This window comes from Staurois parvus, unplaced genomic scaffold, assembly GCF_062004578.1.
Source record: "Staurois parvus isolate SC_StPar_1 unplaced genomic scaffold, SC_StPar_1.0 ptg000544l, whole genome shotgun sequence".
Classification (NCBI taxonomy): domain Eukaryota; kingdom Metazoa; phylum Chordata; class Amphibia; order Anura; family Ranidae; genus Staurois; species Staurois parvus.
Window position 1 is genome coordinate 3,808,043 of NW_028318340.1, and position 144,179 is coordinate 3,952,221.

At 42.1% G+C, this 144,179-nt stretch overlaps 1 protein-coding gene across 1 annotated transcript; it reads right to left on the minus strand.

Moving 5' to 3' along the window:
• Positions 1 to 4,179: 4,179 nt before the first annotated feature.
• Positions 4,180 to 56,771, minus strand: SERTM1 (serine rich and transmembrane domain containing 1). Its single transcript, XM_089690850.1, has 2 exons — positions 56,518 to 56,771; positions 4,180 to 9,322 (listed from the first exon to the last, which is right to left on the minus strand). Exon 2 carries the CDS (start codon positions 9,211 to 9,213, stop codon positions 8,881 to 8,883), a length of 333 nt encoding a protein of 110 aa, XP_089546976.1. The 5' UTR covers positions 9,214 to 9,322; positions 56,518 to 56,771; the 3' UTR covers positions 4,180 to 8,880.
• Between the last annotated feature and the right edge of the window lie 87,408 nt (positions 56,772 to 144,179).

Below are 144,179 nucleotides of genomic sequence, written 5' to 3' on the forward strand. Positions count from 1 at the left end.
CTATGGGCACAAAGCTGGAGGAAGACTATGAATGATCCTGACATTGCACGCTCGATCTGCTGATGTGCTGAGTGCAATGTTCTACAGTTTCTATAAAAAAAAATAAAATAAACGCACATTTTTTACCTGCACAATCCTGTGCACTTTATACTTTTTTAATGGTGAACTTAGCCTTTAAGCCCTTATGAAGACTCAGAAACACATTGGCTGCATTTTGTTGTCCCACTGTTACTCATGATATTATTAGAGGACTTTGATCTCTTGAGAGAATTGTTTGGCACTCTTTTGGCTCTTTTAAAACTGGATTTCTCAAGTTTCTCATTTTTAGGAAGGTCCTTCACTTTGTGGAGATCTGCCAAACCCAAGTAATTAGGTTCACCCAGTGACACCATCTTATGGGTTAAAGATCTGTGTCCACCTCTGCCTCCCACTGCATTTCTACATTAGAAGGGGGGGTAAAATTCCATTGCAATATAAAGTAATAGGAAGAAAACTAAGATCTCTATACTAGAATCGGATGTACATTTCTCCACATTACCTTTAGCTACACAGCTGAGTGAGGACTTGTTTTAAAGTGCTTTTACTGCTTGTTTAGAATATTATTATTATACAGTATTTATATAGCGCCAATAGTTTGCTCAGCGCTGTACATTATAATGGGAGACAGTACACGAGACAGTACAGAAACAATACGATACAATACACGAGGGGTTCGAGGGCCCTGCTCCTTGAAGCTTACAATCTAGGAGAATACTTTAATACTAATACTTACAATCTAAAGAATACTTTAATTTGTTGTATGCATGGTCTGGGCACAGGTTTACTTAAAATAAACTACTGAATACTGAATTGTCCATTGCTGATATTGTTCCTTGGTGTACTAGTAATGCAATTTGTTGAATGGATATTTTCCTTACACTTTAGTCAGTTAATACTGTGCCTCACAAGAAGTCACTCAGGGCTTAGTACATTTTTTGTCCACCTTTAGTAGTAATAAATGCAGCACCATTAATCTAATATGTATTTACAACATTTTTCACTGAAGCTTGCAGTGCAATGAACCTGTGATCAGCACTTTGTGGGTGCAATGCACAGGCTCTTGCAATGCTTTCACCCAGAATCAGGACTGTATGCAGATGTTGACCTGGTGGAGGAAGTGTGACTTGAACTTCATAGTTGCTCTGCCACGGTGGCAGATGGGACAAGTAGAAAACATTCTAGACTTGAATGATGTGGCTTTGTGGGAGCCATGCACAGCCTCAATAAATTCAAAAGATCGCAAAATTCTGCACGAAGATATGTTTTAGGTAGGTTTGGGTTTTGGGTACGGTGCGACTATGTGACTATGCTTCATACTCCATCCTGAATATGGGTGTAACATAAAACATGATCTAAAACGTGGATGTAGGCTTTAATACCCATTTATATATTGATACTATTTGTGTGGACTAGACAGTGGTATTAGTAGGTAAACCATCTGCTCTACTCAATACACAAACTATACACTAAACAGATATATTTATGTAGGGAGCTGCTATCACCTGACTAAAACCTGAATCTGCTAATGAACAATGAAAAAAATGGTGTTGCGCTCCCTAAATGGTATCTAAATACACTAAATACAACCCATAAATATATACATTAAACCAATAATCATATGCAGATAGACATAAATAATAACATGTGATACTTAGATCAATAAACATACGTGTGTAGACAAAAAACATCACATGGTGACATAAATAAGTGAAAACTAAACATGCATCCCCAAAAACAGGGAAAAATCGTGACTTGGGTCACGAGTGAAGTGATAGATGAATGGCATACATTGTGCCTCAATAAAAAGTGCCCTGTAAAAATAACTCACAACAAATGTGAATGCACTAAAGTGATAAGGTCAGGATAAAACCTGATAACAAAAAACATTTTAAAACCACATGACCTCCTAACACATCAATATGTAAATCAAAGTGATGAATGACAACCAATTATTGTCTAACTGGTGTGATGCAATCCCTAATTGGGATAAATAAGTGTGTACACAAACACATAGAAAACAGTGTTACAACACCATGACTTCACTGGTGACCCAAGTCAAGTTTTTTCCCTGTTTTTGGGGATGCATGTTTCGTTTTCACTTATTTATGTCACCATGTGATGTTTTTTGTCTACACACGTATGTTTATTGATCTAAGTATCACGTTATTATTTATGTCTATATACATAAGATTATTGGTGTAATGTATATATTTATGGGTTGTATTTAGTGTATTTAGATACCATTTAGGGAGCCCAACACCATTTTTTTCTTTAGACAGTGGTATTAGCAATGCTGGTATATAACTGGGATCATATTTACAGACAATGACCTATTAATGTGATGACAATCCAAGATCGCCATACTCTCCATTCTTTAATTATTTTATTATGGTAGATTTTCAGATTTACCTGCCAGAAAGTGTCAGATGTGAAGCCCCAACAGAGTCCTTTCAGCCTTGACACTCAGAGGTACATAAATTATTTTTACCATACAGATTTAGTCTCCTTCTGAAGCCTAGAAAGTGTCTATTTTCAGGACTGAGCTGAAGCAGGCAATAGGTTTATTTATTTTATTTATTTCAGGTACTTATATAGTGCTGTCAATTTATGCAGTGCTTTACACATATATATTGTACATTCACATCAGTCCCTGACCCTCAAGGGGTGTACAATCTAAGGTCCCTAACTTACATACACATACTAGGGCCAATTTAGACAGGATCCAATTAACTTACCAGCATGTCTTTGGAGTGTGGGAGGAAACCAAAGCACCCAGAGGAAACCCATGCAAGCACAGGGAGAACATGCAAACTCCATGCAGGAGGCACCATGGTCAGGAATCAAACCCATGACCCATTTACTGCAAGGCAGACGTGCTAACCACTAAGCCACTGTGCCGTCCCAACTATGCATTTCAGTCTGACACAGAATAACAGCTGACAACTAAATAACAGCATACACACTCATTCCTGAGAGGTAAGTCTATATTATCATAACAACTTATGGCCCTTTCACTCTGATGCGCTTTTGATGCGTTCCTATTGACTTACAATGGAAGGTGACTTTTTGGTGTGCTTTTGAAAAAATGCATCAAAGATGCAGCATGCAGGTGTGAACAGTTAGAGATGATTTAATGGGGAATAGTTTTCATGCACTTCTATCGCCCTGGAAAAATGTGGCAAAAGCGCACCAGTGTGAAAAGGGCCTTAAGAATGGAGTCTGAAATGTTTATAAATGCCCATTCCTGATTGGTTCTTTTTAACCTCCCTAGCGGTATTCCCGAGTGTAGCTCGGGGTAAAATGTCAGTACCAAAAGCGGTAACCCCGAGCTACACTCGGGCTTACCATGCGGCGCTGCATAGGGAGTCCCTGCAGAGCTTACCTTGTCCTGCGCTCCCGCGATGTGTCCCCTGCAGCATCCCCGGCCATCTCCTCCGGCCGATGCCGGCAATCGGCTTCTGTGTTCTGGTCCCTGTGACGTTGGGACGTACGGGCGCCGCCGGCGGTGGGAAATTTGAACATTTTACATAGTAAAACATTGCTGTTTCAACCCATTTCACATACATTTTGTCCCTAGTGCTTTGTCCTGTGCCCTGCCTGCATTTTGTCTGTTCTTTCTGCCTGGAAACTGAGAAACGTCCATGGCGTCCAAAAAGCGTCCCTTTAGGTCAAAAGTGGTTTTAGACCAGCTAGAGAACAGCAAATTAGAACCACTTGCAGAATTGAGTGATAATGATTCGTGGGGAAATTCGTCATCAGACACTGAAAACGATTTTGCGACTTTGCTCAGCGAACTTGGTGCTCTATTTCAAATTTCAGTGTTTTTGGTTTGATTATATTATTGAATTAAATGTATTATTATTATATTATTATTTTTTATGATTATTTATTAAATTATAATTTATGATTTCGTGTTTCAAATTTTATCATACCCGGGATGTTTACTAGACTCTTGTTCGGACAGATTTCAGTGAGTTATTCCTAAATATTACAGCCTACAATAAAAAAACAACATATTTCCATGCAAAATAATGGTACCGCTTTCAGCACCAAAAATCTGAAATAATCATACCGCTAGGGAGGTTAAGTATGTATGAGAATAAGAGGTATTAAAAAAATGATACACTTTGAAAAATGACAAACTGTATATATTTACATTTATTTTTACAGTATGTAGCACAAACAGTTAAAACATTTAACATGATATTTATACATTGTGGAGATTGTCAAAGGCACAGGATTAAGATCCATTGCAAGGCGTAAAGTACTGAGGAACACTGTTAGGAAAGTGATTCATTTATCACACCAGTAGCCTTAAGGGGTGACACTGTCAGATATTACTATGGTTCATGTGCTTTTCTGTACACTGATGGTACTTTGTAACTGGCAGCTAGATTTAAAGGTCAGAATTTGAAACAGAAATGATCATCATAATTCACTGTCGGGTAAGGGATCTATTACCCAGAATACATTTTTTATTGAAACGCTCATGTAGGCTGATATTCATTCTGGCTGTAATATTCATAATTTCGATTGACATTATCAAGCACTTCTTAAAGTGGACCTGAACTCAAGGAGTGAAGAGTTACTATATATGAAGAAACATCTAGACATAATATTTGTGCTTAAAGTGGAAGTAAAGTCCACTCTCTAACTTGTACCTGCAGGTAGGCCGATAATAAGGCTTTCCTGGAGGTCCAGTGAATATCTCTTCAACGTGCACTATTTAGGAGATATTCACACAGCATGCACCCGGTGACATCACTGACGCATGCTCTCTGAAGGGATGGCATACTCGTACCCTACCTTCAGAGCTCTGTGCCAGGGTCATTCATACAGCTGGAGTGCGCAAACCGGGAAGGAAGACCGGCTGGAGATGGATGTGCCCAGGAGCCATGACAGTGCTGTGCTGGAGAGTTCCATGTTCAGGTAAGTCTGTCATAATGTGCTAGTATGTGGTGCATACTAATACTTTATTACTTAAACCTGCAGGGGCATGATTACGTTTTTTTGTGGTGGTTTACAACCTCTTTAACTGCTTCCTTGCCGCCCTATAGCAGAAATACTGCTACAGGGCAGCATGGGTACACACAATCACATATATATATATATATATATATGTGTGATTTTGCAGTTCCGGGTAGGGGGCATGTGCGCGCGCCCTACCCGTGCTGCCATTTGCAGCCTCGGCTGTCAATCACTGGGTCCCGGGAGGTGATTCCCAGACGGCACCCGGCAATCTCCAACGATTTCCAATAGGGGAGAGACCTGTATGTAAACAATACAATACAGATCTCTCCCCTGTCAGCTCCTGCACACTGCTTTGTATGGCTCTGCATAGCAAAGCCATACAAAGCAGTGTGCTTACAGTGTAAAGCACACACACAGCACACAGTTAACCCTTTGATTACCCTACATGTTAACCCTTTCCTGCCCAGTGCCATTAGTACAGTGTCAGTGCTTTTTATTAGCACTGATCACAGTATTGGTGTCACTGGGGATGTCAGTGACACCAAGTCAGTGTCAGAATGCCCGCCACAGTCCCGATATAAGTTGCTGATTGCCGCCATTACTAGTAAAAACTAAATACATTTCCAGTATATATACCGCGATTTGTAAACACTATAACTTTCACGAAAACTAATTTACACGAATTGGAATTTTTTTTATCAAAGACATGTAGCAGAGTACATTTTGGCCTACATTTATGACGAAATTTGATTTTTAAAATATTTTTACTGGACATGTTTAATAACAAAAAGTCAAAAATATAGGGTTTTTTTTTAAATTGTCATTTTTTTTGTTTATAGCGCAAAAAACTAAAAACTCACAGACGATCAAATACCACTGAAAGAAAGCTCTATTTGTGGGGAAAAAATTACATAAATTTAATTTGGGTGCAGTGTTGCATGACCGCACAATTGTCAGTTAAAGTAACGCAGCGCCGTATCGCAAAAAATGGCCTGGTCAGGAAGGGGGGTAAATCCTCTGGAGGGCAAGTGGTTAAGCAGTACACTGAGGCTGGGCTCACACTATTGCATTGCAGTAACATGCACATCACCACATCATGCAGAAACATATATCATGCGCGTTGCTGCACTGTGGTGCCATACATTGGTAATGGCAGCGCAACACCTTACCATCGCACATGTGTTCCAGCACATCGCAATGCACAGTATAACACCATAATGCATTTTTATGAAGTCTGTTAGAAAGAATAGTGCATGCACCTTTTTTGATGCATTAGGCACCCTATTCAAGTGAATGAGCTGAAATATTGCAACACATGTTAATATGCTGCACAACACATGGTAATGCACTGCAGCAGTGTAAGTCCAGCCTTAGAGTTCTACCTTTTGTCTTGAATTACTCCTGAAAAATAGCAGTGCACTCCCTGACATATGACCGTGCCTAGGCACTCCTGTCCTGTATCCTCATAGCTGTATTTGCACTGCACATCCTTGTAAAACTCAGAGATGAAAAGGATTTTTCACAGACTTCCAAAGCAGGGGGTGGGGAGCTGAAATTACACACTGATAGCTGATTGGCAGGAAGGGACACACCCCACTTCACACAGCTCACAGGAACCGAACTAAGGCTGTCAAACAAATTCTATGTGCTGGAGGTCCTTCCCCTGTCACCTTTTTAGCTCTTGGTGTCAGTAAAACTTGTCATGAGTGACTCATGCTGATAACAGAGAGACAAGTAAAAACTATATAAATATGTGCTTTGTTCAGATGTCATGTGAGGTTTACAACCACTTTAATTTTTTGGCTCTTCTGGATTTCTATCTCTGCTTCACTAATATTTCCTCATCAGTCATCTGATCACCAGTAATTGGTGGGATGGGGGGCATCCCTTCTCCTTGTCAGAATGGTCATTTTCACACAGAAACACAGTATGGAGCAAAGCATGTATGTTAGTATTGAAGATAGGATCAGATGCTGGGAGCCTACAGGCAACACTGATTATTTCTATTGTTCTTTTCCCTATATTTGGACTTTTGGGTAAAACTTCCATTTTACAGGTCCTCCTATCCAAACAAAAAACCTTTTTATAGTTCACATATGTGTTAATTGTTAAATATAGCGTTTTATTATTTTTTTGTTTGATGGAACTGGAAAGACTGTCAATACAAAAATACATACTTTAGTATTATTGGTAGCCAAGATGTGTCTGCCCTCATCACTGACAGCTATACTATTAACATTTACTGAACCTGTCTTTAATTTTTATAAAGATTTGGGTCTCTAATGCAGCAGAAAGAGCAAACCTATCCACAAGGGAATTCATTGGACTTTCCAGAGTTTCACCTCGGTGTGGTAAAATAAAATGATTTACATCTGGCCTTATTATAAAGCAATGAGCACATTTGCACAATGTTCTTTGCCTTTTTTCATAAAGGTCATGATGTTTGAAGTTAAGCATTTCACATATTTATGGAGAATTCCCGATAAGCCGTTTTGTTGCTGTATATGGTAAAGTGCCATGCTTCTGGAATGAATGTTTGGAGCCAGTGCTTTGTTAAAGAATTGTGCTGTTTTTGGCCCACTCACACGATGGCTCCCTTTGGTCAACAAATTTGCAAGACAATTATTATAGGAAAAATGTGCTATTGATGAGACAGCTTGTTTGGGCCTTGGAACATCTTATGACGTCTCTGTTGTTCGAGCTTTGGAGCATCTTCTTTGACACCTTGCATGCCCTAATGATTTACTGATCTATCCACAAGGGTCAAGAGTTGACCAGAAAAGAGCAGGTTAAAAAAAAGTAATTAGAAACTGTAATTATTGTGCTTTTGTGCTGCCAACTCCTGCCAATAAGTGCCTTATGGAGAACACAGTTCTGACTAGAGACGTTAATTTATTCAAACCCTAACTGAATGGTCCAGTTCACCCAGAAATATATTTTGGTGTGTAGACTGATTCACAAACTGCCTTCAAATGATGATCAGGTACTCTGTACAAGGACTTTCTAGAAGTACTTAGTGCAGCCCTCCCTTCAAGTAACAAATGATAAATCTGGTTGATTAAAGTAATACCCACAATAAAGGCTGAGGGACAGGCTCAAAGGTCTAAGCCCAATAGCATCTACACAGGATTAATATCAATTTTGGCAGGACTGACCCTTTAAGTGGATAATTCATACTGTGATACACTAATTGGTTGCTTATGTTGATTTGCTTTTTATACAGCCCATAGGTAAGAAGCCAAATTTCTTCTTTCTAAGTGAAGTAAATAAACATCATGCTCAATTACATATACTACTCTTAAACCATTGCAACATATTGATTTCATAGGTATCCCCCAGGTAAGACGTAATATTTCAGAACACATGTTATCCCACCTTTTACTTAAAAGTATGTTAAACTTGTGCTAGTTTGGCCCTTAGATATTGTGCATGCCAAAAAGAAAAATATAATTAGAAATATTTATCTCAAAATAATCTCTTTAAAAGTAACAAATTTACAGATGACCAGTAAATGCAAGTACAATTGCCAAGTATGATAGAGGTACAGTGTGTGGCAAGTTATACGCAGGAGAAAAAAGCACAGGTTGGTGTTTAGATCAAGAGCTCTATAATAGGAAGGACTTTGATCTCCCAGAGGGTCCTGATTAGAGAGAGTACATTTGCTTCATAAGTTTATTTAACATGAGAAACATTCAAGTTGACTGAAACTGGGCACGAAGCAGATGAAACGAATAAATGACAAAAGCAAAATTGAGCTAAAAAGCAGCATCATTTCAAACAGAATAAGGGATGTATGTTCAGATTCAAAGGTGTTATCCACATGCAAGAATTTCAGGTTTCCTGTCTTTAGGAATTCTGTTTTATCTCTTTTTATGAAGAAAGGTTAGAAAAAGAAGACCTCTGGGAAGAAATACTACAAACTTCTAAGTTAGTGAAGGAGCTCCCTGCATCACTTGTGTATTCAGGATAAGATGATGTTGAGGATATTATATTTTTTAGTCTCTGAAGAGCAATAATCAGCAGCAAAAGAAGAAAGGCCAACAGGCTAAGAAAGATGGACACGTAGACGTAAACGTTTGATAAACGGTTGGGTGTTGATGATGTGGAATCCACTGAGGTTGAGAGGGAGGTAGGGAACAATTCCAAAAATGTTCCATTCCCGATGTCTTCTGGTAAAACTGCTGAAGGACCAAATCCAGACATAGTGGCATGGGCAAAGTGTTGACCTTTCAAAAAGATTCAACTCATGACATCTTTGAGAGCCACCAGTGATGTTATGATTCGGTCATCCACTTTAGTAGGGAAGGTCAGCCTGAAATATATAAGGCATTTTAATTGTATAATATATGCAGTGTTAAAGAAAACATTTTGACATTTCACTATGTTGCTTTGATCAATGCTAAATGATAGATACATTTTACCCAGAAGCTTGGTAGCGGAATTGTTAATGAAAGAGACACTGCAGGACAAAGTGACAGTGTCTCTGCAAAGAGCCTCCCTGATCTCTATATATTCACCTTAATAAAATTATATATAGTGCAGCGCTCAAGACTAAATCAAATACTACAATAACTGTGCTCACATGCAATAGGAAGTCATGCCCAGAGGAAGTCACGAGTGATAGTGACGTAACGCGTAGGCACGTTAGCACGCAAACTTCCGGTACGCGCCGATGCATTTCCGGCGCCAGCCGCCATCTTGGTATATCCAGGAAGTCCTTCTGATTACATGCAGCACACCCACATACTGGCTAAGGAAGAGTATGGACATATGTGAGTGGCTATGTTTATTTGAGCATGACCATTAAAGTGTTTTGGCCTTAATACTGCACTTAGAAGATTCTTCTTTTCTGTTCACTGGGTTGGTGAGCAATTGTTATCTAGAGGCTTCCGATTGGGGGTAATGGATGTACCCTAAAGTGATCTACAACGTCAAGAGAAGTGCTTGTCGCCAGGGGATAAGGATCCAGAGTGATCCTGAAAGCTGTTTGGCCCTTAGGGGTCGGTGTAAGGAGGTGAGGAGGCAATCTAGCCTTAGGAGGTGAAGAGTGACACGGTTGCGGAATAAGAACACATTTGTCTTGCACATTTTTTGCACATTGCATGAATTTATTAATATCAGTTTTCATGAACATTTCTAATATTTTTTTGGACTTTTTTGATTAGTATATAAAGTGTGGTCACGTTATTACACTTGGAGCACTGTGAAAATTATTTTCTCAAATGGTAGTTTATTTACTTTATATATATTTGTTTGATTATGTGGGCACTAAGTGATAGGGAATAAACCTGAGTGGCACTTTATAATGAAGATATCTCACCTAATGATTTGTTTTTGATTAATCTTGTGACACTATTGCATGTGAGCACAGTTATTGTAGTATTTGATTTAGTCTTGAGCGCTGCACTATATATAATTTTATTAATATTTACACTGTTTGGGTAGCAGGTTAAGTGCTGGCAGCTTCCAGTAGGTGTATTTCCCTTTTGCGCAGGAGGATCTCTGTCTGTATATATTCACCTTGCCTTCAGCAACCAGGGGGAATGGTGACATAATTTCCTCCATCATGTGTCACCGACAGAGAAAGAACCAGCAAGGTGGCAATGGTAGATGTGTATAAGGGGGTCATTAAGGGCATTTGGAGAGACCCTGTCACTTTGCCCTGCATGGACATTTTAATAGTTTCTCCTTACCTGCTTGAGCTTCCAACCAGTATACCTCTTATGGTCCACAGTCATTTTTACATTTCTGACATGATATACTTTGGCATTAACTTATGATAGCAAAGTAATACATATATCTTTTTTTTGGGGGGGGGGGGGGGCAAAAATAGTGTTACTGAATATTAAAAAGTTTACATTTTATTCTAAAATTTGTCTCCTGAAATGACACTTAAATTATGTTTCTGGTCCAAAGCATAGTGTTTTTTTTTACAAATGAAATAGTCTTTTTTAGAAAATGTTGTGTATTTATAGAAATTTGTTGCTGCAAAAAGAAATAAAAAAAAAAACAAAAACATTAACAAAATAAACAAAACAGAAAAATATTAATGGTAATACATGAATACAAATTAGCAGAAAAACAATGGCTAAAGGAAGATGGGTGGATGGAGTTAATTAGGCATGTAGCAGGTACACCAAAGATAGGTGGTGGTCCATAATTAGCTAATGCATAGTTGTTTTCTTAATGTGAACCTGTCAAGTCCGAGAAAGAATCTAAGCTAGCAATATGGCAGGCAGCATGTAGGGTTTTGAAGCATCTACAGTGATCTTCAAATCAATATTTTGTGGGCTTTTACTTGGACAGTATTCAAGGCCCAGTGTATTGAAGAAAGTGCATATTACTAATTAACAGCTCTTGCTAAACAGGTGAAATATAATACCTCTATCTCAATTTTTTTTTTTTTCAGGTGGGTGTTTGGGCTTACAGATATTATGTGTTTTGAGTTTGAGATTTATTTTATTTGAGTTTTATTTGTTGGGGTCTTTTATTTATATTTTTATGGGGTCAGCAGCATTAGCAGCATGGATCTGTTGCCACAAGAGTTGCCCTTTGTTTCCAGCGTAACACTGCAGATCATTCAGGTGCTGTTTACTGCACCAAGCACCATGATTTGCAGACAACCCAAACTCCACAATTTACATTGCACCCAAGAACCACTTCCCCACCATACAGTTCTTCCAATAGCTGCAAATAAAAGTAGGGAATAAACCCCCACATGATCAGCAACATGTCTGGCAGGCCTATAGGAAGAGGCAGATGTTCCCATTCAGCTATGAGAAGAGCAAACAGCCTTTGTGTCTACAGGCCAAAACAGCAGTCGTGGATGTTGTGTATCTGTATCCTTAAACAAATTACCTAGTAATGCACTAATACTTTACATACATAGTCCTCAGCAGCTGGTAAATAAAATCCCGTAGTGTTTAAACTCACAATCAACCAATAAACCAGTGCTCAGCAAGTGAAAACTTGAAGGACTATACTGCCAGCCTAAAAATAAATCAGCCTAATCCAATCAAGTTCAGTGATGTAAAGATCCACATGTTACTGTGATGAAAAAGTCTTGTATTACTACAGTATATATTCTTAGAATCTTCAAAATCAATTAAGTCCTTCAATGCCCTCATAACCCAAGTGAAAGAGGAGGCTTACCAGAATGTATTGACCCCTTATAAAAGTGAGTCATGCAGCGTTTTTCATACAGCACAGGATTGGAGTAAGCTCTGTGGGAATTTCCACGTTTTCACTTGTTGATCATCTGTATCATCTCTCCTTCCAAAAATTGCAACCTGTTCAATAAAGGCTTATAAGTTGTCCTTCAAAACTGTCCAATTTTTCTGTCTTCAAACTTAGAAAATACGTCTAAATTTTTTCTCTTTTTCTTTTACATTCAATCTGCCTGCTCTCTCCCTTTGGAATTGAGGAATATAAAAAAAAACTTGAAGAAGTCCGCATCCATTTTTTGCAATTGTTTAAGCCTATGGTCTGAGAAAAAAGACTGCTTATCCCAGACCAGATCTTCCAGATCTCCCACTTATATAAAACATTTTTAAATAAGGAGTACATATTGTCCAATTGCTAATCAGTTCAGTTATTATGGCTTCTTTCTCTGATTTATATTTTAGGAGGAGCAAAGCTGCCTAGTCTTGCATTGTGGCCTAGTAAAAACACTTACATGCTGTGCTGCATGCCTCTGCAATATTTCTGGTTCTTGACTGTGACATAATAAGCCGAAATATTTTTTTTAACCAAATAAAATACACCTCATCTCTTCCTTTGACATAGTGGCCAAGCTCAGCTCACTTAATGGGCAGTAAGCGTCTACAATATTTTGGGTTGCTGTGTTTAGCATATCATACTCAACATTTTACTCATCTCTCTCTCTCTCTCTCTCTCTCACATTGCTGCCTTAGGCCCCAATCAAGCTGCTTGCATGCTGTCCAGCTACAGTGTGAATTTTTGTGCTTTTGCCTCTAAAACCTGGCATTGTGATTTTTTTTTTGTTTGGCATAATAACTGCCTCAGCTCTATGTTGGTGGCTTGGGGCTGTTGTGATTCACTCTGTGTTGACATTTTTTTGAACTTTGTACCCAATACAGTGAGTTGCTAAATAGAAGATCACAACAAGCTCTGCCCTGTGATTTGTTTTGCCCCGTGTGGCAATTTATATGACGTTTACAAGGTTAATGCATAGTTGTTTATATGATGTTGGCATGGTGAATATAATTAGTTAATGCACAATTGTTTTTTGAAGTGAACCTATCAAGTTCCAGAAATAAGTTATGCTGTGATGTGGTTTGCCCGTTTGGCAATTTATATGACATTGACAAGGTGGACATAATTAGGTAATAGTTGTTTCTATGACGTTGGCAAGGTGAACATAATTTGTTAATGCACAGTTGTTTTCTTATATGCTAGATATATGCAAACATACCTGCCTATAGGCCATTCTTTCTGAATCCTTTTCCTATGCAGGTAATGATCTTCTATCTATTTGCCCTTAGTTTCCCAGCACAGAGATAATAGATTTTATCTTATGGTATCAATCTTTACACCTTTAAAGCCACATTGAGCTAATTTAACCCCATTTGATGATGGAATCTATGCTGGTGCTGTGAGCCTAGATCACTGATTAGCTTAGCTGATTCTTGAGGATATAGTGTATGTGATTTATTTTATACACTCATTATTTATGTTGTTGCACATGTTTAGATTTTATGGAAGTATCTTGTCTTCTGCCATGTGCAAAGTGTGCCAGCCATTAGGCCAGAGATGGGCCTGTTTCTGAGGGGGACGTTTGGGTCCTTCTTCTTGCCCCTGCGGAGGTCGCGGGTTTGAGCTCAACATTCCATTTCTCTTAGAAGGACAGAAAGTATTTTGAAGCATTATCTAACTAGTTCTAAATTAATTAATTTAATATGCAAAATTTGAATGTTCATTTGTTATGCTTTTTATATTTTCAATAGTATTTGACCCATGGCACTCTTGTTAAAGCGGATTTAACAATCCAGGAAATGTGTTGAGTCGAAGGCTGAATATCAAAATCTGCCAAAAAGAAACTGGATAATCGATAAATTGGGCATTGCCCCGATGTACTAACTTGAGTTGCCTTATACGGACAATATAGCAATAACTTTGGGTCATTATGTAATAACATTGTTTTTTTGTAATAAAAAAAAAAATATGTAATGATTTTAATAATCTATGTGTATAAATACAATTAATGGAATTTTAAACAAATATTTGTCAATATGTAGTGCTTTAAAAGTCCACATAAAGATTAGCGATAGAGAGGGGGTTATTTCAAAGGGCACCACATCTTAATAACGCTAATGTTGGTTCAAAGAGGGAAAGATGGAGTTTTAGATGCCAAAAACACGCATATATAAAACAGTAAATAATTTTATTACAATACTCCAACATTTTGAAATAACATAAAATTACTGTGCACAAAACACTTTAGTAAATACGAGGGAAGTTCAAGTCCTGTTTGGAGCTGTTTGGACCCCTAAAAGAGTACCTTGGAGGTCAGCATGTCAGCATTGATGGCGAATTGAAGCAGGCTGTCCTAGGATGGCAAAGGCATACTGACAAATCTTTCTATGCCATAGCTTTCCAGGCATTAGTTAAACGCTGGGATAAGTGTATAAATGTAGCAGGGGAGTGTGTTGAAAAATAAATGCAGTTTCCACTCCTTGAAATTTGTTCTTTTATTATATAAACTCAGAATAGTCCCGATCAGGTGGCGGACTGACCATTCGAGCACTCGGGCACTGCCCGAGGGCCCGGGGTCAGTAGGGGGCCCTATGAGATGCCCCTGGTACCTTTCATTGGCTTTTTTATAGGCTTTTTTGGGCGTGGGTGAGGACACAGGGGCCCCTTGATCCCCTATTGCCCAGGGGCCCCATGAGTTGTCAGTCCGCCCCTGGTCCCGATTTGACTTGAATGCGCTCATAGCAGCTCCCTTATATGTTATCCCATGGAAATGCACAACCCATTATTGATGACAATAAAGCACTTATGAATCGTGATGACTTCCAATGTATGCCTGAGATGTTTTCACCGTGGGCAAAACATTCCAACACGTTTCTCAGGGTGCCCCGCTTCTTGAGGAGTATGGGGGAGCGCAATAAAAACAAACCATCAGAGGTTCCACATGGTAGGAGGATGTCACGGCCAACCAAATGCCATCCCCTTCTGGGGCAGGTGTGAGAGCAAAAAAGGGGGCAGTACCACTGTACTAAATCCGAGAAAGGAGGAAGACTGGGAAACAAAGCAACAATAGTCCACCAGTTTCCATAACAGGCCAGTCCAACAAGTTATTTTGAACCAAGGATACCAACAGGTCTAGAAATCGGGCCCCACCAGCAACGTCCTAAAGAAGCGGGGCACCCTGCGAAATGTGTCTGAGATGTTTTACCCATGGGCCTCTCCCCTGCACAGCCATTCACTGGGAAGATCTGTGTGCTGCTATTTTTCCAACCCTACCTCTTATGCAGCTTAGAACAGAGGGTATGTGGTCACTTATAAAAAAAGGAAAAAAGGTATTTATAATGTGATATATATATATTATTTATTTATTTCAGGTACTTATATAGCGCCGTCAATTTATGCAGTGCTTTACATATATATTGTACATTCACATCAGTCCCTAACCCTCAAGGGGCATACAATCTAAGGTCCCTAACTTACATTCATACATACACATATTAGGGCCAATTTAGACAGGAGCCAATTCACCTACCAGCATGTCTTTGGAGTGTGTGAGGAAACCGGAGTACCCGGAGGAAACCCACACAGGCACAGGGAGAACATGCAAACTCCAGGCAGGTGGTGCCGTGGTTGGGATTCAAACCAACGACCCTAGTACTGCCAGGCGGGAGTGCTAACCATTTAGCCACTGTGCTGCCCATATATATATATATATACACACACACATGTTTTGCCTTTCATGTAAACTGAATGGTTATTTTGCAAGGTGAGGGTTTACATACAGTATATAGCTTAAATCCAGCAGCCTGGACGTCTGATGATATTACAAGTTCTTCATCTGCTGCTTCAGCAGAATGAATGCACATGGATGTCCAGTGCTGCAATATGGGAACCTAGATCAGTGTGATGATGCACCCTCAGGGTGTGCCAATAGCATTCTGGGCTCACAGGAAGCAGGGTGAATGAGGCTGTCTATCACTCAGTCTAGAAAAGGAAGGACATCTAGTGGCAGAAAGGAGTTTCTACAGGGGCAGAGGGATAGAAGAAGGGCTCCTTTATTCCCAACTGTTCAGCCACTAAATATTTTTGCTGTGCATCAAATCCGAAATCTTTAACTGAAGGCAAAGGCTGCTATAGCTCACCTTCTGTAAACTTATTTGAAATGTATACATTTGTAATTGGTTTTTCAAGCTCTGATATTCTCAGATGCAATTCCACAGCTATTTGTCTTTCACTCTGCAGGTCTCTGCGAGTTCACGGACTGCAGAATTTCCTCATTACGGTAGTCCTATCACATTGCTCACTTCATGTTCTGGCAGCCAAAAGGCCAAACTCATCTTTTGTAGCAGTTGTCACTGGAACAAATTAAGTATTCATTGTGACGAGTCTGCATTCTATGGATGTGCTTGGAATTGCAACTTCAATCTTTAGAACTACTAATGAAAATTTAGTAGATGAACTTATATTAAATGCAATAAAACATTATTTGTATATGAAATAAAGGTGTTTTTATATGTGATTGAGCAGACTCCGTATTCACTCATTCATTGATACACATTGGGGGTGATTCACTAAAACTGGAGAGTGCAAAATCTGGTGCAGCTCTGCATAGAAACCAATCAGCATCCAGTTTTTTTGTCAAAGTCTAATTAAACAAGCTGAAGTTGGAAGCTGATTGCTCTCTCCAGTTTTGGTAAATCAACCCCATAGTTTTCATAATAATAATAAATTTAAAAAAAAATCAGAACTCTAATTTACACTATTCAAATATTACCCAAACAGTATTTTAAAGCAGTATTACACCCAAAAGCAAACATTTATTATAGCGCAGCTTACCAGATGTGATAGCAGTATTAGTTATCTTTTTTAAGTTTTCTTTCTTCCTTTTTCATCTGGTGATCTGTACAGTATGTTGTTTTTCAAAAGAACAAGCTCTCCAGCAGAATGTATCAGTTGCAGAGATGAGCCAAACCATTTAACACTAGCAGGGGTGCTTTCAATGATCAGCTTTTTTTTATTTATGTAAAACATTTATCCCAAAAGAAAACAAAACTGTTAATGTAACTGCTTATAAAGTGTTAGCTGGAGTTTGGGTTCTTTTTGTTAGTATATCTAAATCTGCTAGAGTGGGGGCACTCTAATACAGGAGACCAGATGCTACTGGTCAAATAACCAGGTGAAAACAGAGGGGAAAAGCCTAAAAATGAAAACTAATGCAGCTACCACTAATGATTGATAAGCTGCAATATAATACATTTTCAGTAAACGTTTAACTCAAGATTTTTCCAAAAAACATTGTAATTTTTAATTAAAACACAATCCTTGAGCTCCAATCAATGACTTTTAAACTGAGATGATGGCATCAGTCTACTGCGGACAAGAGGAAGCAATTCCTCAGTCTCCTTTTTCCCAGTAGTCAGATTACAAGATTGTAACTTTGTAACAAGACCTAAAATGCAAGCTGCAGCAGATGCAATCTGTGACATTTGTGGACTGCAAAGACAGCAGGATTTTCAAGTAATACAGGAGAATTTATTGTAGACCTAATTCACATTAGTGTGATTTCAGATGCAACTTGTGTCGCACGACAATAGAAATCACATTGATTTCAAAGAGGCCCATTCACATCAATGCAACGCAAATGTGATGCAACTTTGGGAAAGGTACAGGTGCTACTTTGGTGTTATGCAGTCTGATTTTGTGCCCCATAGACTTCAAAGCAAACACACCAAAAATGCATGTACATGCGTTTTTAATGCATTTTTGGCAGAATTTTGTGTATTCTCATTCTCCTACAAAAAATGTATCTGCATGAAAAACGCATAAAAAATGGATCTACAAAATTGCACTGAAAATTGGATCAAGTCGCAGCTGCAATAGAGGTGATGGGTACAGCAGAAAAAACCTTCAGCCTATTTAAGATAAGACATTAACAATGCTACTGTGATGCAACTTTGGGGAAGGTACAGGTGCTACTTTGGTGTTATGCAGTCTGATTTTGTGCCCCATAGACTTCAAAGCAAACACACCAAAAATGCACGTAAAATGCATGTACATGCGTTTAATGCATTTTTGGCAGAATTTTGTATGTTCTCCTACGAAAAAATGCATCTGCATAAAAAATGAATCTACCAAATCGTACTGAAAATTGGATCAAGTCGCAGCCAGGGGCAGACTGACAACTCATGGGGCCCCCGGGCAATAGAGGATCATGGGGCCCCCTGTGTCCTTGCCCAAACTCAAAGCACACTCAAAAAAGCCTATAAAAGGTACCAGGGGCATTTCATGGGGCCCCCTACTGACCCCGGGCCCTCGGGCAGTGCCCGAGTGCTCGAATGGTCAATCCACCCCTGGTCGCAGCTGCACTAGAGGTGATGGGTACAGCAGAAAAAAACCTTCAGGCTATTTAAAATAAGACATTAGCAACGCTACTGTGATGCAACTTTGGGGAAGGTACAGGTGCTACTTTGGTGTTATGCAGTCTGACTTTGTGCCTCATAGACTTCAAAGCAAACACACCAAAAATGCATGTAAAAAATGAATCTACAAAATCGTACTGAAAATTGGATCAAGTCACAGCCAGGGGCGGACTGACAACTCATGGGGACCCCAGGCAATAGGGGATCATGGGGCCCCCTGTGTCCTTGCCCAAACTCAAAGCACACTCAAAAAAGCCTATAAAAGGTACCAGGGGCATTTCATGGGGCCCCCTACTGACCCCGGGCCCTCGGGCAGTGCCCGAGTGCTCGAATGGTCAATCCGCCCCTGGTCGCAGCTGCACTAGAGGTGATGGGTACAGCAGAAAAAACCTTCAGGCTATTTAAGATATGACATTAACAATAGGGATTGTTCATGTTATATTCTAGATATCTCTATTCATAGACAGTTTTTTGTATGGGTATGTATTGGATTCCTTTGTATTTATTTATTTTAATGATATTATCTCTCTATAGAATTGTTTGGATTCTCTTATCTCCGGAAGAAGTGAACATTGCTTCACAAAACGCATCAATATTAACATCAACACTTGCCTACTTGTTTGTTGGGAAAACTTTGTGGAACATAAACCTATGTTTACATTTTCTTTCTTTTCAATGCATGGTTATAAGTATTTTGTACCTTGATTTTAACCTTAATATGGAATAAAAGATGTATTATTTTATGTAATGTGGTATTAATTATTTGGCGCAGCTCTCAGTCCCATGGGCATCCTCTGTATTTATAGAAAACCCATATAAGGTATGTCTTTGGTCATTAACTTGGTAAATTGGCACACAAAGGGGTATTGTTATGCTGTGGCACCAGGGCTAGCCAGGACACTGGTAGATGAACTTGGATTGTTACTTATCTGGAGTTATCAATTTAAAACTGTATATTGTCAAGGTGATAATGATTTGGAAAACAAAAACTTGAAAAAAACCCACATTTTCGGCTCTTATTAATAGTGAACCCAAACTAGTTCAAACTAGCAGGGGAGCACGTGTGGAAGCACACATTTTTCTATTAGTTCTCACAGCACATTGGAGCACAAGAATGTGTTTAATGGACTATTATATTATTCTGATATAATCATTTTTGGATTTCTAATATTTGTGCATGGACACTTTATTTATTTGTAACTTTTTTTGTACGTACATTGTTTATTGTTCATTTATATTGGAGTGTTAATTAGGAGGAGCGGCAGAGGGGGAAGGTGGTTTGTAGATTTTCATTTGCCATGTCAATGTATAGAGTTTACTGCACTGTTTATTACATTTAATTCTATATGCATGGTGTCACACGGGGGAGGTGTATTATAGTACCATTCCTTTGGTACTACTCATGTATTTACTGTTTATTACATTTCTCACGTATTTGCATTTTTTTGCATCCTTTGCAATAGAGGGAGGTGGATTGTGGATCCATCTCTATTTCACACAGATTGGATTAGGGGGGGTTTATCATTCCAGAGTGACACACTTGGCCAATTTAAGTAGTAAATTAGTAAATTCATAGGAATTTATACATTTACATTCATTGATAATCATGGAAATAGGAAGGGGGGGAGGTGTTGTATAGCACGGAGTGATCACTTCACGGTAGATGCTACTTATCACATAGAACACTGATTGTACTTACATTATTTATGAGGAACAGCGCTTATGTTTTTAAATGTCAATTTGTAGTTAACCTTAGAGCAGCTGTAAAGTCTCAAGGTTTTTCTACCTCCATGTATTCTATGCATGAAGGTAAAAAACCTTCTGTGTACAGCAGTGTCCCCAGCCAGGGGTGGACTGACCATTTGAAAACTCGGGCACTGCCTGAGGGCCCGGGGTCAGTAAGGGGCCCCATGAGATGCCCCTGGTACCTTTTTCATAGGCTTTTTTGAGTTTGGGCAAGGACACAGGGGCCCCATGATCCCCTATTGCCCGGGGTCCCATGACTTGTCAGTCCGCCCCTGTCCCCAGCCCCTTCAATACTTACCTGAGCCCCACCAAGAGCCAGCGATGTTCACAACAGCCTCAGCTGTCCAGAGTCTCTGCCTCCTCATTGGCTGAGACAGAAGTGGGAGCCATTGGCTTCTGCTGCTGTCAATCACAACCAGTCAGCCAAAGAAGAGAGAGAGGGGGTGGGGCCTCGGCTCCGTGTGTGAATGGACACACGGAGCAGCGGGTGCCTCCATAACAAGCTGCTTGCTATGGGGGTTCCCAACAAAAGGAGGAGCCAGGAGAGTCTGCGGGGGTCCTGAGAAAAGGAGAATCAAGGCTGCTCTGTGCAAAACCACTGCACACAGTAGGTAAGTATAGACATATTTGTTATTTTAAAAATAAAAATAAAAAGAGCCTTTAGTATCGCTTTAATTCGTTTTTTTTAACCCTAAAATTAAAGGCATCTTTTCCTTAGGTACCAGAGAAACGTGTCCCAGGAAAGACCTTATGTTTGTCTTAAATGGGGAGTCACGTGCTAACAAAAATACTTTTTTTTTTTAAATTTCCCTCTTAATAGAATGGATGTTAAAGTGAATTTTCAGTTTGCTAATTAACCACTTTATAAACAGCCACCTGCTCCTGCACTGCTCCCATCCTGCCGTTTATTTACATGGGCCGGACGGGAGCAGTGCAGGAATGGGTGGCCGTTTATAAACGCCCTTCCTGCTACCTAGGAGTGCGCGGCACCACGATCTGGTGCCCACTGTGTCCAGAGCCGATCGCTGTACGGGACCTCTGTGTGAGCTCCTGATCATGTGATCACTGATTGGCCAATCAGTGATCACATGAATAGTAGTAAGCAAGATGTCACTTCTGACATCATTTCTTACTACTAGTGAAATCTGGGAATGATCACAGAGGTCACATGGTACAAGGCTATTCACAACAGCCTTGTACCATGTGACAAGCTGTGACCAATCACAGCTCTCACAGTATTTCTCAATGACTGCAAGAATGCAGCCAGAGAGAAGGAGAAATGATTGCTTTTACAGCCTTTATGGGTGAAAAAGCAATCAATGTAAAAAAAAAATAAAATAAAAATCTTCATCACCCCTCACTGTACTGCTAGGGTGACAGTATGTTAAAAAAACAAAACCATAAATAATATAAAAAAAAATAAAAATGTCAAAACTTTTTTAAAAAATTATAATTTTTGGTTATAAACTAATTTGGTTTTTTTTTTTTTTTTTTTTTTACTGAAACGATAGATGATTACATTTTGGCCAAGATTTATGAGAAAAGATTATTTATTTGCAAAATTTTTATAAGAAACACACTTTTTTTTCAAAATGTTTGGACTTTTTCATTTATATAGCAAAAAAAATAAAAATCCCAGTGGTGAATAAATACCACCAAAATAAAGTTTTATCTGTCTCAAAAAAATTCTAAAAGATTCATATGGGTACAGTGTTGCATGACCGCGCAATTGTCATTCAAAGTGTGATAGCGCTGAAAGCTAAAAATTGGCCTGGACACGAAGGCGGGTAAAAGTGTCCTTGAAGTGGTTAAACAGCCTCAGCCCCTTCTGGTAAAGCAAAGCCTATCACTTTCAGCTTCATTTCAGAAAGTCCTACATAGAAATCAATTCTGTTATTAATAATCTCTTTAATCTTCAGACAATACACAAGGTGTGTTATACAACTTATCACACCTTGGGATATACTGTACCGCATTGGTGGTATGTCTTCCATGTCATGCAAATCTGATAGGCAGCATTAGGGAAATTGGTTGCACTATAACATTTTGTGATCTTGTTAGAACACACTGGGGGGCAGGGGCGGACTGACAACTCAAGGGGCCCCGGGCAATAGGGGATCATGGGGCCCCTGTGTCCTTACCCAAATTCAAAAAAGTCTATGAAAAAGGAACCAGGGGCATCTCATGGGGCCCCCTACTGACCCCGGGCCCTCGGGCAGTGCCTAAGTTTCCAAATGGTCAGTCCACCCCTTCTGGGGGGGGTTTACTAAAACTGGAGAGTGTAAAATCTGGTGCAAATGTGCATGATAGCCAATCAGATTCTAACTTCAACTTGTTCAATTAAGCTTTGACAAAAAAAAGCTGGAAGCTAATTGGTTTCTGTGCAGACAAGGCCAGAAAAAGAGGTGGGCAGGAGGGGAGGCTGCCCTGGGTTCAATGGTTTATTGCAGGGATCGGGGCACCCTGTGTTGAGTTCCTTCTTTTACAAGACTTACATGATGAGTGACAGCAGCAATACTGCTCTTATCAGCCCAGCACTGGGAGGAGTGAAGAGAGAGTCGGGAGGAGGGGTGTACTGTGCACCTCCTAAGCGGATCCCCCAGGCTCGCACATCATGAACAGGAAGGGGGGGAGGCACAGTTTTGCATCTTTGCCCCAGGCACTGAATGACCTTGTCCCAGCCCTGTATGCAGAGCTGTTCAAGATTTTTCACTTTTCAGTTTTAGTAAATCAACCCCATTCTGTATTTCTGGAAACTAATATTAACACTACTAATAAACGTTCACCCTCAGTGTCATTTACTAAAATGTGTTATTCTATAATCTCAGTTTTAGTATCTATGCATAATCATTCTACTGCATTATTTCTATAAAAAAAATGTATGGCATTTCCATCAAACATAACCTTGCTACTGTGGTAAATAATCAGAGATAACAATTTGCAATCCGCTCTGTTTTATAACAAGTTAATGTTTAATGCATACACTTTTGGGGTTATGAAATGCCAAGCCATTCTGAATTACAACTGTAGCTATCTGTAAATTCTGCATATATGATCTCGTGCCATTTGCTGGCACACTGTAAATTTTAATTCTGTACTAATTTTATCTTCAGTGATATATTGTTATAGGAAAATTATTCTGGTGGAGAATAGGAGATATTGATCTTTCTATACATACACTCAATAATGTTGCTGACCAATCTGACAGGTCAGGGCAAAGATCACATCTGTCAACTCCTATCCATGAAACATGAGCAATACCTTACTATTTGATCTTAAAGTATATGTGAAAACAACATATTGTATAACAACCCATTCCATTTAAAACAGAAATGTTTAGAAAAAAAGTGTGTTTATATATACAGAATATATAAAAAAATCGAAATACCTTTTTTTTCTCTTCTCTGTTCTCAACTGCATAAGGGGCTCAGAGAAGTGGGACAGAGACTTCAGGGTGGCATGTCAGCTAGAGGCAGAGAAACAGCAGTACACTGATCTTTCCAGTGATTAGCTGATCAGGGAGGTGTGTCAGCACAAGTCTGACCAATGGAGAACAGGCAGGCTGTGCTCCCAAGTAGAATGCAAAAAAGCAAACTGACCACACTGGGTTGAATGTGTTTTCATGTTTTCCATGGTCAGTTTGAAATAGGAAAGAAAGGGGACTGGCAGTATCTCTAGCTATTTCACAAAAAGGAAGCAATACAAAGAGAACAGGATACTTTTTCATACAAGTATATAGTACACCAGACATACACATCCCAAGTATTGGGACTCCTTTCTTTACACACACATGAACTTTAATAGCATCCCAGTCTTAGTCCGTAGGGTTCAATATTGAGTTGGCCCAATCACTGCAGCTATAACAGCTTCAACTCTTCTGGGAAGGCTGTCCACAAGGTTTAGGAGTGTGTCTATGGGAATGTTAGACCATTCTTCCAGAAGTGCATTTGTGAGGTCAGGCACTGATGTCGGACAAGAAGGCCTGGCTCACAGTCTCTGCTCTAATTCATCCCAAAGGTGTTCTATCAAGTTGAGGTCAGGACTCTGTGCATGCCAGTCAAATTTCTCCACCCTAAACTCACTCAACAATGTCTTGATGGACCTTGCTTTGTGCACTGGTGCGCAGTCATGTTGGAACAGGCAGGGGCCATCCCCAAACTGTTCCACAAGGTTGGAAGCATGAAATTGTGCAAAATGTCTTGGTATACTGACTCCTTAAGAGTTCCTTTCACTGGAACTAAGGGGCCAAGCCTTACCCCTGAAAAACAACCCCATACCATAATCCCCCCTCCACCAAACTTTACACTTTGCACAATGCAGTCAGACAAGTACTGTTCTCCTGGCAAATGCCAAACCCAGACATGTCCAACAGATTGCCAGACAGAGAAGCATGATTCATCACTCCAGAGAACACGTCTCCACTGCTCTAGAGTCCAGTAGCGGTATGCTTTACACCACTGCATCCAACGCTTTGCATTGCACTTGGTGACGTAAGGCTTGGATGCACTGCTGTTGTGCTAATCTGAAGACCACACAACGTTTGGAGGTCTTTAGCTATTTACTCTGCAGACAGACTCCTGAGCACTTCAGCATACTCTGACCCCGCTCTGTCACTTTGTAGCTGAGTTGCTGTTGTTCCCATTGCTTCCACTTTGTTATAATACCACTAACAGTTGATGGTGGAATATTTAATAGCAAGGAAATTTCACGGATGGACTTGTTGCACAGGTGGCAACCTATCACAGTACCAGGCTTGAATTCACTGAGCTCCTGAGAGCGACCCATTCTATCACAAATGTTTGTAGAAGCAGTCTGCATGCCTAGGTGCTTGATTGTATATACCTGTGGCCATGGAGGTGATTAAAACACCTGAATCCAATGATTTGGAGGGGTGTCCCAATACTTCTGGCAATATAGTGTATATCAGGCATATGAAATGTTAGGAGAAAATTTCAGCCTTTATTATAACAGACCTTTATGTACTACTTCCAGTAATATTTCTAAATACAAATACATTTTCAAAGTCTAATTAAAGTCTTATACCTTATTATGTCTTTTCAGTCCAGTACCCCTGCACGCTATGATTTGTGACTGATATTCACTAGGAAATAGCCAGAATTCAGTGATAATTGTGTTGTTCTTCTAGTGATAATGTTGCTGCTTGCCCTCACACATCAGTTTTCTGTGCTAGCAGACCTGCATAACAGCCACACTCCTCATCACATGTCCTCACACAGATATCTACTGCAGAGAAGAGAACAAAGTGGGGTTGATTTACTAAAACTGGAGTGTGCAAAATCTAGAGCAGCTCTCCATAGTAACTAATCAGCTTCCAGGTTTTTTTTTTGTCAAGCTAAAGTTTGAAGCTGATTGGCTACCATGCAGAGCAGCACCAGATTTTGCACTCTCCACTTTTAGTTAATCAAACTCGGTGTGCCTAACCAGTTACTGAGAGCACTAGATCTAACTCCAGTGCATGCTGGTCTACACCGTCATATTTATACACTCTGCAAAGCTGCTGCAAGTGGAAACCAGAGGTAAAGGAGTATGAAAATGTTGACTGTTTGTACAGTGTAATCTAAATGGAAGGGGTTCTGCTGTGCTAGGGGAGAGGTTTATGGGAAGGCTGGAGGAGTATTTAAACTAGGATTGAGGGGGTAGGGAGAATTAGATTATAACAGGGTAGACAGATCAGACAGGGGTCAGTCCTTATTGGTGGGTGGAATGGGGAAAGATGGGGGGAAGGCTATGGCAGATGATAAGAAGGTTCCCATGTTACAAACAACCAGTGGAATTGGTACCATTTGTATGAAAATAAAAAATATGCAAAATACGTGTGAACAAGGTGTCAACCAATCAAGTCTGCCAAGCAAAATAGGTGAGTTGGAAGCTTTGTTGCATGAAGAGAGCTATGATTTAATTGGTATTGCTGAATCTTGGCTTCATTCTTCGCATGACTGGCCCATTAATATTCCTATGTTCTCTTTCGGAGAGACAGAGTAAATAGGAAAGGTGGTGGTGTCTGTCTCTATGTGAGAAGTGATCTCAGAGCAAGTGTGAAAGAGGACCTAGTTGATGGAGAGTGTGTGGAGGCTGAAGTATTATGGGTGGAACTGCACATGGGGGTGCGTACTACAAATGTAATCATTGGAGTTTGTTATAAGCTTCGCAGTGTTAAGGAGGAGGTGGAGACTCAGCTCCTTGCACAGTTCCAAAGGGCTGCAAGGGATGGCACAGTGATAATAATGGGGGATTTTAACTACCTGGAAATTGACTGGAGTAATGGTACTGCAGGAACAGTTAAAGGGCAAACATTTTTAAACCTGCTACAGGACAATTTTATGGTACAGTTCATAGAGGCCCCTACTAGGAATGATGCTCTGCTGGACCTGGTAATTTCAAACCATTCAGAGCTTATTATGAATGTCCATATAAAAGAATATCTGGGTAGCAGTGACCATAACATGATTTCATTTATTGTTAGCTGTAAACAGCAAGCACATACGGGAAAAATAAAAATGCTCAATTTCAAGAAAGGTAATTTTCCAAGGCTGAGAGCTGCTCTCCAAGACTTAGACTGGGAGGGAATATTGGCATTGATGAACACAACACAGAAATGTGAGTTCTTCAAAAAGACTGTATGTGAACACACTGAAAAATATATTCCCATGGTCAACAAGTTTAAAAGGCTAAAAATCAAACCTATGTGGCTTACGGCCAAAGTAAAAAAGGCTATAGATAATAAGAAAAGAGCTTTTATTCAATATAAAAATGAAGGAACACTATCATCGTTTAAACATTACAAAGAATGTAACAGAATATGCAAAAAGGAAATAAAGGCTGCAAAAATTGAAAATGAATGACAGATTGCAAAAGATAGCAGGACCAACCCCAAAAAAATCTTCAAATATATTAATAGTAAAAAGGTCCGGTCCGAGCATGTAGGCCCTTTACAAAATAATAAAGTGGGTGACTGGGAACAAAGAGAAGGCAAATGAATACCTTCTTGAGCTCTGTATATATAAAGGAGCATGAGGGAGCTCTTGTCCATAATGGGCAAGGTATTGACACAGCTCCAGATGATCCTCACAATTGATGTAATCCAAAAATATTTAGACAGAATAAAAGGTGAATAAAGCACCTGGAACGGATGGCATACACCCACGGGTCCTTAAAGAATTGAGCTCTGTCATTTCAAAGCCATTTTTTCTAATTTTTAGGGTCTCTTTAATGACTGGCATAGTACCACTGGATTGGTGTAAGGCCAATGTGGTGCCAATATTTAAAAAGGGGTCAAAATCTTCACCTAATAATTACAGACCTGTTAGTTTAATATCTATAGTTGGGAAGATACTGGAGAGTTTAATAAAAGGCCACATAGATGAGTTCCTGCTGGAAAAAAATATTTTAAGCAACAGACAGCATGGATTCATGAAAGACAGAAGTTGTCAAACACATCATTTTTCTTGATTTCACATGATTTCTTTTTATGAGGGGGTGAGCAAAACCTTGGACAGAGGGGTGGTGGTGGATGTGGTATACTTGGATTTTGCAAAAGCGTTTGACACAGTTCCCCACACACGGCTAATTTGTAAGGTAAAGTCTATAGACTTGGAAAAATCCATTTGTAAATTGTTAGAAAACTGGCTAAAAGATCGTATTCAGAGAGTAGTGGTTAATGATTCATACTCTGAATGGTCTGGGGTCATCAGTGGTGTACCCCAAGGTTCAGTGTTGGGACCCTTACTTTTTAACATATTTATAAACGATATAGGGTCTGAGATTAAAAATCCCATTTCAGTGTTTGCAGATGACAACAAGCTGTGCAGTGGAATAATGTCTTTACAGGATGTCTCCAACTTACAAGCCGATCTCAATGCACTGTTTAATTGGGCAACTATGTGGCAAATGAGATTTACTGTTGATAAATGTAAGGTTATGCACTTGGGGATTAAGAATATGCATGCATCATACATACTAGGGGGGGTACAACTGGGGGAATCAATGGTGGAGAAGGATGTGGGGGTTCTGGTAGATCACAAGCTTAATAATGGCATGCATTTTCAAGCTGCGGTTGCTAAAGCGAGCAAAATCCTCTCTTGTATTAAAAGAGGTATAGACTCCAGAGAGAGAGATATCATATCACCCCTGTACAAATCATTAGTAACACCTCATCTGGAATATGCAGTTCAGTTTTGGGCACCAATTCACAAAAAGAACATTGGGGAACTGGAGAAAGTACAGAGAAGGGCAGCCAAGCTGATACGAGGCATGGAGGAGCTCAGCTATGAGGAAAGATTAGAGGAACTGAATTTATTCTCTCTTGAGAAGAGGAGATTAAGGGGGGATATGATCAACATGTATAATACATCAGTAGTTGATATAGTGAACTCGGTGTAGAGTTATTCACCCTGAGGTCATCACAGAGGACAAGGAGGCACTTTTTACGTCTGGAGGAAAAGAAATTTAAGCTCCAAAACACAGAAAGGTTTCTTCACAGTGAGAGCTGTGAAAATGTGGAATAGACTTCCTCAAGAGTTTGTTCTGGCCAGCTCAGTGGATTGCTTCAAAAAAGGCCTGGATTGTTTCTTAGATACACAGAATATAACTGGATACTAACATTTATAGGTAAAGTTCATCCAGGGAATATCCAATTGCCTCTCCAGGCCTTTCCCAGCAGGTGCAAATTGGATCATGCTTTGCTGGATTTTCTTTGCCTTCATCTGGGTCAACTGTGGGTATAGGGTTATAACTTTTTTTTTTTTTCTATGGTTGAACTAGATGGAGTTTTGTCTTTTTTCAGCCAGACTAACTATGTAACTGCATATCTGTTTTTGTGACTTCAATTGACCTAGCTCTTCCATCCTTTAACCAACTAGAGATGCCATGGTACCTAACAAATGGAATTTAGGGGTCACTGCTGGCAGGGCAGACAGCAGGGGTCACTGTTAGCAGGGCAGACGGCAGGGGTCACTGCTGGCAGGGCAGATGGCAGGGGTCATTGCTAGCAGGGCATTCAGCAGAGCTCCTTCTCCCATCCCTGCATGGTACACAGCCTGGGCACTGGCAGCAGAGCTCCTCCTTCAGGGGAAGACAAGAGAGTGGTACAGGCAACCCTCCCCACTCGCTGGACACCCTGCTGACCAGATTATCAGTTTAGCCGGGCAATACATTTACAAAGCTGCAAGAAGAGAGCAGCTGTCCGCAGTATGGTTCTGCGGGCAAGCAGAGTGTTCGGTGTGGAGGGTGGGCGGTTGACTTTGAGGGGCACAATGAAAATCTGGGGGGCATAGCCCACCCCAGCACCCCCCTAGATCTGGCCATGCCACACACCAAGATGCAAAATAATATTCTTCCTTTATTAAACTATCAGGAACACATTCTTTTCTGAAATGTTTCACACTAGGCACAACACTTTCTAAGGCAAGAAAGCACTATGTCTAGCATGAAACAATAAAACTTATTCCTGATGGCTATTTTAATAAAGGAAGAATATTATTCCTGTTTCTTGTACAGTTTAGTAAAAATTAGACATTTGTGATTTTTTTTCACTTTGATTTGTTTTTGAAACAAAAATTTAATTTTCGGAGATTCGGATGTATCCGGAACTCCAAATGGACACAGAAATGAATGGCAACAAATCTGCAAAAAAGTTATAACGAAATTAACAAAAATGCATTCATTTTATTCGGATGATGTCACATGATGCGATAGTAGTTTGGGCCCATAGGGAAATTAATTAAATTTTTTAATTTGTTCGTTTATTCAGATTTGAAAAAACAATAGAATTTCATTCCATTCGTTTGGATGCACATGATGTCATTTGATATTGTCCTATCATCTCATGCCATTTCTTTTGGTGGGTTGGACTAGCATCTAAAAAGATCAAATCTGTTTGATTCAATAATATGTTGAATATACAGAATCTCCAGAAAAACTAAACTTTTCCGAATCCACCTGAACCAATGACTATACAAAACAAATGCCGAAGATACAAAAATAATTCTAAAAAGGAATTGATTCAATATAACAAATATGACAAAATGGATTTCTTCAATGAACAAATGCATCCAAAAGGAAATGAAATGAAACTATATTTGTAGTGTGCACATGTCTAGTAAAAACACACTAAATTCTTCATCTGAAAATCACATATTTTAAATTCCATTAATTATTAGTGCACTTTTTGTATGAACATTTAAGAACAGTTCCATATAAAATATCCAAAACTGTGAATTTACAATACCCCATTGTTCTCCTGGAAGTAGAGTAGACATAGTATTTCTGCATTTTATTAGACTGCTTAGCATGCAGTGACTATTATATCAATATAAGATCATCTTAGAGTGAAATGAGCCGCTATATATGCAGAGAAACAAATGACGCAAGTCTTTGTTCTTTCTTTGGAACACTAAATTAAAAATTAATTAAACATGGAAATGAAGGTGTGAACGTCTTCCAAATGTGCTTTGAATTCCCGCACACTCAGATGCACCCATGTACAGAGTATAGGGGAGTGATGATGTATGATGGGGCTTATTGTTTAGACAAGTCAGGTCTTTTTGGTACTAACCGTAAATGATTAATTAAAAGACTTCCACCAAGACAAGGTAGATTCAGACTGAAGCAGAGAACAGCATAGCTAGCAAAAGTTTGACAATATTTCTGCAGGCTGAAAACTCTGCTGACTATGTAGATATTTCAGGAGTTAAAGGAGGAAGGTTAGTAAAAGAAGAAAAAAAAATGGAGTAGACAGATCAGAGATCTATACGGAGGGGTAACATAAAAACAACGTAAAGAAATATCCATGGTGTTCCCTGAACTAATAGGGCCCTAAATGCCAGTACTACTCAGTACAACGTTCAGACCCATCCAGGTGCAGCATGCCTTTGACAGGCTGTCTGCAGCAAGGCTGGGTGCTGTACCTGTCCTTCTTGAGGCTCATTAAAATGCTAGAAGGGATGCACTGCAGCTGAACGGCCCAATGTTCAAGGGGCCTCACAAGTTTTTACAAGTGTAAACTTGCCTTAGAGTTTTTATTGTAATTGGATGTACAAGAAGCAAAGAGACAGCAGGTTGCACAACATGTTTCAGGATGTACACACACAATGACCCTCTGAGGTTTTCTCTGGATTATAGTTGTAGTAAAATTGAGTGATCTCTCTTATTTAGCATAGTCACTGGTCTTGCTATATAGCATTAGTAGCTCACTAACTGGTTTTGCATGCTATCTATTGCAATTGGGTTTTAGGAAGTATACTGCCAATGACCCATTGAGGTTTTCTCTGAAATATTTCTGTCGTAAATCTGAGTTGCCTTTCTGATTTAGCATGGTCAAAGGTTTTTCTGAATAGCATTGTTAGCTCACTAACAAGTTTGAGTTGTTTTCTAGTGCTGCTCATCAACCCTTCCCATCTTCCAAATGTCATATTCAGCTTGTCTTACTATGCTGAGAAAAGCAATATATATATTTATTTCATGGGTATAATTTCCTATCATATGTCTGCTTGAGGTGATTGTAGCCGCGTTAGTGCATTTGCGACAGAAACAATTGAGTACTGTCTGTGATACTTTTTTTATTTGCACTAACATACAATTTTGAGGACAAGCTTTCGGGGTATGTCCCCTTCTTCAAAGTCCAAACAGTAATATTACAAATTTTTTTCAATCCCTTCTAACATTCTGCTTAAACTTTGTGATTTGTAACAGTACTGTTTGGACTTTGAAGAAGGGGACATTCCCCGAAAGCTTGTCCTCAAAATTGTATGTTAGTGCAAATAAAAAAAGTATCACGGACAGTACTCAATTGTTTCTATCATATGCCTAAACCCTGTTGCTTACAGAAACTAGGATATAAAACTACCTAATCTTGGATAGCATCAAACAGAATGTACTCTCTGCTTCAAGCAGCTTTTACACATTGCCGAGCTAAGATCCTTTCCACATATTTACTTGCCTTTTTGCTTATAATGATATGATATGATACTGTATAACAATTTTGAATTCTGAAAACAAGAGAAAACAGAGTTCCTAATCCAATTAAAGGAATTGGTCTTTTGATTATTTCATGGATAAACATGTATGGCACAGTACATAAAATCAGTATGATGTCTAAAAATCTCATTAGTATAATACGTACATATTTTAATTACGCATTAATGATCTTTCTTTCTGTGCACTGAACTAAAGTCCTCAATCTTATCAGCCTCCACAGCTATTATCAGGGAGAGTGTGAAACTTATCAGTTTCGCATTCTGCCTATTTCTCACCTCCCATGTCTCCAACCTGCACACGGTTACCCTCAGCAAACTTTGCCACCTCAACCCTTCCCTTCATCCTGCTACTGACTGCTTTTATGATAAAATTGCACCCCTGTCCTGCCCTGACCTGGCCACTTCTCCCTACAACAACACACTGTCATCCACCCCAGACACACTCACTCTTCTCTCTACACACAGCACCAGGCCTTGCCTGCTACAACCTCGGAAAACAGATGACAACAGAAGTCTCAAGAGACGCAGTCGTGCTCATGAGAGCGTTGCGTAAAACTAAATACCTGCAAAACTTCACACTCTACAAATCTGCCCTTCTCAAATACAACTCCTGCCTCCACACTGCTAAACAAAATTACTACACCACTTTCAACAAAACCTTCTCATCTGAACCTCTTCAAATCTTTTCTACCCTCAATTCCCTACTTCGCCCCCCACTGCCTCCAGTCACCAACCTACTTACCTCCCAGGAGATTGGCAATCATTTAAAAAACAAAATCGACACAATTTGTGATGAGATAGCCAGCATCCAGCTTTCCCCACCAACCAACACACCAAGTCCAACACCACACTCAACTATTTCCTCCTTCAACCCTGTCACCACTGAGGAAGTTGCCAAACACTTTCTACTGCCCACCTTACCACTTGTCCCCTGGACCCTGTCCCCTCACAATTACTGCAACCACCTTCCTGCTCCATCCTAAACGCTCTAACCCACATCTTCAACCTCTCCTGGTACCTTTCCCTCCCTGTTCAAACATGCACTGGTCCCCCCATACTTAAAAAACCCTTACTGGACTCTACCTGTTTGAATAAATTAAGGCCCATCTCCCTATTCCCGTTTGCCTCCAAGCTTCTTGAATGCCTTGTTCACAACTGTATGAGTTGCTACCTCATTGACAACAACCTTCTTGATCCCCTACAGTCCGGCTTCCACCCACAACATTCCACTTAAATTGCCCTATTAAAATGCACTAATGACCTACTTACTGCTAAAACCAATGGCCAGTACTCCATACTCATACTCTTAGACCTTACTGCTGCCTTTGACACAGCTGATCACCCACTCCTCCTCAACAAACCCAACTCCCTTGGCCTCCGTGACTCTGCTCTTTCCTGGTTTCATCTTTCCTATCTTTCTCAAAGCACTTTTAGTGTTACATACAATACCATCTCCTTCGCTCCTCTTCCACTTTCTGTTGGGGTACCCCAAGGTGCTGTCATTGGGTACCTCCTTTTCTCTCTCTATACCTCTTCCCTGGGCCAGTTGATAACTTCCCATGGCTTCCAATACCACCTCTATACTGATGACACCCAGATCTATCTCTCAACTCCTCACCTCACCCCCTCAATCTCCTTACATATCACAAATTTACTGAGCGACATATCCATATGGATGTCACACCACTTCCTCAAATTTAATCTTTCTAAAACTGAGCTTGTAATATTTCCTCCTCCCCAATCCCCTCCCCAAAACTTTATCTTTGAGATCATCAGCACAACCATTGGTCCCTCCACACATGCCAGGGTGCTAGGTGTAATCCTAGACTCTGACCTCTCCTTCGCATCCAATCACTGGCTAAATCCTGCCGCATCAACCTCTGCAACATCCAAAATCCGCCCCTTTCTGACCAATGACACCATAAAACAACTTACCCACGCCTTAAATATATCCCGCATTGATTACTGCAACTCCCTCCTCACTGGTCTACCATTACACAGGTTTTTTTTCCCCCCTTCAGTCTATTATGAATGCTGCTGTTAGACTCATACACCTTACCAACCGATCAGTGACTGCTGCCCCTCTCTGCCAATCCCTTCACTTGCTTCCACTAACCCAACGTATAAAATGTAAAATACTAACCACAACCTACAAAGCCATCCACAACACTGCCCCTAGCTACATCACCAACCTCATCTGCAGATATCGTCCAAACTCTCCTTCAGTCCCCACATCCAATCACTGGCTAAATCTTGCCACCTCAACCTCCACAACATTTCCAGAATTCTCCCTTCCTGACTAATGACACCACAAAACAGCTTATTCACTCCGTGGTTATTTCCTGTCTGGACTACTGCAACTCCCTCCTCTTTGACCTACCCCTACACAGGCTATCCCCCTTCAGTTTATTATGAATGCTGCTGCTATACTAACACACCTTACTAACTAATCCATGACTGCTGTACCTCTCTGCCAATCTCTTCACTGGCTTCCACTAGACCGATGTATAAAATTCAAAATACTAACCACGACCATCCACAACATCACCCCCAGCTACATCACCAACCTCATCTGCAGATTTTGCTAAAATTTTTCTCTCCTCTCCTCCCAAGACCTCCTGCTCTCCAGTTCCCTTGTTACCTCCTCTCATGCTCGCCTCAAGGACTTCTCCATAGCCTCTCCAACCCTCTTGAACTCCCTGCCCCAGTAAGCCCAGTTAGCTCCTACCCTGTACGACTTTAGACGATCCTTGAAAACTCATTTATTCAGGGAACCCTACCCCACCTCCACATAAGGACTGTAAATGAGTCACCTCCATGAGATCATCCCCTGCAGCTATTACGTTTTGTACCACCTCCCCCTCCCTTTAGAATGTAAGCTCCATGAACAGGACCCTCCAATTCCTTCTGTATCAAACTGTATTGTAATTGTACTGTCCCCCTTATATTGTAAAGTGCTGTATAAACTGTTGGCAAAGAGGAGAAGAGAAGAGGGGAGAGGATTGGGTGTTTGTATCCAAATGAAGAGAGCAGCCCAAGGTGACAATGCTATCTTTCCATAGATACAGTACAGTGAGTGAGTATTGTCACCCTAGCACAGGCAGTGTGTTGCTGGCAGGTGACAATAAAAGAAAAACCCTGAAAAAAAAAGAAAATAAATGCAACCATCACATGCAAAAATGCAATATATTACATTTTTGGATTTCAAAACACATTATGTCCCTTTTGCTCTAGTTTTCATACATATGCCTCTCTGGATTGGACTCTGAGTGGATTTACAAAAATAATGGAATCTAAGCATCCAGGCTTTAGCAGAAATCAGACAGCCAGTATTCAAATGCTTGGGAATCAGGGACAGAGCAGAATTTTAACAAGTTCACACATAGCTACTCATAATAAATTACTGCTATAATGTCAGTGCTGATAATTCAACAATTTTAAAATTGCTGGAAAAAATGATTTGGCTTCCATTTTTGAGCATTCTGTCTGGAATATCTGTGTTGAAATGTGTATAAGGGATTTAATACTAGAATGAAAGCATTATTTCTATTTATGCAGTCATCACAGAGAATCCTCTCAGCAGTATCTGTAGCATTTTATATAACAAAATGCCGTTCATAGCATCTTTCTTTGTAAAACCATCTACTGTAAAATATTTTGCAAAAGAAATATAATTGCTCTTCAAAACTTGCTAGCGAAGTAGGAAACCATTAGACCCTTTGTCGTGTTGTTATTGCTGTGTGTGTCCTCGGAGAATTTCGTCCTCTCTGTTTGACCTCTGACAGAAAGTGAGGGCAAGTTTCAAAATTTAAGTTGTCATAAGAGCAAGAGTTAAGGGAAAATCCTCCAGTGGAGATATATGTTTATATGACAACTCTCTAGGATGAATATAGTAAAGAAAAATTGCTGCGCCTCCCACTTTAGTACTTCTAGTGCAAATATCATACAAAATAAACTTATATATCACCTCTAAAATAAAATATACACAGCAAGAGATTGGAGAAAATCACACATATAAAATTCACTATAAGACTGATAATATATGAAGATATTTACCAATTGCAAAGGATACTTTTGAAGTTGATGGTTTATGTGTATGTGATATTGCATGTTTATTATTTGACTTATATTTTATTTTAGAGGTAATATATACGTTTATTTTGTATGATATTTTCACTATAAGCACTGAATTGGGAGGCATAGCAATTTTTCTTTACTATATTCATGTTTATGTTGTGGGAAAAACAATTTTTTTGTTTGCAGCCATCCTTTAGAGTCACGTGTGATACTATTTTATCCATAACCAGTTGCACATTTATAAATATTTGCATGCATATTTCTTCATAATTTTTTATATAGAGGTGTGGGATAATACACTTTTCATTTTTGTACACATATTTAACTCTCTAGGATGGGAATTCCGTTCACTGTGGACAGATTTCATCTAAATTATTGTTGCATCTCCAGGACAAGAAATGAAGACAAATCTGTCCAGTGGGAAACAGGCAGCAAAAAAAAAACTTGATAGGGGATTTAACCCTTCCCTACTCTATCAAAAACTAAAAAAAATGATTTGGCTTTACATATACTATAAATCAGTAATATGTTGCTGGGTCACTATGTAACATGTAAAGATAACCCCTATCTTAATAAAAGCACAATACTGCAGGCAAAGACCCCATTCAAACCTGAGTAAAATCCCAATTAAATTGTGCCTGTACACACCTGAGCATAGTGTCTTTCATGCCATCAGGGAGGCATGTGATTGGCCCCAATTTTATTCTGCAGCAGAACAATGACCCCAAACTTACAGTACAGCCAATGTCATTAAGAACTACAGTGGGGCAAAAAAGTATTTAGTCAGCCACCAATTGTGCAAGTTCTCCCACTTAAAAAGATGAGAGAGGCCTGTAATTGGCATCATAGGTAGACCTCAACTATGAGAGACAAAATGAGAAAAAAAATCCAGACAATCACATTGGCTGATTTGGAAAGAATTTATTTGCAAATTATGGTGGAAAGTAAGAATTTGGTCAATATCAAAAGTTCATCTCAATACTTTGTTATATATCCTTTGTTGGCAATGACAGAGGTCAAACGTTTCCTGTAAGTCCTCACAAGGTTGGCACACACTGTTGCTGGTATGTTGGCCCATTCCTCCATGCAGATCTCCTCTAGAGCAGTGATGTTTTGGGGCTGTCGCTGGGCAACATGGACTTTCAACTCCCTCCAAAGGTTTTCCATGGGGTTGAGACCTGGAGACTGGCTAGGCCACTCCAGGACCTTGAAATGCTTCTTACGAAGCCACTCCTTCGTTGCTTGGGCGGTATGTTTGGGATCATTGTCATGTTGGAAGACCCAGCCACGTTTCATCTTCAATGCCCTTGCTGATGGAAGGAGGTTTGCACTCAAAATCTCACAATTCATGGCCCCATTCATTCTGTCCTGTACATGGATCAGTTGTCCTGGTCCCTTTGCGGAGAAACAGCCCCAAAGCATGATGTTGCCACCTCCATGCTTCACAGTAGGTATGGTGTTCTTTGGATGCAACTCAGCATTCTCTCTCCTCCAAACACGACGAGTTGTGTATCTACCAAACAGTTCTATTTTGGTTTCATCTGACCATATGACATTCTCCCAATCCTCTTCTGGATCATCCAAATGCTCTCTAGAAAACTTCAGACGGGCCCGGACATGTACTGGCTTAAGCAGGGGGACACGTCTGGCACTGCAGGATCTGAGTCCCTGGCGGCGTAGTGTGTTACTGATGGTAGCTTTTGTTACGTTGGTCCCAGCTCTCTGCAGGTCATTCACTAGGTCCCCCCGTGTGGTCCTGGGATTTTTTCTCACCGTTCTTGTGATCATTTTGACCCCACGGAGTGAGATCTTACGTGGAGCCCCAGATTGAGGGAGATTATCAGTGGTCTTGTATGTCTTCCATTTTCTAATTATTGCTCCCACAGTTGATTTGTTCACACCAAGCTGCTTGCCTGTTGCAGATTCAGTCTTCCCAGCCTGGTGCAGGTCTACAATTTTGTTTCTGGTGTCCTTCGACAGCTCTTTGGTCTTCACCATAGTGGAGTTTGGAGTGTGACTGTTTGAGGTTGTGGACAGGTGTCTTTTATACTGATAACAAGTTCAAACAGGTGCCATTGCTACAGTGTCAAGGTCCTACCTTTCCTCAGAGCTTGCTGCTTCATGTGCTGGCATCCATCTTAGGTTTCTGCAAAGCAAGGTGGGAGCCTTTATGCTTTCAGGCCTCTGCGGCTCCTCCTCCAGGAGGGTGTGGCTGATCACATTTAAGCCTGCTGTCTGCAGCTGCTCTTTGCATTCGTATCCTGTATGTTTCATTGCCGCAAGCTCTTGTTCAGCTCTCGTTGCTCTACTGGAAACCGACCCGGCTTTGACAAGACTTTTCTCTGCCTTATCCCATTACCTGACCTCCCGTTGCTGAACCCGGCCCGTGACCTGAGTATTCTTGCCTACCGTCTTGTACTGTCTGTTTCACTGTTATCGACCCGGCCTGTCCGACCACGCTATACGTCTTCCCATCTGGCTCCCACTAGCTATACGCCTTTGGCGGCAGCCGTTACCGCAGCTGGGGTTACTCGGGGGTCGCTACCTGGTCTCAGGCTGCGTCAAGTCCATCCCCACCATCAGGGGCCCTGGTGAAAGGCAGCCTGGGGCTTAGACTCCGCGCCCTGAGGGACTCCGGTCTGTGGGTGGTGGATGTCGTCAGTCGGTGCGTGACCTTACCATAAGGCCTGCCTGTCCATTCCCCCGCTCCAGCCCTGACATACAGGTAATGAGTGCAGGACAGAGGAGCCTCTTAAAGAAGAAGGTACAGGTCTGTGAGAGCCAGAAATCTTGCTTGTTTGTAGGTGACCAAATACTTATTTTCCACCATAATTTGCAAATAAATTCTTTCCAAATCAGCCAATGTGATTGTCTGGATTTTTTTTCTCACTTTGTCTCTCATAGTTGAGGTCTACCTATGATGCCAATTACAGGCCTCTCTCATCTTTTTAAGTGGGAGAACTTGCACAATTGGTGGCTGACTAAATACGTTTTTGCCCCACTGTATATATATATATATATATATATATATTAGTCCTAGGGTCAAGTCAGAAACGCTTTCTAAATGCATGTTTTGAATTATTTCAATTTTAGTTGTTACTTTGGAGTAGTCAGTACCAGTACAATTATTTAACCATACAAATCATTAAAACTGTTCAAACTGAGGTTTATAAACTTTTTTTCAAGGCACATTTATAAGGCTACCAGCACATTCAGGAACATTTGCTGGCCTGCTTTCAGTGGCATTTGCTGCACATCTGTCAACAGTGAACAAATTACTGTCCCCAAAAGTTCAACCTGTCAAATGCCAATGAATTTTTTAAGTACAGTAACTTCCAGCACTCTCCACTGTGCTGAACCTGTGTTTTACTTGGATTGTTAAGTTGTCCCCTGACTACAGCAATGAATAGATGTGCTGTGGGACTAACTGAAAAGTTATAGTTTGCTACATTTAAAACATTGAATTGTGTGCTGAATGCATGTGCTTTTGTTTTTCATACACAAATGCTCTTGAGTGGCAGCCTACTTACCTCACATGAGATACGGGCTGGTTGAATATATCCCCCAACCTGATAACACCATTCCCGGACAGCAGGAGATACCAAATAGACCACTACTCATCAGTACCAACTACTAGTGCTTTGGAAGGGACATTTTTTGCACCCATTTCAAGGTATCCCAAATGCCACCAGGCATTCCTTTGCAAAAGGGGACAATGAGAATGCAGTCCTCACCCACAGGGACACAAGCCCACATACCTGGAGTGTTGGATTGTAAGTGATATCAGCAATATCGCTCAAATGTACAACTATGTCCTGAAACACATACACATCTACTTTATAGCATCATTCTTATTCTTTTGGCATGGGTCTGAATCTGGGCATTGTGCTCTTGTTAGCTCATTAGGTGTATTCACCTTACTTCTACCAGGTTATTATGCTTAAATAAAGTGAAACAATAGCCTTTTATATAGTATAATATCATAGGGGCAATCAAGGACATGCAAAAAGTATATATTCTGTGCATGCACTGTCTATCTGTTTATCTATGACTTGTCTATCTATCTTTCTTGATGAAACCGTGCTGTCTGGACATTGTGATGGCTTAGTGGCCTTACCTTACTTACTTAGTGGCCTTACTCTTGCCCTCCCAAGTTGTTGCTTGGCTTCCCATCAGGGCACTCCTTGTAGCTTTTATATTTGTTCTATGCTAACATGGGTTCTTACTGGCTGTTCTAGCTTCTCTTCACTTTTTTTTGGCACTAACATTCACATTTTCATGACCAGCTTTTCGGAGTGTACCCCCTTCTTCAAGGTCCAAGTTGTATGAAAGAAATACTTGAAGAAGGGGGTACACCTCGAAAGCTGGTCCTGAAAATTTGGATTAGTGTTGGGCTGAACACCTCCTGTTCAGTTCACGGTTGAACATAGCAAACGTTCGACCGCGAACTTCGAACAGAGGGAACAATTCACAAAGCGGTACCTTACCGCATCTGAGTATGTGGCAAGATACCGCACAGCTACTAAAAACATTCTTTATTGTTTCAGCTGTCCGTGGGGTTCCCCACTGACAGCTGAATGTAAAAACAATTGCCAGCATTGCCTGGCAATAAAAAAAATGTACAAAAAATAACGCATGGGGTCTCCCTCATTCATTCCAAGCCCTTCTGGTCTGGTATGGATTTTGAGGGGAATGCTAATTTTTAAAAAAAAATGGGGTTGGATTTCCCCCTCCAAATGTATACAAGACCCTTATTCGAGCATGCAACCAAGCAGGTCAGGAAAGGGGGAGGACGAGCATCCTGACCTGTGGATAGGTGCAATGGTTTGGCCAATTACATTGCGCTGTCAGGGTACAGTACATTATGGGGCTCAGCGGGCGCCCTGACAGCCCACCGAACACCCTTACCATTTGTGTGTTCACTGAACACTCAAATGGCCCATGTTCGGGTCGAACATACAGCCCATCACTAATCTGGATGATAGTGCAAAAAAAAAAGTATCATGGACAGTACTCTATTGTTTTTGTAATCATTTATTTATTATTTTATTTATTACAGATACTTATAATAAGTGCTACAATCACAAGGCTTCTCTTCACAATGGCTTTCACCTAAATTTACTCTAGTATTCTAGTGTAGGAACATAAGACTGCAGCAGGAGCGGATTGACAACTCATGGGGCCCCTGGGCAATAGGGGATCATGGGGCCCCTGTGTCCTTGCCCACACCCAAAAAAGCCTATGAAAAAGCCAATGAAAGGTACCAGGGGCATCTCATGGGGCCCCCTACTGACCCCGGGACCTCGGGCAGTGCCCAAGTGCTCCAATGGTCAGTCCGCCCCTGGACTGCAGACTTCTCAGAGGCAGAGAATAATGTGAAAGGGTCCAGTTATGAAATTTTACAAAATTGTTTTAATTCACCTTTATTTATAGAGCACTGTTTTTTCTCGCCTATTGTGCATTCATATCTGCACAAATGTTCAAAATCAGATTTTGTAACATAAAAAAGGCCCATACTCTTATTTGCCCCAAATAGACATCACATACATTCATTTCCAATCTACCCCTGTTATTTAGAAACTCTGAAATCAGTTTCACATCTGAGAAATTTAGAATCATTGACCACCATGGACTTTGGGCTCCAAGTCCACTAGATAAGGTCAAAAAGGATTTGGTGTATCAATTCATATACTGCATGGATCAGAATCCTTCAGAAGAATTTTAGAAAGGTGTAACCAGTGTAAAGGATATGGACAGGCAAACCTCTGCACAGGACCCAAAAGTTATTATGCATATATTCTAACTCATAAGAAAGACTGTGTCAATATTCAGACAAAACTAAATACTCTGTTTACTGCCTATTTCCGACTGCTGGAAGTTACAAGATAATGATAAGTAATGATAAATGAACAGTGTATTTTACTTTTACAACAAATATGTACTTTCCAAAATAATTCTGCAGAAAAAAGAGAATTTCTTTGAAAAATATATTATTGCAGAATTGGCCTAGCTTCCAGTCCACACTAATTTGTATAACTGTTCAATAATGTATATTTAATGTAAAAAAATGTTTAAGTCCCTGTGGATCTGTCAAGATTTTTGAACAGCTGCACCATGAACATTTAGCAATCTATATTTTCTATTTTGCTCCCAAAATACTATAGGAGTAAGCTTTACTATTGAGTTAAATACATTGCCCGAAGGAAATGACACTGGGATTGTCCATAGTATGTTACTTGTATATTTCTATTTCACTGTTTCTGATATTAAAAAGTGCCGTGTAGTGTGCTGGAAAATTTCTCAGACTTTCAGAGAAACCTTGATAGAAAATGCTGTAATGAATTGCTGATTGCAAGGCCTTGATGTTGGTCAACAGCTGCCTATAACGCTTCCTATTTTCATGGGCTGTAATCACTGTGATTGGAATGTTTGACTCCTCACTATACTGTGTCAGATTTCAAATTCTTGAGAACATTTAATTGGGAACCAAGACTTGATGCAGCTAGCAATCCCAAGGGAATCTGTCTCGGCTGATACCAGTTAGAATGTCTTGCCTGAAGTGGTTTTCTTCTTTTTTGTGTTAATTACCTGATATTGATGGTGCTTTGTCATTGTCATTTGTTCCTGCAGCCCAGACCTAACGATATTTGACAATTCTTCACATATGTCTTGGCTGGGCCTCCTCTTACAAAATAAAGGAAGGTCATTTTTAGAAAGTGATGTGAGATGGAGGTAATGTAGAAACTCCACAACCTAACCATATACAGTACAAGCAATCCTATCCAAGCTACATAAAAAAGTAATGTTTACTAAGAAAAGTGAAAGATAAAGTTGTTTTATTTTCTTTCCACAGGAGAACCAGTCATTCTGTATAATTTAATTCCCCACTAAGACTGCCCATATAGATACTTACCAACTGTCCTGGATTTGCATGGACAATCCAGCTTTTTATTTAGCTGTCCCTCAAATGCTGTGTCCAGGGCTGTGTCTCAGGATCATGGTGTGAAGTTTGCTGAGTCTGACCGTCACTACCTCTGTCCACAGCTTATTCAAAAGCAAATCCTAAGGCCTCATGTACACTGGATATTTTTCTGCTCCTAGGGGCATCTGGTGGGTTTTTTTATGCCTCTAAATGGCCCTGCACATTAACCTATGTGTTCATGCACACATGGGCTTTCAGTCCATAATAAAATTAGGCCGGTACGTGGTACGATCCATAAAACTGAGAATCTTTATTGGCTACATGTAAAATCACATTAATAGTATGCTAACATGTTTCAGCTATACCAGCCTTCCTCACTGTGAGGAAGGCTGTTATAGCTGAAACATACTAAGGTGGCTGCTTAGCATGGGTATTGTTTACTCACACAAGGGCTTTTAGAGGAGTTTAGCGGCAGATGCGTTTAGGAGCAGGAAAAAAAAATACTGCCAGTGAGTCCAGGAGCAGCAGAGTTTTGGCAGGAAAAATGCTTGAATATTATTATTAATATACAGGATTTATACAGCGCCAACAGTTTGCTCAGCACTTTACAATAGAACGTGAGACAATACAGCAACAATACAGTTCAATACAAGAGGGAAAGGAGGGCTTGCACCTAAACGTGTTAAACACTTTTACAAGCATCAGGTGGTTTTGTTTTGCCAATGCTGCTGCCAGGAGGAAAGTTTTCTAGGATAATTTGCCAAACTTCCTATGTGCATGAGGCTTAAGACTGCTCATTCATGTGCAAATTCCAGTGTTATTAATTCATATGCAAATCCATGGCTTAGTCCCATGCTAATCTTTCCCCAATACAAGCCAATGTAGCATATTGCTTAGTCTGGTGCTTAGTTGCTGTGCTTGTGTGTTGCAGGCACAGGACAGTGCCTCTTTAGGCTCCATTCATATGTGCCCAATCTCGTGAACAGAAGTTTTCTCAAAACACACATAGCATTACGCGTGAAAAATGAGCCAAAGACGTTACTGCAACTTTTCAGGAATTGAGCATCACCTGTTTCTTCCCTGTGTGTTTTGGCGCACTTTTGCTGTATACGAAAATGAAAGCCTGCTGGCCATGTTTAGGGTAACATTAAAAATGAATGGCAGCACAAGTGCAATGTGTGCTTTTCACACATTCTGGAAATGCACACATAAGCACACTCTCCCAGGATGTGCAACCCTAGAGTTTCGAAGCCAAGTCCTAGTCTGATGCTGCAGTAGTGCTCAGAAGAGGAAGCAGTGAAAAAGCTGGTTAGAGGGTGAAAGCTGAGAAGCTACTCATTCATACCGTGCACCTACACTATCCACATTGTGCCCCAACACAGACACCCGGCCAATGGACATCTTCTTTAAGGAGAGGTAAAGAAGGGCTAGCCTTCTTAAAACGGAGATGGAAGGTCTATTACTCCACTTTCTTACACCAACTTAGGGGCATATTATCTTCCACAGACTAGCAAGAAGGGGACCAATATTACTGATTGTAGCAATCGTGCACACAGAGATGGATGCGAACCTCCATTTTGGCAAAGGCCTCCATCTTGTATCATTTTCTACTCCCAAATCAGCTTTCCTCATCCCCCCTCCCTCTCTGTTGAGTGACATGTGGTCTGTTTGATGGAGAGATCAAAGGCAGCAAACTCATTGGGAGGGCGTCATGGTTATAAACCCCAACTAGCCTGGCCCCCAGATGTCTGCTTGGAAAAGGGTTCGTAAAGCCATAAACCAAACCCTCACTGAGTTTCAAAGACATTCCAGGTAGTCGTAAAACAGACTTACATTTAAAACTCCATTTTCCCCTATGATTACATATCTTGGACTATGAAAGACGTACATAAAAACTGGGCAAATAGTCAGGTCGGTCTCGTTAATACAAGTCGTCTGATATATTACATCCCCTAGCTGGCATCAACAAGAGAGCAGAAAATTATATCTCCTTAACTGTCATAACAGGTATGTCATATTTCATACCTAGACGTTCAGCATCTGCATATTAATCTACTAGTGGCAAGGCTGCTAAACGCACCGAGAAAAAGTTATTGGCCATAGTATAATTTGTGAAGGCTTTGGTCATAGCCTGAGCTCTCCACCTACACCTCCCTCCCCAAATGAAGCGATTGGTTCTCTGCTTCAATGAGACTCCCTGCTAAGTTGCTAGAAAAAGCTGTTATGCTTGGAGCAGAAAGCTAAGCTGAGTTGAGCTAAGTTGAAGATTCTCCCTTTTAACATTGGAACTAACTTTGGGAGATAAGGCACCCTTTTGGTTTAAGAAACTTGAAAGCTGCTTAAACCAAGGCTTTTGAGCAAGTACTTTATCTACCTAAATCTCTTTCTGTTATCTCTTTGCTGTGTTATTGCTCTCTGTATATTTATATATATATATATATATATATATATATATATATATATATATATATATTGGCTACATCTTTTTTTCTGTAAATATTTTTATTGCACCCTTTTGACCTTTTAGTAATAAATCTTACTTTCTTACAGTGTTGAACTGTTTCTAAAGCTCTTTAAAGCAAACTAAGAACCCCTGTCTCTGAAGAGCGCTACTGTGTGTGTTTTAAACTTCTGTATAGTTCTGCCTGTGGTGACAGTGGTATACCGACAATTATTCAAACATCATAGTGTTATTGCTGATATTGCCAAGTTTCCTCTTTCTCTGTACAAAAAGGAGGTGGTGGCAGTGTGAAGGGTTAATTGCGTAATTAACCTGACCCAGTAACAATCACTCTCAGGCTGCAGGTACACAGGTTGTGGTCCATTAGCTGGAAAATCTTTGTGCAGGGTGCAGCTGGGCGTGACATTGTTACGCACGTGACAGCACGGTTTTAGATTGGCTAGTCCTTCAGTCACGAGTTTGGTGAGAAGAGCTGGGGTCACGCTGATCACTGCATTCTATACGTAGGGGTGGAGAAATTTGGTTACCATATTGATTTACTGGAAGACTGCTTTTCTGAATACTTTTCTGGTAGAGAATAGCTCTAGAAATACTTTGCAACTCAACACTTCTGTCATGACATACTTTTAGATGTTTTTTCCAATTATCTTGATATCTAATGATAGAGTAATGCACCACATCCAATTTACAAAATCAAACCTTTTTATGATAGTAGTCTTGATAACAGTCTCTGTTCCAAATGTTTCCTTTGCTATTATTGTGCTGTATCCTTTCCAGCATCATTTCCATTGTCCAGCACATGTTCCTTAATCCAGCGTCCCTGCCAAATCATTTTATCATTTCCTTGTACAGTTTCCAGGCATGTGGCACAGTCTTACTAGTCTTTTCCATGTAAAAATATTGAGTCCAGATTATGTAGTTAGTGAGCAAAAGAAGGATATAAACAAATCAAAAAGAAAACAAAATGACTGATTAACTTAAAACATAAAAATGGTCAGTTTTATGAATAAAAAGAATTACATCTTGTTATACAACTTTGCCCATCAGCAGCTGTAATGTCATAAATAGGATCCCCCTCCATTACACAACATCTGTAGAAAGGATAATCCAAGTCACAGCTGTCCTTATACCAAGCCCAGTTACCAAACTGCACCTCCAACTCTGAAATGTGCTATTCCCTGCAGTAGCTCATTGGAAGGCATTGGTATGAGACTAGCTGGGTGGAATCATTGGCTAAAAAAAACTGCACAACTTTGCTAATTATTTACCCAGCAAAATGTTCAAGTGAATGTCTTATCAAAAGCCTTCACTTCAGAAAAATATACACTAAAGGCAGAATTTGCCCAGCAGCACAGAATTTACTTCCAACCAGCGCTAGTTTAATAAATGTCCCCTAATATATATTTTATGCACACAGATCCTGTGGGAAAATGAGCATGGAACTGTCAAGATTTGACAACTGCTGCTATGTGAAAGTTTAGTTTTCCACTAATTCATGCTCTTCCTTTTTTATTCACATAATACAAGGGCAAGCTGCATGTTTCTTTACATATATGAATTAGATGATATTGGGTTTGTCCATAAGGCATAAGAGTTGTATATTTCAGTATTTGTATTTCGATGTCTTTGATATTAAAGGGCTTGTGTCAGGCAAATGCACACAAGCCGGTGCACACAAATCTTTTTATCTATCTATCTATCTATCTATCTATCTATCTATCTATCTATCTATTGTCTATCATATGTCTATTTATCTGGATTTTGTCTCTCATAGACCCTAGAGCAGCCTTTTTCAAACAGGGTGCCTAGGCACCATGGGGTGCCTTGAGGTTTCTTCGGGGGTGCCTTGGCAAAATGCCTAAAAATTGTCCAAATATTGTGTACAAGTCAGCAGATGGATCAAGCCTTTTAGTTACACAAGGCCACAGGTTTTCATCATGCACCATTACGATCAATGATTCCAACAACCCAATGACATCATAAGTTGATAAGGAGGATGTTGGTCATCTGCACAGTATCCTTGTTTGCCCCTCCCCTGCTCCTCTCCATCAGCGCTGGTGTCACATTTGCTGAGTGTTGGGGAAAAGGGAGAAGAGAAACACTAGTCAGTACCAGTGTACAAAAGTGTATTTGATTTGAAAGTATATATCACCTCTAGCATTGGGTGTCCTACGTGTGTGGATGTTGATGCATCATGTAAAACTATTAGAATAGTATTTAAATTTGAGAATGGGGTGCTTCAAGGTTGTCCATAAGTTTAAAGGTTGCCTTGAGATTGTCCATCATTACAAAGGGTGCCTTGACTGAATAAAGGTTGAGAAACACTACCCTAGAGCATAGGCATTTAGGAAGTGAGCATGACATTTTGTTTTCGCTATCTCTCTTTGTGTGTATTTTCTTGTGTTTGTTCCTTGTCTGTTTTCCTTTTTACGATGTCCTTGACATTGGTTGGTCATTGCCATTCTAAGTGCAATTTCCACCAAGTAATTGGAAGATTGTCTATTAGGTAGTAAAGTGGCTGCACCTAATGCAGACAGTGTCTTGGGCTGTGGAACTTGGCAGCTCCCTTTGGTATACCTTATGTCTCACAAATTTTCCAGTAAACTGCTAGCACTGTTTTTTGTGGATAATACATACAAAAATTTCCATTATTGCAAACTTTGTAAGGAATTTTTTAGTTGTCAACATTTTGATAGGACATAGCAGCCCTAGAGTAAGTAGAGGGGAGACAAGAGTGGTTCTAGAATTGGGTGAACAATTGGGAAAGAGTTAGAAAAGACATTTGTGCATTTGTTTCTGTAGGTCCTACAAGTGCCAAATAGAAAATCAATATCTTTCTAATATCTGTGGGTGGGCATACCAATTGTCAACACTGTGCAGCTGCACAAGGACTCTTTGGGACTCATTGGCCCATTTATGCTGAGACCCCCCTGGACACTGCTGAATTTTAGGACATGTAAAAAGTGGGGCATTAATTTAATAATGATCTAACCATGCTTCTGCTCTGTAATATCTATCAGGCTTTATACTAGTCAGGTCACCAATTTGATTGTGGGATCGGGGAGGGGATGTGTGCATCTGAGGACTGTGTATACAAAAATACAAGTCCTTTGGCCGGTAAAACGGATTGCATATATTTATTTTAATTGTGCATTTAGGTTCTGCAAGATTTTCATTTGCCTTTTTATCACTTTACTGACTTTGCTTGAGTAAGACACTTGCTGAGAGTCAGTTACTTGCAATTTTACAGGTGCTGCCTGGCCAACTATCTGATCTCACACTCACAACTTGGGAACATTCACAACAGTGCCAGTTCAGAGTAACGTAAGCAAATACAGGACTCTGTTTTTTAATACTATGTAGTGGACCCCCAAAGAAGCCACTTGTTTGATAAGCCCTCTGAAACTGGTTTTTTTCCCTAAAAAATCAGACTACTGCCTTTATTGCTCTTACACACCCCTACTCAATGGAATGAAGAACACCAGATTAGAATAACACTGAGTATATTAGAAATAGATTGTTCCAATAAAGCAAGGTAATACAGAACTGTGACCAAATGCTACAACACCTGTTTTTATACAGAGTACTTCTATACCAAAGTTGCATACCCAGAGCAACACCAATTGTAACTTGGCCCAGTTTTCTCCATACACCCTGACCAGCTTAAATGATAACAGGGTCACCAAAAGTGCAGTAAAGGCAGCTTTACTAAGGATGGTATAAATGCTTGGAGGCTACACAGCCATTTGACCTTGACCCGCCGGCTTTGTTAGAATCCTTATGGTGGTGCACAAGTGGTGATGCTTGGTGGATTTTCTCTGCTCTAAGTTCAAGAAGACCAACTATTGAGGAGGTGTTTGGTGAAAGTAATTTGCAGAAGAACATAAACAGTAGCAAAGAATGTAAAACGTTCAGGAGAAAGTAATGCCTAGGGAGCAGAAGAAAAAGGCTGTGTTGGGCTAAAATCTCAATCCCTACTTTTGAATGGGTTGACAACCCTCTCACCAATCCTGAGGTCCAGTTGTGGATGCCAGTGGTGGAAGGGCCTCTTATGGATCGATAGCTTGAGGTTCGGCAGACCCGCTTTCTACTGCTGAAGATGCAGAAGACTTGCAAACCCGCACTGTATAGTTGGAGATGCAGAAGAACCCATGCTGGAACACTGGGGTGCTGCCTTTTATGCTGTGCTGGAGGCGAGTGCCTTGAGAGTTCAGCACTCTAGCCTGAGTGTCTGCTTCTTTTCTTGGTCTGGCGAGCAGGTGAGCAGTTCACTGAGCTCCATTCCAGTGCTCTTCTTCGGCCACATTGTTTTCTGGAAATTGTAGTTTCCTCTCCACTGTAATGTAGTGCCATGTAGTGCCACCTGTACATAGTGAAACTACACCTCATATAGTCCTTTCCTTAACAGTATCTTCTCCTTTCAGTTCGATGTCAAACAATCATAAAGAGTCCATAAAGAGTCAATAGGGACATAGTGAGCAGGCATGACGGGACTTGTCGTCTCACATTAATGGTTCTGGGAAATCAATCTTTGTCTTCTGTTCTTTAAAGGGACCATTGTGCCAGCACCTGGCTACAACTACATTGTATTATGCACACTTAGAAGCAGGGAAACAGCTTGTGATAATATGTTATCAGAATAGCATCTGTCAGACTTGTATTCTTTTACTATAAGAATTAAGAGACCACAGACAACAAGGCAATATAAAATTTGCCAGCTGCAGAACAATTAGAATAGATCCAAATTTATTATAGACAAAAAAATCATGGGCTGGGGCTTTACTACAAGAATAAAGATACTGCAGAAAATTGGCCAGCAACATGACAGTTGCAATCATGGCTACTAGGCCTAACTCGTTTATGCCTAACTTATGTCTAACTTTTATTTTGTCCATTAGTATAGGGGTGGCTGTGAATGTTTTTCTTACTTACTTCTTACTGTTTTTACTGCATCGGGATGCTGCGAACAAAAAGGCAGCGCCAAGAACTGATGGTCGGTAACAAGTGAATGATCAACATTAGGCAACCCAAGCTTAAATAAAAGCCTTATCAAAACAAAAGAAATGAAAACCCCAAAGCAAAAGCACACTTTTTTTTAAAGCAGTTTAACCTAAAAAAGGCAAGGCCCTTTCAACAAGAAAACCAATCTACCCCAAAAATAAACAAAAAACCCAAACAATGCCTCTTGAAACAAAAGCCACCTCATTTAAAGGGATATCTTGGCAGAAAAAAGCAGTTTAAATGAAAATAAAGGGCCTATCAATATACAATAATTAAAACATACCTCAAAGCAAATATAAATCCCTGAAAAAAAGTGCATTTTTTAAAGGTAAGCCTTGCAGTAAAAAAAAAAAAATACTATGAACAGGAAAACAGTTAAAAGTAAACACTGATCTGAAATCAATTAAAAACCTGATCCCACTTTCTCCCTATGCAGTTTGCCAGCTTTCCCTATCCTTTCCTTACAGCAGCTTCCACTTCACTGACACTATGGCTGCTCTATGCCCACCTTTTAAATGAGGGGACTGGCTTATCCAAAAAACTTCTATATTGGCCCTTCCATGAATATCATGAATACTATGCAGTGGATTATGGTTTAAAAAATTCTTCCAGATAAATCTTCACAAATCTTGAAACTGCAGAATTCACCTTCAACTCATGGTAGCAACAAACCTGATCTTTGTCCCTATTCACTATCTGCCTTACTTCCAATAAAACATGTAGAACACTTCTCCTATTGCCTCTTGACACCAGTAGACTAGAAGTGAAGGGGATGTACTCAGCCTGATTCCAGTTACATTTTGTTAACTATGAGTGATTTAAGGGTATCACAAATGCTACTCTTCATCTGCATCAATCTACCTGTCAATCTGTCTACCAAAGTGAGTTCAGGATGTCATCTGCATCAATCTATTTATCTACAGTATCTCTCTACCAGAGAGTGTGACCTCTATCTATCTATCTATCTATCTATCTATCTATCTATCTATCTATCTATCTATCTATCTATCTATCTATCTATCTGTCTACCAGAGCAAGTTAAGAGTGTCATCTCCATCTAACTACTTATCTATCTCTCTATCTATCTTTCTCTATGCAGTGAACAAACATTTGTACGTCAGCAATACTGAAGGTCCAAAAATAGTTTGCCATTTGGTGACTCTGTATGCCACCCCCACCCTGCTTTCTAAATTAAGGAAAATGTCACGTATGGATAAGAAAAGGAGACTCTTACCTTATCCAGACACTTAGTAAATAATCTGATATTCTGATCAGTTCTAAATGCAGAAAGGTACACTCCATGTTGTAACATAGGGAGGAACATGCTAACCTCACCCCAACTTTGACTGGACACAGATGTGTCATTTTTTTTTTTTTGCAGACCCTTATTTAAGAGAGTTTAAAGTAAAGAATAAATTCTTGTTTTTCTGTAAAAAAGCCAACCCTTTGAATGTGGCCACTGAAAAATGCTGACATGTATGCAGATACCCACAATGATATTTACACAAAAGTGCAGTACAAAAACAAGCAGTGATCAGGGCATGAAGTGTCACACAGGAACAGGTCAGAGCAGAAAAACTGAAGAATCCAGACAGGGTCAAAGCCAAACAAGCAGTAAGAACTAAAGGACAGAATTTCATGGTTAGACATTGAACCATCAGGAACTTTAACTCTATATTAACACACTGCAATATGTCATCCATTGACTTCACACGTACACTTAATTGTACCTATGCTGCATTCTGCATTTCAGTCTGCAGATGGCACCAACGCATGCTTGGGAACAGCACCGCTGAGACAGATGCCAGGGCCATGGCTGACCGCAAGAAGGAAATAGGAATGGTTTAGACAACAGTTTACAATATTTATGTCAAAGGGTCATAAACAGTAAATAGTAAAATCCATTAATTTAAGGTACACTTAATTTTCCATTCTTGGATAAAAAATAAAAAAAGATCCTACGATTTAATTAATGTCCTTGCAACATTTTCATCTATGCACAAAAATAAAATCCCTAGTGATCACAGGTGGCTATTGAAGTTCCAGGTATCTGATTAAAAATTCAAAGGTCGAAAGAGGTAAGCTAGCCCCTGAGACCCATGGTGAGCTCATCCAGAGTTGACATATTGTTGACCTTCTATACCCTGACAAAATAAGGCAGACTCCAAAGCAGATGTCTCTGCTCCAAGTCTCATTCTCTCTGGCGCTGTGGGAAGCCCAAACAATGCTATAAAAGAAATCTATTCCAACTCAAACTGCTGAGGATGCTAATTAGACTTAACACAGTCTGACAATTAGATCAAATCTTATCTCCAAACAAAGCACATGTATTCTGTGCCAAAGAACAATTTCCGGGGTCTAATCGAGCTGAATTGGCTAAAATAACAATTGCTTCAAAATATATATATGGACGCATATAAGCACTGACACTTCCGCTAGCCCAGTACACTCTATTTATATGTATAGATATTTAATATCCCACCAGGTTTTCTTCTATAATTGTAGTAATTCTCTTCTAAAGAGATTGCCATCGATACAAAAGATATACCTTGAGTGATTTCACCAAAGGTACACAAAAACAGGGAACATGGGGTGGCTATTATACTGAACAGTGAGAGCATTCAAAAACCTCTTCTCTTCTTCTTAGCAGAAAGAACACGTCTATTCAGAAAGGTGTAATGAGTCTGGAAGCATTGAGATTAGCGGGAAGGAACTCAGTTCCCCAGACACTGAAACAAGATGTGATAAATTGAGGCTCTCCGCTTCTTTCTTGTCGTTTACTCTTAAAGGGTCAGTCCTAAAGGCTGAGTTGACCATCAGCTGATTTTTCAGTTTTAGGATGCCAGCTTGCTGAATTACACACCTGACACACTTCCCATCTTCAGACACAGTCGTGGCCATTGAAGAGAATCAGTCAACAACAGGCTTATGTAAGAATCTGAATATTCTGTCCTAAACTAAAACTTAACTCCAGATACATATTTTAAAAAGTCAGATTGAGGTAATTATGTATTCTATTTAAAATAAAATGCACCTAGTGTAAGTACTGCAGGCTCCTGTAATCTTCTGTACAGCAGCCTGGTAGAGGGACCAGCATCTCTAGGAGCCAATCAGGTGTGCTGACAAGAAACATGCTGATAGGAAGAGAATACAGGGAAGACAGAAGGCTGACCTGATACTGCTTCTCCACTGTGTTCACAAGCTGGGACAGGGGGGTGACTTTGTCAAGGTCACCAACATGGAGACTTAGCCAAGGTCACCAATGTACAAATCCTTTGGCAAGAAAATCAGCTTGCACATACTGTATGCATTTCAACTGTATATTTAGCTTTTTGGCTGGAGGTCAGCCTTAATAACTGTTCAAGATTACCTATAAAAGATGTATGCTTGTCCTTTAAATTACTTTACTTACCTTGCATGATCCTGAGACTTGCTGAGAGTCAGGGGTCAAAGTTTACTTGAGATTTGACATGTGCTGCCCAGTCAACTTGCCTGCTTTCCAACTCACAACGTCCAAGCATGGATAATAGCCTCCAACAACAGAGCCATGTCAGAGTAATGTTAGCAGTTACAGGACTGTTATTTGATACTATTATGCACACTTAGAATCTGGGAGACAGTGCGTGATGTCATCAGAACAGCATCTGTCAGATTGCCATGCCTTGGCCTAAACAGGAACTCTAGTCCCCTTTGGCTTCCGGCCCCACCCCATATTTTTTAGTCTGGCATGTAAGCAGGTGTGTTGAAGGGCTCTGACTAGCTTTTGGGTCCCAGAAGAGCCCTGCGGCACATCTGTGCATGTGTGGGGGTAGTTTTTGGGCATGCTCAGACACATAGTTTGTTGGGATTTCCATATTGCCTTTCTTTTCACACGTGCACAGGAAACCCATGCATGAACAGATGTGCTGCAGAACTTTGCTGGGACCCAAAGTCCTGAAGCAGGAACAAATTTGGAGGCAAATGTCATTTTTGCCTAGGCAAGAAAGATGAAAGTGTTGCTTTGCAGGACAAAAGCACTATAAAATAAAAAAATATCCAAATGTGGATCATGGAAAGAGGAAAACGCAGGAAAAGATACCTTTTTATCTAGGATGAAGGTCTGCTTTAAGCTGGTAAAATCAGACATAGGCAACAAAAACAAATATAAATAAGAGAGCAAATATAAATCTACTGTAAGCACACTTGTACAATTTTATTAACATACTATTAAGGTTCTTGCAGAAACCCTATCATGACCAGTTGTCTTCAAAAAGTGGCTCAGTCTTCAAACCAGATTTTTTTTCAGTTGGACGATATTGCAGGCATTGACATTCATGAAGCACATGAAACTTGAGGGCAGGGGTTGGCAGAGCTGGGATTTCAACTCTAGAGTCTTAGAATAAAATAAAGAGCCACATGATTCACCCTGATCTGATCTTTATCCAAAACGTTTCTTGTAGGACATCTGTTCTCCTCTACGTATCTCAGATGGCAGTGCTAAAGTAAAAACCTACAGTATACACTGTAAATGGCGCCATGTTTTTTTCTTACAAGGCACCTTGCCAGTTAGGTTTCCTGGACCATTAACGAGTCATCTTCTACAGAATGGAAAGAAGTTTTTTGCTCAGGCAAACTTGAAGTGCTGCCTGTATTCGGATTGTCACCAAGGAATACGCTCTCCTTTTAAAAGCTTGTAATTGATTCACAGAGTCTAACATTAAACCCATTAGGAGGATGGAGAAGATCAGACAGCAAAATCACATCAACGAGCTTCCTGGAGGCATCCATTTCAACTGACAAGTGTTTGTAAATAATTTACAAATCTATCTGGAAAGTAGAACCAAGGCCAATAATACCCTTCCTCCATCAAAATAACCCTGAAAATCTGACTAAAATCAAACTGAACTGTAGAAGATTTAATCTCCCCTCAAGAATGCTTCTGCAAATCTATCAACTCAAGAGGCATTCCACACCGTCAATCTGAGTTCTGCATTATACAGGTGCAGAGGGTTTATTTATCTCTCCGAGGAAGTCTTGGAGGCAATATAAATAAAGACATTTCCATCCCGTACAAAACATGAAAAAATAACTGTGATGGAATGATCATCATCATCAAAAATAAATAATAATTAAAAAAAAGAATAAAACAAGAAATAAAGATAATATTATTGATAATAGTCACGATATAAATAATACTAACAGAGGCTGGGAAAATCCCAAGAGCAAGGTAACAATTTAACAGTGACAGCTGTCACCTAACTTTTTAGTACCTTTCCTTTTGTTTTTAGTGGTGCACAGGGGGCCAAAAAAATTGCACAATGAGCAGAACGGTCCCAGAATTTTATACTCATTTTGACACCCAAAATAATATGAAAATAAAATAAATCTTACTTCTAAAGATATGATATACAAGATAATATTTGTAATTTTGTTTGCATATTTTATGCAATGTAAAAGATAATATATAATATCTAAATATTCAAATTCAATGCAATTTGTAAAAAAAAAAAACAATATTTATACTGCACATTGTGGATATGATCAAATAATAATATGGCGAGAAAGAAGGAAATAAAGTACTAACTCAATAATTATTATTATACTTAATAATACTGAAAAATGCTGTAATATAGAAATGAGTGACTAGCCTAGAAAAAGCAAAGAGGATAAGTAGATGTTTACGGAGAATGACTGTACCTGTCCTTTTCTTGTTTTCCTGCAGTTCCTCAATATGATGATTGGGTTGGAGCATGAGACAAAAGGCAGCATTGATCTGCACTAGCTCTCTCCCTGCAACTAACAGCCCAGTATGAGCAGATCCAGAGTGGAAGGGGAGAGGGTGGGTTATACCTAGCAGAACACGTGGAGCGGAGCAGAAGGAGGAGGCAGATGCTGATGCAGGGGTTCAGTGAGGGACTGCTGCAGTATTTTTATCCTCTTATCTGTGTGTGAAGAGGATACGCTGATATATAATGAACTGGTCCTACATGCATGTGTGCTGCTGCTGCTTCTGCCATTGTTGGATGGACTAGCAGTGCTCCTGCTGTGTATTCCTACAATGACAGAGAAAAGCACAGACTGGAAGAAGTTCTTGTAAATAGGCTCTGAATTCTTGTGTCAAAGGAAGTGTGATCGGTGGGAATCAGTCTTTGTGTGTTTTTTTTTTTTTTTGTTGTTTTGTACAATAAGAGGGAAAACAAATTTCTGGATACAGGTATACTCCAATGTAATCTAGGAATACATAGAATATGTGCTGAGCAGGTACTATATAAATGTTTTCAAACTCCATGAACCTTTAGCATATTCCAAACCACACATCTCATATATACAAAAAGATAGAAAGGGTAGAAAGCAAATAAAAAGTTTTCATTCATTGGTATCTTGTACCTTCTAAAATAGCTAACTAAGTACTGGGATATTCACCAATATGCTTTCATGGTTGTGGGCCAACTGGTGCATTCTTGCACACCTGGTAGTCATGATTTTGATCAGGGGTTATTGACATGCTCATATAACTTTTGGGCAACAATGATTCTACAGCAGGGATGTCAAACTGGTGGCCCTCCAGCTGTTGTGGAACTACAAGTCCCATCATGCCTCTGCCTTTGGGAGCCTTTTTTGTAACTGTCAGCCTTGCAATGCATCTTGGGACTTGAAGTTTAGCAACAGCTGGAGGGCCACCAGTTTGACACCCCTGATATAAAGGATACATATGCTCTCCTAGGGATACTAGACAATATCCTTATTCACAAACAACAAAAAAGATCAATGCACATCCCATACTTAATAGCCTTGTAATCTATTTTCATGAAATAATTTCTTACTGTCTCCTTGTAACATCCTCCATGAGCTCTCAATTCCCCTAACTTCCATTTGTTTTAACTGAGCAGTGTACCCTAGTTACAGTCAAGTGCACTTCTCTATGCACACTACAAATCCCATAGTCCATAGTCTCTACTCCATCTTGGGAGTGAGCAAGAAAAGGTGGGTATATTCATACATACAGTGGGACAATGGAGATCGAACGTAGCCACCCCCTAATGAAAAGTTGAAGGACAGCAACAACAAAAAAAAAGGAATTTGAAGAGTTGGAGGAGGCTGAGAGCAACAGGTGGTTCTTTTTTATTTGTTTACATCAAGAAAGTGTTACTGAAGTTTAGTAAAAACTTCCACATCGTGGCACCATCCCAAATAGAGTTGCACAAGCAAAAAAAAAAAGAAAAGTGGGTAACTCCGTCTGTAAACAGGCGTAAGTGTCCCACTTGTATAAAGGAACTCTAGTTGTGCCTAACACTGGGAAGCATATACACGGATCAGTAAAAATCAGAAATCTTTATTTAGATTATCCAAGTATAAAAAAAGAGAAACATATCTCATAAAAACGCATAGCTTTAGCCTGCACTGCTCATCACTGTATTCAGAGGAAGCGGAAGTATCCCTGCTGTCAGAATACAATAGCCCAGTTGGGAGGATTCCCCCATCCATCTCAAATGTGTGTATAGGAGGTAGTGATTTAGTTTTTTTCATTCAACCTACTGGTTGAATACAAAAAAAAACAGACTCATCTGTGGGCTGCTTAAAGGATAACTTCACCTTTTGCAAAAAAATAATAAATGCACATTTTTTTGCAGGTAAAAAATGTGTATGTATTATTTTTTGTTGCAGGAGCCTGTCAACCATCATATCAGCGATCAGCAGATCACTGGTGCCATGCAGGTCGACTGCAGACCTGTCAGTATATCTGCTTGCCCATACATCCCGTATACAAACAGGAAGAATCAATGAACTAACATGGCGCTCCACAGCACCAAGGTAGTTGATTGAGAACTACAAAGCAACAGCTTCTAAGGCTGTCAGGACTTGTAGTTTCTCATTCACAGAGGACTGTGAATGAGAGACACGGCCGGGAGGGCGGAGCCTTGCACACCCACATCTTTTTTAATTTTGACAGCTAGAAGGAGGAGCTAGCTGTCAAAGCCGGGGAGTGGGGAAGAGCAGGGGCTGGTCCGTTCATAACATATTACATGTTACACCCTGAATATGGTTGTAACACGTAACATGTTCTGAAAGGTGAACTTATCCTTTAAGAGAGTAGCAGGGTGCTGTACTGTGTTAGTAATCAACAGAAGTGTTACTGGGTGATATATGATGGCATTACCCTAGATCCAAATTTCTACTATCTAAAATAAAAAAATGTTTTGGCTATACAACTACTTTAAGTAGCACAGGATTCAGGAAGTACACTCATAGTAAACTTGTGAGGTGACCTCTGGATTCTGGTTGCAGCACATTACAAAAAAACTCAAATTTAAAAAAAAAAAGTGTATCTGAAAAAGACATTGTCATCTTATCCATTCATGGATAGGTGACGGTATCCATGCAAAGTCCAACCAAACCATTTTTTACTTATCTCTTCAGCCTTCCACCTTGCTGCTCCTTTGTGGCTGGCACTGCAAAAACCCTGTGTTTTTAGGTATATTGGAGCATGTGACCCTTTCCCATGATGCACTGTCATGCCTATCTGCCAATCATTAGGTCCCAGCAATGTCACATGATGGAGGGGTGACATCACCACTCCCTCTAAACTCTGACACTAGCCAACACTGTATATTTTAGAAATGGCTGGGGCACAGAAAGGGTGCAGCTGAGTGTTGCAGAGATGAGCATAAATTGGTCAAGGGATGGGCTGTACACAGACACTGTCACTTTGCCCTGGTGACAGTGTATTTTTTATTTTTACTCTGCTTCAGTGTTTGCTGAATAGCATTAGTAGATCACTGGTTAGTTTCAATTATTGCCTTTACCCTTCATCCAGGAGTTTTGCTAGACACGGACACCCGGGCACTTTCATGGAGCATCCCAGGTGTCCTGTGCAGTAATTAATGCCATGATTCAAGTATGACGAACAATCTTTGTTTTTCACTCAGTCTTTGCGTGTGAGATTTTTTTTACATCCATTCTCACACCCCCCACCATTCACTGCATTTTTTCTCACAGTTATGTAGAATGATGTTGAGTAGTTAACTCAAAATTAACTCTGCCTATTTATAATTTAGCCTAATTGCTGTACATTGTGCTGTTTAGTATGCATTTCTGAGACACAACACAAGATAGTTGTTTAACTTACTGATGTTTGTGAAAAAAGTCAGTGGCCATGAGTGCAACAAATATAATTCTTGCATCTCATCTACCCCACATACAAAAGGCAATGGCAGAATGAAGGTGAGAAGTGGTGGTAAGCAAATCAGCAGAAGCAACCCTTAAGCTGTTTTTACAATGTATCTATGATGCAAAGATTGTTGTCTTTGCATCATACTAGTCATCTTCTTAGAAGTTGTTGCAAACAAACAACCAGCATGAACATTAGCCCCAAGTGGCCACCTGAATTTGTGGATTGCTTGCCTTTGTAGTCTCAGCACATAGGTGACACTACTGAACTATATTTTTCATCGCATTAAGGTGTGAGCAGGGAGCACTAGATGTACAACAAATTCTGCATTTGATGCATCAGTCGATTGTAAGGGAGAGGACAAATCTGATGATGAAATTGTAGTTGTTAGGAGGAGTAGCCATATCCAGGGGTATGAGGAGAAGGATAATTCAACAGAGGAAGAGGGCAATAGAGAATTCCACATCACTCTTTTTCCCTTTTAATACATTACCAATGACGTCGACCACTATCATTTTGCCTTTCTTGGTCTGGACTATCCGGTACACACCACTGTTGTCAGACTCATGGCAATCAAAACCACCACATGCACAACACACCTCTGTATGCAGGTGCTTCCAAGTGTTTCCTAAAGAGCTTCCTAAAGTGTTAACAGTTTTCTTTTGCTGTGTTTATGCTCTGTGGTTAACCAGGTCAACTATTGTGCAAGCTGTTACAAAGTAGATTTGTTGCACTTAGGTTAACCTGCTGAGTTGGTGGTGTCTGAGAAGGAAGGTGCCCTAGAAGGGTTGGCCAGGAAAAATACTGCCAAGATGTTGAACTGGATGGTTGGTTTGGTTGAACTGGACAGACTTTTGTCTTTTTTCAGCCAGACTAACTATGTATGATGTAGCTGCTACACTGTCAATCTGAACCACCCCTTGAGAGAAGTCCAGTTTTGGTTCCCAATGGGGTATGGAACCTATGGATTTGTGCTACCTTAACTGAACTTTATGGATTATTGTTACCTTTTGTGGATCTACTGCCTATTATCCTGCCTTCAGAAGGACTTACTATGGACTTAGCCACCTGCCTAAGATATAACCACTCTTGAGGCACTAATTTGAAGCACTAGAGAGCTTTGTACAGCAAAGTGTATGGAAGATGTCTTTAAGAAACTGTTTACTTGTTATCTGCAACTACCTCAGTAAAAGATCTTTATTGTTTATCTAGATTGCTTGATCTGAAGTCGCTAAAGGAGTCCATGCAAGGTGTATCAAAAGAACAGGGTTAGAGAAAATATAGAACAAAGCTCTAACAAGCAGAATTCTGTCCGGAGGAAGATATATTGCCAATGCTAAGGATTACTGTATTTGTGTCACCTGCTAAAGCATCAAACCAGCCAGGAAACAGGTGACATGGTGGGAGGTAATGGATACTCTGGTAGTGAAAAGGTGTTATGCTTGGCCCCAATGCTAGCAACCGATTCCCCACATATTGGGACTGACCTTGTGGCACAAAGTACCTAGAAACTTAGCCTGGAGTCATAAAGAAAGATGTAGAGGGGGCCCCTGTAGGAGAACAAGCATGGAGTTACAGAGAAGTGTATTTTCTGTATCCATTAGGAATATATGAAACATTGTCACTGGGAGAGAGGTGAAGGGGCTGCTGAGTTTGGTGGAGATACATGCTCCGTAGTAGTAGCTCAGAAATGCTGCACACCTTGAGAGGAGAGGTGTTCTCTAATAGAAATTGTGTCCAACGTGCCTGAGTGTCAATAGTGTAAGAAATATGGCCACAGATCACAAACTGTTAACTGTGCAAGTGTACTGCTCACTTCCAAGTCTGCAGTTAAAGCCCTAAATCTAATTTCACATGAATGTGGCTCCTGCCTATGGTTTAGGCATTAGTGAGTGTATTTCCATGGTGTCAACACCTCTACTACATATATCATATATCTAATTTATGTAAGCTACCTTTGTTTCTGTTGGCATGTTAGTGAAATAATTAATTTTTTTTTTAAAGGTTTACTTGCATTTGGTATTTAGCCCTGACTTAATTCTCTTTCTCCAAAGCATAAAAAAGCACTAACACCTTTCCAGGGAGGTTCACAGAGTACGTCATACCAGGCTAAAGAAGGACATCAAGTCAAGACTCCAGGGGGTTTATTTACTAAAGCTGGAGAGTGCAAAATCAGACTCACTTCTGCATAGAAACCAATCAGCTTCCAGGTTTCATTGCCAAAGCTTCATTGAACAAGCTCAGGTTAGAAGCTGATTGGTTTCTATGCAGAAGGGAGTCTGATTTTGGACTCTCCAGCTTTAGTAAATAAACCCCCAGGTGTCAGTTCTTTTCTTCTAGAGCTAGAGGTATGACTTGACTTGCTTCTTTAGCCTGGTATGATCTACTTTGTGAAATTCTCTGGAAGGGTATTAGTGCTTTTTGTGCTTTGGAGCCCTGCCTTGCTGCTTTTGAAATGCCCACTTTGCAAACATCTCTGGAAAGCACTCATCGATAATCTCAATGAAAAAAGACCAGCTAGAGAATGGCAAGGAGAAAAACTTCAAGGGGCCAGTCGCCACAATCAAAGCCATTGAGAATAAAAACTACTGGACCATGAAAAAAAGTAAGTAATATTCTGTTTTAGATTATCCCATAAAAAAATTGCATATTATTCTTTATCAACTGCCTTACTGGCAGTTAGACTTTAAAGAAAAACACAAATCTTATTGTGGTGTTTTGCTGATTTGTAAAACAGCTATTCACTGGTGACCAAAGTTTTGAGTCAAGTTACTTTATTGGAGGCAGGAGCTACATTCACATGGACTTCTACATTTCAGAGTTTAGAAGACTTTTCTAAAAGCAGCTGGACTTACATAATGTAAGTAATCATTGTATTCATACATAATGATTAGCAATGTTTAGTTGCAGACAGTTTAGTTTGTTTAGGAAAAGAAGGAAATGCTGAATCCAGGGTCGACTATCTGCAGATAAATGTGCATTGCCTTTGGCTGCATATAGGTGCAGTGTTTTTAGCAACAGAAAATGACACACTACCCCACTTCTTCCTGAAATGTTGGAATTCCTTCTTTTGTTGGTTCTCATACATCCTCATGTTGCAATTCATTCTTTGCAGATGTGTTCTAACCAGGGGCAGACTGACCATTTGGAAACTTGGGCACTGCCCAAGGGCCCGGGGTCAGTAGGGGGCCTCATGAGATGCCCCTGGTACCTTTTTCATAGGCTTTTTTGAGTTTGGGCAAGGACACAGGGGCCCCATGATCCCCTATTTCCTGGGGGCCCATGAATTGTCAGCCGCCCCTGGGTCTAACAGTAGTTAGTAAGCTGTCAAAGGTGGACACTGACATTCTGATAAAGTTGTACAATTTATCAGGATAGGTTCTGATTTCCTCATACATCAGGACAAACTATCCCCTCGTTAGATGCTGGGATTTTAGAGGATGTACCCTTCTTCCTTTAATTTGCCTCTCTATCTGCCTCAGGGCTGGTTCACACTAGAAAGCGGCATGGGCAAGAAGTGCTCCATGTGTATTTTCTCTATGGCATGTGACCGCACTGCTCTTATGATCTGCATGTGGGTGCCAATTAACTGGTAATGGCACTCCAAACACAGATTGCAAAGCAGTGCGTTTCTGGCACCAAATCGCATGGTAACATAACCGTAGCACCATGCAGTCTGATGCAGTGCATTTTTAAAAGTGATACCGTGTGTGAACCACCCCTAAATCATCTCCTCTTAAGCAGACAAAGGTAAGCACCATCTTTGCTCTGCACTCCTTTTCTATTACACAGATCTACTTCCATGCTCAGAAAACTACCAACAAAGTGCAAGAGGAGTTATCTGGGGTATAATATCCCCCCAGAATTGAATATTGAGAAAGAAAGGCCTGGAAATGCAGATGCAGCTTAGGGTTGCCACCTTATCCCTTTAAACCTGAACACATATTCATTACACAGGTTCTGAGGTTGCTGTAATGCAGATAAGGCACTAAGTGAGTTTAAAGCGGAGTTCCACTCACCCTGCCAAAAAATAAAAGTCAGCAGCTACAAAAACTGGAGCTGACAACTTTTAAAAAAATAGCCACTTACCTGTCCCTCGGTCCCGCGGTGTGTCCTCCTCAGCCTGTTTCACCTGCATCTTAAGTTCCTTAAAGCGGAACTTCGCCTTTTGGGTGGAGCTCCGCTTTAATGACCACCTTAATCATCCACAGAACCTGTGTAATGAATATGTGTTCCAGTTTAAAGGGAAGAGGTGGCAACCCTAACACAGCTAAATGCAGCTATCTGCAGCTAAACAAAGCTAAACTCTACAAACCGCAACTATCTGCGGGAAATATTTCAATGTTTTCAAGGTCAGATTACTGGCATTTAGTTTCCGTCAGATAAAAACTACCTTTTAAATGTAGCCTTAGCCTTTTGTATGAGATTTCTAGCTGCAAGCAACATGTTTGCATTTACTTTAAAGTAAAAAAAAATGGGCATTGAAAAAAAAGACACATTTGAACCTTTTAAAGCTCCCATGGGCAATGAAGAGTTATAGGAAAAGTGAGCATAAGGTAATACTGACATCCTGCTTCTCAGAACTGAGCTTGCATACTAGCAGGTGTCAGATGATTGCTGGTACTGAAGGGGCTGACTACAAACTACTAATAGATTTCCTGCTAATCAGATCTGAATTTGTAAATATCTTTTCTTTTAATCATATTGTAATAAAAAAATGGAATTTCAAAAACATAGATGGGGCATGCTTCAGTGCTTGAAAACATTTTTATATAACATTATCAGGAAAGTTTTTAGTGTTGATCTGAGAAAGATAGGTCTATTTGATGGAAGACTAGAAGTAGGAAATGAAAATGAAATAATAATAGCTTTGCTAGTAATGTGACAGTAGCAGAAGATAAGAAGCGTACAGGCTGTAGGGCTTCATACTGGAAAGGTAATGTTGCAGAGCGCTCAGTTGTTTCTTATACAGTGTCTGGTCTCAAAACAATTTGGGATGCAGCCAAAATCTATTTCCCCAGGGATAGAGCAGCAGCACCTTTTCTAGAAAATGGCTTATATCTCTTTCTGCAGTGCTCAGCTCATTCTTATTACTGCATTATCTCAGTGATAAAAGAGGTGAGGTGAGTGTATGAAAGAGCACCTGTCATGCAGCTTTGAAATTCTAACAGCTCACAGCAAATATTACAACTTCCAATTTACTCTTTCTTTGTATTAAATCTAAATTCCCATTAGAACATCTCTATCTGTTTACAATTCCAAGTAAAACGACACTAAATTATATCTTTTTTTTTTTCTTTATTTAATTCATAGACATCCACTGTAGTGGAGGTCAGAAATATAGAATTTTTCTTTTTCTTTTGTTTTATGAAATTGACTATCTCTAATCCAGATACTGTGTGTAACAAAGTCGACTTATCTGTGTAATTTAGTGCATTTGTGAGTTCCTGTGTCCCCACGGGGGGTAGGACATGAGGCCTCACTCTGTAAAAAGTGCATAAATTATTGTATCCTGCGTCAGAATAGCGGCACACTGTGTCCTGGCCATAGTGTGTCCTGTGGCCAGGACACACTGCCCTCTGAGGGCCTGAAAATGGCCTGCGAAGGACCTCTGCCTCCATCTTTTGGACCTCCTTCCCTTGACACCCTACCTAGATCCCTTTGGCTGAGGTTGCAATCTGGTGAGTCATCTAAACTCTTTCTGTGCCAATATCCCTGCCCTGTGTGCTGGACCTAAACTCTTGCTGTGCCAGGATCCCTGCCCTGTGTACTGGACCTAAACTCTTGCTGTGCCAAGACCCCTGCCCTGTGTGCTGGACCTAAATTGTTGCTGTGCTCGGATCCCTGCCCTGTGTACTGGACCTAAACTCTTGCTGTGCCAGGATCCCTGCCCAGTGTACTGGACCTAAACTCTTGCTGTGCCAGGATCCCTGCCCTGTGTGCTGGACTGTACCCATGCTGTATTATACTCAGCTGTGCTGGATTACTACCTTGTATGCTGGACTTAAATGCTTGCTGTGCCAGGATCCCTGCCCTGTGTGCTGGACCTAAACTCTTGCTGTGCCAGGATCCCTGCCCCATGTGCTGGACCTAAACTCTTGCTGTGCCAGGATCCCTGCCCTGTGTGCTGGACCTAAACTCTTGCTGTGCCAGGATCCCTGCACCGTGTGCTGGACCTAAACTCTTGCTGTGCCAGGAACCGTGCCCCGTGTGCTGGACCTAAACTCTTTCTGTGCCAGGATCCCTGCCCCGTGTGCTGGACCTAAACTCTTGCTGTGCCAGGATCCCTGCCCCGTGTACTGGACCTAAACTCTTGCTGTGCCAGGATCCCTGCCCCGTGTGCTGGACCTAAACTCTTGCTTTTCCAGGATCCCTGCCCCGTGTGCTGGACCTAAACTCTTGCTGTTCCAGGATCCCTGCCCCGTGTGCTGGACCTAAACTCTTGCTGTTCCGAGATCCCTGCCCCGTGTGCTGGACCTAAACTCTTGCTGTTCCAGGATCCCTGCCTCGTGTGCTGGACCTAAACTCTTTCTGTGCCAGGATCCCTGCCCTATGTGCTGGACCTAAACTCTTTCTGTGCCAGAATCACTGCCCCGTGTGCTGGACCTAAACTCTTGCTGTTCCAGGATCCCTGCCTCGTGTGCTGGACCTAAACTCTTTCTGTGCCAGGATCCCTGCCCTATGTGCTGGACCTAAACTCTTTCTGTGCCAGAATCACTGCCCCGTGTGCTGGACCTAAACTCTTCCTGTGCCAGGATCCCTTCCCTATGTGCTGGACCTAAACTCTTTCTGTGCCAGAATCACTGCCCTGTGTGCTGGACCTAAACTCTTGCTATGCCAAGATACCTACCCTGTGTACTGGACCTAAACTCTTGCTGTTCCAGGATCCCTGCCCTGTGTGCTGGACCTAAACTCTTGCTGTTCCAGGATCCCTGCCCTATGTGCTGGACCTAAACTCTTGCTGTGCCAGGATCCCTGCCCTGTGTGCTGGACTGTACCCATGCTGTATTATACTCTGCTGTGCTGGATTACTACCTTGTATGCTGGACTTAAATGTTTGCTGTGCCAGGATCCCTGCCCCATGTGCTGGACCTAAACTCTTGCTGTGCCAGGATCCCTGCCCTGTGTGCTGGACCTAATCTCTTGCTGTGCCAGGATCCCTGCCTCGTGTGCTGGACCTAAACACTTTCTGTGCCAGGATCCCTGCCCTATGTGCTGGACCTAAATTCTTTCTGTGCCAGAATCACTGCCCCGTGTGCTGGACCTAAACTCTTGCTGTTCCAGGATCCCTGCCTCGTGTGCTGGACCTAAACTCTTTCTGTGCCAGGATCCCTGCCCTATGTTCTGGACCTAAACTCTTTCTGTGCCAGAATCACTGCCCCGTGTGCTGGACCTAAACTCTTGCTGTGCCAGGATCCCTTCCCTGTGTGCTGGACCTAAACTCTTGCTGTGCCAGGATCCCTGCCCCGTGTGCTGGACCTAAACTCTTGCTGTTCCAGGATCTCTGCCCCGTGTGCTGGACCTAAACTCTTGCTGTTCCAGGATCCCTGCCCCGTGTGCTGGACCTAAACTCTTTCTGTGCCAGAATCACTGCCCCGTGTGCTGGACCTAAACTCTTCCTGTGCCAGGATCCCTTCCCTGTGTGCTGGACCTAAACTCTTTCTGTGCCAGAATCACTGCCCCGTGTGCTGGACCTAAACTCTTGCTGTTCCAGGATCCCTGCCCTATGTGCTGGACCTAAACTCTTGCTGTGCCAGGAACCCTGCCCTATGTGCTGGACCTAAACTCTTTCTGTGCCAGGATCCCTGCCCTATGTGCTGGACCTAAACTCTTGCTGTGCCAGGATCCCTGCCCTGTGTGCTGGACTGTTCCCATGCTGTATTATACTCTGCTGTGCTGGATTACTACCGTGTATGCTGGACTTAAATGCTTGCTGTGCCAGGATCCCTGCCCTGTGTGCTGGACCTAAACTCTTTCTGTGCCAAGATCCCTGCCCTATGTGCTGGACCTAAACTCTTGCTGTGCCAGGATCCCTGACCTATGTGCTGGACCTAAACTCTTGCTGTGCCAGGAACCCTGCCCTATGTGCTGGACCTAAACTCTTTCTGTGCCAGGATCCCTGCCCTATGTGCTGGACCTAAACTCTTGCTGTGCCAGGATCCCTGCCCTGTGTACTGGACCTAAACTCTTGCTGTGCCAAGACCCCTGCCCTGTGTGCTGGACCTAAATTGTTGCTGTGCTCGGATCCCTGCCCTGTGTGCTGGACCTAAACTCTTGCTGTGCCAAGATCCCTGCCCTGTGTGCTGGACCTAAACTCTTTCTGTGCCAGGATCCCTGCCCTGTGTACTGGACCTAAACTCTTGCTGTGCCAGGATCCCTGCCCTGTGTACTGGACCTAAATTCTTGCTGTGCCAGGATCACTGCCCTGTGTACTTGACCTAAACTCTTGCTGTGCCAGGATCCCTGCCCTGTGTACTGGACCTAAACTCTTGCTGTGCCAGGATCCCTGCCCTGTGTGCTGGACTGTACCCATGCTGTATTATACTCAGCTGTGCTGGATTACTACCTTGTATGCTGGACTTAAATGCTTGCTGTGCCAGGATCCCTGCCCCATGTGCTGGACCTAAACTCTTGCTGTGCCAGGATCCCTGCCCCGTGTGCTGGACCTAAACTCTTGCTGTGCCAGGATCCCTGCCCCGTGTGCTGGACCTAAACTCTTGCTGTGCCAGGATCCCTTCCCTGTGTGCTGGACCTAAACTCTTGCTGTGCCAGGATCCCTGCCCCGTGTGCTGGACCTAAACTCTTGCTGTGCCAGGATCCCTTCCCTGTGTGCTGGACCTAAACTCTTGCTTTGCCAGGATCCCTGCCCCGTGTGCTGGACCTAAACTCTTGCTGTGCCAGGATCCCTGCCCTGTGTGCTGGACCTAAACTCTTGCTGTGCCAGGATCCCTGCCCCGTGTGCTGGACCTAAACTCTTGCTGTGCCAGGAACCGTGCCCCGTGTGCTGGACCTAAACTCTTTCTGTGCCAGGATCCCTGCCCCGTGTGCTGGACCTAAACTCTTGCTGTGCCAGGATCCCTGCCCCATGTGCTGGACCTAAACTCTTGCTGTGCCAGGATCCCTGCCCCGTGTGCTGGACCTAAACTCTTGCTTTTCCAGGATCCCTGCCCCGTGTGCTGGACCTAAACTCTTGCTGTTCCAGGATCCCTGCCCCGTGTGCTGGACCTAAACTCTTGCTGTTCCAGGATCCCTGCCCCGTGTGCTGGACCTAAACTCTTGCTGTTCCGAGATCCCTGCCCCGTGTGCTGGACCTAAACTCTTGCTGTTCCAGGATCCCTGCCTTGTGTGCTGGACCTAAACTCTTTCTGTGCCAGGATCCCTGCCCTATGTGCTGGACCTAAACTCTTTCTGTGCCAGAATCACTGCCCCGTGTGCTGGACCTAAACTCTTCCTGTGCCAGGATCCCTTCCCTATGTGCTGGACCTAAACTCTTTTTGTGCCAGAATCACTGCCCTGTGTGCTGGACCTAAACTCTTGCTATGCCAAGATACCTACCCTGTGTACTGGACCTAAACTCTTGCTGTTCCAGGATCCCTGCCCCGTGTGCTGGACCTAAACTCTTTCTGTGCCAGGATCCCTGCCCTATGTGCTGGACTGTACCCATGCTGTATTATACTCTGCTGTGCTGGATTACTACCTTGTATGCTGGACTTAAATGCTTGCTGTGCCAGGATCCCTGCCCCATGTGCTGGACCTAAACTCTTGCTGTGCCAGGATCCCTGCCCTGTGTACTGGACCTAAACTCTTGCTGTGCCAGGATCCCTGCCCTGTGTGCTGGACTGTACCCATGCTGTATTATACTCTGCTGTGCTGGATTACTACCTTGTATGCTGGACTTAAATGCTTGCTGTGCCAGGATCCCTGCCCCATGTGCTGGACCTAAACTCTTGCTGTGCCAGGATTCCTGCCCTGTGTGCTGGACCTAATCTCTTGCTGTGCCAGGATCCCTGCCCCGTGTGCTGGACCTAAACTCTTGCTGTGCCAGGATCCCTTCCCCGTGTGCTGGACCTAAACTCTTGCTGTGCCAGGATCCCTGCCCCGTGTGCTGGACCTAAACTCTTGCTGTTCCATGATCCCTGCCCCGTGTGCTGGACCTAAACTCTTTCTGTGCCAGGATCCCTGCCCCATGTGCTGGACCTAAACTCTTTCTGTGCCAGAATCACTGCCCCGTGTGCTGGACCTAAACTCTTCCTGTGCCAGGATCCCTTCCCTGTGTGCTGGACCTAAACTCTTTCTGTGCCAGAATCACTGCCCCGTGTGCTGGACCTAAACTCTTGCTGTGCCACGATCCCTGCCCTGTGTGCTGGACCTAAACTCTTGCTGTGCCACGATCCCTGCCCTGTGTGCTGGACCTAAACTCTTGCTGTTCCAGGATCCCTGCCCTGTGTGCTGGACCTAAACTCTTTCTTTGCCAGGATCCCTGCCCTATGTGCTAGACCTAAACTCTTTCTGTGCCAGAATCACTGCCCTGTGTGCTGGACCTAAACTCTTGCTATGCCAAGATACCTACCCTGTGTACTGGACCTAAACTCTTGCTGTTCCAGGATCCCTGCCCCGTGTGCTGGACCTAAACTCTTTCTGTGCCAGGATCCCTGCCCTATGTGCTGGACCTAAACTCTTTCTGTGCCAGAATCACTGCCCTATGTGCTGGACCTAAACTCTTTCTGTGCCAGGATCCCTTCCCTATGTGCTGGACCTAAACTCTTTCTGTGCCAGAATCACTGCCCTGTGTGCTGGACCTAAACTCTTTCTGTGCCAGGATCCCTTCCCTATGTGCTGGACCTAAACTCTTTCTGTGCCAGGATCCCTGCCCTATGTGCTGGACCTAAACTCTTTCTGTGCCAGAATCACTGCCCTGTGTGCTGGACCTAAACTCTTGCTATGCCAAGATACCTACCCTGTGTACTGGACCTAAACTCTTGCTGTGCCAGGATCCCTGCCCTGTGTGCTGGACTGTTCCCATGCTGTATTATACTCTGCTGTGCTGGATTACTACCGTGTATGCTGGACTTAAATGCTTGCTGTGCCAGGATCCCTGCCCTGTGTGCTGGACCTAAACTCTTGCTGTGCCAGGATCCCTGACCTATGTGCTGGACCTAAACTCTTGCTGTGCCAGGAACCCTGCCCTATGTGCTGGACCTAAACTCTTGCTGTGCCAGGATCCCTGACCTATGTGCTGGACCTAAACTCTTTCTGTGCCAGGATCCCTGCCCTATGTGCTGGACCTAAACTCTTTCTGTGCCAGGATCCCTGCCCTATGTGCTGGACCTAAACTCTTTCTGTGCCAGAATCACTGCCCTGTGTGCTGGACCTAAACTCTTGCTATGCCAAGATACCTACCCTGTGTACTGGACCTAAACTCTTGCTGTGCCAGGATCCCTGCCCTGTGTGCTGGACTGTTCCCATGCTGTATTATACTCTGCTGTGCTGGATTACTACCGTGTATGCTGGACTTAAATGCTTGCTGTGCCAGGATCCCTGCCCTGTGTGCTGGACCTAAACTCTTGCTGTGCCAGGATCCCTGACCTATGTGCTGGACCTAAACTCTTGCTGTGCCAGGAACCCTGCCCTATGTGCTGGACCTAAACTCTTGCTGTGCCAGGATCCCTGACCTATGTGCTGGACCTAAACTCTTTCTGTGCCAGGATCCCTGCCCTATGTGCTGGACCTAAACTCTTGCTGTGCCAGGATCCCTGCCCTGTGTGCTGGACCTAAACTCTTGCTTTTCCAGGATCCCTGCCCTGTGTGCTGGACCTAAGCTCTTGCTGTGCCACGATCCCTGCCCTGTGTGCTGGACCTTAACTCTTGCTGTGCCACGATCCCTGCCCTATGTGCTGGACCTAAACTCTTGCTGTTCCAGGATCCCTGCCCTGTGTGCTGGACCTAAACTCTTGCTGTTTCAGGATCCCTGCCCTGTGTGCTGGACCTAAAATTTGCTGTGCAAAGATCCCTGCCCTGTGTGCTGGACCTAAACTCTTGCTGTGCCACGATCCCTGCCCTATGTGCTGGACCTAAATTCTAGCTGTGCAAGGAACCCTGCCCTATGTGCTGGACCTAAATTCTTGCTGTTCCAGGATCCCTGCCCTGTGTGCTGGACTGTACCCATGCTGTATCATACTCTGCTGGATTACTGCCTTGTGTGCTGGACTTAAATGCTTGCTGGGCCAGGATCCCTGCCCCGTGTGATGGACTTAAACTCTTGCTGTGCCAAGAACCGTGCCCTGTGTTCTGGACTTTACCCTAGCTTTGTCATACCCTGCTGTACTAAATTTCTGCCCTGTGCCCCTGGACTTTGCTGTACTAGGTTGTGGCCTGCTACTCACTGTTGCCCTGTGACTCTGGACAAAGTCCTTGCTGTACCAGATTATCGCCTGTCCCTTGTACCTGAACTGTTGCCCTGTGACCCTGGACTGTGAATGTGGCCTGCTGCTCACTGTGCCCTTCGATTCTGGACTAATTCCCTGCTGTACTAGGTTGCTGCCTTGTGCTCTGGATGTATCCCTCGATGTGCCCTATTGCAACCCTGTTTTATTTCTGCATGTCCCTCACAGTGTTGGAATTATTGCCTTGTATACTTTCCCTTATCTGACTCCCTGTTTTTCATCTCTCCAAAATAAAGAACCCCTTGGTCAGGGGCCCGAAAATCCCTCTTGATCTCCGCTTGTGTTCTGTTCCAGCCTCACCTCTGTCACATTCACTATTTAATGGTCCTGTATTTTTTTCATGAAATAGTTTCTATGGCTTGTTTCACACAGGCTTCAGCTTGTATAAGAGTCATGTGAACAGCAAGTTTTGACAAAGCATTTGCAGAACTTTCAGGAAGCTTTGTTGAAGCTTTTAAAGTACCATTCAATACCATATTGTAAATGTTGAACACAGATCCTAAAGGGAGTGTTGGTTGCCACTTTAGGCAAGCTGCTAGCAGACTTCAGCAGGCTTTCAACAAGCTTCATAGGTTCTTGAGGCTGCTAGTGGAAATCAGCACTCCCATTAGGATATGTGGCTTTGTCAGAGCTTGCTGTTCACACTGTTCTTATATAAGCTGAAGCCAATGTGAAACGGACCTTACTCTGTCTGCCTCCTTGTGAAGTCTTGTGTGAGCTCCCAAACCTCTTCCGTTTGGAATAATCCCATAGTTAATAGTCCCTAGTCCATCTCGGGAGCCAGAGGGCAGTTACATGCCTACATACGATGGCACCATGGAGAATAAGTGTAGCCACCCTTTACGAATTTGGGGATTAGAAAGAGGCTGAAAGCAATAGAAGGGACTTTTTTGAGTTAAGAATAAATACTTGAAAATAATGTAGACAGGTGCTGGCTATAACAATATGCCATTCGGGGACATTTACAGATGAGACTATGATTAATACTTTTTCCCCTTAGTGCCCAGTACTGGGACTGCTACATCCCTTCCTGTTAGCAGAGTGGATTCAGTTTTTCTGACAGCAAATGATCTTGGGACTTGTAGTCCTATAGCCAATACATATTGTATTCCTGAGTGCTGATTGAACTACTACTACCAGAGAGCTGGGGAATGAGAAGGATGCTGGGAAAGCAGATATATTCTACAGCAAGGGACTGTCTCGCTCTCTTGGCATGGGATTCAGAGCTGAACACCGAGGGACTGCTAGTCCTTAGTTTAGCACAACGGTGATGCCAATAACCACACTGGCTTCTCTGCATCAGGACTGTCACTGTCTGGTCTTCACACAGACATCTCTGCTCACCACGCTAACAGGCCCTCAGGCAGTAATTCTGCACTATCCTTCAAAGAGCCCAGAGCTTAGGCAAAAACTCTTGTTCCTAGGAGATTGTGCTATCCATAGGATGAGTGAGCGGGCGGATACCCAACCTCTTTCTCTCATCACTCTAGAGACACTGCATGCAGACATTTTTACACCTCAGTTACCAGGAGACTTTTGGATAGACTTTTGTCTTTTTTCAGCCAGACTAATTATGTAACTATGTAACATTTGCTATTGAGCAGTTCCATGGATTATCTGTCTCACTTCATTGAATTACCAGTATTTACTGATACTTGTGGGCCCTACCATTGCTAGCAGAAGACAGCAAAAACCATCATATCAGGAACTTTAAACATCACAGGACTCAAGTTGCAGTCTCTAATCAAAGGGGCCTTTTCTCTTTTAAGGTTCCATGTACACGGGACATTTGGAAAACTCTTCTGAATGATGGAAACTGACTGCTGGAAAACGTAGGTTAAAAAATGTCTGTTTAGCCGTGTTTGCATACCGCGTTTATGAGCTTTTGCATTTAGAAGCGTTTTTTTAACGATAACATCAAGAGACCTTCCAAAATGCCCAGAATGCACTGAAAAACGGTAAAAATTAACTATTTCAGACATTTTGAGAGAAATTGAGAGAGCAGAAGCAGAGAGAGCAGTATTTGTTGTCTTTTCTGCTTTCTGCCTTTTCTGCCTTATGAATGGTTTGCACCTTGTGGTGAACTTTCTGTATTTGCTCTTGTGAAGTCTTCTCTTGATTGTAGACTTTGACAATGATGCGCCCACCTCCCGGAGAGTGTCTTTCACTTGTCTGAATGTTTTGAACGGGTTTTTCTTTACCATAGAGAGGATCCTGTGATCATCCAACCACTGTTGTCTTCCATGGACGTCCATGCCTTTTTACATTGCTGAGCTCACCAGTGCGTTCTTCTTTCCTCAGAATGTACCAAACTGTTGATTTGGCCACTACTAATGTTGCTGCTATCTCTCTGATGGATTTGTTTCATTTTGGAAGCCTTACAATGGCCTGTTTCACTTGAATGTACAGCTCCTTTGAACGCATGATGTAGGTTCACAGCAATAGATTCCAAATGCAAATACAACACTTGGAATCAACTCCAGACCTTTTACCTGCTTAACTGATGAAGAAATAACGAAGGAGTAGCCCAAACCTGGCCATAAAACAGCTTTTGATTCAAACGTCCATTTGCTTTTGGTCCCTTGAAAAAGGGGGGTGGCTACCCTTAAGAGCTGTAATTCCTCAACCTTTCCTCCTATTTGGATGTACATACCCTCAAATTAAACCTGAGAGTGTGCACTTTCAGCCCATATCCAGTATATAACTGTAGCTTGAATATGTTTTGGTAAATACCTGACAAAATCTAAAATTGTGCCTGTGTCCAAATTTTATGAATATAACTGTATACGCACTAGCATACATATATACTATAGTGCCAAAAGTATTGGGACACCCCTCCAAATCATTGGATTTGGGTGTTTCAATCACTTCCATAGCCCCAGGTGTTTAAAATATTAAACACCAAGGCATGTAGACTGCTTCTACAAGCATTTGTGAAAGAATGGGTCACTCTCAGGAGCTCAGTGACTTCAAGCGTGGTACCGTGATAGGTTGCCACCTGTCCATCTGTGAAATTTCCTTGCTACTAAATATTCCATGGTCAACTCTTGGTGGTATTATAATAAAGTGGAAGCAACTGAGAACAACAGCAACTCAGCCACAAAGTGGTAGACCACGTAAAATGACAGAGCAGGGTCAACGCAGCTGTCTACAGAGTCAATCGCTAAAGACCTCCAAACTTCGTGTGGCCTTCAGAATAACACAACAGTGCATAGAGAGCTTCATGGAATGGGTTTCCATGGCAGAGCAGCTGCATCCAAGCCTTACATCACCAAGTGCAATGCAAAACATTGGATGCAGTGCTGTAAAGCACGCCTCCACTGGACTCTAGAGCATTGGAGGCATGTTCTCTGGAGTGAAGAATCACTCTTCTCTGTCTGGCAATCCAATGAATGTGTCTGGGTTTGGCGGTTGCCAGGAGAACGGTACTTGCCTGACTGCATTGTGCCAAGTGTAAAGATTGGTGGAGGGAGGATTATGGTGTGGGGTTGTTTTCTAGGGGTTGGGCCTGGTGCCTTAGTTCCAATAAAGGGAACTCTTAAGGCATCAGCATACCAAGACATTTTGGACAATTTCATGCTCCCAACTTTGTGGGAATACTTTGGGGATGGCCCCTTCCTGTTCCAACATGACTGCGCACTAAGTACACAAAGAAGGTCCATAAAGACATGAATGAGCGAGTTTGGGGTGGAGAAACTTGACTGGCCTGCACAGAGTCCTGACCTCGACCCAATAGAACACCTTTGGGATGGATTAGAGCGGAGACTGCAAGCCAGGCCTTCTCGTCCAACATCAGTGCCTGACCTCACAAATGTGCTTCTGGAAGAATGGTCAAATATTTCCATAGACACTCTGCTAAACCTTGTGGACAGCCTTCCCAGAAGAGTTGACGTGTTATAGCTGCAAAGGGTGGACCAACTCAATACTGAGCCCTACGGACTAAGACTGGGATGCCATAAATGTGCATGTAAAGGCAGACGTCCCAATGCTTTTGGCAATATAGTGTGTTTGAGTACCCTTGAGAAATATGGAGGGTTTCTTTTTTCTCAGATAATAGGTGCAGGTGCTCCCCCTTTCTGAGAAGAACAAAATATAATTTTTTGGTGCTAATATGGAACTTGCTAATCAAAGACAGTAAAATAGGTCCCCTGCAGCCAACAACAACAGACCCCCCTGGCAACAGTAGACCCCCGTAACAAGAGATCACTCCCAACAACAATGGACCCCTTCAGCAACAATTGATCTCCCCAGCAACAATAGGTTCCTCTAAGCAAAAAGAGACCCCCCAGCAACAATAGACCCCTCTCAGCAAATATAGACCCCCAGCAATAATAGACCCCCACAACAAAATACACCCAGAAACAATAGATCCACACCAGCCACAATAGACCCCCCTGTGACGATCGTGGCGTCAGACCCCAGCCCTTCTCACCAAACTCGTGACCGAAGGACTAGCCAATCTAAAATGTGAATATCAATGCCACACCCAGCTGCACTGTGCACACAGATTTTCCAGCTAATGGTCCACAATTGGTGTACTTGCAGCCTGAAAGCGATTTTTACTGGGTCAGGTTAATTATGCAATTAACCCTTCACACTGCCACCACCTCCTTTTTGTACAGAGAAAGAGGAAACTCGGCAATATCAACAATAACACTATGATGGTTGGATAATCATCTGTATACGACTGTCACCGCAGGCAGGTTATACAGAGGGTTAAACACACACACAGTAGCGCTCTTTAGAGGCAGGAATTCGTAGTTTGCATTAAAGAGCGTTAGAAACAATTCAACACTTTCAGAAAGTAAGATTTATTACTAAAAGGTGAAAGGATGCAATAAAAATATTTATTATTATTATATTATTATACAGGATTTATATAGCGCCAACGGTTTGCTCAGCACTTTACATTATAATGGGAGACAGTAAAGTAACAATACAGTTCAATACAAGAGGGAATTGAGGGCCCTGCTCCTTGGAGCTTACAATAGAGGAGGGAGGGGTGAGTGGTACAATAGGTAAAACTGTGGGGGATGGAGTGGTTGGAAGTGTAGAGGATTCCGGTATTAGCAGAGGGCGGGATAGGCTTCTCTGAAGAGATAGGTTTTCAATGATCGCCTAAAGGTAAGTAGAGTAGGTGATAGTCTGATAGATTGGGGTAGAGAGTTCTAGAGGATGGGTGACACCCTGGGAAGTCTTGGAGACGAGCATGGGAGGAGGACATTAAGGGAGCTAGAGAGTAGGAGGTCTTGCGAGGAGCGGGATGTACGGTTTGGGTGATATTTAGAGATAAAATCGTATATGTAAATTGGGGCAGTGTTGTGGATGGCTTTGTATGTCATAGTTAGTGTTTTGAATTTTATCCGTTGGGCAACTGGGAGCCAGAGGAGGGATTTTGCAGAAAGGGGTGGCAGATACAGAGCGGTTAGTGAGGTGGATGAGTTTGGCAGCAGCATTCATGATAGACTGAAGGGGGGATAGCCTGCAATGAGGTAGGCCAATGAGGAGGGAGTTACAATAGTCGAGGCGTGATATGACAAAGGAGTGAATAAGTTGCTTAGTGGTTTCCGGGGTTAGGAATGGTCGTATCTTAGAGATTTTGTGGAGGTGAAGTCTGCATGATTTTGTCAGCGACTGGATCTGGGGCTGGAAGGACAGATGGGAGTCTAGGATTACACCTAGTACCCTGGCATGAGGGGATGAACTAATGATTGTGTTATCAATATTTATGGTGAAGTCAGTGGAGGAGGCACGGGCAGGGGGGAATACTAGGAGCTCAGTTTTGGAAAGGTTGAGTTTGAGGAAGTGGAGTGACATCCAAGCCGATATGTCACTTAGTAGGCTAGCGATGCGGGTGGAGACTGAAGGGGTGAGGTGAGGGGTAGACAGATAGATTTGCGTGTCATCAGCATAGAGATGGTAATTGAAGCCGTGGTAGTTTATCAAGTGACCAAGGGAGGAGGTGTAGATGGAGAAGAGAAGGGGTCCAAGGACAGAACCTTAAGGGACCCCTACAGAGAGAAGGAGTGAAGAGGAGGTGGCAGCGTTATAGGTAACACTGAAGAAGCGCTGCGATAGATAGGAGGAGAACCAGGAGAGAGCGGAGTCTCTGAGGCCAAGAGAGTGTAGTTTTTTTTTTGAGGAGGGGATGGTCAACCGTGTCAAAAGCCACGGAGAGGTCGAGTAGTAGGAGTATTGAATAGTGGCCGTTGGCTTTTGCAGTTAGTAGGTCGTTAGAGAGTTTTAGTAGAAAATGTTTTACAGAAAAAGATGTAGCCAATATATATATTTAAATATACAGAGAACAATAGCACAGCAAAGAGATAACAGAAAGAAGTTAGAGGGTTAAAGTACTTGCTTAGGTGGAGACCTAAGTTATGACCAAGAAACTCTCATAGCTTCTATTATGATTCATAACTTATTCTCGGGGCGTTTAGCAGCGTGCCCCTAGTAGATTAATATGCAGATGCATCTGCGGAACGGTTAGATATGAAATATGAAATATTCGTGTGAATGGTTCAGGAGATATAATTTTCTGCTCTCCGGTATGTGTCAGATAAGGGTGCACAATACCAGGAGAATGGTCTCAAATTGAGCCGTCCGAATATGGGCTACATGTTTAGGTAATTATGTCCTACGTGAAGATATCAACTTATATGAAAAAATGAGTTTTTAAAAGTAAGTCTGTTTTTACAACCCCTTGGAAGGTCTTTTGAAGTTCAATGAGGGACTAGGTTTACACTTTTACGATATCTTTCCAAACAAGAGTTTCTTAGACAGGGGGGCACCTAGCTAGTGAGGTTTTATAGCCAGGACGCCCTCCCACTGAGTGTGTTGCCTGTGATCTCGGCAAACACACACAGACCACATGTCACTCAACAGAGAGGGAGGGGGGATGAGGACAGAGAGAGAGAGAGATAATTATACAAGATGGATGATCCGTTGCCAAAATGGAGGTTCACATCCATCTCTGTGTGCATGATTGCTACACCCCCACCAGCAACAACAGATCTCACAGTGGCTAGCATCAATAGACCCTGCCTTCAACAGTTGATTTCTCCCACCAATAATTGACCCTCCCAGCAACATAAAATCCCCCCAGCAACTACTGATTCCCTCACCAGCAGCAAAAGACCTCCCCAACAACAGTATATTCCCCCCAGCAAAAACAGACCCCACACACAACAATAGAGACCCCCCAGTACCAATAGACCCCAAAAACATAAAATCCCCCCAACAACAATATATCCCCCCACCAGCAGAAAAATACCTCCCCGACAACAATAGATCCCCAGAGATAATAGATCCCCAGCATCCAGCATCAATAGACCTCCAGCACACTGTAGCACCCCTTGGCATTACATACTTTCAGCATTGGAGGTGCAGAAACTGCATTCACCGGCGTTCCGGTACAAAAAATATATTTTACACATTTCTACCAGTCCATCTATTTCTCTATTGTGATCATGTTCAGAAAATTCTAATATAAATTTTGTATTTGCACCTTTGTATTCAGTGATTCCCACTTGCTCTGATTATTTATACACAATAGCCATGAAACAATCATAGAAAGCTTATGGGTATAGTAATCCTGTTCTTAGTAATAAAGAAGCACTTCTTTGAATACTGAAGATATGTAAATATTTTGTACAAGGGATCTGAATCAAGGATGTTGGTTTTGTAATATAATTGTAAATGTACCTTGTATTTATTTTTAAGCTTCCATGTCTGTTATATGTACAAAATGCCATAAAGCCTAATTTTTATTTCAAGCAACGCATCCGAGAAAATAACAAACCCTAGTCAATCATCAATAACATTATTTATTACTGATTTTTTTTTATATCTCTAGTGTTTAGCTTAGAGTGAACTAGATGAATTTGCCAATGGAAAAAATAAATCAGAAAATGTTAGCTTTCCAGTTTTTTTTCAAAGATGATCTACCATTCACACTATTGTGAAAATGTTCAATTAAAATAAGCTTTGTCTCTGGGCTTGCTGTGCTTTTCCATTTGAATCAGCTGTGCTATTATTCTTGCATTAAGATGGAACTGGCCATGAACACAGCAGGCAATAAGAGAGACACACATTTTCAGGCCCCTCTGTGTATTTCCCTTTAAATATTCTTAATACAGATTTTTAATATTAGATAAAATAATTAAATAATACATTATGTGTATTTGCTTAAATAATGGTGATAATAACATATCATAGAGCTACTATGGTCAATTTTGGAGAACAAGGTTCGGGCTTTTTCCACCTCTGGCATCTCTGAGAGAACTGGAAAGGTTTTGCATGAAGAGTGGTATCAAATTCCATTACACACCATCCAAGACTTATATTTGTCAAGGAGAATTCAGGCCGACCTGGGTACCAAAGGTGGTCCAGTACCATATTAGGTAACAATTTTGTTCTTTTACCTGGTGTTTCCATAATTTTGTCCAACCCTGTATTTACTACCTTGCATGGACAACAGCAGTTTATCCAACAAATTGTATCATGGGTGTAAGGGACTTTCAATCCTCACCGAATTCTTCCCATTGTAATACCCATGTAGACACCTTATTGCACTTTTTTTTGGGATGGTCTTTTTCTGGCAACAGGTCTCCCAAATGATAACACAATTTACGGACATTGCTCTAACAACCCTGCAGCAGACCCTTTGATCTGACTCCGCTGTCAAGGAAATCCCAGTGTCTGGGAACAAACCCAGCCATGTTGAGTCAATTTTTTGCTAGGGTGAATGATATAGAGATTATGGAGAACCTCACCTCTGCCCTTAGAAGTAAGTCAGAAGAACACATCTAGCTGTTTCTATTGGGAACAATTCTGAGACTTTGCTGAGTGTTTGCAATACAGAAAAGAGATAACTTCTGTCCCAGAAGCCTGCCAAGGCCACACTCTCCACTCCTGGTCCCTTGTTCCCTAACCAAATCTGGACCAGAGCATCACTGAGCTCCTGGACAGTCTGAGGTGCAACCTGGCAGGGTCAGATGGACCGAAACACGATATCCCAGAGGTGTTCTATTGGATTTAGGTCAGGTGAGCGTGGGGGCCATTCAATGGTATAAATTCCTTCATCCACTAGGAACTGCCTGCATATGCTGGCCACATGAGGCTGGGCATTGTTGTGTACCCGGGACCCACTGCACCAGTGTGGGGTCTGACAATGGGTCCAAGGATTTCATCCCAATACCTTATGGCAGTCAGAGTGCCATTGTCTAGCCTGTAGAGGTCTGTGCGTCCCTCCAAGGATATGCCTCACCAGGCCACCACTGACCCACCACAAAAACGGTCATGTTGAATGATGTTACAGGCAGCATAATGTTCTCCACGGCTTCTCCAGAACCTTTCATGTCTGTCACATGTGCTTAGGGAGAACCTGCTCTCATCTGTGAGAAGCACAGGGCGCCTGTGGTGGACCTGCCAATTCTGGTGTTCATTGGCAAATGCCAGTCGAACTCTATGGTGCCAGGCAGTGAGCACAGGGCCCACTAAAGGACATCGGGTCCTCCGGTCATCCTCATGAAGTCTGTTTCTGATTGTTTGGTCAGAGTCATTCACACCGGTGGCCTGCTGGAGGTCATTTTGTAGGGTTCTGGCAGTGCTCATCCTGTTCCTCCTTGCACAAAGGAGCAGATACCGGTCCTGCTTATGGGTTAAGAATCTTCTATGGCCCTGTCCAGCTCCCCTAGAGTAACTGCCTGTCTCCTGGAATCTCCTCCATGCTCTTGAGACTGTGCTGGGAGACACAGCAAACCTTCTGGCAATGGCATGTATTAATGTGCTATCCTGGAGGAGTTGGACTGCCTGTGCAACCTCTGTAGGGTCCAGGTTTCGCCTCATGCTTCCAGTAGTGACACTGACCCTAGCCCAATGTAAAACTAGTGAAAAACAGTCAGAAAAGATGAGTAGGGAAAAAAATGTCAGTGGCCTCCACCTGTAAAACCATTCCTGTTTTGAGAGTTGTCTCATTGTTGCCCATCTAGTGAACCTGTTGTTAATTTCATTAACACCAAATCAGCTAAACTGATTAACAACCCCCTCTGCTACTTAACTGACCAGATCAATATCCCAGGAGTTTAATTGACTTGATGCTATACTCTGATTAAAAAGTGTTACTTTAATTTTTTTGAGCAGTGTATATATACAGTATATATATATATTCCTGTTGAAGGGGAAAAAAACAATGTATGATTTAAATAAAAGATACAAGATGCACAGACACACATATAAAAACACATACACAGTTCCTGCCATAAATTCTATATCAACAGCTTGTAAGGAAAATGTCTGCCAATGAAGTTTTTTCAGTTGCAAATTAAATGTCAATTAATTACATTTCCTGAAAACTATAATTATCAGCGATGTCTTTTAAAATCCAGGCTGTCTCTAGGGAGCTGTGAAGGTTAATTGACCATGCAAACTGAATTACAATTAAAATGCTGTGGTAAGAGTTTTTTAAATATATTTAAGAAAAAGTCTTCATCAAGAAATGATCACATGTATTTCACTTGAAATATAAATGTCAAGAACAAAAATCAATTGCATAAATATTGATGGAGTTCTTTATAAAGAAACTGAGGATTAAGTGGAATTTTAAACCTTTCAGTTCTGTGGAAGCTATAGCAGAATTGTGCATTGTGGAACAGTAGATTTAATCACAAGGTCCACCTTCAAATTCTAGGAAAAGGTTCTATAGTTTATGGACTTGATTAGAAAACAGGATTTAGCAATATGACTTTGCTTTATTTCAGATGTCAAGAGAAACCTTAAACCATTGGACACACATTTGCCACAGTGTAAGCTATGTAAACATGGTGGCACAACCAAATATACGCTAAGTATGGCCATGTAACATTGTGTACCATTATGAAGGCAACATAAATCTAACAGCATCCATGAATGTGAAGATCATGCCCATTATGACTCCATGGGGTTTATTTACTAAAGCTGGAGAGCGCAGCTCACTTCTTCATAGAAAAAAATCAGCTTCTAACCTCAGCTTGTTCAATTGAGGTTTGGCAATAAAACCTGGAAACTGATTGGTTTCTTTGCAGAAGTGAGCTTGATTTTTCACTCTCCTGCTTTAGTAAATACACCCCAGTGGCTGCATTGAAGCAATATACTGATAAGCCATAACATTATGATCACCCACCTAATATTGAGTAGATTCCGCTTTTGCCACCAAAACAGCCCTGCCCTGTTGATGCATGGACTCCACTAGACCTCTGAAGGTATGCTGTGGTGTCTTGCATGAAGCTGTCAGTAGCACATTACTGCCTCTGCCAGCTTGTCTTCTTCCCATAGCGCATCCTGGTGCCACCTCTTCCCAGGGTAAGCAATGCACATGCACCCAGCCGTCCACATGATGTAAAAGAAAATGTGATTCATCAGACCAGTTCACATGCTCATTGTAGGCACTCACATGCCCACTGTATATGGACACAGGTCAGCTTGGGCACCCTGATTGTTCTGTGACTATGCAGCCCCCATATGCAACAAACTGCAATGTGTGTTCTGACACCCTTCTATTGGAACCAGCATTAACTTTGTCAGCAGCTTGAGTCACAGTAGGTCTTCTATTGCATCAGACTACACGGGCCAGTCTTTTTTTCCCACATGCATCAATGAGCCTTAGTCACCCATCACCCTGTCTTTGTTTCACCATTTTCCTTCCTTGGACCACTTTTAGTAGGATCTGAACACTGCAGACTGGGAAAATCCCACAAGAGCTGCAGTGTTGGAGTTGCCCTGACCCAATTGTCTAGCCATTACAATGTGGCCCTTGTCAAAGTCGCTCAGTCCTAACGCTTGTCCATTTTTTTCTGCTTTCAATACGTCAACTTCAGGTACAACATGGTCACTTACTGCCATATATGTCCCACCCACTTTCAAATGCTATTGTAACAAGATAATCAATGTTATTCACTTTACCTGTCAGTGGTCATAATGTTCGGTGTACTAGTCTAACAGTGAGAGAAGATATAAATATACAAAAAATCCCCCTGCGCTCCACAGAACCTAGTGATCAAAAGTAAGCTGCTATCACCTATTCTTTATACCTACAGATATGTGCAAACAAATTATATAAATGATGAAGCGCTCAACTTATATCCTTCCATAATAAATTTAAATAATAATCAATCTACAAAAATCTAGTGCAAAATCCCCCACATAAATTATACATCCCCTAGTGGTCAATAGTGATATTCAACAGAATGACACTTAAACTGTGCAAAGTGACAAATATTATACAAAATATAATGCAAGATCAAATTCAAAAATTATTAGTGATGCCACACTGTGCAAAATAATAAAAGTGTTCAATACACTGTGGTTATGATTTCACTCCATGCTGCAATTGTGCTCTTCGTGACTCTTGAAGTGACTCCCCTCATTAATAGCCAAAGTGCCCCCTCACTTTCCACATTCGACCTTTGCGGGTCACAAAGCTTTATATATATATAATACAGTCATGGCCGAAATTGTTGGCACCCTTGATATTTTTCCTGAAAATCAAGTATTTCACACAAAAAAGGTATTGCATTAACACATGTTTTGCTATACACATGTTTATTCCCTTTGTATGTATTGGAACAAATATAAAACAGAGGCAGAAAAGCAAATATGACATAATGTCACACAAAACCCCAAAAATGGGCTGGACAAAAGTATTGGCACCCTTAACTTAATATTTGGTTGCACACCCTTTGGAAAACATAACTGAAATCAGTCGCTTCCTATAACCATCAATAAGCTTCTGACACCTCTCACCCGGAATTTTGGACCACTCTTCCTTTGCAAACAGCTCCAGGTCTCTCTTATTGGAAGGACACCTTTTCCCAACAGCAATTTTAAGATCTCTCCACAGGTGTTCAATGGGATTTAGATCTGGGCTCATTGCTGGCCACTTCAGAACTCTCCAGCGCTTCTTTGCCATCCATTTCTGAGTGCTTTTTGACGTATGTTTGGGGTCATTGTCCTGCTGGAAGACCCAGGATCTTGGACGCAAACCCAGCTTTCTGACACTGGGCCCTACAGTGCGACCCAAAATCCTTTGGTAATCCTCAGATTTCATGATGCCTTGCACACAGTCAAGGCACCCAGTGCCAGAGGCAGCAAAACAACCCCAAAACATCATTGAACCTCCACCATATTTTACCGTAGGTACTGTGTTTTGTTCTTTGTAGGCCTCATTCCGTTTTCGGTAAACAGTAGAATGATGTGCTTTACCGAAAAGCTCTATCTTGGTCTCATCTGTCCACAAGACGTTTTCCCAGAAGGCTTTTGGCTTACTCAAGTACATTTTGGCAAACTGTAGTCTTGCTTTTTTATGTCTCTGTGTCAGCAGTGGGGTCCTCCTGGGTCTCCTGCCATAGCGTTTCATTTCATTTAAATGTCGACGGATAGTTCGCGCTGACACTGATGCTCCCTGAGCCTGCAGGACAGCTTGAATGTCTTTGGAACATGTTTGGGGCTGCTTATCCACCATCCGGACTATTCTGCGTTGCAATCTTTCATCAATTTTCCTCATCCGTCCACGACCAGGGAGATTAGCTACAGTGCCATGGGTTGCAAACTTCTTGATAATGTTGCGCACTGTGGACAAAGGCAAATCTAGTTCTCTGGAGATGGACTTGTAACCTTGAGATTGTTGATATTTTGCCACAATTTTGGTTCTCAGGTCCTCAGACAGTTCTCGTCTCCTCTTTCTGTTGTCCATGCTTAGTGTGGCACAGACAGACACACAATGCAAAGGTTAAGTGAACGTCTCTCCTTTTTATCTGCTTTCAGGTGTGATTTCTATATTGCCCACACCTGTTACTTGCCCCAGGTGAGTTTACAGGAGCATCACATGCTTGTAACATTCTTATTTATCCGCAGTTGTGAAAGGGTGCCAATACTTTTGTCCAGCCCATTTTTGGAGGTTTGTGTGACATTATGTCGAATTTGCTTTCTTTCCTCCCTTTTTTTGTTTTGTCCCAATACACACAAAGGGAATAAACATGTGTATAGCAAAACATGTGTTAATGCAATACGTTTCGTGAGAAATACATGATTTCCTGGAGAAATATCAAGGGTGCCAACAATTTCGGCCATGACTGTATATATCTGCCAGGATATTGATACTCCACTGCCTCCACCGATTTTAATCAAGATCCTCCTCCAAGCAATGGGTTCCTCTCAAATACAGGATCCTGAAGAAGCCACGTGATCGTGGCGCAACGCGTCGACGTATTTCCGGTCATAGGGGTGACGTACTTCCGGTTCCGGGTTCGGACGCCATCTTGGTACACCTGAGTATACCCATAGCACATGGGAAATTGCTTCTCTCTGTTGGAGGATATGTGAGTGCGTTTTTGTTATCTTAACCTTGAGTGCATTAAAATAGTGTTGCACTATGGAGGTCTGTTCTTCTCTTGCATATGCGCCCTGTTTTTGAGCCCGTATTGTGAGGGAAGGTATTTATTATTTTGCACAGTGTGGCATCACTAATAATTTTTGAATTTGATCTTGCATTATATTTTGTATAATATTTGTCACTTTGCACAGTTTAAGTGTCATTCTGTTGAATATCACTATTGACCACTAGGGGATGTATAATTTATGTGGGGGATTTTGCACTAGATTTTTGTAGATTGATTATTATTTAAATTTATTATGGAAGGATATAAGTTGAGCGCTTCATCATTTATATAATTAGTGAGAGAAGATAGCCCATGACCTGCAGAAGGCAATTCAAAACTGAGAACAAAGATAGGCTCCCCAAAATAATTCTGAAAAGATTTGGCTTTAATAATAAAGTAGAAACTTGGACATGGTGTAAGCTCAAAAAAGTAAAGTATATCAAAAGCCTAAATACTTTTATGTAATTTTCCAATAGGGAAGGGTTAGAATCCCTCTCAGTTTTTTTGTGCCATCTGTGTCCCATTGGGGAGATTTCCCCTTACTTCCTGTAATCTAGACACAGTGTTATGGAAATGACCTTTTAGATCAGGGGTGTTAAACTCAATTTCATTGTTGGCTGCATCAGCAGTATGGTTGCCCTTAAAGAGCCAGTTGTATCTGGTGAGTGCTACGTACAGCGTGCAGGGTTCAGGAATGCACTATGTACAGAATGCAGAGTTCAGGAATACGCTATGTACAGGATGCAGAGTTCAATAGTGTGTTATGTACAGAATGCCAAGTTCAGGGGTGTGCTATGTACAGAGTGCAGTTCCAGGGGTGCCCTATGTATACAGTACAGAGGTCAGAGGTGTGCTACATATAGAGTGCAGGGTATAGGGGTTTGCTGCACACAGAGTGCAGGGTTCAGGAGTGCATTACATACAGAGTGCAGGGTTTAGTAGTATGCTACGTACAGAGTGCAAAGTTCAGGGGTGCTCTGTGTACAGAGTGCAGGGTTTAGGGGTGCGCAATGCACAGTGCACAGTGTGCAACCCCAATTCCTGACCTTCCAAATGTTCCTTTTCTTCTGGAAATGACCATTGACATTACAATGAAGTCAATGCTATCATAATGAATAGATGAAGATTCTTTGTAGTCACTCTTAGACTCACATTAGAGGGAAAACACAGCCAGAGGTCTTTGGATTTTAATCTTGTTTGCCAATCACATCAAACTGGCATTTTTATAATGCATACCAATCTCTCACCTCTTTCTTATTGCCCTTGGCCAGAATTCAAGTTGAGTAAAGCCCCAAATGGTTCAGTGGCTTGTTAATGTTCAGCTTTCTTATATGTAGCAGTACCCCCTATAGAGGTTGCTTAATATTTGGGTCCCCCTATAGTCCTGCATAGCCAGGCAACATGATCTTCACACAAGCTTGCATCCAGAGTCAGAGATCAGTCTTTGAGCTTTGGTTTTGTTGTTTGTATTTAGGGGATTCGAACTGGGATAGGGTTAGGGGTGTACAGGATGTGCAAGGGAACTGATGAACTAAGGACAACTTCCTGAAACTGTTTACTAGCCTCTACTGCAACACAGTCTTTGTAGGAGAGATAGCCAATGTCTCCTTAATATACCACTCCAGATCCTAGATGAACTCCTCTACCTTCACCCAGCAATCTGGAGGTATCCCTGATCAGGGGATCTGGTGCCTGTTACTTTAAAAGTGGACAGTCCCAAGTAGGTAGCGAATCTGGTTTTCCACAAGAGTGCTCCTTCCCCTATCCACCCAAGGGGTGCAGGGGTACTCACTCAGATCCTTTCCTGTACTGCTGACAGGTTGGTGGCTGCTACCAGACCTTTTAACTGTATAGCTCCTTCCCTGCTATATAAGTGGTTCTCGTTCTGAGGGCCAGTGAAGTCCTGAGCTTTTCTCCTTTTCAGCTCCAGTGCCTGTAGATGAGCCCCTCTCTCCATCTGGGCTCCCTCCCAGGCTCCTGCCTCGATCCTCACATCTTCTATCTTCCACCCAAACTCTCTGTTGCAGCTGAACAGGCTCACTTTTTTTTTAGAGTTGTCTTAGCCCCTTGCCAAGCCTCCTGTTGGGAATTGGCTAGGATCCCTCAGGAGTACAGGCCAGCATCTCCTTAGATCCACCCACTGCCTCTAGGCCTTCCTCCAAAGCTCTAGAGCAGGGGTAAATTCTAGAGTGGCTGGCCTGCAGAGCCTCTCAGCTCCTGACCTAAATTTGAACTCCTGATTACTGCACTCAGGTTGCTACTTTGTCCTCCTCTCTAACAATCAGGATTGTAGCTCCCCCTAGCTAACTAGAAGGGTGTTAAATATATAATTGTATACTTTTGGTAAGAATTTCAGGAAACCTTTTCTTAGTATTTCACCAAAATATAGTGTTAAATCTTAAAATTGTTCCTAATAATATCACAACCAATTAGTTGGTAAATAATTTGTGTGTGTGTGTGTGTGGTGGGTGACCTAACACTTATGTACAGTATGTGTGTATAACAATTATATGTTGGAATGTAAATCCTTATAGTGCTATAGGGACTATTTATTGGAGTATGTGTCCACTCCAAAGGTAAATGCTGAACTATCACACTTAATAATCCTGTTTATTTTGGGTTGTTTATTTTTTCCAATTTGAACTGCTTGCTGTATGTTTTACGCTAGGATAGACATACGGAAAATTGTGTATATTAGGCTTGCAGCTCAATTTACAAAGGAAATCCTATGGGTCTGTCCAGCAAACATACAGCATTTTGTGGTCAACAGATTTTATTGATTTTTAGAGAAAAGGAAAGAAAATAGAGAAGTGACAAGCAGGGGAAAACAAATCTGTGTTTTTTCCAGTATTTGGATTTAAAGTAAACCGGCTATGAGAAAACTACAAGGGCTGGCATGGAAGTCAACCATTGTCAAGTTGGAAGCCTCTGTACTTTCATAGGTTTTCTTATTAAAGGAGTAGAGACTTTTTTCTTAGAGTAGCGCTTACCTCGAGATGGGCCACTGTAAATAACCCAGGTATCCCTTACCTTTTCAGAGGCAGCCAGCCCAGGTACCAGAAAACATCAACAAAATTCAGGCTCAATCTAGGGGAGACTCATTGCAGAACTTGAGCACAGGTGGGTAGAGGGATGAGGATTCCGGATACTCCAAAACATGCGTAGGTAATAGAGAACAGATTATCAAGCAAAATCCTTCTATAGCTGCCTTAAATATCGCTGGAGGTAGAAGGGACATCCAGTTCATCAGAGACCCTATGCAAACAATCATATTCTTTGTAGCAACCTCTGGTGTCTTACCTTAAAAGTACTGGCACCCCTAGAGCTCTAGGCAAAAGGTCCTACTCACAATGTCCAGAGACAGCTCCCCAACCAGCTTCCCTGCAACACTCTTCAGTGAAAGGGTTCCCTCTTCCACCACGTTCCTCCAAGGCCTCAGCCTACTACATGCTGAGGCCTAACAGATCTTCTGTAACACACAGGCTGATTTCCAGGGGTAAGACCCTTTAAGAATGACTCTCCCAAACATTTATTGTCTTCCCATCCATACCTTCTGGGCCTCACTCCAAAGATTGGCTGGGGTCAGATAAATATTCATAACCCAGTGGCTAATTCTCCTACTCCATTTCTAGAGGCTTCTTCCAGAGGTAGGCAGGAGCAATCAACCACGAGGCTTAGGGATAGACCTGACTAGTCTTGGAAAATAAATTGCTGCTCAACTGAGTATAGCAAAGCCAAAATAACTAATTGTAGCCAGCCAAGGACAAGGGCACTACATTAGCAGGATGTCTTCATCTTACAAGCCTTACTTACCTCAATGCACTGTTTAATTGGGCAACTATGTGGCAAATGAGGTTTAATGTTGATAATCTAATGGTTATGCACTTGGGGGCTAAGAATATGCATGCATCATACATACTAGGGGGGTACAACTGGGGGAATCAATGGTGGAGAAGGATCTGGGAGTTCTGGTAGATCACAAGCTTAATAATGGCATGCAATGCCAAGCTGCAGTTTCTAAAGCGAGCAAAATCCTCTCTTGTATTAAAAGAGGTATAGACTCCAGAGAGAGAGATATCATATTACCCCGGTACAAATCATTAGTAACACCTCATCTGGAATATGCAGTTCAATTTTAGGCACCAATTCACAAAAATAACATTGAAGAACTGGAGAAAATACAAAGAAGGGCAACCAACTGATACGAGGCATGGAGGAGATCAGCTATGAGGAAAGATTAGAGGAACTGAATTTATTCTCTCTTGAGAAGAGGAGATTAAGGAGGGATATGATCAGCATATATAAATACATCAGTGGTTCATATAGTGAACTTTTTGTAGAGTTATTCATCCTGAGGTCATCACAGAGGACAAGGGGGCACTCTTTACGGCTGGAGGAAAAGAAATTTAATCTCCAAACATGGAAGTTTCTTCACAGTGAGAGCTGTGAAAATGTGGAATAGACTCCCTCAAGAGTTGGTTCTGGTCAGCTCAGTGGATTGCTTTAAAAAAGGCCTGGATTCTTTATTAGATACACAGAATATAACTGGATACTAACATTTATAGGTAAGGTTGATCCAGGGAATATCCGATTGCCTCTCGGGGGATCAGCCAGACTAACTATGTAACTATGAATGTCAATGTGTAGCATCCCATAGGGAGCTACAGTGTACTTTTAAACTGACTGAATTTGAAGATTCACAGAATCATGGCTCCTTCAGAAGCTTAACAAGGCTCTTCATTTCCCATCTTACCTGTCTTTTGAGATTGTTTTAATTCAATTACTCACCTGCCCAGTGGATCCACCATGCCTTTGCCAAATATCTTGTCCCGCACCACCATCTCTTTGTTCCTGATGTCATTGAGTGCGAGGTGCCTCCCTGATGACCTGCCAGCCACTGTAAATTAACTGTTGAGGCATCATTGCAGAGAAGACATCAGGGGGGTGGGGTGGCTCAAAAAAGTAAAGAGAAAGTGAAAAAACAAAAAAGTAATATGAAATTGAGGGTGTGTGGCTGGAACAATCATACCTAGTGCATCCAGGTGCCATGGTCTGCTGTAAGTGCTGCTACAGCTAAACTTGTGCTTTGGAGGGTGGGACCTGCTTAACTTGCTCTCAAGAGCACTGTCAGCAGAGGAGAAGAAGGCAAAGGGAAAGACAGAAGTGGTGATCATTATCTGTTTATGAGAGGGAGAGTGTCCCTCTCATGCTGAATAAGTGCTTGTATCTCATTTATTCGTACTCCTGCTAGTCAGATCTTTGAGAACACTGAATTTGGACCTATGACAATTGAAGATGAAACAGCAGTGTGTGCAGAAGTCAGAAGGAAGCTGAGGACTGAACAGTTGTAGTAAGAAAGGCAAAGTTAGGATCTTCACCAAGAGTAATACATGTCCACCACCTATAAAGCTGCCTGCAGAAGTTAGTGCTGCATTTCAAACTGCTTCTACAGTGAAAGATCAGCTCTTTAGTGTCATTTTATTCAGTCCCTGTCTACATGAGAACAGAGAGCAGATTGGTGTATTGCTAAATAAAGACTATGAAAGCTACTGCTTCCAGAAATATTGCCAAGTACATGTTCCCGATATCTGTGAAAAAATCATCCTTTACTCCTTTATGACTTCTCCCCAACCATCTGTGTTGCACTTGTGATCATGAAGTGGACCAGTTGATCTCCAGTGTTCTAAAACCATATTGCAGTTTGATGGAGTGATAAGCTGTTTTAGCCAATGTCACTAACACAACATCAGGGTAGATTGCATCCCAGACACTGTTTTAGCAGTTTTATTAAGAGTACTGTGTTAAAGCGGGAACATTGTAACACAGGGGGAAGTTCTGCTTTAAGTACTGGTCCCCAGCTCCCCATGAGGAATTGGCACCTTTTGGGATTGGGATGGGAGTGGGTACCAGATTTTGACAGGTACCCGCTCCCACTTCTGCTGTGATCGCCTAGGCAATTGGAAGAGCAAGTTGTCCTCTCTCCCTTCTTCCCCGTGGTCTTCTGGGACACATGACAGGTTCCAGAAAACCACAGAACTGCATGAGCAGTGGGCACCCAGCTCTGAAGCCACAGGCTGTCACAGTCGGGTGCCCACACTTAAAATGAAGCACACAGGTGGCGCAAACACTTAGCGCATTATCCAAAGTTTATTTGAAAATAAAAAACAAAAAATATACTCACAAAATGAAGTACATGACAAAGCCTAAACGCCACAAGAATGGTCCACAATGACGGCAGAGTGTCTGACTGGTGGTGCGGTTGGCCTGCTGAGGCGTTTCAGGGATGTATCCCCTTCCTCAGAGCTCTGAGGAAGTCAGACATTCTGCCATCATTGTGGGCCATCCTTGTGGCGTTTAGGCTTTTTCATGTACTTCATTTTGTGAGTATGTTTTTTGTCTTTTATTTTCATATAAACCTTGGATAATGAGCTAGGTGTTTGCACCACCTGTGTGCTTCTTTTCAGTTTTGATGATTTCCTAGTCTGAGAAGAATTTATCCAAAGGCTATCAACACATTTGACTCCCTGGCCTCTTCCTGACCCTAACCCCTTTTGAGGCACTGGAGAGATAGTGCTTTTCTTTCAGTTTGGGTGCCCACACTTAGGATACCGGCACCAGGAAACGAGGATGGCCGGTGAAACAGGCTGCGGTGAGTACGCCGCTGGATCGTGGGACAGGTGAAAGGCTGTTTTTTGTAGCTTCTGACTTTTATTTTTTTTTTAGGTTTGACTGCAGCTCTGCTTTAACCATTAGCCGCCCGGCCAATGGCCGTTTGGCGGCTTGAAAAGCGCTGCAGCTTTCCGAGTGCACGCCATTTGGCGTGCTCCCGCACATGCGCGGTTGCAGAGCGACGCAGCAGTGCGATCTGTCACCGCCCGTGCACCTCGGACACGGCCGATGACAGATCCGAGTACCGGCTCCCGTTGCCGGTACCATGTGACCTGCTGTGACCAATCACAGCAGGTCACATGACAGTTGTATACAATGGATGGCTTCATTCATGATGCCATCCATTGTATACTAGTGCCTAGCTGTGAATGGTCACAGCTAATCACATGTCATGTGATTAGCTGTGACCAAATCACAGCTAAGCACAAAAAAAAAAAAAAAAAGCTGAATGAATCGATTTCATTCAGGTAAATGCTTGCTTATAGCAAAGTAATTCTTTGCTATAAGCAAATTGTGTAAAAAAAAAAAAATACTGATCACTTCCTCAAAGTAGTACAGTGTTACTATGGTAACATTGTACTACTTTGGTCATAGTAAAATATGAAAAAAAATCTTAAAAAAAATAAAAGAAAATGTAATAAAAAATTAAATATAATAAAAAAAAAAAATAAATTAAAAAAAATATATATATATTTTTTTTTCATACTGTCACCAGTCAGTGTCGCTGTTCACCGCCATGCCAGTTATATGATGACGCTGTACTGCACTGGTGACAGTATGTAAAAAAAAAAATAGTGAAAATAATTTTTTTAATTTTTTAATTTTCCGAAAAATTATGACAAAAAAATACAACTTCAAAAAACTCGCCATGTCTCTTATGAAGTACGTCGGACTGTCTACTCTGCAAAAAGGGGTCATTTGGGGGATATCTGTACTGTTCTGACATTCTTGGACCTCAAGATATTAGATTGGCTGTCAGTACTTCAGGATTGATCAATATTCAGATCTATACCATAGTTTGTGAACTCTATAACTTTCCTACAAACTAAAAAATACATCCTAATTTGGGTTATTTTCACCAAAGACATGTAGCAGAATACATCTCGGCCTAAATTTATGAAGAACAATTATTTATTTGTAAACTTTTATAACAGAAACAAAGAAAAATGTGGTTTTTTTTCAAAATTTTTGGTCTTTTTTTGTTAATTTAGCAAAAAATAAACACCCCAGCGGTGATTAAATACCACCAAAAGAAAGCTCTAGTTGTGTGAAGAAAATGATCAAATTTTAGTTTGGGTACAATGTTGTATGACCGCGCAATTGTCATTGAAAGTGTGAGAGCGCTGAAACCTGAAAACTGGCCTGGGCAGGAAGGTGTAAAATTGCACGGTATTGAAACGGTTAAAGGACAGAGACAGTTAAAGAAAACCATATCTGAGTTCCTGGTCTAAAGTCTGCTAAGTCATCCTATACTACTCTACATGTGGATTACAATGGGAGAAATTTGGTTATTATGAGATTCATCTGGCCCCAACATTGATAACTGTGGACATTTACATGTGCCAGTGTGACCACATAGAGACTGTTTTTACAGCATTAGTTAGTTGTAGTTAGGTATGCATCTCCCATTGCCATATCAATTTATATGGTACATTGTCTGTGACTGTTGTATGCATGTACAACTCTTACTGTCCATCTATGTCTGCACTGGGTTTTTCTAGTCACTAATTTGTTTTCTCCCAGAGTGGCATCTAAATGAAAAAAAAATATTTTACTTAAGCTGATATTTTGGTATGTTTTGGGTACCATTCACAGAGGGTTATTTACTAAAACTGAAGTGTGCAAAATCTGGTGCAGCTCTGCATAGAAACCAATCAAGCTCCCAGGTTTTGTAGTCAAAGCCTAATTGAACAAGCCGAAGTTAGAAGATGATTGGCTACCATGCACAGCTGCACCAAATTGCTCCCCCAGAATGTCACCACTGGTGGAAAGTAGATGAACCCTGCAATCAAATCCAGCTGCTGTTACATAAATGGGCTACAAGTGAATAAAGTGAAGCTGTGATTATACACTGCTCAAACAAATTAAAGGAACACTTTTTAATCAGAATATAGAATCAAATTATATTAAACTCCTGGGATATTGATCTGGTCAGTTAAGTAGCAGAGGGGGTTGTTAATCAGTTTCAGCTGCTTTGGTGTTAATGAAATTAATAACAGGTGCACTAGATGGGCAACAATGAGACGACACCCAAAACAGGAATGATTTTACAGGTGGAGGCCATTGACATTTTTTCCCCTACTCATCTTTTCTGACTGTTTTTCACTAGTTTTACATTGGGCTAGGGTCAGTGTCACTACTGGAAACATGAGGTGATACCTGGACCCTGCAGAGATTGCACAGGCAGTCCAACTCCTCTAGGATGGCACATCAATATGTGCCATTGCCAGAAGGTTTGCTGTATCTCCCAACACAGTCTTAAGAGCTTGTGCAGCGATGGTCTGGGGAGGTATATTCATGGAGGGATGCAGAGACTCCTACAGGCTAGACAACGGCACCTTGACTGCCATTAGGTATCGGGATGAAATCCTTGGACCCATTGTCAGACCCTACGCTGTTGCAGTGTATCCTGGGTTCCTCCTGGTGCATGACAATGCCCGGCCTCATGTGATGAGAGTATGCAGGCAGTTCATGGAGGATGAACGAATTGATAACATTGACTGGCCCCCACGCTTGTCTGACCTAAATCCAATAGAGTACCTCTGGGATATCATGTTTTGGTCCATCAAACACCGCAGGGTTGCACCTCTGACTGTCTAGGAGCTCAGTGATGCCCTGGTCCAGATCTGGGAGGAAATACCCCAAAACATCATCCGTCATCTCATTAGGAGCATGCCCCAACATTGTCAGGCATGCATACAAGCACGTGGGGGCCATACAAAGTACTGAGTACCATTTTGAGTTGCTGCAATGAAATTTCAGCAACATGGACTAGCCTGCTGCATCATTTTTTTACTTAGATTTTTTCGAATGTCTTTGAATTCAGTCCTCTGTAGGTTGATAATTTTCATTTCCATCAAACGATGGGGCATCCTTACATTCCTAACACATTACCCAGTCCATATCAGTAAAGATATCCAATCCAGCATGATATTTTCCCCATTGAGATCTTATGTGTTTTCAAAGTGTTCCTTTCATTTTTTTGAGCAGTGTATGTTAGCATACACTTTTTTCCTTCACAAATTATGGGGGATTTAATGTGGACACAGGTTCACTTTATTCACTTACAGTAATTTTCAAAAGTTAATGTTTGCTTTGCTAGGTGAATAATCTCTACTGTAATGTACTCTACTGTAAATCAACCCCAGTGACTGTTAGCAAACCAGAAGGTTGATTTTTTTTCTAATAAAGCAATTAACTATTCTCTCAACTGCATACAGACCAATATTTGTAAATTAAGCTACCAAGTAGTCTTTGCAATATTTCCACTGCATATAGGCTTAGTCTAAAGTAATAACAATCACTAAAGAGCACTGGTGACCCTTTTACGTGGTTTAAGAGCCTATTGACCATTTAATTACTAGTGATGAGCGAATAATGTAAATTTCTCTCCATCACTACCATGTTGGATCTTGACCACTTGGATGTGAAGAGGTTTTAAAGGAATTTTATCTGCATATGCAGCCCCTCTTCTTCTGTCTTACTTATGACCACTGTTACGCTCACTGCAGATCATGTTTAATGAAGTTTTCTTTGTAGAAAAACAAACACAGACTTCCCTTTCTACTGCACCACACCCAGCACCCCATTTTGGATCTATAAATGTCCCTATAAATGGTACAGATGAAAATTAAGGAAGGAGAAAACATCCTCGGCTAATGGGATAAAGATGAAATGGGTGTATTAGGAGATGGGTGTAATGGGTATTATCCCATACACACAATAAGAAAATCGGGCAAAAATTCCTGTAAGAGAATTAATTGGTCTGATTGTTAGCATAGTGCTTTCGGCGATTCCAACTGTGTGTGCATGGTAGAAAATTTTTCTCGTACATGAACACAATGTCCGATTTTCACTTAATGTGTACAGTAATATTATGTAAATAATGGAATAGAAAAAAAATGTTCATGGTCAGAAGCATAGAATGGCTCTACTTCCTCTTCCACTATGCTAGTACGTAGCTATCTTTGCTTACATTTGCCTTTGTTGGCCAAGAAATTTACGAGTCAATACCATTCCAACTACATCATGATACGAACTTTTGTGGAAAATTGGATGATCGGTCCAATTTTCTCATAGTGTGTACTACGTTTTTTGGACTGCAGAACACATTCTTTTTTCAGCATTTCTATAACCTGAGAAGTAGTTCTGTTGTAGTTTACAGAGATAACTGGGTATTGCTGTTAATACTGCTTGGGACTTCAGTGCAGCAGAAGCTCTGTGCTGTCATCTTACAACAGGAAAGTATGAACTTACTGGATCAATGTGTAATTTTTGTGCTTGAAACAGAAATACTAAAACAACTTTAATTTTATATTTAAAGTACCAAAAGGGAACAAATAGGAGAAAAGTTAATTGTTAGGGTTTATATACAGTTAAAAAGCTTGTTGCTTTCTGTTCTGCATCATAACCCTGTGCTTCTTTCTAAATCCCTTCTTATTGGCCATTGTTAAAGGCAGGACGACCCACTGGATGCTTGGAAAACAAAAGGCATTACATGGGAGATATGTCAACCACCAAAATCACGAACAAAAGGGGCAAAATGGGGCAAAACATTTTGTCATACAGTTCCAAAACTTTGTACACTTCTGCCTTTGTGAACTTCTCAGATTGGGTGAGTCAATCTGCTCATCAATAATTTGAAATCATAAGTATTGAAAATATGTAGTAAGATGAAGAGTGCAGATCATTTAGGATAGTAAATAGACTACCAAGGTATCATACCAAAGTTCAAAGACAAAAGGGAACTGTACATGTGTGGGACTTTCAATATAACTTTGGTAATCATCCAATACACAAATGAATACAATTTATAAAAATATAAATTTTATTCCAATATATTAAAAATATTAAATCCAACAAAACATTAAAACACAACCACCACTATATTTGTTGTATATGCTTCTTAATTAATCTACGTGTTTCATGGCTTCCACCACTTTCTCAGGACCAACACATTTTATGAGTGGTTTAAAGGATTGTGAAGGTTATACAATTATATAAAATCAAGTTCTGAAACAGAGAAAAAAGAAAACATAAATATAAAATATAAATTATATATCCAGTTCAAACATACATGAAAGCATGATTACTCCATATAATATTTTTATTAAGTATATTAAAATAGTGTTCTCATACAAATTAAAATAGAACACAATTGTGGATTGAAGCAATCTGTTAGTTTTACAAGCTGACATAAACCAAATAAATCCTAATTTAAACTGTCCTCTTGTATGGAGTAGCAGGGCATGTAATTTGTCCTGCCAGCTATAATGCAGGCATGTCATAGAATTATTGCAGACTTGTTGGGCTCAGAGCAGTTACCAGAGAGCTGTACTGGTTGGAAATACAATCAAGAAGGAATTTTATAATAAGCTACAGAAAATGATGCTTTCCATAAAAATAGGATTTTGTGTACGGGACAGAGCATGAGTCACAGAGCTCAGCCCAGAGGATGCTGGGAAGTAAGATTAGAGTAAATGATAAAATGATTTGCGTGCCTTAGGGTGCTATATAGTCATTGCATGCAATATTAATAATATGCATTTAAGAAAGTGATTTTTAGTGCTCATTTATTCATTTTAACATTTTCTATATAAAATTATCTGTGATATTTTATGTTGCATTCTCTTGATCAGTTTCAAAAGAAACTAGGGTTTATCTGCAAGGCAAGTTGCACCGTGCAAGGGAATTTTCCCAAATTTGCAAAGAATATCCAATCATGTGCAAGGGGAAAAAAAATAGCATTTTTGCTTGCATGTGATTTGATGATGGAAGTGGGCAGAACTTAAACTCATTCACTAAGCCAGTGGTTCTTAACCTTTTTGGAGGTACTGAACCCCACCAGTTTCATATGCGCATTCACCGAACCCTTCTTAATTGGAAAAATAAAATATGATTTTTAAAATTCAAAACATAGGTATATATTTATACATAGGTGCACAAAATGAACAAAACCATTAAGAACAAAGAACAAAACCATTAAAACATGATTTTCACACAAACACAAAATAATGAATATTTACCGCAAATCAGTGTGACTTCTGCTGTTGTCTTTCAGAGGCCAGTTCAGAAATGCGCGGCATTACCTTGGCAAGTGCCACTCTCATGTCATTTTCGCAACAAAGTCTGTTCCTTTTCTTCGTCTTTATGTCCAGCATCCTCGAAAAGGATTGCTCGCAAAGATATGTTGTAACAAACGGTATGAAAATTCATCCCCCATAGTAATTCATCCCCCATATAGTAATTCATCCCCCATATAGTAATTCATCCCCCATAGTAATTCATCCCCCATATAGTAATTCATCCCCCATATACTAATTCATCCCCCATAGTAATTCATCCCTCATAGTAATTCATCCCCCATATAGTAATTCATCCCCCATAGTAATTCATCCCCCCATATAGTAATTCATCCCCCATATAGTAATTCATCCCCCCTATAGTAATTCCTTCCCCATATAGTAATTCCTCCCCCATATAGTAATTCATCCCCCATAGTAATTCATCCCCCATAGTAATACATCCCCCATATAGTAATTCATCCCCCATATAGTAATTCATCCCCCATATAGTAATACATCCCCCATATAGTAATTCATCCCCCATATAATAATTCATCCCCCATATAGTAATTCATCCCCCATAGTAATACATCCCCCATATAGTAATTCATCCGCCATATAGTAATTCATCCCCCATATAGTAATACATCCCCCATATAGTAATACATCCCCCATATAGTAATTCATCCCCCATATAATAATTCATCCCCCATATAGTAATTCATCCCCCCTATAGTAATTCATTCCCCATATTAATTCATCCCCCATATTAAGTCCCCAAGTCCCCCCTGTGTCAATTCACTTACCTTTGCTCCGCGCGTTCCTCTCGCTGTATTCCCGCGCCGTTCCGGTCTTCAGAGCGGACTGTGAGAGGAGCCTAGCTCCTCTCACGTTCGTCACGCTGCCCCGCCTACACACATCCTGACAGCCAATCACTGGCTATCAGGATGTGAGTGGCAGCGAGACTGGCCAATCATTGCATTTGAGTCTCTGCCGCCCGAGAGGAGGGAGGGGAGCGGGCGCCCAGCACACAAGAGCCGCGGCTTGCCGACCACTGGGCATGTCATCACAAATCATATGAGTCGGGTGTGGGTCACCTCCGCCGAACCCCCGAGACTGACTCACCGAACCCCTGGGGTTCGATCGAACCCAGGTTAAGAACCACTGCACTAAGCCCTTGAGAAAACATCATTACAAAGTGCAACTTCCCTTGCAAAGTGAACAGTCTATTAGCATTTAGCAAATCAACCCCAGTGTCACCTGCCCTTTCAGGTTAAAGTGACAGTGTCTACTGACAGCCCAAATTCTGTAATCCACACTCACTCTCCATCTCCCCCTTGCAAAAGTCCATCTTGAGTAAGCTCCAGTTTTGAATGATGTTGGAACTTGCCCGGGTAGATGGTGTCACTGTACCTTCATAAGCTGCAGTGTTTGGACCTGGTGATTGGCCATGCAAATCACGAGGGAGGTCCAATGTACCTCAACTTTCAGCAGCCATGCTCTGTTACATCAATGAAGTTAGGGTTCCAGCAGAAAGGTGTTAGAAGAATGCAGACTAGTGGATATACAGTGTGGCAGGCGCAGCACCCTTTGGTGCCTAGTGCGCTGTGGCATTAGAAAAATTTTGCAATTGCTGTTTCTTTGTTTGATTAGACTGACTTTACTCTGTAATTCCTCCAATGCCGCTCCATGGATGCAGTAGGTTTAAAGAGCACACCGAATACTTTAGTTAACTTCTTTAATAACTTCAATCTTCTTCATATAACACTGCTTACAATGGCTTGTTTCATTTATCATACAGTAGCTTATTTCTTTCATATTACAGTGGTTTGACTCGATAGCTTATCTCGATAGGTTCAATAGATTCGATAAATTCGTTCTGTATATTTCGATAGATTGATAAATTCACTTGGATTTATAAATTCGTTATATTCGATAAGTTCGTAAATTCGATAAGTTCGGTGGAACTACAAGTAAAACACATACAACAGTTTTACACACAGATCTACCTGCATTACTAAACAATAGAGGAACACACAAGTGCATTAAATACCTATTTGGCCTTCTCTGCCTCCATAAAGCTTTTCTGATTGGAACTGTCTGTTTCCTCTTCTGTCTGGTGAGCATGTGTCTCTAGAAAATCCTAGCAGGGAGTTTTACACAGGCATAAATGTGAAACTGGCTGGGATTGGTTAAGACTCTGTACAGTGTGAGGCTGTCTGTGATTGGCTCATTTTTAAGTAACTCTTAAAGGCATATTTTCCTTTTCTGCTTCTGCTAACACAATGAATATATAAATGTCATATAACAATCAAAGACATAAATTACAGCAATGATTCTGCTTTTGGCTTTAACATATGCACATATATACTATACTGAGGTTATTAGCAGGTTTGGTATACACATATATGTGAACCATATTAACAACCTAGGACTGGTCTTAGTTGGCCAGCTACATACAGTACCTTGAGGGAGGGATGGACTATGTGTACTTTCTCTGAATGCGCAAGATGACAGAACCCCTTTAGAATTCAGATCAGCCTTTTACTTTCTGTTAAAATTAAAGAAAAATGAGGACATGGACTGCAAATTTATCTGTCCTCTTCAACTGACTAAAGTTTGTATGCTATAGCTCCAACAATCTCATGCTCTAGGCACTGAGTGAGTGTGCGTGGCTATGCAGGACAGAGAATTCAGTGAAAACCGAAAACTGTTACTGTGCGCTGTCTCCTCTAACTTCCGAATCATACAACCTCCAAATAAATGTAATCATTGTGCAATTAGTGAATATAATCACATAAACAATATAACAGATGTCAAATAAAATTGTGCAGAATTTTAAAGAAATAAAAAATCTCTAAAATTTCATGAAAGAAAATTCTGAATCTGAGCACTCCAAGTAAATAGTGACAAAATGAGAAGGTACCCGAGAAAAGAGGCTGTGTCCCATGATCACACCACTATAAAGGGCCTTATCAAATAGTTGGATCCTGCAATGGGATCATGAAATGCCTTGCTGCCCAGCAGCCAATTTAGACATCAATCACCCAAGATGGAAATCTTTCCACCTTCCTCTCAGTAGACATGGATTGATGTCGCAGAGGCATCTGTTATTGCTCTGCCGCTAACTCTGATTCTCCAAATTCTCTAAAGAGAATTCAGTGTTTCATTTTGGAAGGACATAAACCTCATACAGAAATTGCTGTGGGCTTAACAACCAAGCCAAACATTAATATTTTTGTGTCATACTGACTTGGGGAACACTTTCCTACTAAGCAATTCTGTATTTAATCCCGTAATTCATTTATTTTTCCTGGCTTTACTGCTGCCTAATTACCCATAGGACCATTATCAATTTTCCATTTGGTCATGAAAATACAAGGCCAATGTTGAGGCTGTAAGCTCTACCAAGAGAAAATGAAAATTTGCTCTGGAACTCTATGGCAATCTAGCTAAAGATATGTGGATAGGGACTTCTGACTATTCTGGTCTGCATTGTTATTTTGGAACAGTGAATCTGAAAGAATAAAAGCCAGATGGTCAACATAACAGCCAGTAAATTTGCATTTTTAAGAGAAAGTCAACAATGACAGCCCTATATTTCACTCCAGACAGGTTTACTTTAAAGCAGATCTCCTGTGCCCTGACCATTCCCTCTCTCCCTGAACTCCCTGTATTTTAAAACTTTCTTTTTAGTCTAGGTTCACATCTGTGCAGTTTTGTGTGGGCATGTTTGCCCATTTCATTTGAATTGACTGCTGTACCTGTGGGAAATGGGGGGGTGAAGGTCCTTGACACTTTTTTGCTAAACAGAAGCACATGTTGCTGTGGCACCATGTGGTTTTGCGCACCCCAAAACACGTGGCATTTTTTCGATGCATGGGTGTGCTATTAGGAATTAATGGCACCCTTGTGCATCTGCAAAAGAGCAATGCGTTTTACCTGTGGGTCAGGAACATGTGTGATTATGCACGCGTGTACAGCCTGCACAGATATGAACCTGGACTCATGTATACATTTTTTCTTAATGTCCTCTGGCCATTCAAGAACCATTGTTTGTGTCTTCTTTTTCTTCTTCTTCTTCTTGTGGGGGTGGTAGGCAGTTTTAAAGTGGAACTACACTGCATCTGAGCACCACAAACCAAAAATGCTATTTAATTCATTATTTATATTCAAAGCAAACTCATCCATCCATCCATGTCTTCATGCTGTATTTTGCTGAAAAATTATTTTTAAAAACATCCCCTGGTATTTCTGGCAGTGACCATCTTGAGTAAGGGCAGATGATTCATGTAGCTTTTACTTCCTTTCCTGAAGGCTCCAGTATGACATAATTTGCCTAGGCATAGAAACCAGGAGGTAACTAAAGAAATGTAAAAGAAATGTAAAAAAAAAAGTTTAAACAAGTAAAAATGATATACTTTCCTATCTATATGCTAACAGCATAAGGATTAAAAATAGTCAGTGTTGATTGAGAGAGTGAAGTTCCACTTTAAATACTGCAGAGATCAGCTTTCTCTGTACTAATGTACTGTGAACCCAGGCCAATGTGGTGATGCACCCCCAGGGGATGTATCTATGACTACCTGGGCTCACAAGAAATAGGTTGAGCTGTTGAGAGTAGAGTGTGATGGCCTAGCCTCATCCTGGAAGAGGACTGGCATTTGGTGGCAGAGGAAGTGTTTTGTTTAGGTGATGTAGCTGGGTAGAAGGTGAGTATTGCAGAGCAAGCTGCAATTTGTATTTATAAAAAGTCCTGGCAAGTAATTTTTCTTAAAGAAATATTAAAGTGCAGTTCTGCTTCAAATATCTCTAGTAAACTTTATCACAGTTTGAATGTCTGCTGGATAGCAATAGCCATTCTGTCTGATATACTTGTTATTTGTAGCTGCTTTTTAAATGTGTGCTAAAAAAGATATAAAGCTGCATAATTTATGGCACTTAGAACTTCCCAGTACAAAGAAAACACAAGTACTGTAGTATTTTTATGGTAACAAGAAACCAATAACCGCTCATCTTAAAAGGTGCTCTAAGTTGAGAGGATAATTACAAAGTGGATCCACAATAAACTCTTCTGAGGTTTTCATGTCTGCAAATGTATTGAAATAATTAATCTTCTGGTGTTTAACTTATTTTGACGGCCTGATATGTAATAAATGCCCAACCTAGTAGCTGAAGGTTAAAGAGTTGTATTCGTAGAATGCCATCACATTTCTTCCAGTCAAAATTTAAATGCCACTTAAAGAAAAAACAAATCTACAAACAGTCTGGGAGGAAAGCCAGATCACCAGCACAGCTACATGACAGGAAGCCTAGTCATTTAGATATAAAACACTGTCAGATTAATTTCCTTGACATAACTTTTAATAGGTAATATTTCAAACTAGAAAAAAATTACTTTGTGTTATTCCGTTCTTTTGAGAGCTACACACCACCGCCATTACTGTTGAAAAATGACCTTTCTGATGGCAGATAAAAACTTTAAAATGGATGTTGTTTTATAGGGCTGACAATAAGTTATCTCTTCTGCCGGTTTGTTTTTATGGCATGTTAATATGATTTTTTTCTTCAAATTGCAATGTTTATAGAAAGGTCAAAAATTGCATGGAAAGGAAAGTGATTACCCTGAAATCTTCTTGTGTATGAGAATTTAACAGTGAACTGCAAAAACTGATCAAAAAACACAGCAGCTACAGTGGATATAAAAAGTCTACACACCCTTGTTAAAATATCTGTTTTTTGTGATGTAAAAAAATTAGACAAAGATAAATAATTTCAGAACTTTTTCCATCTTTAATGTGACCTATAAACTGTACAACTCAATTGAAAAAATAAACTGAACTCTTTTAGGGGGGGAGGAAACAAAAAAATGAAATAATGTGTTTGCATAAGCGAGCACAGCCTCTTATAACTGGGGATGTAGCTGTGTTCAGAATTAAGCAATCACATTCAAAATCATGTTAAATAGGAGTCCGTATACACCTGTCATCATTTAAAGTGCCTCTGATTAACCCAAAATAAAGCTCAGCTGTACTAGTAAGTCTTTCCTGACAATTTCTTAGTCACATCCTACAGCAAAAGCCATGGTCCTTAGAAAGCTTCCAAAGCATCATTGTTAAAAGGTATCACTCAGGAGAAGGGTACAAAAGAATTTCCAAGGCATTAGATATATCATGGAACACAGTGAAGACCATCATCATCAACTGGAGAAAATATGGCGCTACAGTGACATTGCCAAGAACTGGATGTCCCTCCAAAATTGCTGAAAAGACGAGAAGAAAACTGGTCTGGGAGGCTGCCAAGAGGCTTTAAGGCATTAAAGGAGCTGAAGAATATCTGGCAAGTACTGGCTGTGTGGTACATGTGACAATAATCTCCCATATTCTTCATATGTCTGGGCTATGGGGTAGAGTGGCAAGACGGAAGCCTCTTCTTCTGAAGAAAAACATCCAAGCCCGGCTAAATTTTGCAAAAATACATCTGAAGTCTCCCAAAAGCATGTAGGAAAATTTGTTATGGTCTGATTTTTGGCCATAACTCCAAAAGATATGTTTGGCGCAAAAACAACACTGCACATCACCAAAAGAACACCATACTCACAGTAAGGCATGGTGGTGGTAGCATCATGTTTTTTGGCTGTTTTTCTTCAGCTGGAACTGGGGCCTTAGTCAAGGTAGAGGGAATTATGAACAGTTAATATTGGCACAAAACCTTCAGGCTTCTGCTACAAAGCTGAACATGAAGAGAAACTTCATCTTTCAGCATGACAACAACCTAAAGCATACATTCTAAATCAACAAAGGAATTATTATTATTATTATTATACAGTGTTTATATAGCGCCAAAGGGTTTGCTCAGCGCTGTACATTAGCGAGGGGGACAGAACATGACACAATACAGTACAATACAATACACGAGGGGTTCGAGGGCCCTGCTCTTTCGAGCTTACAATCTAGGAGGGAGAGGATAGTGGTACAGGAGGAAGTGGCTGTGGGGGATGGAGTGGTAGGAGGAGTGGAGGAGATCGGTTGTTAGGTGAGGGTGGGGTAGGCTTCCCTGAAGAGATGGGTTTTCAGGGTGTGCCTGAAGGTGAGGAGGGTAGGTGACAGTCTGATGGATTGGGGTAGGGAGTTCCAGAGGATGGGGGAAGTCCTGGAGAAGTCCCGCAGTCGGGCAAGGGAGGAAGAGACCAGGGAGCTAGAGAGTAGGAGGTCTTGTGAGGAGCGAAGGGCACGGGTAGGGTGGTATTTGGGTATCAGGCCAGTGCGGTAGTTTGGGGCAGCGTTGTGAATGGTTTTGTATGTCAGAGTTAGTAATTTGAATTTAATGCGTTGGGCAATCGGGAGCCAGTGAAGATATTGGCAGAGGGGGGTGGCAGATGTGGAGCGGTTGGTGAGGTGGATGAGTCTAGCCGCTGAGTTCAGGATAGACTGGAGTGGGGATAGCATTTGTTTGGGTAGACCAGTGAGAAGGGAGTTGCAGTAGTCCAGGCGTGAGATAATGAGGGAGTGTACGAGTTGTTTAGTAGTGTCTGGGGTGAGGAACGTACGTATCTTGGATATAATGCGGAGGTGGAGCCTGCATGACTTTGATAGTGATTGGACATGAGGTTGGAAGGAAAGGTCTGAGTCCAGGGTGACACCCAGGACTTTGGCGTGTGGGGTGGGATTGATGGTGGCGTTGCTAGTCGTGATGGAGAGGATGGGGAGGGGGGCGCGGGCTGGGGGGAAAACTAGGAGCTCGGTTTTGGACAGGTTTAACTTGAGGAAATGGAGCAACATTCAGTCTTATATGTCGTTCAGGAGGTGGGCGATGTGGGCGGAGAGGGAGGGGGTGAGGTGAGGGGTGGAGAGGTAAATTTTTGTGTCGTCGGCATAGAGGTGATAGTTGAAGCCGTGGGAGTGTATTAGTTTGCCAAGGGAGGAGGTGTAGATGGAGAAGAGGAGGGGTCCGAGGACAGAGCCTTGAGGGACTCCAACAGAGAGGGGGAGGGAGGGGGAGGTGGCAGCGTTATAGGTAAAACTGTTGGGATAGGCAGGAGGAGAGCCAGGAGAGAGCAGCGTCCCTGATGCCAAAGGAGTGCAGTTTAGTAAGGAGGAGGGGCTGGTCGACGGTGTCGAAGGCCGCAGAGAGGTCGAGGAGCAGGAGGACTGAGTAGGGCCATTAGCTTTGGCGGTTAGCAGGTCGTTAGTGATTTTAAGTAAGGTGGTTTTGGTGGAGTGTAGGGGACGGAAGCCAGACTGTTGTGGATCAAGGAGGTTGTTATCAGTGAGGTGGGCGCTTAGGCGATTTTAGGCTAAGCGCTTAAGGAGCTTGGAAGTGAATGGCAGCAGGGAGATGGGTCTAAGGTTGTTTAGGTCAGTGGGGTCAAGGGAGGGTTTTTTGAGTATGGGGGTGATGTGTGCGTGCTTTAGGGGGGAGGGGAATGCACCAGTAGAGAGGGAGAGATTGAAGATGTGGGTGAGGGAGTGGCTTCACTAGAAGAAGACTAAAGTTTTGGAATGGCCCAGCCAGAGGCCAGATCTGAATCTGATCGAAAATCTGTGGTGAGATCTGAAGAGGGCTGTGTACAGGAGATGCCCTTGCAATCTGACAGATTTGGAGTGTTTTTGCAAGGAAAAGTGGGCAAATATTGCCAAGTCAAGATGTGCAATGCTGATAGATGCATACCCAAAAAGACTAAGTGCTGGAAGAAAATCAAAAGGTGCTTCAACAAAATATTAGTTTAAGGGTGTGCACACTTATGCAACCATATTATATTAGTTTTATGTTTACTTCCCTCCACCTAAAAGATTTCAGTTTGTTTTTCAATTGAGTTGTACAGTTTATAGGTCACATTAAAGGTGGAAAAAGTTCTGAAATGATCTATCTTTGTCTAATTTTTTTACATCACAGAAACCTGACATTTTAACGGGTGTGCAGTCCTTTTTTTTACACAAATTGATCTTTCTTTCAGTGATATTTGATTGCCTGTGCATTTTTTATTTTTTACGCTATAAAAAAAAAACAGACAATTTTGAAAACAAAACAATATTTTTGACTTTTTGCTATTAAACATGTCCAGTAAAAAAATTTAAAAAAATCAAATTTCGGCATAAATTTAGGCCAAAATGTATTCTGCTACAGGTCTTTGCTAAAAAAAAATCCCAATGTGTGTAAATTAATTGGTTTATGTGAAAGTTATAGCATTTACAAATGGCAGTATAGATGCTAGAATTTTTTACTAGCAATGGCGATGGTCACTGACTTATAGTGGGACTGCGGGGGGCATTCTGACACTGGCACTGACACTGTACTAATGGCACTGGGCAGGAAAGGGTTAACATGAGGGGAAATCAAAGGGTTAACTGTGTGCTGTTTTGCCATCCAAAGCAGTGTGCACTAGATGACAGGGAGGAGAACTGTTTGGTTTAAAAACAGTTCTCCTCCCCATCGGAGATGCTCGGCAATTACCTAGTGCCAGAGAGTAATCACCAGCCAGGACCCAGGAATTGACAGCCGCGGCCGCGACAGGTGTCGCCGGTAGGGCGCACATGCGCCCCCTAACCAGAAATGCAAAATCGCGTATATTTACGTGATTTTGCGCACCTGTGCCGCCCTGTAGCAGCATATCTGTTATAGGGCGGTCAGGAAGCGGTTAACAAATACGATTTATTGATTTCTACATAATGTAAAAAAAAGAAAAAAGAAACACACAGAGTTTACAGGTGACAATTGATATCAACCCACAAGTACAATCACAGATGTAAAGAAGAGTAGTATAGTGATACATTCATATTCCTAGATTGTAAGCTCCAAGGAGCAGGGCCCTCCTATCCCTCTTGTATTGAACTGTATTGTTGCTGTATTGTCTCCCATTATATTGTAAAGCGCTGAGCAAACTGTTGGCGCTATATAAATACTGTATAATAATAATATTCCACATTCTATAGTAACCCATTGGTTCCACCTCATGGGGAGGTGGTGTAGCGGTGTTGGAGCTTTATTGGTGAGACGTTTTTTGATTCACTTTGAAGCTTTTAGCTCGTGTGCATACTAATTTGGTCTCCCAGTATTTATTATATTTTATGTAATTTTATTCAGCAGCATTTGCCTCCTTACCTGAGGAATGATTCTGTGTCTTTGCACCTTTTGGTGTGTACCACCTCCCTCCTTCTTGATTCAATAGTATTTTAATGGAGGTAAGCTCAATATTAATATCTCCCCATACCTACATTTATTGTTTGTTTAATCGATCATCGGGAATAGTATTGGTTCCCTTTTTGCAATATATCTTATATCTTATTTTATTTTAGAGCCCAAATTGAACCAAGAAGTTGTTTGGTCATTTCTGGTGCAATACAATCAAATGTGATGGTAATTGCTGATATACTGAATACTCAACAAGTGGTGGTTACTTGAACTTCTCAGTAGGTACATTCTTGACTATTTAAGTTTTTTGAGTACTTTTTGCAAATTGATAAAGGTGGTTGTTTTTCTCTTTTTATGTTTAGCCTGTTTGGGCCCCTCCACCAGTCATCTGATGCGTCAACCTGTTTGGGCTTATCTGAGGATTTTATGTCCTACTTAATTGCATTTCAATCACTCCATATACTATTTGCTAATTTGAGCCAGTAGGAACTATTTGGTGAGATGCCCTCCATTAACTTTACATTTGTGTAATGTTTATATGATGAGATTTGTACTGTTTCTTACATTGTTTCTTTTTGATTTTGTTGTATGCACTTATGGTATTGAACTTTATTATCACACTGTATAATTGTCTAATTCATTATTGTAGGTGTTATATTTAATATGTCTTGAAGAAGCCTGAAAAGGCAAAACATGTTGAGAGAAATATTGCACCGCATATATAATTCCGAATAAGTATTATCATGATTTTTTTATATACTTGAATGTATTTTAAATTGATTAGGCAATAAATATTGTAATATTTTAGCTCTTCTTGTTCTATTACAATTTTTTTGGCACCTTTAAAATCTCATTATTTTTCTTTTTATGTGAGGAGTTTTTTCTCCTCATCGTTTTCTTTCTTCCTGTTTTTCTCTTGTCTGCTCTTGGCATATTTTCCATTATTAGGGATGTGGTGCCGTTGCACTCCCTTCTGAATACAATTATTTTTGTTCTAATAATTAAAGTAGCTCCAATGCTAGACCACAGAGCCTCCAGGCAACCAGTTAGAACAGGAGGAATGGTGGACAAAGAAAGCCAGGAACAAAGAATAGGGAGGAAGAGGGGGAGAAGGAAGGGAAAGAGGGCAGAGAAGAAGAGGAGAGTGGGAGGGGGAAACTAGTGGGGGGTGGACAAAACATGAGGAGAGAAGGGGCAGGATAAAGATAAGGGGAGCATGAGAAAGCCAGGGTTACCAAAAAAGGAACAGCCTTAGAGAAGCACTAGATGAGGCAGGTCCACCATCTCTAAAGCGTCAAATCTCTGGCCTTAACCCATGCTCCGGTACTTTGTTATAATTTTTAGTGCAATTACAGCCAAGATAAGTAAGCTTATACTATGGTAATACTTTATTCACCAGGGTGTGCCTCTGCTGCACCGTGGAGAGATCTGACCCCTTCCATCTAAGAAGGCTAGATTTCCTAGCATTATACAACACATAGAAAAGAAATAGTCATATATGGTGGGTGGTGTCCATGGTATCACAGATCCCCAGCAATAACATAAGTGGGTCTGTAGGCACCACCAACCTTCTAATAGCACGAGCCTCAGCCACCACATCCCTCCAAACTATCTGTAAGAGAAGACAAGACAAAATTATTTGAATAAACGTACCTAGTTCAGTATTGCATTTAGGGAAGGTAGAGTCAACAGTATTATATGTGGTAGATAATCTCTGGGGAGAATAATATACCCTATGTAGGAATTCCAACTGTATCCATCTATCTCTACCCTAAATCAGTTTCTAATTTTTAAAGACACCTTACTCATTGGAATGGAAAACTGATTGGCATAGAGCAAATATTATACCAATTTACAAAAAAGGATGGAGATGTATATGAGGAAACTACAGATCAGTCAGCCTAACATCATTAATATGTAAGGTATTTAAGAGAATAGTAAGGAACTCTATACAGAAATGTGTTGGTGATAATGGTATCATAAGTGAAAACCAGCATGGATTTATGAAAAATTGTTCTTGACAGCCCAACCTGTTATTGCTGTATGAGAAAGTAAATGAGAAATTGGATGGTGGAAATCCAGCGGATGTAGTTTATTTAGATTTTGCTAAGGCATTTGATACCGTACCTCATAATCGTTGAATTAATAAATAAGGTCTGTAGGAAGTGAAATTGTATGTACATGGATTAAATAAACAGGTTCAGAGAGTGGTGAATGACTCATTCTCTGAATGGTCTAAGAAGTTGTGAGTGATGTGCCCCATGGTTCTGCCCACATGGAAGAAAAATATATTTGAAATATATTTTAAAAATATTCTTCCCAAATATATTGACATATATTTGAACTACTACAATTTTGGCCATATTCAATATATTTCAAAGAATATATAAATATATATATTTATATATATATATATTACTGCATGTTGAAATGCATTTTTATTACAAAATATATGAAAAATATTTTTAAAAATACATTTCAAATATACTGTATGTCTTAAAAAATAATAAAAATCTACATATTTGTAATGCATTTGCAAACATATATATGTAAAAAATATATGTTAAAATGACTTTTTTATGTTAAAAAAAATCTGAAGAATATATTTTAAAAAAATATATTTTTAAAAATATTTTTCATATATTTTGGAAAATATTCAAAATGCATTTATATATATACAGGTACATGATTCAGTCACAAGCACCAACAATTGTGATACAGGGGGTTACAGTATTCTAAAGAGTGCCTAAGACATCTTTTTCTTTATGAATTCCACTGTGAGGTTCTAACCCATTCCCAATATATCTAAAACAAAAAAGAGAGAGAGAGTGAGATAAGCAAACCGATTCCCACTGATTCTGGTGCAGATATTTTGGAGAAGTTCATTTTGTTATGGTAGTATTATTGCAATAGCATTACACAATGCAACAGGATTGCGCCGTAAACCGTGCCTTTCACAATGGCATGAAGCTTGGTAATATGGTAGTATTATTGCCAATAGCATTACACAATAGGATTTATTGTTGTGGTGACAGTCAGAGATGAGCGAATCGAAAATGACGAAGTGGAATTCGTTCCGAAGATTTGGAAAAATTCTATTCGCGACGAATCCGAAGATTAGCAAACTTCGGATGCACGAATCGAATTTTCCCAAAAATGGCGGCGACATGTGTAGCGACAGAGAAGATGGGGCGGGGATCTCTGGGAAGGCGCGCAGACAAGGCGCGCTGACCCATAATGCATTCATGACCCATAATGCATTCATGACATGTGATCGCATTAGCCAATCAGCAGCCAGCCAGCACTGTGTAATGGTGGAGCTATAAATCGCGGCCATCTTAGAATTCTCCATTAGCCTCCGGTCATTCAAGAGAGACAGACCTGTTTGTATTAAGGGACAGAGTTAGGACCACAGAGACTTTAGGGCCACAGAATCGTTACTCAGGGACACAGAATCGTTAATTAGGGCCACAGCTATCAAAGAATCGAAAATTTAAAGTGACATACACCCTTTTTTTTTTGGTGGCTGTCGTGCACAGTTGGTGCTGCAGTTTGCCGATTGTGCAAAATAAACTGACTTTCTGCTTCACAACCACTATTGTACGTTCAAAGAGTTAAATCCATTTACACGCCGGCTGGCGGTAATATTTTTTGGGTGATTAGTGCATTCCAGTGACACAAACGTACAGTTTCCAGCCAACGGCAAGCTGCAATAGACCGATTGTGTACAATAAACTGACTTTCTGCTTCACAACCACTATTGTACGTTCAAAGAGTTAGATCCATTTACACGCCGGGTGGCGGTAATATTTTTTGGGTGATTAGTGCATTCCAGTGACATAAACGTACAGTTTCCAGCCAACGGCAAGCTGCAATTGACCGATTGTGCTAAATAAACTGACTTTCTGCTTCACAACCACTATTGTACGTTCAAAGAGTTAAATCCATTTACACGCCGGCTGGCGGTAATATTTTTTGGGTGATTAGTGCATTCCAGTGACACAAACGTACAGTTTCCAGCCAACGGCAAGCTGCAATTGACCGATTGTGTACAATAAACTGACTTTCTGCTTCACAACCACTATTGTACGTTCAAAGAGTTAGATCCATTTACACGCCGGGTGGCGGTAATATTTTTTGGGTGATTAGTGCATTCCAGTGACATAAACGTACAGTTTCCAGCCAACGGCAAGCTGCAATTGACCGATTGTGCTAAATAAACTGACTTTCTGCTTCACAACCACTATTGTACGTTCAAAGAGTTAAATCCATTTACACGCCGGGTGGCGGTAATATTTTTTGGGTGATTAGTGCATTCCAGTGACAGAAACGTACAGTTTCCAGCCAACGGCAAGCTGCAATTGACCGATTGTGCTAAATAAACTGACTTTCTGCTTCACAACCACTATTGTACGTTCAAAGAGTTAAATCCATATACACGCAGGGTGGCGGTAATATTTTTTGGGTGATTAGTGCATTCCAGTGACATAAACGTACAGTTTCCAGCCAACGGCAAGCTGCAATCGACCGATTGTGCTAAATAAACTGACTTTCTGCTTCACAACCACTATTGTACGTTCAAAGAGTTAGATCCATTTACACGCCGGGTGGCGGTAATATTTTTTGGGTGATTAGTGCATTCCAGTGACATAAACGTACAGTTTCCAGCCAACGGCAAGCTGCAATTGACCGATTGTGCTAAATAAACTGACTTTCTGCTTCACAACCACTATTGTACGTTCAAAGAGTTAGATCCATTTACACGCCGGGTGGCGGTAATATTTTTTGGGTGATTAGTGCATTCCAGTGACATAAACGTACAGTTTCCAGCCAACGGCAAGCTGCAATTGACCGATTGTGCTAAATAAACTGACTTTCTGCTTCACAACCACTATTGTACGTTCAAAGAGTTAGATCCATTTACACGCCGGGTGGCGGTAATATTTTTTGGGTGATTAGTGCATTCCAGTGACATAAACGTACAGTTTCCAGCCAACGGCAAGCTGCAATTGACCGATTGTGCTAAATAAACTGACTTTCTGCTTCACAACCACTATTGTACATTCAAAGAGTTAGATCCATTTACACGCCGGGTGGCGGTAATATTTTTTGGGTGATTAGTGCATTCCAGTGACATAAACGTAGTTTCCAGCCAACGGCAAGCTGCAATTGACCGATTGTGCTAAATAAACTGACTTTCTGCTTCACAACCACTATTGTACGTTCAAAGAGTCAAATCCATATACACGCAGGGTGGCGGCAATATTTTTTGGGTGATTAGTGCATTCCAGTGACATAAACGTACAGTTTCCAGCCAACGGCAAGCTGCAATTGACCGATTGTGCTAAATAAACTGACTTTCTGCTTCACAACCACTATTGTACGTTCAAAGAGTTAGATCCATTTACACGCCGGCTGGCGGTAATATTTTTTGGGTGATTAGTGCATTCCAGTGACATAAACGTACAGTTTCCAGCCAACAGCAAGCTGCAATTGACCGATTGTGCTAAATAAACTGACTTTCTGCTTCACAACCACTATTGTACATTCAAAGACTTAGATCCATTTACACGCCGGGTGGCGGTAATATTTTTTGGGTGATTAGTGCATTCCAGTGACATAAACGTACAGTTTCCAGCCAACGGCAAGCTGCAATTGACCGATTGTGCTAAATAAACTGACTTTCTGCTTCACTACCACTATTGTACGTTCAAAGCGTTAAATCCATATACACGCAGGGTGGCGGTAATATTTTTTGGGTGATTAGTGCATTCCAGTGACATAAACGTACGGTTTCCAGCCAACGGCAAGCTGCAATTGACCGATTGTGCTAAATAAACTGACTTTCTGCTTCACAACCACTATTGTACGTTCAAAGAGTTAGATCCATTTACACGCCGGGTGGCGGTAATATTTTTTGGGTGATTAGTGCATTCCAGTGACATAAACGTACAGTTTCCAGCCAACGGCAAGCTGCAATTGACCGAATGTGCTAAATAAACTGACTTTCTGCTTCACAACCACTATTGTACGTTCAAAGAGTTAAATCCGGTTTTATTTTTGGGGTGCTTATTGAATTAAAGAGTATGTCAGACAACACGCAGAGGAGTGGCAGAGGAGGCAATGTTTCAGGAGCGAGCAGACGTGGCAGCAGAGGAAGGGGTCGAGGCAGCACTAGTCGCAGCCAGAGGCCAGTGCTCCCGGTGTCATCCAGCGGTCGTGTCTCCACCAACAACCCTGCCGTCATCGATTGGTTGACTCGGTCGTCTTCCTCTTCCCAGGTCACCTCTGACACCTACAGCCAACGGTCGGTGGGTACGTCAGACACAACCGTTAGTTGGCATGGCCCGGGAGCAAGCCCACTGAAATCACGTGTCCTCTACCTGCCCCTGTCCTTTGGTGTTCCCTCACCAAGCGAAGTATCGCATGCTGTGGGCTCAGCCCCACTGTACAGTGAGGAAGAGCTAACAGAGGGCGGTCAGGAACGGGGGGAGACATCCGTCTCTTCAGCAGCCAGGCGAAGAAGTACTGGCGAGGAGAGTGGCTCGGTAGCCGGTCTAGAGACAGGTCTGTCTCCTGACCCACACGCAGCCGAGGGGGCTAGTAGTGACACGGAGACCCTAATTGATGATGATGAGGCTGATCGCACTTGGCAGCCTCGTCGTCATCAGGCTATTGCTTCCGCATCATCAGGAGAAGAGGGTGCCAGCTTGCCAGCGAGCAAAACAGTCGGTGGGTTGTCCAGGAGGCAGCAGGGTCGCAGCAGTGTCAGTGGAGCCAAACGGCCACGGAGTAGAGCACCAGCTCCACTGCAGCCTACCACCACGGCCAGTAGTGGTGCCGGTGTGCACGGAGGAAGTAGCAGTCAGCCAGTGAGGAGTAGCGGGGGAAAAGTTTCCTACTCGGCGGTGTGGCAATTTTTCGTAAAGCCGCCCGAGGAAGTAAACGTAGCCGTATGTCGACTATGTGGCCAGAAAGTCAAGCGTGGCCAGGGGGCCAATGTTGGGACTACAGCGTTGCGTCAGCATATGCAGCGTCGCCATTCGGTGGCCTGGGAAAACCGTGATAAAGATACGGCGGTTCTGCCTGCCCCAGCCCCCGCTCCATCACCCGCTCCGTTACTTGCTCCGTCACCCGACGTCAATCGCCCTCTATCAGCCAGTCAAGGCTCCAACACCTCTGCTGAGGGGAGTTGTCGCTCGTTGGCATCTTCCGCTCGTTCAGATGCTCCTTCTCCTGCTACTCCTCTTCACGGATTCCGTCAGCAGTCTTTCTTGGAATCCGTTTCCAAGAGACAACAGTTTGCGAGCACGCACCCGACGGTGCAAAAGCTGAACGTCCTCCTGTCCAAGTTGCTGGTGCTGCAGTCCCTCCCTTTCCAAGTGGTGGACTCAGCACCTTTCCGAGAAATGATGGCTTGTGCCGAGCCGCGGTGGAGAGTGCCAAGCCGGCATTTCTTCACCAAAAAGGCAGTGCCAGCCCTGCATTCACATGTAGAAGAGATGGTGGGCCAGTCTTTGAGCATGTCGGTCTCTGCCAAAGTGCACGGCAGCGCCGACGTGTGGAGCTGTAACTACGGTCAGGGACAGTACATGTCATTTACGGCCCACTGGGTGAACGTGGTGCCGGCACAGCCGCACCAGCAACTTGGACAGGTCACGCCGCTTTTGCCTCCACGTTTGCACGTCCTTGGTCCAGCAAAGATGTCCGCCTCTACCACCTCTTCTTCCGCCGTGTCCTCAGCCGCCACCCCCGTGCCAAGTCCCATTACCCGACCGGCATATCACATGTGCAGGGCGCAACGGTGTCACGCTGTGCTGCACCTGGTATGCCTTGGCGAACGTAGTCACACAGGGGAGGAACTTCTGAGTGTAATGAACAGAGAAATCGACAGATGGCTGTCTCCGCGCAAACTGAAAATCGGAACCATGTTGACCGACAACGGAAAGAACATGGTGTCTGCTCTGCGTCAAGGAAGGTTGTGCCATGCGCCATGCATGGCTCACGTGTTCAATCTGGTTGTCAAGCGGTTCCTAAAATCCACCATCCCACTGCAAGACATCCTTAAAATGTCACGTAAACTTTGCATGCATTTCAGCCATTCCTACACCGCAAAGCACACCCTCCTTGAGCTGCAGCGGCAGAACGGAATTCCACAGCATCGCCTGATCTGCGATGTTGCAACAAGGTGGAATTCAACCCTACATATGTTAGACCGCCTTTACGAACAGCGAAAGGCCATCACCGATTTCCTGATGTTACAAGTGGATAAAGGTACTCCCCTGTGTAACTTAGATGTTAGCCATTGGCAGCTCATGCGTGACACCTGCCGCTTGCTCAGGCCCTTTGAGGAGGCCACGCTATTCGTGAGTCGGCAGGACTATGGGATGAACGACGTCATTCCTCTGTTGCACGTCCTGGAACAAATGCTGTTCACAATGGCTGGTCAGGGTGCGGTAGACGTGGCGCACAGATCTCAACGCCACATGACCCCTGTGGGGGCAGGACAGGAAGAAGAGGAGGAGGTAGAGGAGGACATTGGTGCTCAGGAATTATTGAGTGAAATGGGTGGTTTTTCCACTCAGCGGACAGGAGTGGAGGAGCAGGAGCATCTGGTAGAGGAGGAGGAGGAGACAGAGGAACCAGACGCACCGTGGCAGTATGCTGTGGAGATGGAGGCAGGGAGTCCCTCGCATTCCTTGGCACAAATGGCCCATAGCATGCTCGGTTGCTTGCGTAGCGACAGCCGAATAATAACCATCAGACAGAGGGATGACTTTTGGCTGTCCACCTTGTTGGACCCTCGCTACCGTTCAAAAATGGTGGCCTTTTTCACACCTGCTGAGAGGGAGGCCAAAATAAAGTACTATAAAAACCACCTATGTAGTCAGTTGGTCTCTGCCTTTCTGCGCCAACGTCCATCCTCAAACACTGTGGGCCCTGTGCGCTCGCGTTCCGCTGCCATGGCAGCAGGGGAGGGGTGGGGTGGTAGGAGCAGTGGCAGCTCCACCAGCAGCGGCTGCCTCAGTCTGCAGTCGATGATGAGTAGCTTTCTTCACCAGCGCAGTGAGGAAACTACTAACCAGCCGCAGCAGCATCAGCATCAGGTGGACCTGGAGCAGGACCTCAAACAACAGGCTTAGGCCTACTTGGACAGCACCCTGCCAACCGAGGTAGACAATCCCCTTGACTACTGGGCAACGAAACTTGGCCTTTGGCCCCAACTAGCTGAATTTGCCCTTGAAAGGCTGTCATGCCCGGCCAGTAGCGTGGCATCGGAGCGCGTGTTTAGTGCGGCAGGAGGTATTGTAACTCCGCGGAGGACACGACTGTCCACCCAAAGTGTGGAGAGACTCACGTTTGTGAAAATGAATCAGGCGTGGATTAGTCTGGATTTCAAACCACCAGTTCCTGACACAACTGACCTAATAACCTAGCCGTTCAGGCCGCTCCCTGAACACCTCGGGAATTGCTTTGTATATCTGTCGCCTTAGAGGCCGCTGTCTGAACAGCTCATGAATTGCTTTCTATATGTGTCGCCTTTGAGGCCGCTGGCTGGACAGCTGATGAATTGATTTGTATATATGTACTTATTGTCCGCTGTCCGGACAGCTCATGAATTACTTTTTGTATATAGCCTTCCAAACCACTCTCAGAATAAGTCATGATATTCATGCTGTGTATAGCCTTATAGGCCAATGGTCAATCAAGTCATGATTGTTATAGTGTGTATAGCCTTATAGGCCGCTGTCTTTACAACTTTATAATTCCATGCAGTATATAGCCCTATCGGCCACTTTCTGGCATCCAGTTGCTGTAGCCCCCATCACCACACTGTGCCACGGGCCCCTGTACCGCCTTCTCATACTGCTGCCAGATCCATCCTCTGCCATGTGCGTCTTTGTCGTCTGCTCACGCTGCTGGGTTCCAGTTTTAAACCTAGGCCTGTGTATGGCTTCTGAATACTGCTGCCTCCACCGCCACCCTGCGCCATGTGTCTCTGTCGTCTGCTCACGCTGCTGACGGCTTCCGCTTTTTAAACTAGTCCTGTGTATGTCTTCCGAATACTGCTGCCTCCACCGCCACCCTGCGCCATGTGCCACTTTCAGGTCTCCTTACACTGTTGGTGGGTTCCATTTTGTGATAGGGTGCTGTATGGCCTTCCATTGCTGCTGCCTCCACCGCTACCCTGCGCCATGTGCCTCTGTCGTCTGCTCACGCTGCTGACGGCTTCCGCTTTTTAACCGAGGCCTGTGTTTGGCTTCCGAATACTGCTGCATCCACCGCCACCCTGCGCCATGTGTCTCTGTCGTCTGCTCACGCTGCTGATGGCTTCCGCTTTTTAACCTAGGCCTGTGTATGGCTTCCGAATACTGCTGCCTCCACCGCCACCCTGCGCCATGTGCCTCTGTCGTCTGCTCACGCTGCTGACGGCTTCCGCTTTTTAACCTAGGCCTGTGTATGGCTTCCGAATACTGCTGCCTCCACCGCCACCCTGCGCCATGTGCCTCTGTCGTCTGCTCACGCTGCTGACGGCTTCCGCTTTTTAAACTAGTCCTGTGTATGTCTTCCGAATACTGCTGCCTCCACCGCCACCCTGCGCCATGTGCCACTTTCAGGTCTCCTTACACTGTTGGTGGGTTCCATTTTGTGATAGGGTGCTGTATGGCCTTCCATTGCTGCTGCCTCCACCACCACCCTGCGCCATGTGCCTCTGTCGTCTGCTCACGCTGCTGACGGCTTCCGCTTTTTAACCGAGGCCTGTGTTTGGCTTCCGAATACTGCTGCATCCACCGCCACCCTGCGCCATGTGTCTCTGTCGTCTGCTCACGCTGCTGACGGCTTCCGCTTTTTAACCTAGGCCTGTGTATGGCCTTCAATTGAAGCTGCTTCTGCTCCGCCACTCTGCCATTGGACTCTTGATAGTCGTCTCCCCACGCTGCTGCTGGGGGGACTTTTTAACATAGGCCTCTGTATGGCCTTCAATTTTAGCTGCTCACGCTCCGCCACTCTGCCATGGGCCCCTGTACCGCCTCCTCATGCTGCTGCCAGGCCCGTAATCTGCCATGGGCCCCCGTACCGACTCCTCATGCTGCTGCCAGGCCCGTAATCTGCCATGGGCCCCCGTACCGACTCCTCATGCTGCTGCCAGGCCCGTAATCTGTCATGGGCCCCTGTACCGCCTCCTCATGCTGCTGCCAGGTCCAGAGTGTGTCATGGGTCCCTGTACGGCCTCCCATTGCTGCTGTCTCCATCGCCACACTCTGCCATGTGCCACTTTCAGGTCTCCTCACACTGCTGGTGGGTTCCATTTTGTCATAGGGTGCTGTATGGCCTCCCATTGCTGCTGCCTCCACCGCCACACTGTGGCTCCACACTCTGGTTTTGGCCCCGTGACTGCCCAAATGAGTGAAGTGTGCGGTGATTCTAAGATCGACGGCACTCATCTGCATGTCATACTGACTGACAGTATTATTTCTCTTCCCCAGCAGACTCCAAGGGCATTTAAATTAAAGGTACAGTGTTCTGCACTAATATAAAGGCTCTCTGAAGCCTAGAAACACCCTTTTTATAAGTTAAATTCGCAGCGAATATATTCGGCTCGAAGCGAATTTTTTCGGCGAATTCGGCGAATCAGCCGAACCGAATTTTTGAATAATTCGCTCATCTCTAGTGACAGTACTAATCACTGTGATAATATAATTTTCACAAAAGGTTTAGGGTTACTGTCATAAATTTGATTCTAGTTAAGGAGGGAGTCAACTTTAGGATTAGCAACAATTTCTAAATAGAAATAGTAGCAACTCAATGGGAAAGTATGACAAGGGGTAAAAAAGGTACAAAGGGGGTAAATGATCACATAATGTAATTATAAATATAAGATAAAAAGTAACGCCATCCAAAATTACTACATTTCACATGTACACCCATAGAAGAACGCCCCCCCCCCCCCCCATGCATTGTGGAGCTTAATCATAGGGGTGCTGCCACATAAGTCAACCAGGCTAGAAAACATCTGGACAATGCCTTCTGCTCTGCGGCTCATGATGCTTACACCGTTTGCAGCCATGGTTGCCTCTATGATTAAGCCCCACATAGGTGAAAAGCATTAGGGACAGGGGCGGACTGACCATTTGGAAACTCGGGCACTGCCTGAGGGCCCGGAGTCAGTAGGGGGTGCCATGAGATGCCCCTGGTACCTTTTTCATAGGCTTTTTTGAGTTTGGGCAAGGACACAGGGGCCCCATGATCCCCTATTACCCGGGGACCCCATGAGTTGTCAGTCCGCCCCTGATTAGGGGATTCTTCTATGGGTGCAAAACTGAGCTGAAGCCTATTCTCATCATCTTTAAGGTCCTGTTCACTTCTTGCAATTTGGGATCGCAGACAGAATCGCTGTGATTCTGCCCCTGATCCCAAATCATATGGCAATCACAGTACAATACGCTGTGTGCATTTGGGTGCCATAATCCTTCAATAGCACCCCATACACAATGCCATTCTGCTGCAATTTTTGCACAATGGGATTGCGCCAAAAACCGTGCCTTTCAAAATGGCATGAAGCTTGTCTCCCGAAAAGGAGCAGGAGCTTCTTTTCGGGTGACAAACATACATAGGGCAACCCATTCAAGTGAATGGGCTGCCCCATGGGTCACACAAAATCGAGTGAAAATTGCCTGTGAAAATCACATAGTGGGAACACTCGTTCCTGCTACGTGGTAATTGAAAGGAATTTGACTCTCATCCCTCTCAAGACACTGACCCCCGTCAGTCCCAGGCTTGACCAGTGATTGTCCTCAGACCTGGAGTTCACTTTGAGACACAGGAAACGCAGACACAAGGTGGTATCTCAGAATGAACTGAATTTATTCTTCCATGTTTCAGCTTATAGAAGAAACTTCAAACAATGCATAAAATATAGAAGCCAATCAAATATCAGATATGCATAAGCCAATCAAGTGTTACATACGTCAGTCATGGCCAATCATTTGTGATATACGTCATATTTGAACTCTTAAACACTTATGCAAATTTCTAAATTCTTAAGAAAAAGAAATATGTATATTTTTAATATATACTCAGGATGCGCTAAAACCACTAACCTTCAGTTTAATCTGATAAGAAGAAAAAGAGAACTTGGAGTTTAAGAGAAAGAGGAAGTTCTTTAGGTTTCTTGAGAATATGAGACACAAAAGAGGAACCTTTAAGTTTCTTATAAAAGATAACATACAACAGAAAGAGGAAGTTAGTTTTTAAATTCTTTGAAAAACAGAGAATATACAAGCTTTAAGTATTATTTCATATTTGCCAACTTAAGCTATCATATTTGAACAAGATGGCCTTTACTAACTCTTAGCACAAAATGGCTGTACCTTTAGGCTAAAAAGACTAATTCCTTCAGTAATATGAACAGGGCCTTAGTATCTTAGCTTTACAGTCTGCTGATCCTGTGTGCAGCTGTCTGCCATTTTCTTGTAGTTTAAGTTGATCCTGACGAGCCTTACATCCCGACCAGCATTAGAGGTTTTTTTAGTTTGTATTTAGCTGAGTTATTAAATTACTAGAAAGAGTCCATAAATTAGTATTAATTTAAAAAAAGAACTTGAAATGAAATTGTTAATTCTCTTGATCATATCATGTGCTGACACCAACATTTTCCTAAGACAAGCTTTTTCACTTTCTGTGCTTCATACACCAAGATGAGGCAATGATGGGACAGGAAGAGAACAGAACCAGATGACTTCCATGACTTTCAATGATCTTAACACAGGGAACACAACAGAATATTCTAGGAGCCAAACTTGGGAAATTCACTAATTTACATATCACCAGTCCTCCTAGCTTCAGAAACGAAGCTGGAAATTGTTATAATGTTACATGTAGATATCTCAACAGCTATATCATCTAAACATAATAGGATTTTTCTAGAATGGAATTCTTCTTTAACAACGAAAAAGTGAAATCTTCTAAATAAAAGTTCAGCCATCCAACTTGTAAGAGATCATTCCTGCTGTCTGGCCACACAAGCATTCACTGGCTGATTTACTTTTTATTCTGCTTGAGATGGTGAACTCAGGTAACTGCTATCTTTGGCCACAGGGGTTTTATGTAAGAGGTTGTTAAAGTGTTTGCACAGGCTTTTAATATTAGCAGTAAAACGTGTTATGTCCTCCTGGAGTATTAAACATCAAAGGGAAGGATATGGCTGCAGAAGGCACTGTATAAAATCAATGACCAGCAAGTGACATCCGTTTTTATGACAGCAACATAATGGACATTTTGACAAGTATATCACAAACTCATTACATTCAGGAGGGTACAGAGAAGATTTGTAATATATATTCTGTGTGTTTTGTGTATTTTTTTTTTTGCTTTTTTTACTAGGCAGTTTATTACAAGGAATTCAAGCCATATGCCGTGACACATTCAAATAATATAACAAATATAATATGACACACTTACCAGTGTGTAAGGTATATCCTGCCAATTGAATGGAGCTGTATAGCTTTACAAGACAATTTTCACAGCAAGGGCCCAGAAAGATGACGCCATAATGGCCTGAAAGTCAAAACTGATATGTGGGGATGAAACTGACTGCTTACATCACTGAAGAACAATTAGCCTGTCAGCATTTTTCTTCTAATGGTAACAAAATGTGGATTGAGGCTGGCTGACATCTGAGAAAAGCTTCAGATGCTACAAGGGATAATACAGATAACCTGGCCCCCAAAAGTACCTTCATGTCTATTATTACATCTTAGATATCTATTACCTATATGGGAATTAATAGGTACCAAAAAAATCAGCATACCCTACATTAACTCATCAGTACAGATATTCTCAGTTATCTTTTTAGCTCACACTTAACAATGTTAAAATGTTGTATACTGTAATATATAATGTGTATATATACATACTGTATACACTGCTCAAAAAATTAATGTAACACTTTTTAATCAGAGTATAGCAGCAAGTCAGTTAAACTCCTGGGATATTGATCTGGTCAGTTAAGTAGCAGAGGGGGTTGTTAATCAGTTTCAGCTGCTTTGGTGTTAATGATATTGACAACAGGTGCACTAGATGGGCAGTCCAACTCCTCCAAGATGGCACATCAATACGTGGCATTGCCAGAAGGTTTGCTGTGTCTCCCAGCACAGTCTCAAGAGCATGGAGGAGATGCCAGGACAGGTAGTTATTCGAGGAGAGCTGGACAGGGCAGTAGAAGGTCCTTAACTCATCAGCAGGACCAGTATCTGCTCCTTTGTGCAAGGAGGAACAGGATGAGCACTGCCAGACCCCAATAAAATAACCTCCAGCAGGTCACTGGGTGAATGTCTCTGACCAAACAATCAGAAACAGACTTCATGAGGGTGGCCTGAGGGCCCAAAGTCCTCTAGTGGGCCATGTGCTTACTGTCTGGCACCATAAAGCTTAATTGGAATTTGCCATTGATCACCAGAATTGGCAGGTCTGCCACCGGTGCCCTGTGCTTTTCACAGATGGGACCTGAGCACACGTGACAGATGTGAAAGGATCTGGAGACGCCATTGAAAACATTTTGCTGCCTGTAACATCATTCAGCATGACCGTTTTGGTGGTGGGTCAGTGATGGTCTGGGGAGGCATATCCATAGAGGGACGTACAGACCTCTACAGGCTAGACAATGGCACCCTTACTGCCATTAGGTATTGGGATGACATCTTTGGACCCATTATCAGACCCTGGTGTAGTGGGTCCTGGGTTCCTCCTGGTGCACAACAATGCCCGGCCTCATGTGGCAAGAGTATGCAGGCAGTTCCTAGGGGATGAAGGAATTGATGCCATTGAATGGCCCCCACACTCACCTGACCTAAATCCAATAGAACACCTCTGGGATATCACGTTTTGGTGCATCTGACACTGCCAGGTTGCACCTCAGACTGTCCAGGAGCACAGTGATGCCCTGGTCCAGATCTGGGAGGAAACACCCCAGGATACCATCCGTTGTCTCATTAGCAGCATACCTGACATTTTCAGGCATGCATACAAGCACGTGGGGACCATACAAACTACTGATTATCATTTTGAGTTGCTGCAATGAAATTTCAGAAATTTTTGAAATTGCCTGTTGCATCATTTTTTCACTTTGAGTTAAGGGGTGTCTTTGAATTCAGTCCTCTGTGGGTTTATAATTTAAATTTCCATCAAACGATGAGGCATCCTTCCATTCCTAACACATTACCCAGTCCATATCAGTATAAACATCCAGCATGATATTTTTTCCCATTGAAGTCTGACGCGTTTTCAAAGTGTTCCTTTAATTATTTGTGCATGTCTTTACCTAAACATATAGCCTCTGATGTTGTGTTAAGGTTGAAACAAATCAGTTTATTTGAAGCATTAGTATTTACATAGGTTTGTATGATGAAAAAACTTACGCTATGCGTTTCATACTTTTTTTTATGATATTCATTATGAAATGCGCTAATATATGATAATTATTTTTTATATCTATAAAGTCACAAATAGGGTACAGAGTTTTCTTACAGGTCCTCACACTGATCCTACCTAATTCTTTCTTGTCATTAGTGTGATAACAACCTTATGGGCATTATTTACTAAAGCATGATGTGAGGTGAAGTGTAGTAAAACTGGCAGAGACTAGCTACATAAACAAGCTCCTAATTCCATAGTTTTCTCCCTTCGACATCCAGTTTTACTAAAAACTGTTACAGGTCCTCATACAGACCCTAACTAGCTCTTGCTTGCCTGTGTGTATGAAGTAGTGTTATAATGAAATGTGTCTGAATGACTAAACCATTAAGTGTAGTTAAAGAAAACCTGCCAAGAGATAAAAATGAAGGTGGCTATTGTCTACCTCGGCATCTGAAAATGCTAGTTGTGTGGCACTCATACTCATCTTCTTCAGTACTTTGAGTAATTGCCCCAAGACAGGAATCCAAAAAAAAAGTTCTTTAATTCCTAAATATACATAGTTGTTGTAACTTGGAAAGTATTAAAACCAGAGGTTGAGCCCAACTCCCAGTTTCTTGAAGGAGGCCAGCAATGGAAGCTACCTTGATTCTCCAATGTCTGTTTATCTTTAAACATCTGGACGCTTTAAACAACTGGATGCTTGCGCTCACTTGATCTTATGTCAGCACACGTCATCTCACATCACACTTAAAGATGAAGTTTATCTGAAAGAAATCCCCACAGCTTTAGTCACAACACTCAATGCCCGTTCACATAGGTGCAGAATGGATACGGTTTGAACTGCATCCAATCTGCATGACGTGAAATAACATTTCTTCCTATGGTACCTGTTCACATATATCTGGTGCACTGCCAGTGCAGATTCAGTGAGGATTCAGTGCGGTTTAAAAAAGAGTCATGTCCGATTTCTGAGCAGTGCGGTCCAGTTCAGGTTCAGATTTCAGGCTATTGACTTCTATGGGAACTGTTTTTAAACCTGACATGTGTGAACAGGATAAAATCCTGAGCTGATTCTCTTCTGAACCTGATGTAAACCTGACCTAAACAGGTGAACAGCTACTATGTCAATTAGCTGAGAAACCTGAGCTTCAATCCACACCGCACATGTGTGAATCAGCACTTACCTGTATATCCTGTGTTGTGCAGGTAGTTGGATCCTAGAAAGCCCTGTCCTCTTCCTGTCTCTAAACTTTTGGTGCTGGGATGGTGAACAAGGTCTATAGGCAGAACAGCAATACAGATGGTCCAAAGAACAGCAGCACAGATGGTCCAACAGGGACACACCCCTCATTCCTTCTCCATTTAGAAAGCTTCATTATTTAAACTGCCTGTAAGATGATCTGTGAATGAGGGAGAGTCCCCACCAGAAATTTGCCAGGAGCCCTATCATTTCTAGCTTCACCCTGACTAGAGATATGTATCTAAAACATAAACCATAGGCAGATTGACTGCGTTCCCTGTTTAAATGATGAATCCAATTTTTTTTTTAACCAAAATTTAACTTTAACCACTTGAGCCCCAGAGGATTTACCCCCCTTAATGACCAGGCCTTTTTTTGCTGTTTGGCGCTGCACTAATTCAAATGATAATTGCGCGGTCATGCAATGCTGTACCCAAACGAAATTTACGTCCTTTTTTTCACACAAATAGAGCTTTCTTTTGGTGGTATTTGTTCACCTGTGCGCTTTTTATTTTTTGCGCTATAAACAAAAAAACCACAAAAATTTTGAAAAAAACCAATATTTTCTACTTTCAGCTATAAAAAATATATCGTAAACTCAAAGTTAGTCATAAATTAAACCAAAATGTATTCTGCTACATGTTTTTGGTAAAAAAAATCCCAATAAGTGTATATTGATTGCTTTGTGTGAAAGTTATAGCGTCTACAAACTATGGTATAGATACTGTAATTTATGCCTTTTTTTGCTATACAGCGCTGCACTAACTCAAATGATAATTGCGCGGTCATGCAATGCTGCACCCAAACGAAAATTACGTCCTTTTTTTCACACAAATAGAGATTTCTTTTGGTGGTATTTGATCACCTGTGCGCTTTTTATTTTTTGCGCTATAAACAAAAAAACCACAAAAATTTTTAAAAAAAACAATATTTTCTACTTTCAGCTATAAAAAATATATCGTAAACTCAAAGTTAGTCATAAATTTAAGCCAAAATGTATTCTGCTACATGTTTTTGGTAAAAAAAATCCCGTGCATTAGCGGGCAAACTGGCGCTATCTAGGAGGGGCGCTACCACTATCGGAAGTCACCAGTGACACTAATACAGTGATCAGTAAAAATCTGTTCACTGTAATCAATGACACTGGTGACAGGGCAGTGAAGGGGTTAACTGGGGGGGGGCAATCAAGGGGTTAAATGGGATTTCTGGTGCACTAGCAGGCAAACTGGCGCTATCTGGGAGGGGCGTGAACACTATCGGAAGTCGCCAGCGACACTGATACAGTGATCAGTAAAAATTGGTTCACTGATCAGTGACACTGGTGACAGGGCAGTGAAGGGGTTAACTGGAGGGGGGGTGATCAAGGGGTTAAATGGGATTACTGGTGTACTGGCGGGCAATCTGGCGCTATCTGGGAGGGGCGCTAACTCTATCGGAAGTCGCCAGCGACACTGATACAGTGATCAGTAAAAATCGGTTCACTGATCAGTGACACTGGTGACAGGGCAGTGAAGGGGTTAACTGGGGGGGGGCGATCAAGGGGTTAAACGGGATTACTGGTGTACTGGCGGGCAAGCTGGCGCTATCTGGGAGGGGCGCTAACTCTATCGGAAGTCGCCAGCGACACTGATACAGTGATCAGTAAAAATTGGTTCACTGATCAGTGACACTGGTGACAGGGCAGTGCAGGGGTTAACTGGAGGGGGGGGCGATCAAGGGATTAAACGGGATTACTGGTGTACTGGCGGGCAAACTGGCGCTATCTGGGAGGGGCGCTAACTCTATCGGAAGTCGCCAGCGACACTGATACAGTGATCAGTAAAAATTGGTTCACTGATCAGTGACACTGGTGACAGGGCAGTGAAGGGGTTAACTGGAGGGGGGGGGGTGATCAAGGGGTTAAACGGGATTACTGGTGTACTGGCGGGCAATCTGGCGCTATCTGGGAGGGGCGCTAACTCTATCGGAAGTCGCCAGCGACACTGATACAGTGATCAGTAAAAATTGGTTCACTGATCAGTGACACTGGTGACAGGGCAGTGCAGGGGTTAACTGGGGGGGGGCGATCAAGGGGTTAAACGGGATTACTGGTGTACTGGCGGGCAAACTGGCGCTATCTGGGAGGGGCGCTAACTCTATCGGAAGTCGCCAGCGACACTGATACAGTGATCAGTAAAAATTGGTTCACTGATCAGTGACACTGGGTGACAGGGCAGTGAAGGGTTTAACGGGGGGGGGGGCGATCAAGGGGTTAAACGGGATTACTGGTGTACTGGCGGGCAATCTGGCGCTATCTGGGAGGGGCGCTAACTCTATCGGAAGTCGCCAGCGACACTGATACAGTGATCAGTAAAAATTGGTTCACTGATCAGTGACACTGGGTGACAGGGCAGTGAAGGGGTTAACTGGAGGGGGGGGGCGATCAAGGGGTTAAACGGGATTACTGGTGTACTGGCGGGCAAACTGGCGCTATCTGGGAGGGGCGCTAACTCTATCGGAAGTCGCCAGCGACACTGATACAGTGATCAGTAAAAATTGGTTCACTGATCAGTGACACTGGGTGACAGGCAGTGAAGGGTTTAACTGGAGGGGGGGGCGATCAAGGGGTTAAACGGGATTACTGGTGTACTGGCGGGCAATCTGGCGCTATCTGGGAGGGGCGCTAACTCTATCGGAAGTCGCCAGCGACACTGATACAGTGATCTGTAAAAATTGGTTCACTGATCAGTGACACTGGGTGACAGGGCAGTGAAGGGGTTAACTGGAGGGGGGGGGCGATCAAGGGGTTAAACGGGATTACTGGTGTACTGGCGGGCAAACTGGCGCTATCTCGGAGGGGCGCTAACTCTATCGGAAGTCGCCAGCGACACTGATACAGTGATCAGTAAAAATTGGTTCACTGATCAGTGACACTGGGTGACAGGGCAGTGAAGGGGTTAACTGGAGGGGGGGCGATCAAGGGGTTAAACGGGATTACTGGTGTACTGGCGGGCAATCTGGCGCTATCTGGGAGGGGCGCTAACTCTATCGGAAGTCGCCAGCGACACTGATCAGTAAAAATCGCTTCACTGATCAGTAACACTGGTGACAGGGCAGTGAAGGGTTAACTGGAGGGGGGGGGGCGATCCGGGGGTTAAATGTGTCCTAAAGTGTTCTAACTGTAGTGTAGTGCTTGTGTACTCACTTTTTGGATGTCTTCTTCTCTGTCTGGAACGGAATGTGTCCAGGCAGAGAAGAATGACATCATATCCTGCCCTGTGTATGTCAACACAGGACAGGACAGGACATGGACCGATCATGTGATTTCAGCCATAAATCACTGGCTGAAATCTAATGATTGATCCCTCCTGGATCAAATAGTGTCACCCGCGGGTCGGCGGGAGCGCGCGCGCGCGCCCCCTGCCGGCGAAAGTGTCTGGAGCGCGGAACCCGTTTTTAAACGTGGTTTTGCGCTCCACTGCCGCCCTGCACACGTATATACACAGTGGCAAGGCGGCAAGCGGTTAACATGCAGACAACAAAAAAAGTCAGTTAAATGTAAAGCGTCCATATCCTGCTGATTGTGTGGTTTAATGAATCTGCTCAGGTTAATTGCAGTCTTGGGTAATAACACTCTCTGGGTTTCATTAAATTACCTTCAAACAAATGACAACTAAGGTACTTCCTCTGCATTTACTAATTTCATTCTGTTAAATAAAAACAAATTAACAACTGTTCATCACAGTGTCAAAAGTTTAGAGTGTTGCAATTAAGTCAGAAGTTTAATCTGCTTATATTTTGTCTTCCCTTGTTTCTCCTTCCCCTCTATTATTAAAAAAATAAATAAAATATTTCTGTGTTCATTACATACCCTAGTTTAGACCCACTTACATCCTCACTGGATCTCTGTGTTTCTCTACACAATGCAGGCAGATTATGGCTAGTGGGAGGAGACAGTAGGGTTTTGTACATGGCTTCCTGAAAAGATCATAGCACCATGCCTCAGTACTCCTCTTAGGAGTTACCAGCCTTGATACAAACAGGGAGCTGGCACTTGAGAGGAGTCATACAAATATCAAAATGTTAGGCTCCCCCTGAACTCCCGAACACTGGATCTCTGTGTTTATCTACACAAGGCAGGAAGATCATAGCTGGTGAGAGCAGACAGCAGGGTGCTGTACATGGCTTCCTGAAAAGATCATAGCACCATTCCTCAGTACTCCTCTCAGGATTTCTCAGCCTTGATACAAACAGGGAGCTGGCACCTGAGAAGAGTTATGCAAATATCAAAATATTCGTTTTTCTTTTGCCATCTGTGTCCCTTTGGGGAGATTTACCTTCACTTCCTGTCACATAGCCAAAGTGTGAGAAAACCCCTGCAAATTAAGGGAATCCCTTGACCCCCCCACCACCACAAAAAAAAAAAACATACCAAACCCTTACCTGAGCATGCAGCCTGGCTGGCCAGAAAAAATAGGAAGGGTGATTGTGCACCCTCCCTCCTTAACTATACCAGGCCACATGTCCTTTACATGGTGGATACCTTGTCATGGAGGACCCCCACTCAGCAAGAAACCTTGTTCCCATGTTGATGAAAACAAGGACTTCTCCAAAAACCTGGCACACAGTTTTTAATAAGGCCTTTAATTTAAAAAAATATATACCTTACATACATCCATCCTCAATTACATCATTCAGCAATGTAGATCCACATCAATCACATTGCCTGATGCCTGCAGACCCGCCAAAATAAAAAACCCATAATCCTACTGCAATGATTGCTTGACCACTTCTGACAGTTTTGATATATGAAAGCTGATATAAATGAAGGGGCAGGGTCTTGTAATTGACCATATTGGACTTGACCACATTTGGTCAATGAAACCACTGGAATCCCAGGGATTTCAAGCCATGTAAGTGAAAGGGGCCAGGTGACATCACTAGTAAAGGAACCACTAGCGAGCTTGACAACCACATGTCATGTATAATAGAAGACGTAATACCACCAATATAAATGGTACTCTGGCTCCCCCTGAACATCCGAACAGCCATGGCTCAGTCCAAACTTGTATATACCAAACCTCTAAGGTCACCCCTACAGCTACAAGTTGCTGCAGGTGAACTTTGCAAAAAATTTTCACTGCTCACCAACTTACGTACCCATTACTGCCTGCATTTAGCTGAGGCCTAAGGGTTACTTAGAGAAAAAAGAAGATCCAAATTGACTTTTACATTTTTATCCACTCTGTAAGGTTTTGCCTCCTTCATAACCAATAACTGTTTTGCAATTCAGCACTGCACTAATTTAACTGGCAATTGTGTGGTCATACAACACTGTACCCAAATGAAATTTATACATATATTATTTATATAAACACAAAAAGGCTGAACATTTTGGGGAAAAACAATATTTTCTACTTTCTGCTATAAAACACATCCAATAAAAAAATCAAAAAATAAAATTTCCTCAAAAATGTAGGCCAAAATGTATTTGGCTACTTGTCTATGGTGAAAGAAAAAAATCCCAATAAGTGTATATAATTTGGTTTGTGCAAAAGTTATAGCGTCCACAAACTGTGGTATATACACCGGAATGTACGCAACCATAATGCTATGCTAGTAATGGCGGTGATCAGTGACTTATAGTGGGACTGTGTGAGTGCGGCGGGAAATCTGGCACTAGCTGATGCCGACTGGGAGGTACAATAACTGACTAACTGACACTATCATCAATCATGACACTAAGACAGTGATCAGTGCTAATACTGTACACAGTCACTGTACTAATGACAGTGCCTGGGAAGGGCCCAATGAAAGGGTTAACTGTGTGTCTAATAAGTGTAATCTGTGTGTTCCCTGTACAGAGAATTCTGTGTGATTGGACAGGTGTTCCGAACACCTCCATGGTCACAGTTGTATAAAATCAAGCACCTAAGCAAGCAGACTGCTTATACAAATTCTTGTTAAAGAATGGGTCGCTCTCAGGAGCTCAGTGAATTCAAGCATGGTACCGTGATAGGTTGTCACCTTTGTAATAAGTCCATCTGTGAAATTTCCTTGCTACTAAATATTCCACAGTCAGCTGTTAGTGGTATTATAACAAAGTGGAAGCAACTGGGAACAACAGCAACTCAGCCATGAAGTGGTAGGCTATGTAAAATGACAGAGCAGGGTCAATGCATGCTGAAGCGCACAGTACGCAGAAGTCGCCAACTGTCTGCAGAGTCAATAGCTTTGGAGTGACGAAATCATGCTTCTCTGTCTAGCAATCCGATGGACATGTTTGGGTTTGGTGGTTACCAGGAGAACAGTACTCATGCTCCCAACTTTGTGGGAACAGTTTGGGGATGGCCCCTTCCTGTTCCAACATGACTGCGCACCAGTGCACAAAGCAAGGTCCATAAAAACTTGGATGAGTGAGTTTGGGGTGGAGGAACTTGATTGGCCTGCACAGAGTCCTGACCACAACCCCATAGAACACCTTTGGGATGAATTAGAGTGGAGACTGCAAGCCAGGCCTTCTCGTCCAACATCAGTGCCTGACCTCACAAATGCACTTCTGGAAAAATGGTCAAACATTCCCATAGACACACTCCTAAACTTTGTGCATAGCCTTCCCAGAAGATTTGAACCTGTTATAACTGCAAAGGGTGGGCCAACTCAATATTGAACCATATGGACTAAGACTGGGATGTCATTAAAGAGGAGTTCCAGCTTAAGAAAAAAAGTCATCATCTACAAAAACTGTTGACTTTTAAAATAAAGTCACTTACCAGCCATCTTCTCTCCCCAGCACTGGCATCTGCAGTGTGGGCACCCGCCTGTGACAGCTTGTGGCTCCACAGCCGGGTGCCCACTGCGCATGCGTGAGTAGTGCTGCGCTTTGTGAATGGCCCCGTAGTCTTCTGGGACCTGTCACATGTCCCAGAAGAATACGGGGAGGATGGGAGAGGACAACTTCCTCTTCCGATCACCGTAGGCAATCGCAGCGGAAGTGGGAGAGGGTACTTGTCAAACTGGGGTACCCACTCCCCAAAGGTGCCAATCCTCAATGGGGAGCAGGGGGCCAAAGACTTAAAGTGGACCTTCCCCTTTTGGGTGGAGCTCCACTTTAGGGTTCATATGCATGTAAAGGTGGGCGTCCCAATACTTTTGGCAATATAATGTATATGTGATCATGCCTCACCTGCCGCCTGCTCGCAGTATATTTACTGTGAGTGATCAGCAGGTGGTTAAAGTGACTTCAATTTGGTAACCCACAATAAGTCAAGGATTCCACCCTGGAAAGTGAAATGCTTGCCTTTCACACTATCTCGAGATCACCCTCAACTACCGGAACAAGAGAAGAGTCATAATACAATCTCTGTCTGACTTGATATACACTTCTGTGACTCATTTAGGCTTTAAATAAATTATTACAAAATTATTATTGCTTGTAACGTCACTGCAGCTCTAAGTAGATTAGGATTTAAAAAGGAGCCATCTCTGTTGTCCATTTGGTAAAAAGGAATATTATTCATTTATTGGTAACAGTCTAAGACTTTCCACAGCGGTGTTCCTACCATTAATTTCCATTCAAGGACTGTCACTAAATCTTTGGATCAATGTTTAGAGAATAGAGCTCATGTCCTACTTTCTTCCTTTAACCTCTTATGTACAGCATTTATCCTGACACTTGAAATGTAGCAATATAAACTGTTCTTTCACTGCAATGTTGTGTGAACAATATGCTTGCAGTCAGAGTTGTACAAAACAATATCTGGTAGTAGTTATATTTTCACAATACAGATAAGAATACAACAAAATACATCTGTGAGGACTCCATTGTTAAAAGCAGGGCAGTATTGAGACTTAATGCCGCTCTAGGTACACATGAATGATGATGTTCTTCTGTACAAGCTCCACCCCTTGTGACGTTATTATTTAATAAAAGCTGATGCTATAAAGTGCTATTAGAGGAAGCATGCAGTCTGCTTTACACCCACAGCTACCTTTAAATGAGAAAAGAGTGATCATTTAATGTTTTTTTAATGTTTGTTATTCTTTAGTGAGTCTTGTGATTCCTCTCAACATTCCTTACACACACTTCCCTCTAAAGTTTATTAGCCTGTGTACATTTGTTTGTGTGTGTTTCTTTTTCTGTTTCCTTTTTTTCCCCTTAGAGATTGTTTCTTTTAACATTCTGCTAAAACTTTGTAAAGTAGTACTGCTTGGACCTTGAAGAAGGGGACTTCCCTCAAAAGCTTGACCTGAAAATTGAATGTTTCTGCAAATAAAAAAAGTATCATAGACAGTATTCAATTGTTTCTGCCGTAAGTGCACTAATATGGCTACAATCACCGCAAGCTAGTTTATTAGCAGGGTTTAGCAACCAATGTCCAGAAGTGACACAAAAAGGGAAATAAAAAAAAAGAATTAAAGTGGTATTAATTCAAAACGAAAGTATTTATTACAGTATATTGCAGCCTACCAATTCTTGGATGTGATGGTTGTATTTTTTTTTCTTTTTTAGGTTTTCTCACCTTTGTTTTCAATTGGTGATCCTGCCAGTAAGTCTGTTGATTTTCAACAGAACAAGCTGTCCTATATATTTACCAGCTAGAGGGTTGAGACAAGCCATGTATTATTATTATTATTTTTATTATTATTATATAGGATTTATATAGTGCCAACAGTTTGCACAGCACTTTACAATATAAAGGGAGACAGTACAATTACAATACATTTCAATACAGAAAGAATAGGAGGGCCCTGCTCGAGGAGCTTACAATCTAATGGAAGGGGGAGGTGGTACAAAAGGTGATAGCTGCAGGGGATGATCTGATGGAGGTGGCTCAAATACAGTTCTTAGGTGGAGGTTGGGTAAGCTTCCCTGAACAAGTGAGTTTTCAAAGATCGGCATTCAGGGTGGGGGCTGACCGGACATACTGGGGTAGGGAGTTCCAAAGGATGGGAGAGGCTCTGGAGAAGTCCTAGAGGCAAGCGTGGGAAGAGGCGACAAGAGAGCTAGAGAGTAAGATGTCTTGGGAGGAGCGGAGCGGGCAGTTTGGACGATATCTGCAGATGAGGTTGGTGATGTAGCTAGGGGCAGTGTTGTGGATGGCTTTGTAGGTTGTGGTTAGTATTTTACATTTTATACGTTGGGTTAGTGGAAGCAGGTGAAGGGATTGGCAGAGAGGGGCTGCAGTCACTGATCGGTTGGTAAGGTGTATGAGTCTAACAGCAGCATTCATAATAGACTGAAGGGGGGAAAAAACCTGTGTAATGGTAGACCAGTGAGGAGGGAGTTGCAGTAATCAATGTGGGATATATTTAAGGCGTGGGTAAGTTGTTTTATGGTGTCATTGGTCAGAAAGGGGCGGATTTTGGATGTTGCAGAGGTTGATGCGGTAGGATTTAGCCAGTGATTGGATGTGAAGGAGAGGTCAGAGTCTAGGAGTACGCCGAGCACCCTGGCATGAGAGGAAGGACCAATGGTTGTGCTGTTGATCTTAATGATAAAGTCACAAGTGGAGGATCGGGGAGAAGTAAATATAGCAAGCTTGGGTTTGGAAAGATTGAGTTGAAGGTAGTGGTGTGACATCCATACTGATATGTTACTCAGGAAATTTGTGATACGTGAGGAGATTGCAGGGGTGAGCTGGGGTGTAGAGAGATAGATCTGGGTGTCATCAGCATAGAGGTGTTATTGGAAACCATGGGAGGGTATCAACTGACCCAGGAAGGAGGTGTAGAGAGAGAAAAGGAGGGGCCCAAAGACAGAGCCTTGGGGTACCCCAACAGAAAGAGGAAGAGGAGCGGAGGAGTTGTTCTATATGACGCTGAAAGTGCGCTGAGATAGTTAAGAGGAGAACCAGGAGAGAGCAGAGTCATGGAGGCCAATGGTGTGGAGATTACTGAGGAGGAGCAGGTGGTCGACTGTGTCAAAAGCAGTGGAAAGGTCTAGGCATATGGGTATGGAGTAATGGCCATTGGTTTTAGCAGTTAGTAGGTCATTAGTGAGTTTTAGTAGGGCAGTTTCAGTGGAATGTTATGGGCGGAAGCCAGACTGTAGAGGATCGAGAAGGTTGTTGTCAGTGAGGTAGCAATTCATACGGTTGTGAACAAGGTGCTCGAGAAGCTCGGAGGCAAACGGGAGTAGAGAGATGGGTTGTAGGTTATTCAAACAGGTGAGGACCAGCGAGGGTTTTTAAGTATGGGGGTAACCAGTGTATGTTTGAGTGGGGAGGGAAAGGTGCCTGTGGAGAGTGAGAGGTTGAAGATGTGGGTTAGAGAGTTTAGGATAGAGCAGAGAGGAGGCTGCAATAGTCATGAGGGGACAGGGTCCAGGGGACAGGTCATGGAGTGAGCCTTGGAAAGGAGTTCGATAACTTCCTCGGTGGTAATAGGGTTGAAAGAGGAGAGTACTAAGTATGGTGTTGGGCCTGATATGTTGGTTGGAGGAGGAAGCTTGACACTGGAGATCTCATTGCGAATTGTGTCGATCTTGTTCTTGAAATAATTGGCAATCTCCTGTGCAATACGTTGGTGGGTGGAGGCAGTGGGGAATGGAATAAGGAATTAAGGGTAAAAAAGTGTTGACGAGGATTGGATGAGAGGGTTTTGATGAGAGTGTTGTAGTAGGTTTGTTTAGCAGCGTGGAGGCTGGAGTTGTATTTGAGAAGGGCGGATTTGTAGAGGGTAAAGTCTTGCAGGGATTTAGTTTTATCTCATGCTTGCTCAAAAGCACGGCTGCATCTCTTGAGACTTCTGTTTGCCAGGGTTGTGACAGGTGAGGCCTGGTTCTGTGTGTGAAGCAAGTGCGTCCAGGGAGGATGATAGTAAGTTGTTGTAGGCAGATGTGGCCAGATATGGTCAGGATAGGGGCACAATTTTATCATAAAGGCACTCAGTAGCAGAGTGGAGAAGGTCAGGGCTGAGGTGGTTAAGGTTTATACTGGCAACTATTTGCTGGTTGGAGGCATAGAAGGTAAGAGACAGGGAGAGTGTGAAGCTGATAAATTTGTGATCAGAGAGAGGAAAAGGGGTGTTAGAGAGGTTACAGAAAATGCATAGGTGGGAGAATACAAGGTCGAAAGTGTTGCCGTTAGAGTGGGTAGTGGTTTGTGTCCATTGTGTTAGGTTAAAAGAGGAGGTTAGATTGAGTAGTTGAGAAGTGGCTGAGGTGTTAACATTGACTGGGATGTTAAAGTCACCGAGGATGATGGTGGCCACCTCAGAGGAGAGAAAGTAGAGTAGCCATGCAGAGAAGTCATCAAGAAAGCGTGAAACTGGGCCAGGAAGCCAGTAGATGACTGTGATCCTCAGACAAACAGGAGAAGTGAGATTAATACAGTGCACTTCAAAAGAGCAGAGGGACAAAGAGGGAGGTGTAGGAAGAACCAGGAACGTGCTTTGTGGGGAAAGAAGATGTCTGACTCTGCCCCCTTTTCATCCACTGGGTCTGGGTGAGTCCAGAGGAGGCCACCATGGGAGAGTGCAGCTGAGGAGACAGAGTCGGATTCCCGGAGCCAAGTTTTGGTAATATCAAGTAAGTTGAGGTAATGGGAAAGGAAGGGGTCATTGAGAGTAGAAAGTTTGTTAGAAATTGAGAGGGAATTCCAGAGGGCACATAAGAGGGAGGGGCCAGTGTGTGGAAGCATGGGAAATTGAGATAAGAATTGAGGGTTGCAGCTGCTGCCGGAGAACAGAGACTGTTGCTTCTGTGGGTGGGAGTTTGATGGTGGAGGACCAGGGTTTGGGGCGATGTCTTCAGAAGTTAGTAGTCGTGGGAGGGTGAGGGATGTGAGGTAGGAGCAGGAGATGATAAGTGCAATGATATTGAGAGGGCAGAAGTGAGGGTGATAAGTATAGGTTGTGGCGTGGGTAGGAGGGGTAAAGAATTGAGAGTTTGAGGAAAGAGGGTATTAAGCAAATAAGAAAGTTAGTAAGAGCATGTTGAAGAGTGAGAAGAAATAACAAATGAAGGCTGAAGGAAAGAGATAAGAGAGGAGAGAGCACTTGCAGACTACGTGGGGTGGAGCACTAATGTTTGTACTTAAATTAATTAATGTTCCTTAGTTAAAGTGTTGTGTTCAAAGTGCCATGCACTTTGCGCAAGAAATGTCCAGCCTGTCCCCTCGCCAGCCGTCCCAAGGACTGTACTGAATTTATATTTGGATGGACTGGGGGAAGTTAGGCAATTATTCAATTAAGAGCTAAAAAAATGACACATGGAGGAAGTTTTCTGCCCTTAACAAATCGCAGGCAGGATGGATAGAAGATAAGGTAAGGTGTTTGATCTCAGCTAAGGTACTATGAGAGTACGTTAATTTAATATATACAAACAGCAGTTACAATAAGTCTAGCAAATGATTTCAGTCATGCAAAATAGTTTAGCGTTTGAGAGAGGAGTGGAGTCAGTGGTTACCGAGGGCAACAGCAGGCAGATGTCAATTGCAGGTAGGCATTTACCACTGACAGGTGTGGTTACAATGATCAGCATATATTCATTTATGTAATCTCTCTAGTTCCCTGGTCTCCTCCTCCCATGCCCGCCTCCAGGACTTCTCCAGGGTGTCACCCATCCTCTGGAACTCCCTGCCCCAACCCATCAGATTATCACCTACTCTCCTCTCCTTTAGGCGCACCCTGAAAACCCATCTTTTCAGGGAAGCCTACCCCACCCCCTGCTAACCTGCCAACCTCCTCCACTCTTCCTACCACTCCATCCCCCACAGCTATCTCCTCCTGTACCACTATCCCCTCCCTCCTAGATTGTAAGCTCGAAAGAGCAGGGCCCTCGATGTTTTGCATTGTATTGGTATTGTTCTGTCACATGTTCTGTCCCCCTTTGTAATGTACAGCGCTGAGCGAACCATTGGCGCTTTATAAATACTGTATAATAATAATAATAATAATAATAATAATGTAATACCTTTATCACAAAAGGAACAAAAGTATTGCTGTAATGCTTATAAATTGTTAGCTGGAGTTCGGCTTCAGTGTGTTAGTGTATCTAAACCTGCTAGTACATCTAACAATCCCCTCCCCCAGATTGACAATGCTGCTGTTCAGAAGTGTCGCTGTTGCTCCTTCATCCAGAACGGGGGCACGCTAATACAGGAGGTGTGTTACCAGGTGAAAACAGAGGGGAAAAAAATCCTAAAAAAAGAAAAAACGAATGGAGCCATCACATTTAACTATTGTTAAGCTGATCAGCAGGTCCCGACCATAAATCCTTGGCAGGGACCTGCTGACTGACGTGTACTGTAGCTAATGACAGCACAGATCAAGCAGCGGGAGCACACCCCCTACCCGGAAATGCTGGATTACGTACATGTATGTGGGGCCACTCTGCTGCAGTAAAACTGTAGTAGGCGGTCTGCAACTGGTTATTGATGCACAAATGTTTGTGACCCCCCCGTTATTATTTGCAATAAGTATTCATTTTTCATTTGGCATATGTAACATCATACATTTTTAAAATATGTAAACCCAATTACTAAATTCAATATGCGCTTTAACGTGTTAGTGTAATTTGAAAAGCCTGGTCAAGCACTTCCTGCTCTCTTTCTCCCCACTTTGCATCTGCGTTGTCACCCTGTGACACGGGCTTCTGATAGAGACAGAATAAGGCCTGGAGCTAGATGGGCAGCATAGGCACAAGGCCAATCACAGCAGGTCACATGACAGTTGTATACAATGGATGGCTTCATTCATGCCATCCATTGTATACTAGTGTCTAGCTGTGAATGGTCACAGCTAATCATTTGCACATGTCATGTGATTAGCTGTGGCCAAATCACAGCTAAGCACAAAAAAAAAAAAAAAAACCCTGAATGAATCGGTCATTCAGGTAAATGCTTGCTTATAGCAAAGTAATTCTTTGCTATAAGCAAATTGTGTAAAAAAAATACTGATCACTTCCCCAAAGTAGTACAATGTTACTATGGTAACATTGTACTACTTTGGTCATAGTGAAATATGAAAAAAAAAATCTTAAAAAAAGAAAACAAATTTAATAAAAAATAATAAAAAAATATATATATATTTTTCTTTTTCATACTGTCACCAGTCAGTGTCCCTGATCACCGCCATGCCAGGTATATGATGACGCTGTACTGCACTGGTGACAATATGTTAAAAAAAATAGTGAAACTAATTTTTTTAATTTTTTCATTTTCCGAAAAATTATGACAAAAAAAATACAACTTCAAAAAACTCCGCCATGCCTCTTATGAAGTACGTCCGACTGTCTACTTTGCAAAAAGGGTCATTTGGGGGATATCTGTACTGTTCTGACATTCTTGGACCTCAAGAAATTAGATTGGCTGTCAGTACTTCAGGATTGATCAATATTCAGATCTATACCATAGTTTGTGAATTCTATAACTTTCCTACAAACTAAAAAATACATTCTAATTTGGGTTATTTTCACCAAAGACATGTAGCAGAATACATCTCGGCCTAAATTTATGAAGAACAATTATTTATTTGCAAACTTTTATAACAGAAACAAAGAAAAACGTGTTTTTTTCAAACTTTTCTATCTTTTTTTGTTAATTTAGCAAAAAATAAAAACCCCAGCGGTGTTTAAATACCACCAAAAGAAAGCTCTAGTTGTGTGAAGAAAATGATAAAATTTTAGTTTGGGTACAGTGTTGTATGACCACGCAATTGTCATTCAAAGTGTGAGAGCGCTGAAACCTGAAAACTGGCCTGGGCAGGAAGGTGTAAAATTGCCCGGTATTGAATTGGTTAATGTTTGGCACGCTTTCCTCCTTTTCTTTTGCACATACGTCGGACTGTTTAGTTTGGATCCTCGGCCACTCGTATGTTTTTTGGGGGGCCAAGAGGGCAGCTGTCAGGACTGATGAACGGCAGTTGGGTTCGGCAGTCAGACATTGTGGCCAGGACAGGTGGCACCTGGCTCGTTCAGTGTTTTGTCTTCATAAGGCTAGGATAAAGGTTAATAAGGAGGTGGCCAGTGTGACGATCGCAAGATCGCTGCCACCAACATGCGACAATCCTACGACCGCTGCCACCAATATATCATGATCCCGGCATCAGACCCCAGCCCTCCTCACCAAACTCGTGACTGAAGGACTGGCCGATCTAAAACTGTGATGTGACGTGCATAACAATGCCACACCCAGCTGCACCCTGCACAACGATAATCTAGCTAATGGGTATCGATCGATGTGCCAGCAGCCTGAATCGATTGTTACTGGGTCAGGTTAATTACGCAATTAACCCATTCACACTGCCACCACCTCCTTTTGGTTCAGAGAAAGAGGAAACTCGCAATATCGCTATAATAATTGAAATAATCGTCCGCATAACCCGGTCATTGACACAGGCCGGTTATACGGAGGGTTAAACCAACAGTAGCGTCTCTTTAAAGGCAGGGATTCGTAAATTGCAATTAAGAGTTATAGAAACAGTTCAACACTTTCAGAAAAAAGATTTGTTACTAAAAGGGTCAAACTGGTGCAGTAAAATATTTACAGAGAAGATGTAACTAAGATATACATATATAAATATACAGAGCAATACAGCACAGCAAACAGATAACAGAAAGAAGTTTAGGTAAGTAAGTATTTGCCAAATAAATGCGTGGAGTTAAGCAGTTTCAATTCTGATGAGCTCAAAAGGATTTCTGGTCTTGCACTCAGTTGCGATGGTACAACAAGATTCTCAGTCAGCTCGATGGTACAGAGCCAACGTCCTCACTTGTCTAACTGCTCACACAAAAACTAACAGTTTCTTTTCTACCCAAAAATCAATTGGTATCTTCTTACAACAGCAAGCTTATTGCCTTATTTGGGAAAAGGATGCCATAGACAGCCCCTTAGCAAGGTACACTGGACGCATTCCTGAGGGAGGGGGGAAATTGGAGGAGGAAGCCTGATTTGGAGTTTGAGAAAAATACCAAAATGCAGAGGTTTAGGAGCAAAATGAAGGACCGCGCCCCTCTCTGTGTGCATGATTGTGACAGCCAGGTTTTTTGTTCAAAATGGGGGTCTTGCGGTTCAACATTTGGAGTTGGATAAAGATCCTGCTTTGTATTTGCACAGTGATGGAGTTCACCTTAGTGCAGTTGGTATAGATATGTGGTTCTTGGGTTTGCAGGAGGGCATACAACGGGCACTTAGGGTTTGGAGGGCCACCCAAGCATAAGGTTTCATGCTTGGGAGTTTGTGGCAGGGGTCTCAGGGTCTTGGTGGGCAGTGATGGTTTTATAATTTTGGAGAATGGTGGGTTGGGCCCATCACAGGTATGGGTGTACCTAACCTAGCAAATTTATTGCAGTAATGGTGCAGGTGTAAGTTGGCTGTATCAAGGGTAATTTTAGGAAATTGTCCCCGAGTCGGTGTATTTGCGACTGGGGGCCTTGAAGTCTATGTTGGTGGTAGATACAGCCGATTGGTCAATATAAAAGTTGCCTTTCAAGACTCTAGACTTTAATGAGGTAATCTGGAGTAACAGTAAGGCGATTAATGATTAGGTGAGTTATTATAAAGAATTTGTATTTTTGGTAACAAAAGTTGTAAACTTGTTGCTTAATAAAAATGGCTTCTATGGCCTTTAAACTCCAATGCGGGTCAGTGTCGTTTTTGGTTTGAGGAGGTCACA

Coding starts and splice junctions, on each gene's coding strand:
- SERTM1 (XM_089690850.1), bottom strand. CDS start 9,213: ATGTCTGGATTTGGTCCTTCAGCAGTTTTACCAGAAGACATCGGGAAT.